At 37.7% G+C, this 144,179-nt stretch overlaps 2 protein-coding genes across 3 annotated transcripts; one reads left to right on the forward strand and one right to left on the reverse strand.

Moving 5' to 3' along the window:
- Positions 1-18,209: 18,209 nt before the first annotated feature.
- On the forward strand, positions 18,210-24,248 carry LOC149016016 (putative U3 small nucleolar RNA-associated protein 11). 2 transcript variants are annotated; one of them, XM_089157109.1, is made up of 9 exons: positions 18,210-18,303; positions 18,453-18,636; positions 18,729-18,819; positions 18,926-19,017; positions 19,095-19,188; positions 19,327-19,406; positions 20,069-20,152; positions 21,291-21,390; positions 21,476-24,248. In XM_089157109.1, exons 2-9 carry the CDS (start codon positions 18,581-18,583, stop codon positions 21,566-21,568), a joined length of 690 nt encoding a protein of 229 aa, XP_089013235.1. In that variant the 5' UTR covers positions 18,210-18,303; positions 18,453-18,580; the 3' UTR covers positions 21,569-24,248. The 2 variants fall into 2 exon arrangements, with proteins under 2 accessions (XP_089013235.1, XP_089013236.1); XM_089157110.1 differs by having other exon boundaries at positions 18,469-18,636.
- Positions 22,400-117,956, reverse strand: LOC149016017 (caffeic acid 3-O-methyltransferase-like). Its single transcript, XM_089156651.1, is given in 7 exon segments — positions 22,400-22,693; positions 22,913-22,977; positions 23,407-23,473; positions 46,249-46,498; positions 82,849-83,107; positions 113,035-113,040; positions 117,803-117,956. Coding segments are annotated over 7 exon segments (1,095 nt in total).
- Between the last annotated feature and the right edge of the window lie 26,223 nt (positions 117,957-144,179).

Genomic DNA, 144,179 nt, shown 5'->3' on the forward strand with positions numbered 1-144,179 from the left:
TACAAACGACTAATAATATTGTTTTATTGTGTGAAAGGGTATTTAATAAGCAAATAGAAAATACACAATGGAATATGGGTGTATATGCCGGAGGACACATCTAGTTTATTAATTTTGGAAGATTAAATATACCAAATGATCTTTTATTTTTTTTATTTTCTTTTTTTTTTTTTGGGGGGGGGGGGGGGGGGGGGGGGGGGGGCCGGCGGGGGGGGGGGGGGGGGGGGTTGTGTTTTTTTTTTGGGTGGGGGGTGAGGGGGGGGGGGGGGGAGGGAGGCCCCCCCCCCCCCCCCCCCCCCCCCCCCCCCCTTTTTTTTTTTTTTGGGGGGGGGGGGGGCGGGGGGGGGGCGGCCCCCCCCCTTCCCCCCCCCCCCCGCCGCACCCCCCCCCCCCCCCCCCTTTTTCCCCCCCCCCCCGATGCCCCCGGGTTGGTCCTCCCCCCCCCCCCAGGGGGGGCCCAGGCAACACTTTTGGGCCTACAAGTAGGCATTCACAAGAAGGGCTGAAAATACGAGAGATTTGGAACAATCATCCTAATCTAGACTTCGTTATTTAAATAAACAAAATTGGGACTTTGAGTATTCACACACGCATTTGTATATCTTTTGTCTCTTTACTACGTTTTGATGTCACTTTAGACTTTGTTCATTAGACTCATAATTCATGAAGAATGGCATTCACAGCCTGTGGGTAGGCAACTAAACTTAATTTTGAGCTCAAGATCAGCTACTAGATCAGACCAACATTTTATTGACGTGGCACAATAACAATAAAAAAAATTTTAAAATGCAAAAAAACACGGTTCTCTATTGGCCGATACTCCTATGACAACTTGTTGTCCACTTGTCTTGATCATGACATGTCAGCGACTTTCTCAAGTAATGGTAGTTAGTTACCTTACTAACTATAAACATTTTATTCACAAATCACAATACAAAATTAAATAACAAAAATTGTGGAAGAAATAAAGAAACAGAGAATATAAAATCAAATAAAAAGAATAACACAAAAAGGAGAAAGAGAGAAATGATAAATAAATTGAGAATGAGAAAGAGAGAATATAGAGTATATTTTTTTCCAAATTTTCTTAATCCACGCTTATAGAAAAGGAAGAGAATAAATAGGAAGAAAAGAAGGAGAGAGGAGAGACAAGAGAGGAGATGGAAGAGAATAAATAGGGATTGAGGAGTTAGTTTTGAAAGAGAAAAGAGGAGAGAATAAATAGGGATTGAAGAGGTAGTTTTTAATTAGAAATGACATTTCACATGTGAGAAGAAAAAAAAACTGGAAAAATTAAGGCCCCCCAACCCCTTCATAGGTCCGCCCATGGGGCATTTGTAATTCTAAAGAAGATAAATTGACATTAAACCATTACACATGTAACCTTAAAAGCCTCTTGACACAGCTAGAAATGAGGGAGACTAATAATTTCATAAAGAACAAAATTTGATTAATAATTAAAACTATAATACAAGGGGTAGTAATAATTATTCAATCTTTTACTAATTAGTTTACATCAACACCACTTGATAGATGAAGCTTTAGGGTAGAGATTCGAGAGTTTAGCAATAGCATATACAACAAAAGTAAATCGACCCCGAGGGTGGTTTAGTTGGCAAAAAAACAATGCTTCCACGTAGGAGATCAAAGTTCGAATTCCCTCAGGCCCAGGGGCAAAGCTCTACTTATATTAACTATATAAAACATTTGGTAATATTTGTCAAAATTAGATTGAACCAGTTTTCAACTAGATAAATTATTTCAAGTCATACGCGTTGGTAAACATTAGTTAGAAAGTATTAAGAAAATATATATACATATTTTAAACTATAATAGAAGTGGAGCATGAAAATGAAGTAAAGTGAATAGAAAGATTTTAAAAAAAAAATTGTGTTGTTTATTAAAAATGTGAATCACATGAGAGTTTTAAGAGTACTTCATTTCATTTTTTTCTTCTAGCGAATTAGAACTACTTGGTTCATCAGAACTACTTTGTTCATCAGCACATTATGCATGATTGAGAACAATAAATAATCATACAAAATCTACATAGATAACTAAGAGTGTTTGTGGCTATTATGATTTTTTATGGTTTTTTTTTTTTTCTCCAACTATCTTTCTTAAAAGAATAAGCATAAGATGCTGGAGCAAATTGAAAGCTACCAACATATATTAAGAACAAAGTTTAGGTAAATTTTTTCCTTCTAATTCGAGTATTTATTATCTACATCTATTGTCTCTGTTTCCTTCAGCCTTAAATTAGATTAAGAGGAAGCATTTCCTCTTTTGTTGTAGAGATCGAATGAGAGTTGTTATTACAAGAGTTGTGGCTCAATTTTAGAACAGAGAAGTCATCCTAGGAAGTTGTTGCTCGTTTTAGGCAACAGGATGACTCAGTGATGGTGAAAAGGCCATTTGGTCAATTTTATTCAATGTCAAGGAAACCTCTGATGGCGGGTTTCTCGCTAAATCGGGTATATTTGGGCGGGGAGAGAATTAGATCCATTTAACCTTGGACTCAAATTAGGGTTTTGATCTTAGTCATTCAACTAGCATTTTTCAGGTGTCATTCTTTTGTGCTGTATTGTAATATACAACAAAGATATGTGCACAACAGTAGCCAATGGTGGGTTAGTTGAGCGATTAATAGCCCAGATTCCCATGGGAGGTATTGGGTTCGCACCCATCCGGCGGCATTTCATTTCTAGTATTTTAAAAAATAAAGCACCGGTGGTAGGGTTTAAGATTGGAAGCATTCAGTTCAACCGGATGGCTGGGGGCCGCCCGGAAATACCAGCAGCACTATCGCTCCATTCTCCCATTCTGAGAAGCTAGGGTGCACTCGCAACTACAATAATCCTTCTCGTGGCAACAAAAAACCTAGCGCACTCGTTTTTTATTTCACCTTGGATGATTCCTCTGCTGCTCTTGCAGCCGACGATGATTCCAATTTCCGCCTAGTCGATGGCAAACCACCGTGGCGCCCGAGGTTTGGACCCAAGTGGCGCCATCAAAATCATTACGTTGATGATATGCTTTTTTTTTAGGGGATGTGTGGGCGTATACTTTTTGTCATGTGACATTAGTAATAGATTCTAAGGGCTTAGATTTATAATCCAGTTGAAACCCTAAGGCTGCTTTGTTTGTTGGAATAAAGGTGGGGTGGGAAAATTCTTGAAAAAAAACATAATTTTCTTATTTTTCCTTTAAATCTTAAAAGTGTAGATTGTTTGGTTGCTTAGGGTGAGAAAGTTAGAGACAAGTTTCTTTAAATTACGTAGGAAACTTGTTTGGTGAGATGGCAACCCAACTTTTCCACCCCAAGCCTTTTCAAAACCCCTACAAAATGTGTGGAACTTTGGGAAAAAGTGTGGAAAAGTAAAATGTAGGACCTACAATTAACATTTTTTCACATTTTCATTTTCTTTCCTTATCCCTCACCCCACTATACATGTTTTTTTTTCCCACCCCACTTTTGCAAACAAACGTAGCCTAAATATATAGTTGGGGCGAAGTTACAGTTCAACATAGGGTGCAAGGGATAAATTATCTATTAGAGGAGAATAATATGCTCCTCTAACGCTTCATCACCATACAATAGTGGTAGAGCTCACATGATATCCCCCTATGTTGTACTTTATTAATATTCATAGATGAGTCCGAACACTATTCTGTTGCGGGGAAGTACCAGGGGAGCACATGTTCTCCCCGACAGCGAAATGATCCAGACTTAAAGGGCTGAATAATTATTACAGAATTTCTACTACAAGTATTTAAAAAGAAAACCTAACCCGACAATAGTTCAAACATTAAATTAGATTCTTAAAAATCCTAAATAATTGATTTGTTCTAATTTTCTCTGTAATTTTCATTTCAATACATAAAATCACAGAGCAAGTAAGAAAATCATCTCTATTACCATGGCCATCAAGAGGAACATGGTCTCTTTGGGAATTATATGTGTTAATGAAACTTGCTAAGACAACAAAAACAATGAAATATGATAACTTCCCAAACCCAATGCTCCAAACTTGTTTTGAAAAATTAGCTAATATATCATCTAATCTAACGGATGACTGTAATAGAATAATATTTAATAGTTGTAAGTGTTTTCAGTTTAATTATGAATTTTTATATTCTTTTATATATAAAAAAAAGAGAGTAAGAAAATCATACTCCATCCTGTTTTGCAATTTATAGTAACCTTCTTATTGCTAAATCAATTTCACAGTATTTTTGTTATCCATTATATTTTATACAGTTTCTTCCTTAAAACTAAGGTCCTTTCTATTCCTTTTTTTAACACTCTATTTTAGCATCATTCCTTGTGTTGTCTCTCAAAATTAATGCCATCTCTTAAGTTAATTAGTTTATCAATCAGACTCATAGAACAACAATGGTAATCAGAGCATTCTGATCACCATGCCATCAACCAAGCCGGTCTGGTTCAATCAATTCATCGACAGAGAATTCGGTTCAAACCTGTCAATCTAATCCAATTTGGTTCTTAAGAACCATAGTTAAATACAGTTGTAGCTGCTATTTCTCCAAACAGCCAGTTTCCAACTGTTTCTAACCGATCTAACTACTAAATCGGATAGAATCAGTATAGACTCGGAACGATTCAAGCTCCGATTCCCATACATCATAAACCAGCAGTAATTGCTTCAGCGGCAGAGCCAACAGCTTCATCGTGGTCGTGGGCTGGGAGTGGAGGGATCCATGATTTTGTTTTCTTCAGAATTTTAATTTTACTTTTATATTTATTTTTTGTGTAAATTAATTCGGAACCTGAAAAAGTGAAACTCGTGAAAATCATAAACAGAAACAGTCAACCTAAACCAAAGGATCAGTCGGCTTTCTTGGCATTAGCTTCAATTTTGATTCCTCATAATACAAACCAAAATCCTCAAGGGGAAAAATTATCCAAAAAGTTTTTGTAAAGAAGAAGCTGAAAGGGTCTAATCTTGTAATTTTACCCCCTCAGTTTTTTGTTTTTTGGTTGGTTCCTTTTCCCGCGCTTTATATTTTTGTCTTCAATATATTCGTTATATGTTGTGTAGCCCCTACACATGCACGCTTTATAAGGCATTGATGTTAATCGATTTTCATTTCAACAGGATTGAATCGTCTTTTCATAGACTCTTGACGAAACAATGAAACATCTGATTCCTATGAGCGACACTGTCTTTTTTGAAGTGAAGGCAAGAAGCCACTGCCAAATGATCTAAAATCAACTATTTTTGCTGGTTTTCATCCAGTCCAAATCTAACGTTGCTGGTTTTATCAGTCCAAATCCAACGGTGCTAGTTTATTTAAGCACTTGCCACCTTCAAGGGGTATGGAAGGTAATTTCATGGCAATAAGGCATCTCAAATACTTACAATGTTTGCAATAATGCCTAGAAATTACCCGTTCATCTGGAATTTAAATATTTCTTTTGGCGTCTATGGAATGCAGGACTGCTAGTTAAGTTTATTCGTTCCCGATGGTCGGACTTGGATACTATATGTGAAATTATGTGATGTTTAATAAACAAAAAACCCAACTCAATTGAAGTCCTGAATAAAATTCGTTTTTGGGTGTTAAAGATCCAATTAAGGAACCCAAACTTCCATCCATCAGATCAAATGAGCCCTTTCATATGAATTATGCAATTCCGAGCAATATAGAAAAAAAATTGGTGTGGAATGATATCACAGTCTAACAAAAGTATTCTAATGTGTGCAGGGGAATATAACCGGCAGCTAAGAGCAGCAGGATGGAGCACTGGAATATGAAAAGATGGACATCTATGGTCTACTAATTTTGGAAGAGGGAAAGTAAATGAAATCTTGGAGACCATGATTTTTGGACTACTACAAGGGATGAAAAAAGCAGAGGAAGATGGACTAAAGATAGAAGAAATTTGGACAAACAACACTCATATAGCAGATCTATTACCAGGGCCTTCAAAAGAAAAATGGATTCTTTGGGAATTACCCATGTTAATGGAGCTAGCAAGGATAACAAAAATGATGAAATATGTTATATTCCCATAATCCAGTGCTCCAGACTTATTTTGAGGAGTATGCGAATATGGCAGCTACCCTACAGGATAACTGTAATAGAACACTATTTAGTATTGTAAGTGCTTTCAGTTTTAATTTTAATTTAAGACTTTCTTTTATAAAAAAAATTAAAAATAAAATCAGATGAGCCCTATCATTATTGTATTAATTGCTTCTCTTTTAACCAAAAGGAAGATATTATACTCAATGACTTAGCTATGACTCACTTACCGGTCTTATTTTGTACAAGTGTATCTAATGAATCCTTAAGGGGGCGTTTGATTCCGCAATTCCCTGGAATCAGATTATGAGGGAATCATGAGTCTGTGGAATTAGGTTCTGTAGAATCATATTCGTAAAAAAAAACTGTTTGGTTACCTTGATTCTGGAAAGTGAATCAGTCTGAAAAATCATTTGGTTATCCTGATTCTGAAAGTGAATCTGTCTGAAAAACTGTTTGGTTACCCTAATTCTGAAAGTGAATCTGTTTGAAAAACTGTTTGGTTACCCTAATTTTGTAAGTAGATTCAACCTGAATCACTTTGAACAACCATTTATTACTGGGTTGAGGGCTACTGAGATGACAATTTTTTTTCTTTAATTTGGATTAATTTTTCCCCCTGTTAAAGGTAATATATAATTTTATATAAGTGTAACTACATAATATAAAAATGGCAAGACCAAAACTTTATGAGAGTACCAAATTAAACAAACCACCACTAGCAACAACTTGACGTACTGGGACCAATGTTGCATGGTCCTATAATTGAAGATAAGAGGTTTGACGAATACCCAGTTTAATTAGGATCCCCTTCATGCACCTGGCTAATGTTAACCTCTTGGATCTCTTTCCATTTATGGCCAACCTGCCATTGGCTATAAATCTAGAGTCCATGCTTTGTTATTGGCATCACAACAAGTGTGCAGAGAAGTGAAGGAAGTGAAACTCAAGTACCTCCTTAAAAATTTGTTGTCTCTATATTAGAGGCCAAAATTGCACATCCACTCCCAAAACCAAGAAGAAGAATATGGCCTTTAAATTTAATCCCCCATTTGGTAGATATTAAATGTGTTAAGAACATAAGTCATTGTTGTTTTCAATCCTCCACACTTGGAAATTGGTTTACTCAGCTTGCTTTTGTATCCTCCACAGATAGTAGTAAAGAGGCAGACATTACTAATCTATGTAATTGTAGATTTTAATCAATATATTTTATCTTTTATAGGAAAAAAGAATGGCACATCCACTTATGAAATAATACGATGTTACCAAATAATATTATGATATTTGTAGAATAGAATTGAGTTCAGATCCTCTACAATGACATTTAGCCACCAGAGGGACTAGATGGTTAAATGTCATTGGGAGATATTGATTCTGATAAATCTCATCACCTGATAATGTCTATCAACGGCTTCCTTTTTGCAGTTCACATGGAGTAATATAAATCAAAAGAGCTAACCAGAGAATGTTGACCGTTATTAGGTGATGATGACAAAATAAGCTTTAATCACTTCCTTTGGCAATCTTTATTTTGTCACCATAACCAAATAATTTTGGGAGTCCTTCCAATCAAAAGTTAAGAGCTATTGGGTTGGCCTGGGTTTTCTTCAATCTTGCTGCAACTATCATTTGAATCTATATTTTCTCATGTATGCATGTTCATGAGGGGGAAGGATTTGAGAAAACCCTCAAGAAGAGCAATCTAGCAAAACAAAGGTGATGCAGGTGGAAGGGAAAGATATAAACAAAGCACCACTGACCGGACTGCAATTGTCGAAAATTGAAGGTAGAATAATTAATAACAAGGTGACATTAACATCAACACCACCACCCTCTGACCCCGCTGGCAGATAGGAGAGTCATGCATTTTCCCTTCCTTCTTGCTTCCCGCGTCATGGGTGCTGTTCACCTTCTTGTTGTTTTCTTTTCCTTCGGTCGCCTTAATTTCCTCCCTCTCGTTGCGCGGCTCTTCTTTGTTTCTCTCTGGCGCCTTTGTCCCCTGCTCTTGCTGCCTCCTCTTGTGAGGGAATAAAAAACAAATAGATCAGAATAAATCATTTTCTTCTTTCTTCTTTTAAACCTAATTCTAATAGGGATTAGGACCCAATTATCATAGCACAAAGGAGTAATGCCAATCTATTTAAGGAGTTGAATTTTACACAAATCAATCAGATACAATGTCAAACAGACCCACTAATTGTGAAGCATGTAAAAGGTCCAAGAAGAGAATTAAAGGTGAGTACAAAAAGACCCATTAAGGATAGAAAGAAACTTACAATCAGGAAAGCACTATCAATTAACAATCAGAAAAGATCATATTAGGATCCAAGTCAAAACATGATAAGACAATACAATATACTATTGATTAGAGTCAAATTTCAACTATTTCAGCATATGTTTCTCAAATCGAAGTTTAATATTATTTTAAATCCTTCATTTCATTTTCATATTTACTGAGAATGCTTCGCATAAGTGGTAGATGAGACCATTAGACATACATAGAACAAGGTGGACAGAGAGAAAAAGCAAAAGAGGGCAAGATAAGACCTATGAGACAAAAACAGAGAGCGTTGTTGGAGCTCCATATCTATCACAATCTTATCATCTAATTATGATTTCATATATATGGTCCATTAAGTGTAGCTATGTTTTTCTAAATATATGCTAAGTTAGAAAATATATGCACCTAGTACTGGGCATAGATAGTTGTAGCTCTGTTTTCTACCATTAATAAGGTAGATAGTCAAACAAGGTCATTCTATTAAAATATGTAGAGGAAGCATAAGAAGTCAATATGGAATGTGGAGAAGTATTCAACAACAACATAAAAAGTCAAGAAGCAGAGCAATCAGCTCTGCACAAACAACTATAAAACCTAAACTTGGGATGATCCATTGCATCTCTTTTTAACTCTTGAGTCATAGTAAGCCATGTTGCATTATAACTTATAATTGAGATTGCCAAATAACTTGCTGTTGCATGAATTCAACCTACAATTTCTTGACACCGATCTCCATAGCCCATCTAAGGCTTTACATCAATGCATCAAACTCAATTTCAAAATTGGTCATAACTTTCAAGCAAACAAGAACCGCCCTCAACAAAAGGAATAATGTATTGTATGCATGGATCTTCTATTACATATTCAAGAATTTATGAATGTGAATCATGTACTAGAAGATTTGTACCAAAAACAAAACAACAAAAAAGTCATGTTATCTAAACATCATAATTGTTTAGGAGATTCAACAGCATTAAACATCAGCCATATTTATCTAAGAAGAACTTGATGACGGTTGCCCTATCCTCCTCTTTCTCTAAAAGTAGTGCATTCCAAAGCCGGATGTTATTTCCAAAGATAGGTGCAGCAGCATCCAAAGATTCTCGGCATGGTCTCACATCTTGATAGGTGCTGCTGTCCTCAGTTTCAACCAGTACAATTTAGCATAATTAAATTGAAAACAGAAAATCAAGAACCAATGCAGAACAGTTTGTGAAGCCAACACACCTAATGCAAAATCTACCATGAACCAAGGAACCAGCAAAAGAATGACTAATAATGGAACTATGAAAAGTAATTCTTACATGGAAATTCAGCACAAACCCATATTTCATTGCCGAACTACTACTACTTCAAGAATTTACAGAACTGCTCCACACATATATATGAGGAATTCATGAAACCAACACAACAAGTCTAGACCCAGAAAGGAGAAGAAGAGATCATGAAGAAACCATAGAAGCTAGCCGACCCAGTTAGATAGACTATCCAAACAAAAGAAGAAGATCAAGAAGAAAACCCAGTTGCAATTTGATGTTGAAGATGAGCTATTACATGTCTCTAACTTCAAAACAGTTATGGTTCTTGACAACGATGTCATACATGTGCATGGACTTGAACCTGGTGAAGTCCTTAGGGAGAGAGATGAGATGAACCGTGGAATGCTTTAAAGCAGTTAAGCAGTTAAGATTAACACCACATATAAACTTGTTGGTGCAAGAAATGTCATCTTGGCTCAAAGGTTCGCTCTAGATCCAGCTCCAGCTCCTGAGACCAAAACAAGGTGAAAGTGGGCCGCCTCTGAGGACGGGAAACCACCTCCGACGATTGAGTTAGTCCAGGCCAGCAAATGATAAGCTCCATTGAGGAGAGAAGACCCCAAGAGATGATGAAGACCATCCTCTTGAAGGGTTAGGAAGCTGAAGATAAGGAAGGCTGGAGAGTGAAGACCTTACCCTTCTCTCGGTCTCCTCTCCTCCTTATAAACCGGTTCATACCTCTTACGGTGACTTCCTGGCTGTAGAGCGAGATAGAGGTCCCTTCAACTGCCTCTGTGCCTCGGTGAGTAGGGCTAGCAGAGATCCTGTCGTCCCTGGGCTCGAGGAGATCCAAGATTGAGATAAGCGTGGATCTCGTCTGGATATCCTTGCCGAGCACGTGGGCTATCTGCCACGTAGGACTCCTGATGAGGATCAAATGGGCCTGGCATCATAGGTGGCCCAGGACCGGACCGGACCCAATCCAGTTGGGCCAAGCATATCTAGGACTATAACATTAGCCCCCTGGTCTTTATGGCGAGCTTTTTGGCATAAAGATCAAGCTTTTCATGCCTGGAAGGAATTTGAAACCCTCAGAAGTCTTCTTGGAAAGGAAAGATAACTCCCCATTAAGTAGCTTTTATGTCCTCACCGAGTTCCCAGGCGCTGTCGAACATCACACTTAATGCTTTCCCAAAAACCGCCAGCTACTAAGATGATTTGTACTTCTTCGACGGCAGACGCACCTTCCCAAGACCTCCATTCACACCGACAGGTGTTAAAACTATCCATTCCTCATCAGGGACGAAGCGTTGCCATGATGGGGTGCGAGGACTGAAAGGAAAAATCCCCAAAGGCGCAATTGGTTTCCAGGAAGACATGCCCTATGAGTTGGGCATTCATGGCTCTTCTTTTGAACTGTTCAAACCGCCTTCTTTGTAATCCCTCTGCACAATGGCGAACAAGATCGAACGCATCCACCGCTCGCTGGAAAAATCCTTAGACTTTTTCCTGGATGATATGGGAAAAAAGAGTGCAATGAAGACCAGACCCTTTTCAAGTGCTGTCAATCCTTCCAATCCTTCGTTAGAGAAGGAAAAGGAGGAGGAAAGCGTGGAGCCAGAAGTTGGTGGCTCATCCTCCGCCGTTCGACCTTCCGTTCAGCAAGAACCTCTAGCCAATCGCTCTTGTATTGCATACATAGCCTACTCAAGACTTCTTTTATATGTAGGGGGGCATGACTCTGATCCCAGGTTTGCGCCCCTGGATTACCCCACTCTCCTTCGTCCGTCTCATCTGACGTTGATGAAGGCTACTTTTAGGATTCCCGAAGACTTTCAGGTTAGGCTTCCTGATCCTTGTGAGAGGGCGAACTTCCTGGGAGAGGACGAGATTCCTCTGTATTTTGACTCCCTTTTATGAGGACTTAGGCTTCCCTTGTGCTCCTTTGTCAAGCAAACATTGGAATACTATGGGCTTCATCCTGGGATGCTCGCCCCAAACGGGTGGAGGTATCTCTTAGGCTTCATAGGGTGCTGCCATCACTTTGGCGTTGAATGCAGCCTCCACCTATTCCGGAACCTTACCTCTGTTAGAGCAGTGACCGGAGGTGGTTGGTACAATTTTAGCAAGCGAGGTTCTGCCACTTGCAAGTTCATGATTCTGGATGAGGGAACCTTGCCCCAGACCCACAAGAGATGGAAAGAACGATATATTGCCTGTCAGGTCCCAGTCGGATACATTACCTGTGCCTGGCCATCGCTTTCTCCTCAAGATATTGGAAGATTAAATGAGAAGCCCCTCCTGGGAGATACGGAGAGTCACTCCGTAGACATTTTTCTAAGAAGAGAAGGGGGGCCTAGTCATGGTCGTGAGATGGAGTACGAAGCCTCCCTCCTTCTATGGGGGGTGCTGATTGGTGAGCCCCCAAAAAACCCTTTCTTTCCCATTTGGAACTACTGCCCTTTCCGTTTTCTGAAAATTTCTTTTGCAGTTCCTTCCATGCAGATCGACAGGGAGACCCTTCTCCAGAGGTACAATTTGGCTCGGGCGGCGGCTAGGTCCGAATGCGAGGAAGGTCTTCCTCCTTAGAAGGACTCTTCGGTCTCTGAAGAATTGCTCCCTCAGCCGGTGACAAGAAAACCTTGAAGGAAATTCTTCATGGAGTGAAGGAGGAGAGCGGCCTTCCGGCCTCATGCGAGGAAGCTGACCAAGAAGCAGCCATTGCTGAAGGAAAAGGGTCTCCGTCCTTCCCCCAACTAGGAACTGGAAAAGGAGAGTCCGCAAGCGATCATTGTCTCCTCCTCAGACAAGAGGCAAAGAGAAAAAGGTGAAGGTCAGCTTTTCTGGGAAGGATCCCGCAATTGAACAGACAAGTACCACCCAGAACCTTGCCTCCGAAAAGATAAGTCAGAAGAAAGTCTCCCAGGGTCCTTCCACTAGGACCCGCAAAGCTTTACTGAGACAGAAATTTCCGATGTCTCGTCCTTCCGCTTCTCCCTGAGTGGAGAAGGTAAATGTCCAAGAATCCTCCAGTGATACTCATCTAGGCGTCCCTGAAGCATACGTTCCTCGGCAAGTTCCAAAATCATCCGCAAATTCCCAAGGCGCCACCAGTTTTCCCTCCTCAAGAAGAGATAAAGCTCCTGAAGATCCCCCCAAGCGGGAAGAGTCCGCTTGGGCTCCCTGTTGGAACATCTCCGCAGAAGGGGGCCTCTCTGGTCAAATACTGAAAACCAAGGAGTGGTTGAAACATGGTGTGGCTCCTGCCAACAAAGTCATTGCCGACCAACTTCCTTTGCACCTTTTATCCACTCGATTAGCTGAGTGAGTCTAGTAAGCAATTTCTCGTTTGTTTTGATTCTTTTGCTTTTTCTTATGCATTTTCACCTTCCTTTCTCAGGAGTGTTTATGAAAGTGCTTTTTTGACTGAGGGACTTTTGCGTCAAAGCAAACACCTGTCATTCGAATTGTCCGGTCGGACAGGACAACTCGCCGAATTGCAGAGGCGGAAGGCGGCCCTGGAGTCCGAAAGCAAGACCATTGTGGATGGGAGGGATGCTTTAGAAGAGCAGTTGAACTCCGCTAAAGAGCAAATTCAACAATTGACTGAGAGCAGTGCCCAGTACTTAAGGCAGAGAGATGCGGCGATGAGGGACAAAGAGTCAGTGGAAAAATTGAATCAAGAGATGGTAGGAAAAAACCTTTCCCTGAAGGTAGCAAGGCTTAATCTTTAACTGCGAACTCAAGAACTAGAGAATCAATTGTCCTCATCCCAAAAAGGCAAAAAGGCAAAAAGTGCCGAGACCAGGCTTGCTAAATCTCAAGAGCAGAACCAAGTTTTTCAGGCTGAGATAAGGAAGTTGACCGCCAGAGTACTAGCTGGGGCCGAGGAAGCAGTGACAGCCTTTAGGAGCTCGAAAGCATACAAACAAGAGTTGGTTGACGCTGCTGCGGTTCTTGGCTTCAGACTTGGCCTTGATGAGGCCTTTAAGCTCATGGTGGACAAGCTACCGGAAAGTCTGCCGAGAGAAGTTTGCAAAGGCCCCATCTTTAACGCAGGAACATGCAAATGGTTGGGGATTCCAGTGTTTGATTGGATGAACAACCCGCCGAAAGATGTTGCGCAGTCCCAGGCCAGCTCATCGACTCCTGCCTTTGAAGCCGCAATGCCAATTCCCTGAGGATGTTTAAACAATAATCTTTGCTTTTTTCAAGGAACTTTTTCTTCTCTTTTTTGTAATGGCGCTCCTCTTTTTGGAGAACTTTTCTGATAGCCAGCTCCTTGTAATGCCCCTTCCGGAGGCCCTTTTTCAAGCCTGTTATTGCTTTGAAATTCAACTTTTTTCTATAAGATTCATTCCTTTCTTTTATCATGACTTAGCCCCCGACACTCCTTGGTGATGTGACATAACTTTGTTCAGGATGATGCTCCTAAAAGGGAAACTTCGGTGAGGAGTAAAAAACCTATAGAGGCTTTTGCCTGCGGAACTGGGAAACTTGCAAGAAGAAAACTTGCCGCGAAGCTGGCAAAGTCCCTCTGCTGAGAAGCAGGAAAGTCATCCGCTAAGAAGCGGGAACATCTGCGAAGTTGAGAAGCTTGCAGGGAAAAACACTTGCTAAGGAGCAAGGTCCCTCTGCTGAGAAGCAGGAAAGTCATCCACTAAGAAGTGGGGACATCATCTTGCCAAATGAGGCGGGAACGAAGCAGCATAAACTCTTGTCTTTCAGGCAAAAAACCCTCATAAGATGGCCTGCAAGACTTTGACAAAGGGCATGCTCTCTAGTATGGCGAAGTGACAGTGCTTTTAGTATCTAAGAGTCGCAAAGTAGGTACAAAGACATTTCAACCGCAGGGCCAGTAAGGAGCATACTAATATTTCTGAATCTTCTCTTATGGCTCGTCGGCTGAAAATCCACCGGGAAACCCCGGAAAGCTGCCTCGTTGCCTTCCGATGCCGCATGCGTCCAGGACCTGAGACCCTTGATGCCAGCACATAATCTTCTGATAATATTAGATAGGTAGCCCCCTAGGGATACTCCAGCACCCCAAGATTGCAAATGACGATAAGACTGTCATCCACTTATCGTTGAGAAAGTTGGTGTCTTGACGTACACTGCTCGTCTTATTGCAGTTGTGGCAACGCTAGACTTATTTCGCCGCTCCGATCTTCTTAGGAAGGGGGAGAGACTGAGAGTCAACGTTATAGGAAGAAAACCCATGAATGGTGAATTGACGGTTTAGACCTTTAAAAAGGACCTGCAACCCAGAATTTCTCCATGATTTCTTTTCTTCAATCCTTTAAGAAACCTGTCATAGGGAGATCATTTTCGGGTGATCAGCGTACACCGCACGCGCCTCCGCAACCTCTTAAATGGAGTAAATTTGAGGATGACATCTTATGAGGAGAAAAGCCATGGATGGTGTACATTGAACTTCAGAACCGGGAAACCCATCTGGCTCGTCAGCCATCGGGTTAGCCCCAGACCTGGGAATCAATGACCTTCAAGCTATCCTCATCCTCACATTTTGCATCAAAGCAAAGGGAAAACAATTGAACTTTTTGTTGACGCTTCCCACAGACGACACCAAATGTTGGTGCAAGAAATGTCATCTTGGCTCCAAGGTTCGCTCCAGATCCAGCTCCAGCTCCTAAGACCAAAACAAGGTGAAAGTGGGCCGCCTCTGAGGACGGGAAGCCACCTCCGACGATCGAGTTAGTCTAGGCTAGCAAATGATAAGCTCCATTGAGGAGAGAAGACCCCAAGAGATGATGAAGACCATCCTCTTGAAGGGTTAGAAAGCTGAAGATAAGGAAGCCTAGAGAGTGAAGACCTTACCCTTCTCTCGGTCTCCTCTCCTCGTTATAAACCGGTTCATACCTCTTATGGTGACTTCCTGGTTGTAGAGCGAGATAGAGGTCCCTTCAGCCGCCTCTGTGTCTCGGCGAGCAGGGGCCAACAGAGATCCTGTTGTCCCTGGGCTCAAGGAGATCCAAGATCGAGATAAGTGTGGATCTCGTCTGGATATCCTTGTTGAGCACGTGGGCTATCTGCCATGTAGGACTCCTGATGAGGATCAAATGGGCCTGGTGTCATAGGTGGCCCAGGACCGGACCGGACCCAATCCAGCTGGACCAAAGCATATCTAGGACTATAACAAAACTAAAATACATAACCCAGAAAGTTACAGGAGACACATATGACCTATTTCATGGACACACCAATGGGTATATAGACATCAACATAGAAACATCGAAACAATATTTCACTTTGGGCTGTCAAGATCACATGAGTAGAGATGTTACTAGAAAAGAAATGGGTGTGAAGCCAAATCGAAGCTCAGAAAACAAGGATGGAGCTCAACGAACCAGCAATGGTGCTCGATGACGACAGTCTGCTCTTTTGAAGCCAAATCGAAGCTCATAAAACAAGAATGGAGCTCAATGAACCAGCAATGGTGCACTAGGACGACGATCTGCTCTTCTGAAGCCAAATCGAAGGTCATAAAACAACAATGGAGCTCAACGAACCAGAAATGGTGCTCGACAATGACGTTCTGCTCTTGTGAAGCCAAATCCAACCTTAGAAAACAACTATGGAACTCAACGAATGATTGCTATGTTCGTTCCCAAACTGAACGGAAGACTTGCTCTGTGGAGAAGATGAACCCTAGAAAAAATTTTCACGCTCTGCGGAGAAGATGAGCCCTAGAGAAAATGGAGAAGAAGAGCCCTAGAGGAAATTTCACGCTCTGTTGAGAAGATGAGTAGAGAAAAATTTTCACAATAATTGTAATTCTATGAGAATCATCCATATTTATATTTGGGGTTGAATTAGGTGAGTCTGTTTGGAAACCACCTCTTGAGGTGGTTTCCAGTGGATTCAGTTTTTTAGTGTAAATTGTGGATTCTTGGTGATTTTTGAATAATTTGGATTCCGACTCAACGTCTGAACCAAACGATTTATTTTAATAAAAGCTGGATGGAGTGTAGGGATAAGCATAAATGGCAAAATGATTAGAGTAAAGACAGGATGTGTGGATGATATTGATTAGATAGGTGCTCTTCTAGTTGCAATCAACACCGGCCTTAGCACAAAAGGAAAGTATATCTATATCACATATTTGGTGTAGTGATGCGCGAATAATGGCTCTCATACCAAAACCCTTGAAGACACCATAGCTTCTTCAACATCTAACAATCCTATTAGAAAATAGTCTAAAAAATGGAAAAGACTATTTGCTCTAAATTTCAATACCCCACTCTTTTAAACTTTTTTTTGTTGAATTGGGAGTTATGGAAGTGCACAAGGATAATAGTCATATTAGAGCAAATATAGGATCCGTGATAAATACGACTTTTAGGGTATCGTTAGGGATTTCTTCCTTCTCCTTCTCTCCTCCGGCACGGTCTCTTATCTCTCTCTCTTCTTCATCTTCTTCCTCGGGCGGGCCGCCCCGCTCGCGGATAAAATAAAAAACTGGTTGGCCGGTCGTGATTTCTCCGGCTAAGTATTGTTTTTTTTTTTTTTTTTTTTTTTTCCCCCCGCGCCTTTTTTTCCTTGTTGTAACTCTCAATATGTGTTTTAATCTAGTTCTTTATGCTTTTTTTTATAAAAAAAAAAATATTATAAATCCATATTAATTATTTGACAAATCCCTTTTGCAAAAGAAAACATTTTTTTTTGTTTGAAAATTTTCTTCAAACAAAATGAAGTAGTCCTTGGATCTCTTCAAATCCCCTTTGTGACTTTAGGGTTGTTTTGTGGGTGGGTTTCCTAGGAGGGTCTCCCCTAGTTGTGTGCTTGAAGTTGAGCTAAGGGCCATTTGTGAAGGGCTGAGGTTGGTGGTTGATAGGAGGTTGGTTCCTCTCCAACTTGAGACTGACTCCTTGAAGATGTCTAGGTTGTTGGATCCTTGTTGTGCGGTCCATGGAGGGTCAACTAGCTTGTTGAGATCAAAGGTTACCTTGGAAGAGGTGATTGTATTCGGTGCTCTTGATCATGTTGCTGATTTGATGTCGAAGTACGCACTCAGTTTTGAGTGCTCTTTGATGTTCTTTCAGGATGTTCCTTTGGGTTTGGAGGAGGTCCGTTAAGCAAATCAAATTGCTGGCGTCTTTTAGTTTTGTTTCCTTGGGCCTTTGACCTTGTTTATGTACCCCTTTTAAAAAAACACCCTACGATTAAATATTGGACATTTTCAAACTCCTTTTATATGCCAACTGTGAAAGCTCAGGGTGGTTGGATGGAATCATGCTTCAGTCTTATATGTTGGATCGAGATCGGAATCTCGCCAATTTTTTTTTTTTTGGTGTTTGAAATTCATTTGGGCGAGCTTCCGCACACCTTGATTACATCCTCAGAAGGAGCTTTGTCATTCCCAAAAGGTCGAACCCATGACGTCGCCACTCATTTTGCTCATAGTTTAAATGCAAGAATGGTCGAAATCAAAATCTAAACTATTTTGATCTCAATCCAACGGTTGCAAGACGGTAAACACGTAGGATTGAAGCAAGATCAGGTTGGAACCTTTCAATTAAACCAATTCTAGTATTAGTTTTAAGAAATGAACCGGAATATTGACAAATCCAAAAAACCGACCCGAGATCAAACCCTAAATCACTTTTCTCAGAGTTGCCCCGCTTCAAAAGAATCAGAACTCCGGTGAGCGAAAAAGGAACAGCAGCGAAGAGGGGGGACGATTAGTAGGTAACCTCGCCTATCTTTTTCCCCCTTTTTTTTTTTTTGGTCTTTAGGGTATGGATATACATCTAGTTTACCTTTTAAGAATTATCTTCTAAGCTTTGATTCTGAAGAACTCCCGGAAGCTTGATTATTTCTGTTCTGTTAATGGACAGGGAACTTGTTTTTTAGGTGAATAGCAGGGGAGTTTTAAGATCTTCTGCTTATCTCTCGACACGGTGAAGCCAATTGGTTGCTGAAAGATCTTAGTCCTGTATAAAAGCACTCAAATTACGTGAAAAAAATGTCTTCTTTAAGGAATGCTATTAGTAGACGTGCTCATAAAGAACGAGCTCAGCCGTAAGTGAATTAACTGTGTTTTTCCCCCATGGGCTTCTATTTTCATCTGTTAAGCAACTCACTATGGCGTGATGTTTTCATTTATAATTCAGGCAATTTAGGAAGAAGTTTGGGATACTAGAAAAGCATAAGGATTATGTTGTGCGTGCAAAGGCATTTCACAAGAAGGAGGAGACTATACGGGTAATTCTACCAGTGTTTGCTTCTGCTGATTTCTTATTCTTTGTTCATATCCTCTGTAAAAATTAAATATTTGGTGCTTGTTTTGTGTCTTTTGGTTTGTTTACAGAAACTCAAGGAGAAAGCATCATTCAGGAACCCAGATGAATTTTACTTCAAGATGATTAGATCAAGAACAGAGGGCGGAGTCCATAAACCAGAGTGAGATATATGTTGTTCAATTCTTTGTTTTGGTCCCATAAGTTTTGGTCATACACTTAACTAATTTAGTTTTTCAGGAGTGAGGCCAAGAATTACACTCATGAGGAACTCATGCTCATGAAGACCCAAGATATAGGATACATCTTTCAGAAAATTCGAAGTGAAAAGAAGGTGCACTAGTGTTTCTAGTTATTCTAGTCAATAATAGTCTAATATCATTTTTTTCTGGTTTGGGAATAGAAATTAGTCAGTCAAGTTTTACGCAATTCTTAGTTGGCATCTTATTGTGGAGTTCTTTGTTTTCTGTAGAAAATTGAGAAGCTAGGCGCTGTACTGCATTCTCTTGATAATCAGGCACCTAACAAGCACATATATTATGCTGAAGATAGGTTTGAACTTCTTGACCTTCACTGTTGCACTTTAAACTATATTTTTGTTATATTCAAAACCCACGGTATGAATCTGGCTGTTTTTAAAATCTGAACTTCTCTTAGATGGTGATAATCTTTCTTGTTTTTTTTCCCCCAAAAAAAGTTGGCATCATTTATAGAGAATAGTAGCAGGAGTTAACATTTAAACTGAATATAATAGAACAGAGATTCTGGAGATCTCAATAAACAGAATTATAATGGTAAGCAGAGATATACTGTTAACAGAATAGAGATGAATCTGAGCTCAATTTATGATAGAGATGAACTACTGCCATAAATCTGCGAGTGATAGTTTTCTCAGGGTGAGGTGGAAAAAACACATGAAAAAGCTTCCTGTTAACTGTTTTAGAAGCACCTTTGAAATTTTTTGGCTGACATCCTAGTTCAAGTAGGATTCTTTTAATGAGTAAACTCGATGATTCTATAATAATTCTAGAAATTTTTTATATTTATTCCTACACATCCATTCTATATTATAACTACAGAGGAGGTTAAATGGTAGATGGAGATTGTGTAAATTTCTTTTATAACAGGCTGTGGATTTGCTAATCATATCTCTTTCGGCCATTAAATTTTAACTTTATATGACATTCTTCTTATTATTTTCCTTTCCCTTACAGTGAGGAAGCTAAAGAAATACGATCACAAGCTAAGCCAAGGGTTAGGTTACCTTCTTCTGAGGATGTCCCAGATCATATTAAGAGGTTAAAATAATTTCTCATTTGCCTGGCTGTTTATCTCTTGTATCCCTCTGTGCTTGTTGCTGTTTTAACTGAGAAAACGTAAGGTTTCATTAACGACGTGTAAGATATGCGCTCTTGAAGGTCGTGACTTATAAACATTCATAGAAGTTTGTAAGCAATGTAGCTTTTTCATAAACAATTGTTTGTGCGTGTTCATATAGCTAAATAATGTTGGGTGCTGCAGAACCAGAGACCTTGTCTGGATCTGTTCTCTAACATCTTGCGAATTTCTTTTTATCTTTCCAAACTCCCCAGATAGCGTAGGTAGTCAAGTCCTTTATTTCCTCTTGGAAGTGAAGTGGAAGAACTACAATGGACTTAAATTTCACTTTATACATCTGATGCTGGCAGCACAGCTAAACTAGGCCAGAGCATAAACTATTTTCAAAGCCTCAATGAGCCATATGAGCTTCAGGCTATTTGATTTGTAGGAGTTTGTTCTTGAAAGGTTAACATAGTCTTTGAAACCTCCAAATCTGACTCCCAAAATGAAAAGTTCCTATGTTAAGTCAACTTGGGTTCAACAATTGGTAAACAAGACAGAACCTTCCAGCCAACTTGGAAGCACAATCAATTACTAAATTTTCAATGTTTTGTAACCTTAGAATGATTTCTTTGGCTACGGCTGGTTCTACTTTAGGACTGATCAACGATATCAAACGTTTTTTTGTTGGATTGGATGAATGAATGATGTCGAACTTGAATACTCAATTAAAGATCCAGCATATCTGTTAATCAGTTTCAAAGAATAAATTTAGGTGAGGCCTTTGGACATGATCCTATTAAAGAAAATGTCAGACATGTTAGTGTATGTAATAGTTGGAAGTCTATCTTGAGCTTTTGGGTTTACGTGATCCTACAAAATAGAAATCTGACATTCAGTGTCCAAATAATGGTGCATTTGGGGTGTCTGAATTGGTAGTCACTGATTTGGGAATTACTTAAGTTTTTTCTTTTCTTAGATATGGCTTAAAGATCAATATATGATTATATAATTTTCTAGATTTTGGGTTAATTCATCCACTTTATTGCTAGGAGATGTATCTTCCTGTTCTTGGGTTCCTATTAATCCTGATAACTTGTGGCTTTTCCCATCCAGGAAAACAGCTGTTTCCTATAGAGAACTGGAGGCAAGGAAGAAGAGACTAAATGATTTAGAGAAACTGTATATGGACATGGAATTGAAAAAGGAACTGCAGGTTTGAATGTCTTTGATTTTTCCCTTCCCTCTTTTTTTAAGGCATCATTGGTTTGTATATGTAAATCATCAATATGTTGAAGCAGAAAAAAGGCCGCAAAAGAAAGCTTCGTGAAGATGAGATTGTATGCCCAACTTCTCAACCTGTATATAAATGGCGGAAGGAGCGAAAGCGATAACGAAGTTAAACAGTGTTCTCTTTCTGCATATCTCTTGCAGATTTTCAGCTATGTTCATAGACAGTTGAACTCATGCTTTGGAGAGTATATACAAATGATCGTTCCAGTGGCTAGGTGGATGTCCTGGGTTGTCAAAACCTGTTATCTCAAACTGAAAAAGTCAAATTGCATTTCTCTGGAAGCTGAATCATTTCTTTAGAGAAAGCTGGAGGATAAAGGAGAAGCCATGAAGCAGGTTGGTATCTCTCTTCCCAAACGACAAAAAAGGAGATTCTGAACCTTTGGGTTATGTTGTTGGTGATCACTTGATCAACTCTGATTACTGTTTTCTTCTCTCTTTTGGATATGTATGATTGTTAACAGATGATAAGGCTTTATATTTTTTAATTGCTTAAATACAGAAGCAGGTTTGTTGGTTTTTTTTTTTAATCACAGACTTTGTTTACAAACTGGATCCTGGTGAGTGGTAGGTATAGACAAATACCAATTTGACTCCATCTAGATGTCTACTTACCTCTCAAATTAAAAGGAAAAGAAAAGTAAAAGTAATGAAATCAATTGTGGTTCTCAAGTTCTGGTTGTTTCTGGATGAAAAACCCCTGATTCCCCTTCTTTGCCCTACTCTGAGGATAGTGAACAACAGAAAACAATCAATTAACCTAAAAAAGGCCACAGAAACAATCAATGTTTTCACCTTTAGGAGTGGATCAAACTCCAAACCAGGTGGTTGCATTGATCACACTATATATAAAACAGAATCCTTGATTATCTTTATCCATAACAACAAATGCATATCTAAAATATGATCTCGTTTTATTCAATCCTACTTATCTATTTATAGAATTCGGGGATCGCCTTGTTGTAGACTTGACAAGCAATTCTTACACCTGCAAATCCAGCTTCTTGAGCCAAAGCTTTAAGTTCTCTTTCTGTCCTCTCTTTTCCTCCTGGTTGAGCCAACATCAGGAGATCCATCTGGAAGACATTATGAGATAGGAGACTGCTGTTTGGTGCTTCAGGAACCAGAGACTCTACAGCAATTACTTTTCCATTGTCTGGTAGTGCTTCCCAGAAATTCTTCAACAATTTTAGGCATTTCTCATCATTCATGATATGAAGCAACCACTGCAAACAATTTTGTTAGCTCAGAAATCAGACTCTAGAATGTATGATAAATTAAAATGGTTGAGTCCATTTTGGGAAAACCTTAAGTAAGTATATGAATTGGGATTTCAAACTGTGAAAAATAGATTCATCAATCTGTTGTCCTTTGTTTCCAGATAGTGTTTGGATGGATGCTCAAAGCATGGAAGTTTATATATATATATTTTTTAAAAATGTCACCTTCACAAAGATGGCTTCTCCTTTTGGAACACTGACAAACATATCTCCTTCAACATGCTCAACACCTAACAATAAAGTTTCATCAGTTAGCAAAAGAAGTATAGACTGCATCACAAGGATTTTGATGCTGGTTTTCACTATGAAGAAAATGAAGAGTATGATAGAGCTGTAGTAGGTTCATTATACCATCTCAAAATAAGATACCTATTTATAACAAAAGCATCTTGATGATCTGAGCACAACACATGCCTCCAGCAGGGATGTTTACTTATTTTTGTCATCTCAACTTGTTTATACCCCAGACTGCATCCAAAACAATCTATTCTAGTGAAATTAGGCTTCACCAATAACTATATCTTCATCTTTGAGATCATGTAAACCACATCAATGAAGATGCCAATTGAAGTTTTTTGATAAACCATGAAGTTCAACTCCAAACACCATAGATCAAAGCTAATTGTTGACTATTGTGATAACTGTGATTGCTTTCTTACCAGAATAGTGTGGTGCAGCTTTTATCACATGAGGCAAATCAAAGTTAATTCCCTTGATTGTTGGATACTTGGAAATGATAAGGTTCAGAGTGACTCCATACCACCACCAACATCAACTATCTCTTTTAGTCCCTCAAACCCTTTATAAGTCTCAAGGAGCTTCTTCATGGTGATCATACTGGCATTGTACATAGCTGTATTGAAGACCTTGTTAAATATAAGATTTTTTGTTAGCACATATGGTGCCAAATGCGTTATATTCATGGTTTTCAATTATTTCTCATGGTTGAAAAACTTGGATTTAAACTGGAATAGAACAGAGTCCTCTTACACTACAATATTCTAAAATGTTGTTCCTTCCAAAGAAATCGTCCAGGAGTTTCTGAGAAACAATTGAGATTAGATGGGAGGTAAAAGGTAATGGATAATAGAACAGAGTCATCTCTTTCTATACCATTTTCTACTGCAGTTACATTTCCTTCTTCAACTATGTCTAAGTAATGTTGCCACCACTACTCCTCAGGATGCTCAATCTTTTCCGTCAATGTTGTCAAATCACATAGCTTTAAGGATTCCCTCCTTGATTTATGCTTCTTCTGTTTCTCTGGAATTAAGCCCTTAACAATCTCACTTCTCATCTCTTCCCTACCCAAGAACATCTAACCTCTATGTTTGCTTGAATTGCACATTTCCATTCCATTAACCTGCACATGATGCTACAGGTTTAGCCATTTAAAAGAATTTAGTTACTGTTCTCCAGCCCTCATTTCCAATTTAGTAATTTCTATTTCTCTCTTGAATTGTATCTCACTCAACTATCAAAGATTTCACCCTATGTGACTCATCTGTAGGTTTTTCTCATGCTCAATTATCAAAATCCTCTGTAGCTGTTGTCTCTCAATCTTTAATCTTTTCAAAAACCAATTTAACTATGCAGTAGGATGAATGAACAGGTAGTAGATGACCTGAGAACAAAGAAATGCCTACTTGGATACATGATAGTTGAATCATTTATTTGTTTCATATTGGAACTGTTGTGTCAGTATTTTCTTATTTGAGAAGGAAAACAGAAAGGCCTACTTTGATACATACATATAAGCTATAAATTAGCCCCATTGGACTAATTAAGTATATATGAATGACCTTTTAACTCAAAATTGTAATAAGCCATGAGCCTTGTTATACTAAACCAGAAGATTAGTATCAGTAGAACCACCCTTCTCAACCCTTTCCTCTGGCCTCATCTGCTCTGTTCTTTCTTTTTGATTGCAATAGAAGACAATTCCAATCTCTGGTCTTGGTCATCTTCTCTGCCTCTTCTTGAACTTCCAACTTTCTTTATCCTCTTTTCACTGAAAGAGGAACCCAGTTTACTGTAATAATTTCACTCAATTAGACGACTGTTACATACATGTTAGAGGTATAATTTCTTGGCTACAAATTCATTATCTGAAAAATAGCTGTTTTGGTGGAGTTTGGTGTTCTGAGTAACTGAATTTGTGGTGGTTCATGATTGTAGGGAGCTTTCACTCATCAAGTTGGTGAAGAAGAACAATCTCCCAGACATTAAAATGCAAGAAATATTTATATCATCATCTTAAAGTAAATGGGGGTGGAGACGAAGTAGTACTTACCTGATTCTTGCAATTGTGTCCATTGCGATGTCAGTAGTACTGATCAATGACTATTGGAAGATCAACAGAATTCATGGTGATGTCCTCAAATGATATTCCTCTAGCAATACCCAGATCCACCCTACACAAAACAGCCCAACTCATAAAGATCATGTGTGCACTTAAAAGTGTAAAATTTCAAGAACCCAAAAGCAGAGCACATCAGTGTTAGTGATGAACACTACAGCTAGCTTATCTCAGTAGCAGCAAAACAAGGATAGGCATGCTAGTCTCTATTTTGTTACCTGTCATGTACTAATCCGTGCCCCATTCATCGTTCCATCAAATTGACAATTTGAGGCATGAACCTCTCTTACTAGAGCTTCAGATGAATCATCTCCTAAGCTTCCAATGCTAGGAAATACAATGAAAGGATGATTTAGGATCTGATCCTGGAAAAACCCTGTTTCCAGTTCACATAAAATTTCAAGAACTCATAGTCATACTAGTGATTGTTTAAACAATTTGAAAATAAAGCTTGCATGAAAAACACCTTATTCCATGTCCAGGACCACATTTAATTCCAGTGATAATCCAGTAAGAGCTCCCGGATTCAATTGAAATACAGTCATTCTCATATAAAACTAGATTTGAGCATGAGGATAAGGAGATTTGATACATGGAAATTAAGTGTTCATTTCCTTGAAAACATATAGCTAGTTAAAATGGGAAGCAGTACCAGTTCTATGGTTGAATCTCTGATCACAACATGGTCAGAATTTGATACATTTATACCATCTGTGTTTGGACTTTCCCTAGGTGCTACGATATTAACATTTGAAACATGAACCGAAGAAGAGTATTCGATCATCAAATCAAATGCATTCTTGGGCTGTCTATAAATTTCAAACCATTCATGTGAAGTTTTAAAGATAGAATACCAAAATCAGAAATTTACATTTTCCTTTTTGCAATTCCACTAGGCCAAATCACTTCCATCAACTTGGGCAGATTCTGATCCAATGATTGTCAATCCATCAAAAGAACTAAATGCAATCCAGGATCCTATTTCACAAGCTTTCCATTGTGATTGTTCACTTGGAGTAGTTAGCTTTCTTAAAATCCGCATCTCAAATACCTAAGTTAGAAAGAAACAGAGCTAAACCACAAAAAATAAAAAAAGATAAGAACTTTGCATGCATGGACAGTGTTAAGTACCTAGATAGTAATTTTAGATGATCAACAAGGACCAAAAATTGCTCTAGATTCAACAAGAAGGCCTTGTCTGGAATTCTCAAGGTGGAAGGTGCAGTACTTCTGCAAGCAAGAGCCCATGCACCCAAGAATGCTTGCAAGTAAGAGATATAAATATCAATAAAAATAACACTTCAAAAAACAGATGATTTTTATCCTGCAAAAACTTTGAAGACAGTTGATTTTACCTTCAAAGAAGATGATCAGGAGAAAGAAGAACTCTGCGAGTAAGAAAATAATACATGTGAGTCATCAGTGTTGCCATCTCCAACTGCTCAAGCTCATGAAATCAAAAGTAGTTTCTCCCTGGTGATGTGAAGGGACAGATCTTGAAAAGCCCTTGCAAAGATTGATGCCAGAGACAGATAAAATATAAGAATGAAAACCCCCAGCCCCCAGCACAGAAGAAGAAAACACATTAGATAATATCTTCAACCACTAAATTCCATTTCAATGGAGAATTTCTAGCTGTAAATAGTAAGAGACTAGTGAAGATGAAAGACATGACAGAGCGAAATGAGAAATGATTTCTAGTTTGTATTGTGAAAAATAACAACGCAAGTGTTAGCTGTCATAACAAGTAATATAATGATAAAAGATCGTTCCCTCGAAGATTATAACTTAAGTACCAAATTAATTATAACAATTTTATTTGAACAAATAATCAGGAAGATAATTATTCTATACTATAATGCAAATTGAAATTGAAATTTAAATTGAGATTTATTAATAACTAAAAACCTAGGAGTCAGATTTCACCATAACTAAGCATTCCCACCCTTTTATCCCTCTTTATAATTTGAGAAATATTTTCCAGATTGATAGTCGAGATTCCCTTCCCTATCTATTAATCTCTCTCGAGTCTTGAGTACTAATAGAAATTCCCTCAATTGCTAACCCACTATATTTCTATGTGGGTTACAACAACTGAGAAATCATTAAATTCTATGGATTCCCATGTAACAACTACACAAACCATGTAAGTATATCTCTATCCTACATGTAATTCATGGATTTTACTCCAATGAACTAAACACATAAATCCCCTCTCAGTTCATTATGATTAACAAATCAGTTGATTAGTGGCCAATTAATCAAAAGCATGAAGAATATAAGTAAAAACACAATCAAAGGAAACAATATTCAAAATTATATTGATGAATTCAAGAGTGGGAATTCAAAGATAGGCTACATCTGATCCCTAGTAAAATTAAATTAGTTCATACTATAAATTAAAAACATTACAGAAGAGTTCGTGAACATTGAAAGAAGATGAAGAAAAACTTATTCCCAAACTTCAAATCTCCAAAGCCAACCAATGTCTCCTGGTTCGACCTCTCCGCTCCTCCAAAGCTCCAAGAAGGTTCTCTCTGGTGTTCCAAAGCTCCAAAAACGTCCTCCCCTTCTTCCTGGAGGCTCTCCTTTTATGAGTTTGCTCTCCTTTTATAGATTATTTAAATTCAGAGTTTGAATCAAACTCAGAGTTCTTATCTGACTTAACCAAGGAGTGTTTTGACATATGAATCGGACTAACTTAGAGATCTCCAATGCATAATCCCACCGTTAGATTTGAAACCAAGAAGTCATGAAGCTCTCCTAAAAAAATCGGCTCGATCGGACACCATATGACCATCCGATGAAGATCTTGATCAAAACTAGACAAGAGACACTCAAAAACGGGATTTTTCTGTCTTCCTTATTTGAATTTGATTCTTCTTCCTCTTTTCCCTTCTTTGATCAAATCCTAAATAGGAAGTAAAACATAGAAGCATGCAAGGACTCATTCTCTCTATGTTTTTGACTTGAGGTAGAACTCTTGCAATAATACCCAGATTTGATTGATAATTTCCTACACGTAAAAATAATAAATTTTAATTAGAATTTGTTAGGAAATATATAAAATCACCGATGTTATATAAATAAAAGGAAAGGGTGCAACATATTCATTTTCATATCATATTAAGGTAAATTGATATAAAACAATTGTAAACACATGGAAATATAGTAAATTAATCGTATAAAATAAGAAATAGTAAGAGACTAGTGAAGACGAAAGACATGACAGAGAGAAATGAGAAATGATTTCTAGTTTGTACGGTAACGAAAGAGAAGAAGAAGAAGGACAACTTACACTCTTTTTGGTTTTTTTTTTGGGAAAAGGTAGCTTGTATTGAGACAAAAAATTGAAATTACAATGTGAAGTAGGTCCTTCCATTGGCGTTGTCCTCTACAATATGAATGAGCATCTCAGGTAAGGACCCAGGAGTAAAGAAAATTTCAGGTACAGAAGGGTGTAACCCCGCCAAAAAGTAAGCCCCCTTATTAAGTTCCTGCATGATGAAAAACACAATTTTGGAAACACGCTGCCACCTCTTGGATATCCCCGATCAGTTCCGTGACATACTAGGGAGCTTTATACAACCCAATATCATGGCAACAGCCCCCCAAGAGTCCTATCGGACTTGCATCAATGGTATAGCTTGCTCAGCAGCCAACACCAACCCTTTGTGGATATCAAGTAACTCCATGCGAAAGATATTTTTCTCGCGAAAACCACCTACAGCCGCAAAGACAACATTACCAAGTGAGTCCCTGGCAAAAATACCATAGCCACCTCGATCCTCAACAATGGAACCATCATAGTTTACAACAATCCAACCATTGGGTGGTCTATTCCAACGGAGCGCACGCTGAATTTTATGATAAAAATCAGCCCGAAACTGCCAGCGGTGAAAAAAGGATTTGTTGGCTATTAGAATCGGGGATCTTGAGAAGCTCACTAGAAAACTGCAATCTAGTGTCATGACTAATGCGTTGAAGAACAACAATGTGAGGCTTAGATTTTTCAGAGAAGATCCATGTGTTTCTCTCTATCCAAACTCTGTAAATGAGGATGCAAAAGCTGAAACGGTGAATCTTGCCTACCACATCATCCCGATTAAGATGCCTTGATGCTCATTCAGTTTCCTCCTCCCTGAAAGCGGTCGCTTTGGCAAAACCTGTTCAACTGAAGGAGCTCATTCCAAATGGATCTAGAGAAAGTACAGTTGAAGAAAAGATGGTCATGTCTCTACCACTATTTTTTAGAGTTGGCGAGTTGATATTATGGGGGTGGGGGAGATATTACTAATATATATGCCGCCGGATGGGTGCAAACCCAAAACCTCTCCATGGAAGTTTGGGTTGTTAACCGCTTAATTATCCTACCACTCTTAGCCATGCTTTCTTCAGTTGGTGTTGTGGATACTGATGATCTTGATAATTATTTATAATTACAAGAAGGGTTGACCATGTTAGATAATTTTTTTTTCTATGCATATCATCCTAATTTAATATGTAATCAACCAAAAGGCAATATCAAATTCCGTTAAACGTTTACCAAAAAAAAAAAAATCCATTAAACTTGCTACAATTTTGATAATATTTTATGGGTAATTTTCATATGGAGCCCCTGAGGTTTGGTCCATGTCACTTTTAGTCCAATTTAAGTTTTCTTTTGCAAATGGCTCCCCTATGGTTTTAATAAATGATTAAATAAGGACAATCTTAATGAAACCATTAGTTTAATAAATTTTGTGACGAAAATACCCTTGTGTCCTTTGAATTTTTTTTTTAAATTTTAGGTTTAATCTACTAAAATAGATATCTAAAATAAATCTGGAGCTTGAAAAAGATGAGTCAAAACGATCTAAAACAAAAACACTTCGTCTTCAACGAACGACTCGCCTACGTCCCTCTGCCTCTCCCACCCTGGAGCAGATTCTTGTGAGGCTTCTAATCATACTTCCGGGGGTTCCAATCACGCTACAACAACCCCCACCCATCTACCTATTTCCGTACCTGTTCCTGCAGTCGTTCCATTGCAGTTTTCGCCACTCCAACATCAACACAATAATCAACATATACAGTACAACGATTTTGGATCTTTAGAGTTGGCTTATCCAGAGAAATAGTTCATTCCTTTCAGTGTTGAGTTCCTTTTTGTGATGCAAGAAATGATCAAAAAGGAGGTCAGGAATTATATGTCTAGGCTTGAGTAGAGCGTGCTGTGCCTGCAAAGTGAAGGGATGAGGAACGCTGCGGTGAAGCATATTGGCATTAGCAAGATCGACTAAAGTTATTCAGTTGTTCATCGAAGAAGATGGAAGATACAAACAAGGGTGACAGAGATAGCCAGTGAGGTAGAGGAAGAGAGGACCAACCTGCAAAAGGAAGAAAAAAACGATCTTGTTTTTCTTCTCGAAGTCTCTTGAACCTCGTGTCTATCGAATAATTTTTGGTCGTGTACAAAGAAAAAAAGGGAGATCGAAGATGGGTGAATCTTGAGAAGGCCTGAAATAGGAGTGAACACCGTTAGGTTCTTTGTTCTGTCTAGAGTAGTAGAAAAGAGCTTCAAGTTGCAGAAGCTCCATTTAGTATTGAACAAGAAAATCAATCTTCCCCCAACCGTTGAAAAAAAAAAAAAGTTCTCTTCTGAGCTTCATGAACCACACTTGGATCTGAAATAGGAAAATCAACCCCAAAAAAGAAATGGAAAGAAGAAACACCTTCAATCGAAGTGTTTTTGTTTTAGATCGTTTTGACTCATTTCTTTTAAGCTCCAGATTTATTTTAGATATCTATTTTAGTAGATTAAACCTAAAATAAATAAAAAAAAATTCAAAGGACACAATGGTATTTTTGTCATAAAAATTATTGAACTAACGGTTTCTGTCAAGATTGTCCTTATTTAATCATTTCTTAAAACCACAGGGGAGCCATATGCAAAAGGAAACTTAAATTGGACTAAAAATGACATGGACCAAACCTCAGGGGGTCCATATGAAAATTACCCATATTTTATTCCTTACATAGATTCTATGATTTATGTTTTTCTAAAATACCACTTCCTAATTTTGAGGAGAAAAAATCTTATACTAATAAGACGGTCGAAACCTAGGATTTAACATTGAGAGGGGACAAAAGGTGAATGATGTTATAAAATTTCTGCTATTTTATCATTTTTTTTGGTAATAAGCTATTAGGATAATTACTATTGCCCATTTATACTTTGGTTTTATTACTAATCAATACCCCTTCTTTGTGAAATTACTATTGCCCCCCTCATTTCTAACGGTGTTAAGTGACTGTTAACATCAAATATGAAATGTTTATTTTCCCCTTAAAATTAATAAATAAAAAAATATTACATTACCTTTATTTATAGAAACTTATATTGAATGTTAATTATATCCTTAAAATTTTATATTTTAGAATTAGTTTTAGATTTGGTGGGACCACATACTTATGGTTGTTGAAACTTTTGCATTTCATAAATTTTTCATAATCACCATGATGGAAGTTTTACAAAAAAATTAGCATATAAGATGCTAATTGATAGAAAATTTGGTAACATACATAATGGTCAGCATATAATTAAGTGATTTTCAATTTTCAACTTTGAATTGAATTTGATATTTCTTAATATTTTAGTTTATATTTTTAAGTTTTATTTAATTACATCTTTCCTTTATTCGGTGGTTTCTTTTAAAAAAGAAAAGTGAATTTAAAGTTAATTTTTTCCCATAGTTAATTAATGGTAGTATTATAACTTGACAAAAGAATAAATAAGTAAAAAGATAATTACAGAGTTATTTTTGGGATTTTGAAAAAATATATAGATGTCACATCATCAATAAAATAACGGACCTTAACGGGAATGGGGCATTAGTAATTATAAATAAAGTTAAAGGTTGGATTAGCAATTTTAAAAGTATGGAGAATAAAATAGTACGAAAATCAAAATAAAATGGGTCAACAGTAATCATCCATAAGCTATTTTATCATTGAAGGATAGCTCAGTTGGTAATGACCGACACCTCTCAGTCAAAAGATCATAGGTTATATTGTCCTTTTAGCATATGTAATAGTCCCCACTCCTAATGTAAAGCTTTAAATTCTCCCTTCCCCTCCAACCCATCCCACCAAAAAAAAAAAAAAAAAAAAAATTATAAAAAACTATCAAATTGTTATAAAATAAAGAGAAAATATATTAGATACAAAAAAGAAAGACAAGATGAGTTCAATCAGAACTGATTCATTCAGTTGAGTGCATTACATATTTATAGTAGAAGGAACATCTACTCTGATATGGAAATATAATATATGATTCTTGCACACAATAAGATATTCTTGATATGGAAAGATAGATTGCCGCCCAAGATAGAAGGTGCATAGAATGGAAATATTAATTGCCAATATTGTGTAATGAGATGGTTGTGATCTTCACCAATATTGCATCCTGAGGTAATTGAGATCTTCAATTGGAAGTACAATCTCTTTGGGGTAATGGACATCCATAATAAATATTATTTATAACACTCCCCCTTGGATGTCCATCAATAGATAATGTACCTCGTTAAAACCTTACTAAGAAAAACCATGTGGGAAAAAAAGAAAAACCCTGTGGGAAAAAAATCTTAGTGAAGGAAAAAGAGTATACATATCTAAATAATACGTATTGGTAGCTGCCTCATTAAAAACCTTACCAGGAAAACCCAGTGGGACAAAACCTTGGTTAAGGGAAAAAGAGTGCAGCACGTATTTTACTCCCCCTGATGATAACATCATTGAGTATCTTTGAATACGTACATTCCATTATCATATACCAACTTCTCAACATTTGAAGTAGGCAACGCCTCAATAAATAAACCTGTCAAGTTATCACTTGAACGAATTCAATGAACATATATTTCACCATTTCATTGAAGATCAAGAGTGAAGAAGAATTTCGGTGAAATATGCTTCGTTCTATCTTCTTTGATGTATCATCCCTTCAATTGAGCTTTGCATGCAACATAATCTTCATATAATATTGTTGAAACTCCTTCTTCTAGTAGAAGACTGCATGCTTCATGAATGTGTTGTATCATTGATCTTAACCAAATATAAAATAGCTAACATTCACTTGAAAATAAATAGCATGTTTGAGATCTAGTTTTATGTAGATCAGATAAATATCCTGCATCTGCAAAACTAGTAAGTTGATATCCACATTCATAAAATAATATCATGTCAATAATTTCTCGAATATACTGAAATATATGTTTTATAACATTTCAGTGTCTTCGTATTGGAGAAGAGATAAATCTTGCTAATACACTTATAGAAAATGCTATATCTGGTCTTATACTATTAGCAAAATACATTAATGCCCCAATTGCACTAAGTATGGTACTTTATGACCAAGAAATTTTTCACTATTTTCTTGGGATCGAAATGAATCTTTCTTTATATTGAGCGATCTTACAACCATTGGGGTACTCAATGGATGTATTTTATCTAGATAAAATCGCTTCAAAATATTCTCTATATAAGTTGATTGATGAACGAATATTTCATTCGTCAAATGCTCAATTTACAAATCAAGACAAAACATTGTCTTTTCAAGATTTTCATTTCAACTTTTTCAAATAATCTACTGCTTTTGGAAACTCTTCAGGAGTTTCGATGATATTTAAATCATCATCATATATACTTACTAAAATTAGATCCATTTCCTTTAATAAGGCACAATAATAAATTAGATCATTTTTATGCTTTTCATTTAGTAAATATCCACTAAGGAGATTACCATATATGCCTTGATAATCTTTGAAGCCTTATTGAACAAACTTCCTAGGAATTTTTATATGCTTCAGTCATTTTGAATCCTTCAGGGATTTTCATATATATTTCACACTCGAGTGAGCCATATAAATTGGCTGTAATAATATCCATTAGACGCATGTCAAAATTTTCATATCTTGCCGAGTTAATAAGATATCTGAAGGTGATTGCATCCACCACAAAAGAACATGTTTCCATGTAATCAATGCCAGCATCTCGCAAAAATTCTTGTGCCATAATTCATGCTTTATATATCACAGTTTCATTATTTTTCTCATTTCATTTTTCGCAGAAAACTCAATTGTATCCCACTGGCTTTATACCTTCAGATGTTGGACTACAGGTCCAAAAACTTTAATTTTCAAGCGAATTCAATTCTACTTGAATTGCGTCTCTACATTTTGGCCAATCATTTCTTGATTTATATTCATCAACAAATTTATGTTAAAGATCCTCGTCTTGATGTATTATTTCAACAATAACATAATATGCAAAAATGTTGTCGACAACTATATCTTTCCGGTTCCATATTTTTCCTGCAATGACATAACTAATGGAGATCTCTTCATTATTTTCAGGTACCTGAATCTCTTCTGGGCTTTCATAGAAAGTTATGTCTTCAGGATTTTCATAATCAATTGTCTCCATTTATGACCATCTTGATCATTTGCTCCTTTATTTTTCTAGGATTTTATCCTTGGAACCGATTAATCTTCCACGTTTTAAACGTGGTTTAATTTCAGTTGCACTGATAGATTGTTCTGCTGGGACATCAATTCTAATTGGAGCATTTACAGCTAGAATATGAGATTTAGTAACTCTTAGCAGGTCGACTAAATCGGCGCGTTGATTTATAATATTTATTGCATTATCCTTTGAACTTCAAGTTCACGAGCTCGATCTGAGGATCTAATGAGATAATGATAATGCATACAATCAATCTCTTTTTCCAACTGTTTATTCTCTCCCCCTCATGTTGGAAAAACTAATTCATCAAAATAATACTCAGCAAGTATTGCATTAAATAAATCTCCTATCCTTAGCAATATATTGAATTATATAAGGAGATTTATATCCAACATATATTCCTAACTTTATTTTGGGATTCATCTTTGTGCGCTGTGGTGGAGCAATTGGAACGTAAGCTGTACATCCAAAAATTTTAAGATGAGAAATATTTGGCTTCTGACCATAAGCCAATTGTAATAGGGAGAATTTATGACAACCTTTTGGCCTGATGCGTACAAATGATGCTTTGTTTTCATAAACAATGGTTTAGCAATTAATTGGAGACAATTAATAAATAATTTTACCAAACCATTTTGGATATAAACATGAGTAACAAGCTATTCAACTGTGATCTCAGTTGTTATACAATAATAATAAAGCCTGAGATGTAAATTCACCAGCATTATCAAGACAAACTGTCTTTATCTTATAATTCATAAATTATGCTCTTAATCTCATTATTTGAGCAAACAATCTCGCAAACACCAAATTGCGAGTTCATAATGAACATACATGTGACCACTTTATAGATGCATCTATTAAAATCATATATTATCTGAATGGTCCACATGATGGGTGAATGGGCCCATACATTTCACCCTTTATACGTTTTAAAAACGTAGAATGTTCAATCTCAACTTTAGCTGGTGAATATTTAATAATAAATATTTCTTGAGAACAAACAATACAAGAAAATTCACTTAATTGAAGAATCTTCTGGTTCTTCAATGGATGCAATTGAATTTTCAATAATTTTTGGCATCATACTTGATCCGGTATGGTCCAACCGGTCATGCCAAATAATAAAATTATTAGAATCAATGTTCATTTGGTTTACCCAAGTATGTGTTTCAACCATGCGATATTCGTGTAGTACAAATTGGGAGAAATATCTAATAACTTTGTATAGATATTTACTTATACCATTATTTGTAGTCTCAATCTGATAATAATTTTGGCAAATAGCTTTGAAACTTAATAAGTTTCTTTGAGACTTACTACAAAATAATAAATTATTTATAACCAATTTTATCTCCCAGATAATAATAGATTAGCTCTTTCGGAGCTTCCAATCAATGTTGTACTACCGATTTTATATGAACATTGGCTTCCGCATCATCAAATAAGAGAAATATGTATATTTTTCTCTCAGTATAATATGCGTCACAGCATATAAGAGAATATTCACATTCTTCATCAAAATGAAACAAAATATATTAAAAGATATATAGAAAGTCAATAAAAAAATTATAGAAGAAAAAGATTAAATTTAAGATAAACTAACATATGAGATGAGATTTGAAGAGAAAAGAATTACATAATCAAATCTTTAACTATTATCTTCAAAATAGTTTGTAGCATCTAGATGTGTAGTATCTGTGAGACCATCAAAATCATCACTTTAATAGGCAAAAATTGCTCAAGTATCATGATTTTAAAAAATCCAATTTATCTCCACATTATTTTTATTTCTTTAATTAAGGATTGACAAAACTTAATTAAATATTGTGGAGTATGACAGATACATGTCTAATAGCTTTCATACCACATTGGTAAGAAATATTATCTTCACTTCTTGAATTGTTATATTGAGAATCCTTATTATTCTCTTATTTATTTCCATAATGATGACGATAATTATTCCGTCTTTTGTCTCATCTTCTTCCACAGTCATGACCATAATTTTAATTTTGCCTTCTTTCAGGCATATCATGAATTGTTGCATTCACTTCAGGGAATGGAACAAAACCAATAAGACGAGCTTCATGATTTTTCATTAATAGTCCATTCAGAGTATTTCTTAAAACTCCTTTTACGATATTACTATTGTAACAACAAATCTGAAACTTGAAAATTTGCTGGGATATTTTCATGAATAATATTTTCTCCTTATAATTTCAAAAGAGAATTAATTTCAAAAACTACAGAACTGTATTTATTTACAGTTTCAAATCTTGCAGTTTCAAATTTTGCAACTTCATATACACCTGCGGAACTGTATTTATTTACAGTTTCAAATCTTGCAACTTCATGTGCATCTGCAGAACTGTATTCATTTACAGTTTCAAATCTTGCAACTTCAAGTGCATCTGCAGAACTGTACTTATTTACAGTTTCAAATCTTGCAACTTCATGTGCATCTGTAAGACTGTATTCATTTACAGTTTCAAATCTTGCAACTTCAGATGCATTTAACAATATTTGTAGTGCAAAGTTAGCAACCACTATATACAATAAATAAAACCACAATCGTTAAAGCAACATAATATCTTTTTATTTGATTGATTCTTAGATTCAATAAAACACATACCTTTTTATCATGATGCACTTACATTTCAAGATAGACAAGGTAAACTCCATTGTTTACAAAAACGTGCAAGGAGGTCGATCATTCTTTTTCACTTTGGAATAGAAAACATAATGATACATAGTCTGCTGTCTTTCTTCTCAAAACACAATACTTCGAGCGGATTCGTTCTTCGAGGGGAATCGTGCTGATAACGTGTTATAAAATAAAGAGAAAATATATTAGATACAAAAAAGAAAGACAAGATGAGTTCAATCAGAACTGATTCATTCAGTTGAGTGCATTACATATTTATAGTAGAAGGAGCATCTACTCTGATATGGAAATACAATATATGATTCTTGCACACAATAAGATATTCTTGATATGGAAAGATAGATTGACGCCCAAGATAGAAGGTGCATAGAATGGAAATATTGATTGCCAATATTGTGTAATGAGATGGTTGTGATCTTCACCAATATTGCATCCTGAGGTAATTGAGATCTTCAATTGGAAGTACAATCTCTTTGGGGTAATGGACATCCATAATAAATATTATTTATAACACAAATATTAATTTAACATCTATATTAGTTTTTTTTTTAAAACAAGAACTTGTAAAAAGCCACAAAACACAATGATCTTTCAATCTATTATCTTTACCCTTAAAATTATTTTTTCATTTAGAATGTGGGGCAATCGGTGGCATTTCACATATGAAAAGAGAAGCAGAAATATCTCCTTAAAAAGATTTCAAAACATTAAAGGAAAAAAAAAATTCAAAAAATTGGAAAGGTGGGAGGGCATACCCTAATGAGCTCCATCCCCAAGTAATAATTTTTTGCTAATAGAGTAAACTCCATTGAATACGAGCTATTAAGGACTTTTTATTGGAGAATGTTCAAAGAAATCTTTCGTGCAGCAATGGGGATTAAAGAAATTAAATGCGAGAAAAGTGAACCGTCAAAACTAAAACACAAATCTTTTGTACTCATTATTCAATAATAATTTTTTAGTTAAAAGAAAGCTTCTTTATTCAGGAGATTATGAAAAAGCAACCTTAAAAAAAGAAGAAAGAAAGATGCCAGCTGCTCATCTCCCTTACTCTTCTTTCATCTTCTCTAGAAGCAACCTTTCAATGCTGAAGAAACTCGTGTATCTTTTTCCGGTAAGGTGGAGGATAATAAATTAGTTTCGACCCAAAACATGTAGCTCCTGCCATTGGATATAATTCTCTCGCAATGGAATGCACATAAAAGATATTAGGTGAGAGTCCGGACTAGCTCCCCGTTAGGGGAGAAGATCAAATGTGCTTCCTTGATGGTTTTGAACTATATAGTTGGGATGATTTTTACTTTTGATTTTTTTTTTAATTTACAGGTAGACTCCACCCCTATTATGTATGTAAAGGATAGTTGAGAACAGTCAAGACCCTCCTAATCCACACCCCATAGATTTTTTTAAAGGAAACTTTTCCTGATCTACTGATTTCAAAAAAGATTTACCTAGTAAGATTTTTATTTTTTGATACTTTTACTCAAAAGAATGTTATTTTAAAAAAAAATTATCAAATCTCTAATTTAATGCTAAGTGTTCTTGCCCAACTGATATTTTACTCTAAACTACCTGTTAAGTAAAGCACATAATTGTAGCGGAAACAACACAAGAAAGAAAGAAAGAAAGAGAACAAGATACCAGATGTACTTGGTTTGATTAAATGACCTACATCCAAGGATGAGTAGTGAACTCATCAAGCAATGCAATCATCCAATAGCAAAGGTAAGGTTACAGCCCTAAGATCTTGAGATTAGAACTCTATATATGGACATGAAAGGTAAACAACAAGACTAGAAACAACTACACCTGAAACTTGTAGAAGAATCGTAGCTTCAACCTCTCACCAGCACAGATCCAAGAACACCACAACAAGTGTCTTCACGCCTCAATAGCAAGTGCTATTCAACCACCATGAGAGCCAAGTCACAAGAGCAAGATCAACACTAGGGCATACCAACCGAAACCACTACTCAACAGAGGAAGAGCAAGAACCAGAGGAGAATGAGAGAGAAGAGAGAGAGAGTGTGTATCGTGTTATAACAACATAACCCTAAAACCCCTAAATATGATGGTAACACACAATGGAGCTGAAAGGACCAAATTGCCCCTCTAACAAACACATAAGACACACCCTATCCTAATTACAAGGAAATGACAGAAATACCCCTATTACATATACAACATTCTCCACCTTGACTCTGCTTTTTTGATATTGCATAAACCTGAGAGTCAACACAAACCCATCAAATAAATATAAAAAGAAATGTAAAACAAACTATAGAGATAATAACTTTAACAAGTTTAAAGCATATTTAAACTTATCAACAGGTACTACTTTAGTCATAATATCTGCAGGGTTAATAGAAGCATCTATCTTACACACATCGAAGAAGCCCTTAACAATTATATCTCTAATAAAGTGCGGTTTTACATCAACATGCTTTGTTCTTTCATGATACACATTGTTCTTAGCAAGACACAAAACACTCTGGGAATCACAATAAACAAGAGAATGCAAATCATGAAAACCAAGCTCCCCTAGAAGTCCCTTAAGCCACATGTATTCCTTAACAGCTTAAGACAAGGCGATATACTCAACCTCAGTGGTTGAAAGTACCACCACATGTTGGAGTGTGGACTTTCAACTCACCAGATTCCCACCAACATTAAACAAATACTCAGTTATGGATCTTCTTTTATCCAAATCAGCAGCAAAATTAGAGTCACAATAATGTTAAGCTTATTGACACAAGAATATCATAAACAACCTTATAAGATGCAAAATTTTTCAGATATCTCAACAATCACATAACTGCATCCCAATGTGAATCACAAGGCCTATTCATGTATCTACAAACAAAACCAACCGAATAAACAATATCAGGTCTACAACAAACCATAGAATACATGAGGCTACCTATACATTCTTGATATGATCTATCAAGTACACCAGCATTAGAATCCATTCTAAACTTAAAATGAGCACCAAGAGGAGTATTAACAATCCTAATATTATCATGTCCAAACTTATTAACAAGTTTATGAATAGAACCAACTTGAGACAATGTCAAAATACCACTAGGCCTATCCCTATGAATATCAATGCCAAGAATCCTTTTAGCAGTCCTTATATCTTTCATTTCAAATTCAGATTTCAACATAGACTTAAGTTTACAAATCTGAAATTTATCCTTTGATGCAATAAGCATGTCATCAACATAAAGCAAGAGATAAATGAAAGAATTAGGACTAAACTCACAATAATAAACACAATTATCATAATAGCTTCTCTTAAATCTATTCTTGAGCATGAATTCATCAAATCTTTTATACCATTGCCTAGGTGATTGTTTTAAGCCATATAAATACCTCAACAACAAACAGACCTTAGTCTCACTCCCCTTAACAACAAAGCCTTAAAGCTGAACCATATATATTTGCTCATCCAACTTACCATTCAAGAATGCAGTTTTAACATCCAATTGTTCAAGTTCAAGATCAAAGATAGCAGCAAGGGCAAGAAGCACTCTAATAGAAGTATGTTTCACAACAGGTGAAAACACTTCATTATAATCTATTCCCTCAACCTGAGAATAACTCTTAGCCACTAATCGTACCTTATATCTTGGCTGTTCTACACCAGGAATACCAACCTTAAATTTATAAACCCACTTACATGCAACCAATTAACTTCTTTCCTTTGGGTCTATTCACAAGAGTCTAAGTCTGATTTTTCATCAAAGATTTCATTTCATCTTTCATGGCAACAAGCCAATGCTTGCTGTCCCCACATTCAAGAGACTCTTTATAGGTCCTAGGCTCACATCCCTCAAGTTAGTCAGCCACATTAAGAGCATAAGAAATCAGATTTGGACCAGAATTAGATTCACACATATTAGCATATCTAGAAGGCCTCTTAATCTCTCTTTTAGACCTATCTCTAGCCAATAAATAACCATCTAATAGATCCTCATCTTCTAGCTCCTCTTTAACTTCCAAAGAACCACCAGCTTCTAAATCATCATCCACAACAATTGGATCAGATTCATCAAATTCAGATTTAGATTTATCCCCTAACTCCACCTCAAATGTAGTCTTATCTAGATCATGGGAGTTAGGTCTAACACTAAATGAATCAATTTTTAGAAATTCAAGTTCATTGAACTTAACATCTATATTAATTACAATCTTCTTTTCTTGTAAACACCAAAGTCTATATCCTCTAACTCCTAAATGATACCCTAGGAAGACACACTTCCTACCCCTAAGCTCTAATTTACCCTTACTTTGATAAACAAAACAAACACAACCAAAGGCAATTGAGGAACAAGGAGATTTATTTATGACATAACAAGCTGTTCTGGCAGCTTTAACCCAAAATTTCTTACTTAGGCCAGATTCAATCAACATGCACCTAACTCTATCAATGCTTGTCCTATTCATCTTCTCACCACTCCATTCTACTGAGGAGTATATGTGCATGTTCTATGTCTAGTTATTCCATGTTCCTTATAAAAAATCAAAAACTTTTCATTCACAAATTCAAGGCCATTATCAGTCTTAAGTTTCTTGACTTTCTTCTCAGTTTGATTTTCAACCAAGACTTTCCATTCTAAAAATTTATCAAAGACAACAACTTATCTCTAAGAAAATATAGCTAAGTCTTTCTAGAATAATCATCAATAATAGACAAGAAATATTGGGCACCTGAAAGAGACAAAGACACATTTGGATTTCCCTACAAATCAAAATGTATATATTCAAGTACATGAGAGGTCTTATATAAAGAATGAGAAAATTTAGTCTTATGGAGCTTACCCATGGCACACACATCACAAAAAGTCAAAGGGCTGAACTTCTTAAGGCTTATTTGACTATTTTTATACAAGTATCCAAGACCCTTACTACTAATGTGACCTAATCTCCTATGCCAAAGCTCCACCTCACTAATAACCCCACTAGAGACTGATGCAGCCCCTAAAACCACATTTCAAATCAGCAGTTAGTACAACACTACTACCCCTCATAACCTTAAGAGAACCATCACTAGAGGTGTAATGAAAACCCCTAGAATCAAGCTAACTCGAGGACAACAGGTTTCTCCTAAGTCCAGGTACATGTCTCACCTTTTCTAAATCTCTAACAGTCTCATCATTCATTCTTAGTCTAATAGATCCAATCCCCACAACATCACATGCATGATCATTTCCCATTAACACCTTACCACCTTTAATGGACTCAAAAGTGATAAACCACTCCCTTCTAGGAATCATATGGAAAGTATAGTCTGAATCTAAGATCCAAGCATCATGATCACTACAAGGGGACACCACTAGTGCATCACTAGTCACATCAGCCACATGTGTAGCTTACATTCTCTCATTTCCATACTCATTTTGCTTCTTTTGAAGCCTCCCTCTACAATACTTTCTAATATGTCATTCTTTCTTACAATAATAATAGATTCATTTATTATTAAACTTTCCATTAAAATTTTGATTTGTACTTGCATTACCATTCTTTGCAACAAACTTCTTCTTTTTCTTATTATTATTGAACTTCTTCTTGGTTTCATAAATACTTCTATTTTCAGAATTGACATACAAACCCTCACTCACATGCTTTCCCTTCTTCTCAATTTTCAACTCTATATCCCTAATTTTCAATGCTTCCATCACATCATCAAGGGTTATAGATTTTCTACCAATTTAATAGTATTCTTAACACCAACATGAGAATCAGACAAAGAATTTAATAATAGGACAGCAAGGGTATTATCAGATAATTCCTCATCTAAATCAGCCAAATCATATGACAATTTATAGAATTCCTCTACATTATCAGTAAGACTCTTAGAACCATCTATTTTAAAACTAAACAATTGTTCTTTCAATAAGGTAACATTAGGAACAGATGCAACCATATAAAGTTGTTCAAGTTTAGCCAAACCTGGGCTGCAGTCTTACAATATCTTACTCTTCTCATTACAGTGTTATTCAAGTGCAAAATTATAGTGCTATAGCAAAGTTCTTGCATATCTTCCCTTTCTTCTTCAGCCATAGATGAAGAAGCCTCTTTACCTTCCTTAGAAATTTTAGAAACCTCTTTATCTACCTTCAATGCCTTATGGCATCTATTCTGAACTAGAATGGCATGCATTTCTATTTTTCCATACCATAAAATCACCCTTACCATCAAATTTTTCCAATTCATATCGGGTTGGGGCCATGATAGAAGAATAAAGAAATAACAGTTAGAATTTATCTAACAAATCAAAATAGTAACACTTTAGATATTTACAACTTAATCAATTTCAGATTTTAATCAAACAACTTCTGAAATTATAACAATCAGAAAATATTAGAACTAATTCAAGAAGTTAAGTAACAAATTAATGATGAACAACAGAATATAAATCAAGTTTAATAATAACAAAGTATAATTCAACAGTATGCAATAACTAGAAAATCAGAAAATTGCAAACTGTATACAGTTTATAATCTAAAAATTCAAAACAAATTCTATTCGATTATAAACACCAACTAATCATCAATTTCATATATCTAAGCTATTAAACATAAAAGCCCCAATTTTATTTCAAGAAACTCTAGGGCCGAACCACTATATCAATCAGACAACCAAATTGGATTGCTATTTCAATCAATAAACAAGGGGATTCATATGCAAACAATGTTAATTAGATATATAAACAAAAGCCCTCAATCAATTTGAGTAAACCCTAAACTAGGGTTTCGGTCAAGGTTAGAGTTTAGGTATAAACAGTAACCGAATGATTAGGAAGATTGTAAACAGCAATTCTAACAATGCAAATCAACTAGAAACATACAAAGAGACCTTCGATTGAAGCAAACAAGATCAAACAATGAGTTACAGATCAAGTCCAGAACCGAATCTTAAGCTTTGGTGCCAAAATTGTTAAGTAAAGCACCTAATTGCAGCGGAAACAACACAAGAAAGAAAGAAAGAGAACAAGACACCAGATATACTTGGTTCGGTCCAATGACCTACATCCAAGGATGAGTAGTGAATTCATCAAGCAATGCAACTATCCAATAGCAAAGGTAAGGTTACAGCCCTAAGATCTTGAGATAGGAACTCTATACATGGACATGAAAGGTAAACAACAAGACTAGGAACAACTACACCTGAAACCTGTAGAAGAATCGTAGCTTCAACCTCTCACTAGCATAGATCCAAGAACACCACAGCAAGTGTCTTCACGCCTCAATAGCAAGTGCTATTCAACCACCATTAGAGCCAAGTCACAAGAGCAAGATCAACACAAAGGTATACCAACCGAAACCACCACTCAACAGAGGAAGAGCAAGAACCAAAGGAGAACGAGAGAGAAGAGAGAGAGTGTGTATCATGTTGTAACAGCATAAACCTAAAACCCCCAAATATGATGATAGCACACAATGGAGCTGAAAGGACCAAACTGCCCCTCTAACAAACACATAAGACACACCCTATCCTAATTACAAGTAAATGACAGAAATACCCCTGTTACATTTACAACACTACCCAATTTATCTTTCTTTTCTCTTAAACTGCTCGTCGACCTCTATTGCATAACATATTGGAAATAAACAATCTTCCTCTTCATCAGAGTTCTTGGCTGGGGATCCTGCACTGCTCATCTTGCTTTTGTTTCTCACAGGGAACAGTTAGATCAAGTTTTGTTATAGGCTCAACTGCTTCGCTGGTTTTATTCAACGTAATGGTTGGATAAAGCTTGACTGCTGAGATACAAACATGAACAAGGCTTGACTTCTAGTCCTGTGAAGATGACATCCATTTCTGTTTTCCCTGGGAGTGGGTCAAGCTTCAAACTGGGTGGTTGCATAGATCACACGATATATAAAACAGAAAACCTTGATTATCTTTATCCATAACAATATATATGCATACCCAGAATATGATCTTGTGTTTATTCAATCCTACCTATTATCTATTTATAGAATTCAAGGATTGAGTAGATCTAGACTTGACAAGCAATCCTTAGACCTGCAAATCCAGCTTCTTGAGCCAAAGTTTTAAATTCTCTTTCTGTCCTCTCTTTTCCTCCTGGTTGGGCCAACATCGTAAGATCCATCTGGAAGACATTATGAGATAGGAGAGTGCTGTCCGGTGCTTCAGGAAGCAGAGACTCAACAGCAATTACTTTTCCACTGTCTGGTAGTGCTTCCCAGGAAATTCTTCGGCAATTTCGGGCATTTCTCATCATTAACACTATGAACCAACCACTGCAAATAATTTTGTTAGCTCAGAAATCAGACTTTAGATGTATGATAAATGATAAATGAACATGGTTAAATCCATTTTTGGGAAAACCTTAAGGTTGCCTCTTGTCTTGAAGGTAGTATATGAATTGGGATTTCATCTTTCCATCAACCTTATGTTTTTACTCGTTAAACACTGTATGAAAAATTGATCCATTGATCTATTGTTGTTTCCGTTCTTGACAGTATTTGAATGAAAACTGATTTGTTTGATGTTCTTTCAATAATATTATTAGAACCAAAGCATGCAAGTTTATATATATTTGAAACCAAAAAAAATGTCACCTTCACAAAGATTGCTTCTCCTCTGGGAACTCTGACAAACATATCTCCTTCAACATGCTCAACCCCTGAAAATAGATGATCATATTAGTTGTTGGCAAATTAAGCAACAAAATGAAAACAAAAGCAAACAAGTATTGACTCTTCATCACTGGTTTTCGCTATGAAGAAGGTGAAAAAGTACAGCTACAGACCTGGTTTTCAATGAAGAGGTCAATTGAGGTTTTACAATAAACCACCAAGTTCAACTCAGAAAACCTAAGATTAAGAGCTAATTGTTGACTATATATTGAGATAAGTATGGTTGCTTTCTTACCAGGATAGGATGGTGCAGCTAGCTTTTATCACATGAGGCAAGTCAAAGTTAATTCCCTTGATTGTTGGGTACTTACTACTTAGAAATGATCAGGTTTAGAGTGACTCCATACCCACCACCAACATCAACTATCTCTTTTAGTCCCTCAAACCCTTTATAAGCCTCAAGGAGCTTCTTCATAGTGATCATACTGGCATTGTACATAGCTGTGTTGAAGACCTTGTTAAATATAGGATCTTTGGCAAGATAACTAAAAACGGGCATCCCATGGGCCTTCTGAAATGGAGTTCCTCCTTCAAGAACTGCATCTTTTACATGGTACCTACAGAATCATAACAACCCAATTCAACAATTCAATGGGAAGGGCCATTTAAAGTCAGTTGCTGCTCACCCTTATCATGAGTAGAAGAAGAATAATAAATACTAACCAACTTTCAATTTAAGGCCTTTTCTTGTTACATGAATGCAAAGGGAGATAATGAAACTTCTTGTTGATTGCTTACAAGGAACTTGCTCACCGGTGCTAAGCTATACAATCTTGTGACTTGACCATTCTCTTCAGTGACTAGAGAACATGATGAGATTGAGAAACTCGAGAGAAGGCGAAGTATCCGATCGATCATGACAGGAGCATCTGGGTTTTGGGTGGGAATTGATGAGAAGCAATCTGTAACGGGGAGAGGAAGTTACCTGCAGCCCCAACCTTGTCTATGATCTCTAGTAGATCAAGCTCAATTGCAGCTCTTAGTTCCATGGGTAGGACCGAAGAATTTGCAATTTTCATTGCAAATAAGCAATCTTCCTCTTCAGTAGAGTTCTTGGCTGTGGATTCTGAACTGGTCATATTGCTTTTGTCACTCACAGGGAAGAGTTCAAGCTTTGTTGTAAGCACAATTGGTCGGCTGGTTTTATTCCATGTAATAGTTGGATAAGTTTCAACGCTGAGATATGAACATGAACAAGAGTTGATCTTTATTCATGTGAAGATGACATCGATTTCTGTTTTTTATAAGGCCTTTATCCTTTTGTTTCCTTTGGGAGTCGCAATTAATGACTATTGAAAGTTTGAAAATATTTTGGTTTTATGGAAGAAAAATGATATCAAAATCATTTAATTCACCTAGAGTTGGTGAAGAAATGTCCAAGAGCCACAAATTAAACCTTTCATGGATGAGTTCGACTGACATTAGACACTAATTTTTTTATTTTCTTTCTTGATATGATACTAGTAATAGAAAAAATATAATAACAATTCAAACGAATCATGCTTTAGTAAGAACTCACAAGTAATATATTGTACTAATAGGACATAACATTAGTTTGTGATCTACTAAGGTAATCTATAATAAAAAAACTCTTAATTTAATTAATATTGTATTTAAAATTTTGAATAGCTTTAAATAAATTGAGTATCCTTTTAATTTTGGTAAGTAACAATCAAGTATATATATTCCTTCTATTTTGGTAAGTAACAATACCATCTCAACATCCTACTCACTCTCATGTATGCTTTCCACAAATCTCAGATTCCTAAATCAATAATCAAACATGCTTTTAAATAAATTGTAGATACTAAAAATATATTTTCAAAATGCTTTCCTTAATAGGATTAATTAGTAATAGAAGGTGAACTTTTGGCATCAAAGGATTGAACAATGCTCTCAATATGGGGGCGTGGTCTATTGAAATTGAATCCGACTCCTGCCAAGTAGCCAATTAGTGTTCAAGGATGTTCTGTAATGAAATGAAAATCTTGAAAATTCTACAAACGCCACCTCCAGAATTAGAGGAATTTCTTCAGGTTGGTATGTTGGTTGGGCCAATTTAGTTCTTTTCCTTGTTTTGTTTTCTGTTGCATCCGCGTGACCACCCAACTTAGACAATTCTATCCTTTTTTATTGTAACAATTAAAAATCACTCTTGATTCAGTTTGGCAGATCACGGGTCTTGTGATCTAGATGTTGTTGGCTCAATGAATTTATGATTTGGACCAAAAGAAGCAACAAATGGCTTTTAGCTTAAGGGGAAAAAGGAAAGAAAAAGAAAAAGAAAGAAAAAGAAAAAGAGGACGAGAGAAATGTCCATACCAACTGTTCCTTATTTAATTATTCCATATGAGAAGTCCAAGAAATCATTCTTTAACTAAGACAATTTATTCTACCAAAAAAATCTAAGACAATTTAAAAGCCTACATCTGCATAATAGAAGAAATCTAGAGCAACGAAGGTGGTGGATTAAGTTGATCCAGCAGGAGGGCAGGTACAACCGCATCTGTTACCACGACAGTAAGGGTCTAGGCATTTCGAAGGATCACAAATCTGAAGCACATCAACCTTGGTTGCCTTTGTCACTCCTTCATCTCCATGCACATCTGCAAAAAGACTTGGTACTTGAGTTGTGTGTACATTTGATAACAAACCTACTTGCAAAACAATACATGCATCTTATTAATTCATTAGTTGCTAAGCAAAATTATGAAATATAGAGTTTTGTGTGTGAGAAAGAGCATGTGAAAGAGTGGTCTGAGACCTGATTTGGCCGGTGGGCAAGTACAACCACATCTATTACCACGACAATAAGGGTCTAGGCATCTTGAAGGATCACAAATCTGAAGCACATCAACCTCGGGTGCCTTTGTCACTCCTTCATCTCCATGCACATCAGGTCTGAGACCTGATTTGGCGGGTGGGCAAGTACAACCGCATTTATTACCACGACAATAAGGGTCTAGGCATTTCGAAGGATCACAAATCTGAAGCACATCAACCTCGGGTGCCTTTGTCACTCCTTCATCTCCATGCACATCTGAGAAAAGACTTGGTAATTTGAGGTGTTTGTACATTTAATAACAAACCTACTTGCAAAACAATACATGCATCTTATTAATTCATTATTTGCTAAGCAAAATTATGAAAATAGAGTTCTGTGTGTGAGAAAGAGCATATGAAAGAGTGGTCTGAGACCTGATTTGGCAGGTGGGCAAGTACAACCGCATTTATTACCACGACAATAAGGGTCTAGGCATTTCGAAGGATCACAAATCTGAAGCACATCAACCTCAGGTGCCTTTGTCACTCCTTCATCTCCATGCACATCTGAGAATAGACTTGGTACTTGAGTTGCATGTACATTTGATAATAAACCTACTCACAAAAAAAATGTATATGTCCTACTAATTCATTATTTGCAAAGCAAAATTATGAAATATAGAGTTTTGTGTGTGCCAAAGAGCATGCAAAAGAATGGTTTGGAACCTGATCCGGCGGGTGGACAGGAACAACCACATTTGTTACCACGACAGCCAGGGTCTAGACATCTTAGAGGATCACAAATCCTTAGCACATCAGCCTCGAGCGCCTTTGTAACTCCTCCATCTCCGTGTGCATCTAAGAATGGATTTGGTACTCGAGTTGCATGTACATTTGATAACAAACCTACTTGCAAAAGAAAATATGTAGTCATATTAATTCATTATTTCCCAAGCAAAATTATGAAATATAGAATTTTGTGTGTGGGAATGAACATGTGAAAGAGTGGCTTGAGACCTGAAGTAGTAAGCAAGAAAACAAGTAAAATCGTCAGTTTGACAGATCCTCTTTCCATTGCTTTGAGTTAATTTTGCGAGTGTAAAGACCTGCAATTAATTTCTTTTGGGTTATTTGGTGCAGGATTAAGAGAGTGGCCAGGTTATATTTATAGGTAGGGTAATTTGTTTATTATTCATTTTTTAGGCTCGATTTATTATCATGAAATCTGCATTTTCTTTTTGGGGAAAATCATGAAATCCATCTACCAAAAAAGGAAAATCTTGAGATCCACATAAGTTGTTTAAATCAAGCAGGGTTTTTAAACCTGCTTGATTTAAAAACTCAACTTAGTTTTTTCAACCGAAAGGTGTGCTTTGGTTACTAAATAATCAACTCGACAGAGTCAAGTCAGGTTTGGATTTAGCCCTCAGGCTAACCCAGCCCAACCCAAGCTAAACCTATGTTAATTTAATTCAATTAAAATTATATTTTAAAATTTAAAATGGCTTTAAACAAATCGAGTATCTCTTTTGTTTTGGTAACTTATAGTTATTGCTTTGTTTTTTTTTGGTAAGTAACAATCTAAGTGTTCTACTAACTTTAAACATCTAAATATACTTTTACAAATCTCACATTCCTAATTTAATAACCATGTATGCTTTCCTTAATAGAAGCAACCAATGGTAAATACTTAAAACATCTTTTATAAAATGCTTTCCTTAATAAGAGCAATCAATGGCTAATACTAAAAATATATTTCCTTAACTAAACCATCAATGATAAATACCAAAAATATATTTCCTTGGAGTCCGTAGCAAACAGATTATATTAGCCCACAAAATTAAGATTTAATTATCAAGCTAACAGATTATATTAGACTTAATGGTGGATAAAACTTTTTCATCCCATATGGTTTAAAAGCCCACACAAAGGAAAATTAAAGAGAGCATTAATTTTCTCAATTAATGCAAATTAATTATTTTACCTAAATAAGAGTCTGTAAATCTATACAAATCAAACTAGATGAATTGCAACAGGCTGAATGGCCAAGATCACCACCTTAAAGGCCTAAACATGTTGGACCAATCTTAGCAACTCGAGCTGCCCCCTTTACAAAAAGGATGATGATGAGGCTTCGTATTTATCATTGATGGTTTAGTCTAAACCACCATTAAGTCTAATTAATATATTTATCATTGATGGTTTAGTCTAAACCACCATGGTTAATATTATTGATGGTTTAGTCCGTACCAAAATATATCATTGATGGTTTAGTCTAAACCACCATTAAGTCTAATTAATATATTTTGTGGGCTTCGATATAACGAAGCCTCATCATCATCCTTTTTGTGGTTGAACAACTCTCTATTACTCAAGGAGCTACCAAGGAAAGTTATATCGCTGAAATTCAGCGAAATATTGTTGAATTTTGGTTCATGGCGAACTGAAATTGAAACCTAAACCCGATTTGTGAGATATCGCTGAAAATTTGGCGATATCTTGTTATTTCTCACTGAATTTTCACGATATATTGCTATATATCAACAAAATATAGATATGTAGTCGATTTCTTGCAACTTTTAGGCGATTTTTCTTGCGATTTTACAGCAGAATCTTTAGGATCAATGGACAATCTTACCAATTCTATCTCAATGATTCAAGACTCAAAAGGTAATGTGTTAAATATGATTAGGGAGGAGAATCTACATAGAATAATTTTGGAAATATATCAAATTAGGAAGATATTTTATAGCAAAATCTTGAAGATTAATTAGCAATCTTACCAATTATATTCTAGTGATTTATGCCTCAAAAGTCAATGTGCCAAATGTGATTAGGGAAGCGTATATACATGAAATAATTTATGGAAACAATTTAAATTATGAAGGGAGTTTGTAATAGAATCTTCAAGATGTTCGAATGATTTAGGCCTCAGAAGGTAACATGTTAAATTTGGCTAAAAAGGAAAATTTTAATGAAAGAATTTAGAGGAAATAATTCAAATTTATCAAATATTCGTATCAAATTAGGGTAGACACCAAATTTGGGCTCAAAATGACAAAAAATACCACCGAAATCTGGCGATTTTTTTTTGGCGAGATTTCGCCCAGTTCGCCAAGTAGCAAACCGGCGAACTTTATCGATATGTGGAAGCCACCATGGAAAACCTCAACCTAGCATCATATCAAATTTTCTTTCTTTCTCCCAAAATTCGTCTCTCCACCTTCACATGTTGGACGACATGTTGGACGAAATCGCTTATATATATTGTTGTCACACACAAAGAACCCCAAGAAGACCCAATTGCGAAATCGGAGGTAGAAGCTGAAAACTATATACAAGAAGAAACTAAATGGGTTGCAGTAAGCTATGAGAGTATTATGGTAAAAGAAGAGTATTCTCAAAATGAGGAGGAGATTTTTAGTGAAGTCCTTAACAAAAGCCACAACCCGAATCTACATTAGTGAAGGAGTAAATGAAGATGCCCTCCACGTAGTCCTTTTAACCATTGACCTGAAAGTGATTAAGACAATGAGATGCTGAAGTCTACTCTCATGGCACCAGGACCTGATGGCTTTCTAGCAACATTCTATCATAAATAATGGGATCTGGGTGGAAAGTGATGTAAGTAAGTTTGTAATTGATTTTTTCTTCAATTAGTAGTAGTATGTCTAGCATTTTTAACAAAACCTTACCACGCTTAATACCTAAGGCCTTACAAGTTACAACCCAACATTGTAGACAGTTTTAGGCCAATAAACCTATGTAATGTATCAGTCAAAATAACCAATAGAAGGACCTTGATAGAATCATTATCCCCACCCATTGTACCCAATAGAAGTATCTCTAATAGTGTTTTAATGGCACATGAATGTCTTCACTATATTAAGCAAAGAAAAAAAAGGGAAGGAGTAGAGTAATGAGTAATGAATAATGGCGTTGAATATCAATATGCTTAAAGCATATGATCTGATAGAGTCGCCATTTGTAGCAGTATTGTTGGAACTCGATTTTAACACTCTCTGGGTCAATCTGATCATGTCCTACATTGCCTCTGACAAGTATCAAATGCTGAGGTAGAACCTTCAATGGTTGTATACTTGTATAGAAGGCAAGGGGATCCTCTCTCTCTATATATATACTCAATCCTCAAAGCAACACAACCATGATGATAATCCATGATGATAATTATTTTTGTTTAATAATTAATGCTGGATTTTTTCATGTATTTTTTTTGGATGATTTTTTGGGTGAAAAAAACGAGTTTTCAGTTTTTTTGAAAAAATTTTTCGTTCAAGAAAAATTGAAAAATCGCCGTTTTTTGGTCTCTGTGGACCAGACGGATAATAGACGGACGACCGTCTGAACCAGACGGTCGTCCGTTTGGTCACAGAATGCCAGACGGAATTTCCGTCTGGGCAGACGGTCATCCGTCTGGGCATAAAAGGCGACGTGAAATTCCGTGCGGGAGATGGATTTTTTTGGATATTGGTCCGTCCGATTCAGAATGTGTTTCTAATTTCTTTGGACACCAATGGCCCGACAATCTGTGTGGTGTTTTGGCATTGAGGGCCTAATGGGGCCTAGTGGGAGCTAATGAGGTAGAAGTGTTATGTGTGAACCACCTCATAGCTTGAACATGATTGCATGTTTTATTTTAATAAAACTATTTTTTTTATAGGTCTATCAATCATGTTTCTTGCACAGAATGAAGCTAGTGTATAAGTCTATGTGGGTTTGCATGAGAATTTGATTGAATGTTTTTTAGCATCTCTTTTGGTTTAAGTGCTTATCCCATAGGTTGACTATGCTAGTGTGATTTGTTATTGCATGAGTTGTGTTTTATGCTAGATTTATTGAACTCATTCTTGTATGTAATATCTCTAGAAAAAATGGCTGCTACCAAGAGCATTGTTGCTTGACCTCACTAAAGGAGATAAGCTGAATGAGAGGAATTATGACCTCCGGCACCGAAAGGTGCAATATCTCTGGAAGAGCGGGATATGCTTGGAGACCATAAACCAGGACCATGAACCCACCCGAGGAAGGTACCATTGCACAAAGATCGCGGGGACCTTGATACATACAATGCTTGGAAGAGGAAAGACCGGGTAGCCGGGATTACAATCCCGAGCTCCATGAGGGATGACCTGATGCTTCGTTATGAGAAGCATAGGACTGCAAAGTCTTTGTGGGAGGCTGTGAAGTTCCAGTATGGAGGGACTTCCACCACAAGAGGCCGCCAGCTCGGACTCACCTTTGACGGTTATAAGATGCGCCAGGGTCACACCATGAGGCAGCATATAACCATCATGTCTAACATGACTAGTGAGTTGAGCGCATGTGGGCGCCGAAGACAGATGAGGAGCAAGTCTCCATGATCATCGAGTCATTGCCAAAGACTTGGGAGCATATGAAGATCTTCTTGACTCATGCTGATGAGGTCAAGACTTTCGATCAAGCTGCCAAGCACCTTGAGCTTGATGAGGATCGGATGTTGGCCGATGCCCTTCAAACTGATGTATTTGTTGCTGAAGCTAGCACTAGTAAGGGTGCAGGCTTCAAGCGCAAGAGAGAGAAAGTTCAACCTCAGCGGTCCAAGCAAAGTAACCAGGGTGGGAACAAAAACAAGAGTGGCCCCAAGCGTTTAAGGGGGACTAGTGCTGGCAAGAAGAAATCAGCTTTGATTTGCTTCAAGTGCCGAAAGCCTGGTCATTTTGCTCGTGATTGCACTGAGCAAGAGGTATGTCTTGTGTGTTATACCTCATCTTGTTATGTAACAAGTTCTACTATGCTTGCTGAACTAAATCCTTTGTGGATTGTTGATTCAAGGCGAGCAGAACACATAACAAGGGAACGCTCGAGCTTCGTGGAATACCGCCGTATTCCAAGAGGAAGCAAAAGAATAACGATGGGGAACAGCTCAAGCGTGGAGGTTCATGGCATAGGCACATGCAAATTAGTTTTGCGAGGTGGCCGACGCTGTTACTCCATGATGTCTTTGTATGCTCCAGACATTCGGCGAAATCTGGTTTCTGTTATTTATCTTTTAAGACATGGTTTTAGAGTTGTATTTGAAAACAATTCTTTGGTTTTGTATTTGGGTGATACAGTTTATGGTTTTCTTGATAATGGTTTCATTGTATTGGATACAATTCATTATTCATTTAATTCTAGTAGTGCTTTTGTTTGCCAAAATACTGTGTGTATTGATTCTAATTTGTGGCATGCTAGACTAGGACATATTGGCTTAAATAGGATGAACAGGTTGGCAAGAGAAGGTCTCTTAGGCCAAGGTTCACTATCCGATTTGCCAACTTTGTGAGTCATGTCTAGCAGGAAAAGCAACTAGAAAACCATTTAAAAAGGCTTTGAGAGCCTCTCTTCCTTTAGAACTTATCCATTCAGATGTGTGTGGACCCATGAATGTGCATACTAGAAAAGGACAGTCTTATTTCATCACATTCATAGATGACTATACAAGGTATGGTCACATTTATCTAATTTCTCATAAGTCAGAAGCTCTGGAATGTTTTAAGAAATTCATGAGCTTGGTTGAGAATCAGTTAGATAAAAGGATTAAAACTCTTAGAACGGATAGAGGTAGAGAGTATCTCTCCGATATGTTTAAAGGGTTATGTGATGAAAAGGGGATATCTAGACAACTTACTATTCCGGGGACTCCACAGCAAAATGGGGTTGCTTTGAGGAGGAATAGAACCTTGCTAGACATGGTGAGATCCATGATGGCGCGAGCAAATCTACCCATGTCTTATTGGGGAGATGCTTTGCTTGATCGCGGCCTATATCCTCAACGAGTTCCAACCAAATCGATTCCTTCCACACCATATGAGTTGTGGACCGGAAGGAAGCCAAATTTGAGTTACTTGCGCGCATGGGGATGTGCAGCATATGTTCACTCTACTTCTCACCAATATGGAAAGCTTGGACCCGAGGAGGAAGAAAGTGTATCTTTGTGAGATATTCCGAACCCTCAAAGGGCCATGTCTTCATTGGACTAGATGAGAGTGAGAGGAGAACGGAACTTGAGTCTAGGGACGCAACATTCTTGGAGAATGATTTTCCATCTCTTTCGGGAGTTAACAAAGAATCATCGGAATTCTTTGAGATACAAGATAGTGGTCTTGTCACTCCGGGATTCGGATTCTGGATAATGAACCCAGGGGTTCATCCGGAAGATCCTAGTGGGAGTGGGAGTGCAGATGTGATAGCTACCTTAGACGGTGAGCAATCTGACATGCACTTGCGCCGTAGTGGGCGCGGGCTAGTTCCTCGTCGACGTTTCGACATAGAGGATGAAGCCTACATGGTAACTCCTGAAGAGATCGACTGTGAGATGATTTTAGTCGATGAGCATGAACCAAAGAGCGTGCAGGAAGCTCTTGCGGGGTCAAGCTCAAAGGAATGGTTAAAAGCAATAAAGGAAGAGTTGGAGTCGATGAAAGTTAATCATGTCTGGGACTTGGTTGACTTGCTGCTAGGCCGAAAGGCAATTGGGAACAAGTGGGTTCTCAAGATCAAAAGAAAGGCGGATGGATCTATTGAGAGATTCAAGGGCTCGTTTAGTGGCTAAGGGCTACACCCAACGAGAGGGCATTGATTATGAGGAAACTTTTTCCCCTGTGGTTAGGTTTGCCTCAATTCACCTCATACTAGCCATTGTTGCTCAGTTGAACTTGGAGCTTTATCAGATGGATGTAAAAACTATTTTTCTCAATGGAGAACTTGATGAAGAGATCTATATGGATCAACCTCAAGGCTTTGAAGCACATGGACTTGAGCGCAAAGTGTGCAAGCTTAAGAAGTCCATATATGGCTTAAAGCAAGCATCTAGACAGTGGAATGTGCGCTTCCACCAAGCTATGATGGAAAATGGTTTTTCCATGCTTGAGGAAGACCACTGTGTTTACACCAAGAGATCCGATAATAATTATGTCATTCGACAATCGTACGTAGATGACATACTTATGGCTAGCAATAGCAAGGAGCTATTGGAAACCATTAAGAAATGGTTGTCCTCCGTATTTAATATGAAGGACATGGGTGAAGCAAGCTATGTGCTTGGTCCCATGATTGTCAGAAATAGGCAAAAGAGATTACTGGGTTTATCTCAAGAGACCTATATTGACAATGTCTTGACGAGATATCAGATGCACAACTGCAAACCAATTGATACTCCAGTGGAGAAGGGTTTGCATTTGAGCCTTGATATGGGTCCTAAGACTCCAGAGGAGAAAACCAAGATGGAAAGAGTTCCATATTCCAGTGCAGTGGGTAGCCTTATGTACGCTATGATGTGTACTAGGCCGGATATTTGTTATGCGGTGGGTTTGGTTAGTCGGTACCAATCGAGACCTAGGCATAGAGCACCTTTGAAAGCGGTCAAGAGGATATTGAGATATCTCGGAGGAACGAGTAACTACATGTTGTGTTACCAAGGATCGGATTTGCGGTTAGTTGGCTATAGTGATGCCGACTGGGCTGGAGACATCGATGAGCGCAAATCAACCTCTGGATATGCTTTCTTGCCGAATGGCGGGGCCATTTCGTGGTGTAGCAAGAAGCGAGGCTTGTATATCCCTCTCGACCATGGAAGGCGAGTATGTGGCATGCTCAGCTGCGGTTCAAGAGGCTGTTTGGTTGAGGAGATTCCTTCAACATACTGGGATTGTGATGACATCCAAAGAGGCTGCCCTTGTCTACTGTGATAGTACGGCAGCTCTTAGCTATGTCAAGGACCCCAAGTATCATGGGAAGACCAAACATATACAGTTGAGATATCACTTTGTTAGAGACATTACATCAAGGAAGAAAGTTGTACTTAAGCACATATCTACTAGTTTGATGGTAGCTGACCCTCTTACCAAACCTATAGCCAAGGATGTTTTTATTTCTCATGTAAAATCCTTGGCTTGCGTAGATTGTGACTTATTTTTGTACAGAGACTTTCTTATTATTGAGTAATATGAGTTCATTCCAGCATTTATTTTATTCGCTTTCTGTGTGATTGTGTTCTTATAGCATAAAACAAGATATGTCAATAGGCTAGAGAATGGCTCACTCACACGAGCATTCGCCTCAGGAGCCTTGGAGGCGAGCAGAGATGAGATAGATTGTGAATGACTTTGTGTAGGTCAATTCATAATCATGTTGTCGCCTTGATTTGGAATCAAGATGAGTTTCTCTATAGTGAAGAGGATCGACATGAATGTTCCCACTATTCATGTTGCCTATAAAAGCCAAGTACGAGTACTTTATGTGGAACCAGGGTGGCGACAATAAAGAAACTCGAGTTAGGCGCAAGAGGGTTGCAACTAGACTAAGACCTGTATGGTGTTGAGATGGACATACGTTCTATTGTATATAGAATGCTCCACCATAGCACATATATCATACTATGTGTGCTTAGCGATCATTGGAAATGAGAGGATGGATCCCTGCTCCTCTCATTGTGTGAGTCCTGGACCTTATGGTTCATTAGTGTTCTTAGTGACTTTCGACGACATCATGAAACGAAGGGTTGATGTGGCTACTTGTGGGTGTTACCTATGGTCATGATAGATTCGACCTAAAGGGGCACTACCGGGAAAGGAGTCAATCCTAAGTGTAGTGATGGTCTGGGGCGAAAGGAAAGGTTTGATTCAACCGCACCCTAAAAAGTGTTTGTTGGGCGCCAAACCGTATGTGTTACAAGTAGTGAACATTTAAGGACAAGAAGGTGATCTCTCAAAGGGATCGAGATACCTTTAGTCTGGTGAGTTTGAATAAACCTAGGACACTGTGTTATACTAATGCTTATTTGATTTGTTTCTATGAGTGATGTGCCATTCTGGCCTTCTGGGAAGGTTTCTAGTTTGGGGCTCACGCGTGTGTATATCACCGGTCGCACAACCCATTTTGCCGGTATGATTGTGGATATTAGTGTCCGGGACACAGGTGGTCTATGTATCCGGGATACATAGTGAAGAGATCAATATATATGTATATCTCGGGATATACATGTGTGTCTGGGGACACAAGAGGTCTATGTATCCTGGGATACATAACACAGAGATTGAATATGTATATCTAGGATATACATGTGTGTCTGGGACACAAGAGGTCTATGTATCTGGGATACATAGCAGAGAGATTGAATGTGTATATCTGGGATATACAAGTGTGTCTGGGACACATTGAAAGATTAACACTTGCCCTTGTGCAAGTGGGAGTTGTTGGAATTTATTAATATGATTAATAAATTAAATGCCCAAGGGCAATATTGAAAACTCACTATTAGGGCGGTTACAAAATAGGGTTATATATTTTGGTAACCACCGCATTAGTGAAAAATGGAGTGATTCATTTGCACGAGATTTATCTCTGAGAGACGGCGGCTCCATCTCTCTCTCCCTCTCTCTTAGAATCGCAGGCTTGGAAAATTTTCCTTTCCTAGTTTTTGATCTTCATTCCATTAATCCACGGCATTTGGGTTGTGGATATTATTCCCTTTCCCAGTGATTGTGGAATCTCCCCGGTAAAGCTTTGGTGGTGGAAGGAGAACGTGGATCTAGACTTCCGCTGCGAATACTTCAAGTAAGGGAAAGCGAATCCAGGTAAAGTATCTTTCCCCCATCAATTAATTGAATTGAACTATTTTTGAAGTATTACCAACAGTTGGTATAGACATTCTCCTAAATTTTGTAGGACTGACCATTAACAATTTTGCAGCAGCATCACACTTCAAACTATCAGCTTCTTATCGATCATGATAAAATTAAGAGTGATCCCATTTGGTTCTTCTGGGGACAGGAGGAAGATCGCATGGGTCTCATGTACTAGACTATACAAAGCCAAAGGATAGAGGAGGCCTTGGTTTTATGGACCCGTATCTCTACAGTCAAGCACTCATTTGCAAGCTAGCTTGGTAGTTGTAGAGTAACCTCGAGTGTCAATGGGCTATCCCACCAAAAAAATAAAAATAAAAAGTGTCAATGGGATATATTCATGAAGAGGATTGTTTTTACCCAATAATTCCTCCTTGAAGCCCCCAGCAGGAACAAATCATGAAGAGTTGTTTGGTTTGCATCATCCCTCAATTTTATACCTCCCCAGAACCCTTCATTGGTTCTATCTATTCAACACTAGAAGCAGGCTTTACCTTCGGAGAAGAAGCTGTTCAAGCTACATGGCAAATAGCTTATACCTGTTGGAATCTCTAGAAGGCAAGAAATGACTCTCTATTCTCCAAGAAGACTTGTAGTGGAGCATGCAGGTCAATTAACATAATCGCTTTAGCTGATATAGTGCATTCCCTTGCTAGGGAGGCTGTGTTCGTACTATCAGACTTTTTTGACCAAATTCCCATCAATAATTTCAAGATCTTTGTAATTTGGGTAATTTTCATATGAACCTCCTGAGATTTGGTCTATGTCATTTTTAGTCCAAAAAAATTGAGACTTTACATATGCCTCCCTTGTACTATAGAAAAAGTCAATTTAAGGACAAATTATCATTTCTATGACCAATTTGCCTTTATTTTTTTTTTAAGGCAAATTTCATTTGGACCCCCTAAGGTTTGGTTTATGTCATTTTTAGTCCAAAAAAACTGAGACTTTGCATTTGCCTCTCCTATATTATAGAAAACTGAGCTCATTTCTCTTTTCACTAATACAATCTTTTGTTTTTTTTGTTTTTTTTCTTTTTTTTTGCAGGGGTGGGGGGTTGTATGTCACACACACACACACACAGATTGCATCAGAGCTGAAAATAACCAAATCACCACCCACCCCCGAATTTTTCTTTTCCAACACCAAGTAAAAAATAAAAAATAAAAAATCAATAAGGTGAAGATATAACTTGACATTTGCTATTCAGCTCTGCTGTTTTCCCTCTGAGATTGTCTGCTCTGAGTCTAAGATTGGATCGGTAGCTTGATGTTTAAAGTCCAAGAGGCCTCATGCCTTACTCTAATTTGTATTGACACAACCTCAACCTATACATTGTACAGAAAGACTTCAGTGGTCCTTATTGAAGAAACAAAACTCTGGGCATGGCTTGCTGTGGAATTTAAGAGCTCAAAAAGTTGATATGTTAATATCAAAACCTAATAGTGCAGCATTATTATCAATATGAGCTGAATCTTGTCCTTGTCCCACACTTTGTTTCTTAGTTGTTGGATTTGGGTCCTTTTCTGACTGGCTCTTTCCGTAGAAAATTAAAGAAAAGAAAAGAAAGAAAGCAAGACAATTTGATCTCAGCTTGAAATTAACAACTTGCAGGAAAGCATAAACATGGATGCTACCTGGATCCCAATTAGTGTGCCATAGAAAACCATAACAAGAAGATGGTAGGACACCTTTTTAGAATTTATGAACGTGAATCATGTACTAGAAGATTTGTACCCAAAAAAAAAGAAAAGTCATGTTATTGAAGATAATGAGTTATGTTACTAGATATCCACCAGAATAAATAAACATTAAGTCCAAGACTAATTTACTTGTGACATTACAAACAAGAGAGCAATTTGATGAGAGCGGACCCAAATGAAATGTGTAGTATTGCTTTTACTAACAAAAGGAATTCTACAAAACTGAGACAATGACATGGTGTGAATGAAAATCTGTTTTGCTCTGTTAAACACTTCTATTGCTTTCCTCATGGATTTACTCTGTTTTACTCTGTTAAACTACAGATAATTATAAAATAATACTAATTTCTGCACCCATTTGACAATACCCACTTGTTATTATTTAGTAAACCAAAGGTTGCAATCAGAACAAAAACTTTAGGTTCAATCATAGTTCTACTAGATCATGTCCAAGCAAGCCTAAATCCAGAATACAGCTGCAACAAGGATGGCTGTTGCATTGAAGGGCTTGGGCCAGCTCCTTGTTGCCCATATCGCCATTGGACCCACTGTTGAACATGGATCACCCAAAACAGGGGCTACACATGCCATGTGTAGTTGTGTACTCACCTTAAAAGAGGGCAACAAGTGAGGAGTTTTTCCCCGATTGGAAAACTTCGGGAGCTTGAACGACTTCATGCACTAGTTGGACATCTCTACCGCATAGCTTAATGTCTTGAGTTGGATACTTGAACAATTAGAACCAATAAAAATTCATAGACACACACACACACAAAAAGATGTCTATTTAACCAAAGGAGTCTTATGTAAAATTTCTACTCGAAACATTTTAGACCGAAAGACCATAAAAAATGAGCAGATTATTTAAGAGATTTCAATTGTATAGGTCACCAACCCTATAAGAACCACTAAATTCAATAATTGTATATGCCTTGTGGATTACCTTGTATAAAAGCATGAAGCAACATTCAAGCCCAACTTTGCATTAGGATCAAATGAAAATCTGCCATAATGTGAAAGGTCATACAAAAGTTTGGAAACTTCATTGATATCCATAACATTTACACACAGTAAACGTCTACCAACCCTAAACCAGAAGCAAATGCTACTTACATGACATCATTAGTATGAGAAGGAATGTGGATTTATATACTAGTATAATGTTGCCATCACCTAAGAAACGACAGAGCCAATAGGTAAGTGTGACTGACTAGTGACATACTACAATGATTTCAAACTTTAAGTGTATAACAAACCCTCACCCTTCTCAGTATTGATAGTAAGCTTTAAGTGTATAACAGAACCATCATCCATATAATCTTCTTCTTCAATGGTGACAGAATCTGCTCCTTCAAAATTATATGAAGGACTTGCAATTCTGGTGTAGATTGATTTGAGCATTTCTCTCACAAACTTTCTTCGCATTAGTCCGTACATGGGTCATGTAAGCTCGAATCGTTTCCAAACCATACTGCTCAATTAGCTCTTTAATAAGAGTAATTCCTCTCTGGTTTGCAGCCATTTGGGAACTATGGCTAGGCGTCGTGAGGTTTAAAGTTTTCAGATTTCCAGGTTTAACGATGGAATTGGGGCTGGGTTTGGATTAAATTCTAGGAGAGCGGGAAAGGGTTACGGCTCACCGAAAATCAGCCAAAACCGACGGACAAAATTTAATATCTGAAAATTCGGCCTTCCCAAGAGGCACTTGTAAGATCCAAATCCAGGGTTTCTACATTGTGACTGTCACTTGGATCAAGTGAAGGAGTCAAAAATAGGAACTATGGTTTGAAACACCTAGCACCCAATCTCCTCTTGGACTGTGAATTGCCAGGGAACAACACTGAGGCTTCAAACACCAGCACTAAAGCTATCTGAACATGACTATGAGACACTAGACAACACCCTCTTACAGAGAAGAAGGCAGCAGCCACACAATTGCATGATGAAAATTCAAATTAATTAGTTCATCTATTAATGGGATATAAATAGGCTTTAATCAGCCTAAATGAAATATCGTTTCTCACTGGAATGGAACTAACTAAATTAAAAACTAACAAAACTAAACAAAAAATCACTTCAAAACCCTACACTTAAATTGACCTAACTAATCCTACTTAAGTCATGTGACTTCTAAGTGGTGACATGACCTTCAAAAAAAATTAAACTAATTAAGAAACCTATTTTTGTACCCGGCTTGTGTACCATGTTATAGGCCCAATAAGTTGGCCAATTACAATGTAAACCTTGGAACGAAGGCCCAACCCATACACATGTCAACCCTAGTTGATTCCAAGAAGAAAAAAAATACCCCTTTAAGGTGGCTGAATCACCTAGCTACAATGTATCGAAAGGTTAGATAACCTAGGTGCCATTTACCCCATAGCAGATACTCTAGTTTACCAAACTCTAGCTGTTGTGATTGATACTCTAGCTTTTGGCATTAATCAATAACAAATTATAACAGTCCTAACAAACGATCTTCAACTACTTTGATCACCAAGAGCCTTGATAATATGACTTCAAGACTTAATCTAGGTGATGTTAGGCTGTCAGCATCAATTGGTGACCAGTTTAGACTTAATTTAATCCCCACCCCCCACCCCCAATCACAGCAACGAATGCTTAATTAAATGCAGTAAAAAATTTTTAAAAAATAAAATAAATAAGAGAAGCAGAATAAATAAATAAACCTTGAGAATTCCTCATTTCAAGTTCAGATTCGATTGTAAGCAATCCAAATTTCTACTTCAAAACCTCCAAATCCCTAAAACTACCCTCCCTTTATCTTGTTTTCCTTTTCCCGAAATGTTAGTTCACCAAAACCTTACAAGAGCCCAAATTCACCAAGAGAATTCATTCAAATCTCAACTTAAACCCATGGAATCAATGACCCTCTCATAAACATTGGGTTTCTTCAGCCTCATACAGGCCATGGAGATGGTTTGCCACATATATCTTGGCAAATAAGGTCCAGATCTCTTTGCATTTGTCCTGTGTGTTTGGCCAGCAGGGGCTGTGTCGAAGGTCACAAGGCTTTCAAAGCGGGGAGAGTGCTTGCTAGAAGGTGTGCGCCTCAGGGAAGATGCCAGAGAACAGTTATAGTAGTTTTCATCTTAGTTACTTCCAGAGGAGAAACACTGTTCACATGCATGCGAGTGCTCGGGTTTATTTTACATCAAAGATAACCATCTTAAGTCTGGCTTGGTCAAATTATCTTTTTTTCCTCTACTAACATATTTACACATTTGTTTTCCTAATCTCTGTTTATTTCAGTTATAACACCAATGCTGCAACCCCAGGTGACTACCCAACTTCTCATCTTCTCGGTTCACTCTGCCGCACCTCACTCCGTCTGCAAACCCACAACCCTACCGAACCCCTTCCCGCCCATGTATTGAGATTGTCTGCTACAAGAAAAGAGGAAGGGAAAAAGAGGGAACAGACAAGCCGGTATCAGCATTCTAGCCTCTGTTTTTCTGCAAACGTTCCCAATCCATTACCAGCATCATCCATGAAAACTTGAATTCTAATATGGGGCAAGGCAAGTAATTGAGGTCATTACAGGTATGAATGACGAAAGAAAAGAAGAAAAAGGCAAAACCTGTTTTAGAGAAAAAGGGAAAGTGATTTTCCCACAATGAAGAGGAGATCTAACGATGCTTTTGGTGACATCTCTCCACTTCTTGCATACACAAGCACAGGCAACAACGCTTTTTCTGACAGCCACCGATCCTCGCTCGCCTTGACTCGCTGGATGATATCTCCAAGAAGCTCAGGAAGCATTTTGGACCAGCAATCCTCATCTGGAACCACTTCGGTTCCTTCCTTAGCTTCACAATCGCCATCTTCGAGCTGTTGCGATTGTTCACCCGATTTGATCCCTTCAGCTTTTAGGGTTTTGAGATCCTCGGAGGAACTCCTGAGACCCTTCCGATGACGAAAAACCCTCCTTAGAGACATTAATTTGCCTACCTTCTTCTCGTCTTGGGAGATGATCCATGGTTAGATCGAAGGAGAAAGAGAAGGAATTCTAGAGAAGCACAGGCCGAGAGACCTGCGGCAAGACAAGACCGAGTAACGATGGCATCGAGCTCGAAACTAAAGATCTGATAATTCTCGCACCCAGAATAGTCAAGGAAAGGGGTTTGGGTGGAGGCCCCTAATGTTTCTCCGTCATAAACTCAAGCTTGAGAAGCAGGAACCCTAAAATCAAAGAACTGTTCTAACCGTTTCTTGCACCAACAACTTCTTCAACCTCCTGGCTCCTGCTTCTTCTTCTTCTCCAGATGCATCAGAGTCGAAATAACGAAATGAGGGTTGGGCGGTTCGAGATTGGATTTTGTGTTTTTCAAAATATTTTGAAAATCTAAACTCAAACCGCTGGTTTTTGAATTCGTATATACGTGTATTATGTATGTTGTGTTTTTAAAAAGTATTAACTAATTGGTATGTAATACCAATACTTTACTTATACATTCACTCGAACCGCCCAACTCGGACCGCTGGGTCGTTCGTTGAACCGAACCGTCAGCAAAAAACAAAGAAAAAAATGTGGGTTTTGAATATTTTAATGGAAGGATGAATCCAGCCGTCCGATCTAATCGGACGGCTGGCTCCACCTTGGAGCGCATTAATGACGCTCCACTGAAGCAAAATTGTTCACTACCACCGCTTCATCCACTTCTCTTTTCCTTTCAGAGGATGCACTTGTGAATGAGTTTTCTAAGAAGCTAGCTATAACGATTAGACATCCTGAAACTATCACAATTTCGGCTGAAAAATTAGAGGCTTTAAAGGAGGCAGCTAAGTACTCCGTTTTTGGGTGGGTTCCTGATGGAATATCAGTAAATATCCCTGAACTCAAGTTCATAGCAAAAAGAGTTTGGCAGAAAGAGGGTGTTACTGTCTCGGATTATCATCTGGTTGAGGGTGCGCCTGACAAATTTATCCTTCAATTTCCCACGGCCAAGGATATGCATTGCCTGCTGTTTGCACAACCATGGAACTATAAGGGCCATCTAATGTTCTTGCAACCATGGAATCTCTCGGTATCTCCACTCACTCTTCCCTTCAAAGCAGGTATTTTCTGGTTTCAGACTGTGGATTTACACTGGATGTTTTTTTTGATAAAGAGGTGTTATATCTTCTCTTTTTCAAGCTTGGACACATTTTGGACATGGATAATCCCCCTTCTCGTCCATCTTCTTCTTCAACCTTCACTCTGGCTGAAAGATTCATCATGCCTCTTCACAAGGATCTACCTATGGTGGTGAATCTGGATCTTCCTAACACTCCAACAATCATTGTTACTCTTGGCTATGAGTTCAGGCCAGTTAATATGTGCTTGGTTTGCCACCGTATTGGCCATTGTCAGAATGATTGCCCTTACTTGCAGATTCCCTCTATTGCCAGATCAGTTGCCAAAAAACCTGCAGACATGTTCAGCAAACTCAGAATTCTGATTTCACCTCAGAGACAGGGTCTTCTCAAAACTGTTGTGAAAACATATGAGGAGTATCTTGTTAAATCTTTTAGAGCAGAGGCACTGAATCCTGCAGCTATTATGCCATTGAGAAGGGAAGTGGAGCTTGTTCGCAGTTTCTTATATTTGGCATTTATTTACAATCTCACCATTCCTTGGCATCGTGAGGATTGTAGAGCCTCACCGTTTAGCCTGATCATTCCTATCAAATCAGACAATGCTAGCGAGTTTCATCTCCCTGTGTTTGAAGATGTGCGATTCACAGTACAGTCTCTGTCTCCATCACACACACCCTCTTCTTCGGAGAATAGTCGGGACACATCCCCTGGAGAAGCTGCTAATCCTATGCTTGCTTCTTATGAAGCCCCTCTTCCCTATCATACAGCTTCATCTATTTCTGCAATCATGCTTCATTCGCATCCCACTTATCAGAATTTGTTCCAGATTGTATCTCAGGGCAGGAACATGGCTGATGCTATGAGCACGAAAGCAATAATATCTCACCCACCTGCAAATTTGAAAGGGAAAGGAGTTATGGTTGAATCTACAATTGTGGCAACATTAGGTCCTCCAGTCAAGCGCAAATACTTAGACCAGCTCTTGATAGGGGAAGAACATTCTGAAACTAAAGGTTCCACACCCTGGAAGAAATACTGTGTTTCTGACTATGCAACAAACTTCTCTGAGGCTCTGATGACTGGCCGAATACAGTCATCCCATCCAACATGAAGCAACTAAAGTATAAATTGTCGGGGTTTGGGTCAACCTACGACAAGAACTGAGATTCATACTCTGCTATCTCTTCATCGACCCAACATTTTGTTTTTATGTGAAGTTAAAACTACTCGTCTTCAACCCCAACTCCAACTCCTATGTAAAATATGGGGTTTTCATCAGGTCTTTGTAGCTCCACCACTAGGTTGATCCGGTGGTTTGTTGTTGTTTTGTGATAATCAGGTGTTTGTAGATATGTTGTGGTACTCGCATTGGTGTTTTCATGTCAATGTAGTATATCAAGGAAAAAGCTGGGTTCAGTCTTTTGTTTATATGAGTGCTCAATCTCATCTTCACCAACAACAATGGCACACTTTGAATCAATTGGGGACCTTTATAGACCAACCCTGGATTTTGTGTGGAGATTGGAATGCTTACCTAACTTTATCACATCGGAAAGGGGGTCGACCAGTCACCTCGGCAGAAATACAACATTTCCATTCATTCCCCACAGACTCAGCATTGTCAACGCTGCCGAGTACAGGCCCACCTCACACTTGGTCTAATCTACAAAAGAGAACTTCCCGAATTGAATGCACTCTTGATAGATATGTCTGCAATTCGACTTGGCTATATCAGTTCGCGTCTGCAACTGTACACCATTTCAAAGTGGTGTGCTCTAATCATTTGGCTCTTCTTTTGCTTACTGAATCTCACTTGGGGCTTGCTACACGTCCTTTTAGATTTGAGAGCTTCTGGATTGAGGAAGAATTATATCACTATGTGGTTTCAGCAGCTTGGTCCTTCTTAGTGAAGGGTTCTCCCTCGCATAAGTTACATGAAAAGCTGAATTCTTTAAGGTTTACCTTAAGCCACTGGAATAAGACTTCTGTACAAAATTTAGAGCGATCAGAAAAAACAACGCGGGACTCTCTTATGCTTCACTTTGAAATACAGATTGACCAATGCTCAGATGAGTGGTATCAGGAAGAAAGTAGGCTCTTGGCACTTCTGCGACGACTTACCAAACAATTGCATGACAAATGGCACCAAAAATCTCGAATTCAGTGGCTCACCCAGGCTGACAAGAATACCAAAATTTTCCATCTCTCAACTTTAAAGAGAAGAGCTAGAAACATGATCCGAGTTTTGCACTTTGAAGGATTCCTCTTGACAGATCAAGCATTGATAGCCAACGCATTCCAGAGCCATTTTAAATCGATTTATTCGACCACTAATCCACATCAACCAGATGGCTACTTCTCAATTGTCAAAGATAGATTATCTCCAACACTTCAAGCTCAACTAAATGCTCCATTTATTGAGAAGGAAATTCATGATGCAGTTTTCTCTTCAAATGGTTCGAAATCACCGGGCCCAGATGGATTTCCAGGCCTTCTCTATCAACACTCTTGGAATGAAGTTAAATAGGATGTCATACAACTGGTAAGAGCTTTCACAACCACTGGCACCTTCACAAAGCCAATCAATAAAACTTTTATTGCTCTTATTCCTAAAGTGGACACCCCTTCATCTGTTGGTGATTTTCGACCAATTAGTCTATGCAATATGTCCTACAAAATCATCTCAAAGCTGTTAGTCAACAGACTAAGAGTGATACTGCCTCATCTCATTTCTTTCCAACAAAATGGATTTGTGAAAGGAAGACATATTCAGGACAATGTATTGATAGCGCATGAACTTCTTCATAAAGTCCATCTTCATCGTAGACAAAAGAAAGGTTTGATGGCTGTGAAATTGGACATGAGTAAGGCTTATGATAGACTTGAATGGTCGTTTGTCTGGAAAACCTTATTTGCTTATGGCTTCCCGCTGCAATGGATTGATTGGATCATGTTCTGTATTACCACTCCTGAGTTTTCACTATTGCTCAATGGCTCGCCAGTTCCTTACTTTACACCTTCTAGGGGCATACGTCAAGGTGATCCATTGTCTTCATACATTTTTGTTCTGTGTGCTGAAGTTTTGTCCTCACATATGAATTTAGAATTGAACACTAGAAGGTTAAAAGGTATTCAACTTTCAAGATGGGGTGAAAGAATTTCCCATTTGGCTTTTGCTGATGATTTGATACTATTTGGTCAAGCCACTACCAGTGAAGCTAACAGATTCTATGCTCTCCTTCAAGAATATTGCTCTTACTCAGGCTAGTAGCTCAATTTACAAAAGTCTTGAGCACATTATAGCCCAAGTACTTCATTCTCAATGAGAAGGGAACTCTCTTCCCAGTTCCATCTAACTCCCACATGGGAATTGGATGTGTATTTGGGGATACCTCTAATACCAGGGAAAATGAAGAAGAAACATTGCTTGACTCTTTTACATAGGGTTAATACCAGATTACAAGGATGGAAGTCACAGCTACTTTCACTAGGCAGGTAAAACAGTTTTTATCCAGTCAACAATCAATACCATGCTTTCTTATTTTATGTCATGTTTCAAGATGCTAGCTACGGTTTTAAATGATTTAGAAAAATGCACTAGGTAGTTCTACTGGGCTTCATGTTCCAAACAACACATACATACAGTAGATTGGTCAGTGATTAGTAGACCCAAAAAAGATGGAGGCCTTAATGTTAAGAACCTCTATGCTTTAAACCTCGCTCTTCTGTCTCGGAAGGCATGGGAACTTTTGAACCCTTCCTCAATTTTGTGGGGAAGATTGATGAAGCACAAATATTTCAAGAACTATTCTTTTCTTGAAGCCTCTGGTTCGACTTCTGCTTCATGGTCATGGAAATCTTTATTTCAGGCAAGAGAATTGCTTTACCAGGGGTTGTTTAAACAAGTAAGGGATGGGAATACCATTAATCCATGGACGGATCCTTGGATTCCTAATGCTAATCTTGATAAAAGTTGTTTTCCATTCGCTACTTATGCTCCCTCTAAGGTTTCAGCCTTCATTATCTCTTCAACTAAGACTTGGAATATGCAACTCATCAATCAATGGTGGCCGCCGGATATTGCATGCAAAATCAGTCAAATCACTCTTTCCTCTTATGAGGTTGAGGATCGCTATGTGTGGTGATATACAACTTCCGGACTATTCATTGTTAAGTCAGCTTACAAGTCGTATCGGCAGTTGACTACTGCTCAAGGTACCATCCTTCCAGTATTTAATTGGAATCTCCTATGGCGACTCCCTTTACAACCAAGAGTACTCCATTTCACCTGGAAGGCGATACATCAAAAGTTACCTACAGCAGACGTACTACTACAACGAGGATGTTTAGTGTCAGAGGTATGCTTGTTATATGGCATAAATGCTAGTTCAGCTCAACATATTTTTACTCAATGCTCCTACACCAATACTTTATGGCACCAACTTGCACTTCTTGTACTTGTACAACAACTGCCACTGGATAGACAGTTACAGAAGCTCCTCCAACAATTTTATCATTCGCCTTCGAATCAGTTGGAAATTCTCAAACTGCTAATAGCTCTCTGGGAGCTTTGGAAAATATACACATCTGTCATAGGCACGGGTACTCCTCCATCAATCACTCAAGCGATCTCGATTATTTGAGGGAGATGGATAACCACGCTCCAGCATACCCCTCATTTGAAGGTCTCCAGACAGAACACAAATGCATCTATTAAATGGGAATCACCTTCCAGTGACTTTGTGAAATTTAATGTCGATGGCTCCTCCTTTGCAGCACGTAATGTAGCAGGCTATGGTGGGGTAGTAAGGAATTCACTAGGTAAATTTCTCTTTGCCTTTGGACAGGGTTGTGGCCAACAAGATTCACTTACAGCAGAAGCTTTAGCAGTCAAACGAGCATTACAATGGAGTTCTCAACTTTCATTCCATCGATTACAGATAGAAAGTGATAACCAGGCATTGATAAACATGATCAAAGGTACTACGACAATTCCTTGGAAGCTCTTTCACATCATCAATGATATTAAACTGTTGGCTACCTCCTTCTCATCCATCAAGTTTAATCACATCCTCAGAGAGGCTAATCTGGTGGCTGATTCCTTAGCTAAGGAAGCCGCACTATCCCAAGCTACTTTTGTACACTTTGCTCCTCCTTCAACTCTTTACTGGTTTCTCCTTTTAGATTCCATAGGTTGTACTGTCCCTCGGGGCTTTTCTCTCCTCTAATAAACTATGCTTTATACCAAAAAAAAAAAAAAAAAAAAAGTACTACATTTACGTTTGTCCCACTTTTTTTTTTTTTTTTTTGGTAAAATGTCCCACTTAAAATGAACCAAGAACCTTATTGTCTATGTGGCATAAATTATGTCTAGCCAACAATTTAACAATTTTTTAAAATAAATTTTAATATAAACTGACCAAAATATCTTTAATGTGTTAAATTAATATAGTAACTTTGTTCCTCTTTTTTTTTTTTGGTAGAATGCTTTGTTCCTCCTTTACCCAATGTTAAATTAGGCTGATATGAAAAAAAAATAGAGGTATTTATCAACAAAAGAAAAAAAAAATAAAGGTTCATTAATAATTTAGGCTAAAGTGTAGTTGAATGGACGTGTGAATAGGTTAGCTAAACGGCTCTAAATATTTATCGTCCGATTTGTTAAACTAAATTTGAATCGTCTAATAAAATTCCTATTTTCCCTCCTATTATTTATATGTTAGTTAAGTTTAACTTAATATCACCGCGTGTCAATTCTCGTTGGCGGTAACATCTCTTTCTTCTTCTTCTATTCCTTCTCTATTGGCTTCACTAAAAATCCTTTCACCTGTGTTCATCAAGCAAGGAGTTCATCATTGAAAATCCAATGATTCAAGTAGTTTTTTTTGTTGTCGTCTCAAAGAAGTGAAAAAGAAACCTCATTTCATGTGCACCTCTTTTTTCTCTCATCTCACTTACCCTAGATGTTTCTCACAACAATGATTGTTGTTGTTGCTGCACAATCTTGTTCGTCTCTTCAGCCGGATGAACCTGCAAGAATGAGCTCGACCGTGGAGGTCGAGTTTTCACCTCTAATGATCTAGTTAGGAATCCGACTAAGGAAGACAAGAAAGTAATGAACAATAGGAATACAAATAGTGATAGTTCTATTCAGCGTACCTTCCTCTTGTGATCCCTTACCTATATATAGGTTTTCTAAGTATAAGTTTGTCTTGAACTACAACATGACTTGGACTGTAATACGAATTTCAGTGATTGAGCCTTACCCAGCTATGAGTTATTGAGTTCCAGTTGAATACTTGGTCTTTGGTTATCAATCTACTAGGATTTATCATATTATCCTGCCTTTACGCTTGTATAACCGACCTTGACTTGGTCTGTTCAACCTGGGTGTATTCGAACTGGTTCGACCTGGTTCTATTCGACCTTAGCCCATCCGAACTAGTTTAGGCTATTTTATTTATTCTATATCATAAGCCCCCTAGTCTTTGAAGTCCGAACTTCCTATTGCTCGGATTTTGAAGACTTTATGATCGAATATGCTTTACGAAGCTTGATCTTCCGACCATTAGGACTTGAGTCTTTTATGCTTGGAAAATCTGATATTTATTTTGCTGACGTCATTGGAGATGATGCTGCGCCGTAAGAACTAGAAACGACGGTGCACGTTTTCTGAGGAGGTTACTTTACCGATGCGTGGCCATACATTTATGGCACTTCATTATGATTTTTCGAATTTTAAAAACGCTTGAATTCCAACCGTTTTTGTCTCTTTATCTTAACCTCTAGATTAGAATCTTTTAGAGGATATAAGATATTAGTTCTTTTTGGATCGTTAGATGGGGGTGTTTTTGGAAGGCGTTAGATCAAGATCTTTTTTAGAAGTCCTGTAGTCTTCCTATTTTATCCCTTAGATTAGGATATTTTGAGAAGTATAGAAACCCATCTTCTTCTCTTTTCTTTCATTTCTGCTGCCTGCTATTTCTGTTTGTGAAAGAGGCGAACAGTGACACTAGGAAGAACTTTTCCTCCCGTCTTTGTTGAAGCTCTCCTTGTTGATCTCTTGTCACCAGTAAGTTCATTTTTTCCTCCCGATCATTTTTATCTGCTTCTTTTTTTTTTTTTCATGCTATATTCTGAGTTCATTTTGCATTTTTCTTTTTCTTGGCTATGCTCGTTTTTTCTTCTGTTTCTGTAATGGTGTCTTTAGTTCTTTTCTTCGAACATGGGTCGTAAGTCCATAGCTTCTAAACCCCCTAGGTCCTCTACTAGTCAGCCCTCTTCTGATAGTGGGGGTAGTAGGGTTCCTTCTTCTGGGTATAGTGATACCTCTGTGAATTCGATCTTGTCTCCTAGAGCTCGTCCAAACTTTTTTAGTTATGCTGAGTTAACTTCCTTAAGTATTCGTAATTGGTTTGGTACGAACAGGAGACGGTGGCTAAGGAGCCTTTCTCCATCAGCTTTAGCTCTTGAGAGAAGTCGTCCTAGGACTTCTGAACATATAGATTTCGACCCTAGTACTTCGGGTCCCAGTTTTTATCCTTCCGAGCTGACTGAAGACGATTTAGGGGTTATTCGAGCTCGGTACGCTATTCCTAATAGCTTTGTACTTAGAATCCCATCTCTTAATGAACGGGCTCACCGACCTTCGCCTAGTGAGTTTGCAGTGTACGAAGATGCCTTTGTGAGTGGCTTTAGACTTCCCATGCACTCTATCTTTTCAGATACTCTGAATCGTTTTGGGATGTGCCCGGGGATGTTAGCACCCAATAGCTGGTGTAATATTATCTGCTTTTGGGGTTTCTATAAACAAGATGAGGTCAGTGTGGTGCCGACCTTGAATTTGTTTCTTTAGTTTTTTCTGTACAAAAACCAAGAACAGAGTCGTTGGTTTTATCTTCCAAATGAACTGCTCTTCACTCTGGTTGGGAGGGAAATTTTGTAGGGAAAGGTACTCTTCCCACCAATACCAAGGGTTGGAGGTCTAGGTATTTCTTTGTTTGTCCTCCTTCTCCCCCTAGTTTCCTGACCTTGTGTACCCCAAAAGCCTAGGGAGGATTCAAATGCCATTCCTCCTCTTGCTCATTCCGAACAGGAAGCTCGGGATCGTATTCGAATGATCCCTACCGAAGATCGGAACTTATTTGCTGTTAATGGATATTGTCCGGAATATCCGAATATCCTCCATCACTGGGGGTTCTTGACTGGTAAGATGTGTTTTTTCTTTTGTTTATCCTGTTTCTTCATCACTTTATTATTTCCCAAGTTATCTTACTCGGAAAAATGATGCAGTGGTGCTCGGTGACGAAGATTTTGAAGATGCTGCATCTACTATGCTGCAAGTGAAGGAACAAGATCGACCAAGCCGGACAAAGCACCGCTGGTACTGCCTCCTCTTCAAAGGGGAAAGTTTCTCGCATTAGGAAGGAAATCCTTCCGACCTCCCTCCCCGAACATCAAAGAAGGTGGCTAGCTCGAGTGTTGGCTTGGAGAAAGCTTCATATTCTGAACCTCATCCTTCTTTCGGTGAGGATGTTTCTTTTGATGACACCCCAGATTCAGAAGAGAGGGTCCCTAGACCGACCAATGTTCTCCGACCAGGCTGGTCGCTGGATGCTAGCTCGTCGGTGTTTAGGGGCGAACCTCAATCTATGTCCCGTGTTGCCAATGATTGGTTGAGGGGAGCCATCCTTCCATCCGACATGACCTATCTTCAAGGATTTGGTCATTTGCAAGCCCACTGTATTATTGTGAGGTATGTATTTGTTTTCTTCTTTTTGGAAATATATTTCCTTTGTTTTATTTATAAAACTTTTTAATCCTTTATTTGCAGGATGGCTGGTGCCTTGATCCAATCTCTGGGTCAGAGTATTGATTCTGCTAGATAGGATTATTTTTCTCTTCAAGAGACCGAACAACGCAACAAAGAATTAGAGACTGAACTATCAGCTCTAAAATCTAGTAACACTTCTTTGGTTGCTCGGGAGGCCGAACTACTGGGCGAGTTAGCTGCAGTGAGAGGGAATAACGAAGCCTTGATGCTCACCAAGTCATCTCTTGAAACTTGTTTTGAAGAAGCAGAAGGATCCTTGGTCGGTAAGGATGCAAAGATTTACAGTCTGCAAGCCAAGTTAGAGAGCTCGGACCACCAGGTTGCGAAGTTGATGAAGGCGGTTGAGGAGAAAGCTCCTTGTGTTTTCGAAGATATTCCCAACGAGCTTCGCTTTGAGGTTATAAAGAGATGGGTCAAGACAACCAGTTGTAGGAAGTTCATGGCTAAGCTAGCTGCGCCAGGATATATCTATGCTCGGCATCATGCTTATCAAGGTATTATTGGAGCTTTCAAGGATTTGGACCTGGAGAGATTCCAAGATTTGATCGATCTTGGTATCTATGACGAAATTCCTCGTCCTTGCTGTTGTACTGATCGACCAAGATTTCCCAAGCCTCAAGGGGTTGAAGTGGCCGGATTTCTGGATTCTAACTGGGATCCATTGCCAGAGGCTGGAAGTTCGGACACCTCCCCTTCAAAGAGCAAGTCAAACCTGAAAAAATCCAGAGAGTAAATCCTAGCTTAGTTTGTTGTAACCCCTGTTTGTTGAGACTTGGTGATTTTTCTTTTTTGAGACCTTGTTCTCTTAAGGTCTTTTTGATATGTATGTATGACCTTTTTAGTCTTTATTTATTTATGCAAGACATTTGATGCATGTTTGTCCTCTTTTTTTTGCTCTTGAGACTTTGAGTTTTTCAAGGTTCTTTGGTTACCTTGAGTTTCGGTTTTGAATCATTCCTTACCGACCAAAGTAGGTCGTCCTTATTCGACCATAGTTTGTCGGTTCTTGATGCCTAAGAAATTTTAGGTCTTTTAGTGCCTAAAGGACTTAGGTCTTTTGAATTATTCCTTACGGACCATAGTAGGTCGTCCTTCTCCGACCATAGTTTGTCGGTTCTTGATGCCTAAGAAATTTTAGGTCTTTTAGTGCCTAAGGGACTTATTGCTGCCTAAGAAATTTAGGTCTTTTAGTGCCCAAGGAATTTAGGTCTTTTAGTGCCTAAGGAACTTAGGTCTTTTGGTGCCTAAGAAATTTAGGTCTTTTTGTGCCTAAGAAATTTAGGTCTTTTTGTGCCTAAGGAACTTAGGTCTTTTAGTGCCTAAGGAAAAAAAAAAAAAAAAAAAAACTCTAAAAATTATTATTCATGAAATAGGACCTCTTAAAATTTTAGAGGTGGAAAACAAGTAATGTTTGAGACTTGACATCAAACTAAAATTATCACGCGAAAAAATTTATGACGACTTGATACTATTCTATTGATTGTATTTCCTTAAGTTATTCGAGTTCCAGGTTCGAGGTATGAGCTGCTCGGTTTTTGGATCTCGAAGCTTGTATGCTCCCGGTGCGACCTGTTGTACTGCTATGTATGGTCCTTCCCAGTTTGGAGCTAACTTTCCTTGATTTGTCGGGTCGAAGGAGACGATTTTTCGGAGGACTAGATCTCCAGGGAGTATTGTCGTGGTTTAACCTTCGCATTGTAATATGTTGCAATGCGTCTTTGATATTCTTCCAAACGATACTGTGCTTTATCCCTGATTTCTTCAATGAAAACTATGTTTGCCCTCATTCCTTCAATGTTTGCTTCTTCATTGAATTCTTCTTCCTTGATAGATCCGACCTTAACTTCCACGGGAATCCGAGCTTCAACTCCATAAGCTAGTCGGAATGGGGATTCACCGGTGGTCGTTCTGGCAGTTGTTCGGTAAGACCATAGAACTTTAGGTAGTTCTTCTACCCATCTGCCTTTGGATTGATCCAATCTTTTCTTCAATCCTTCGAGCATTTATCTATTGGTAACTTCTACTTGACCATTACTCTGTGGATATGCTACAGAAGACCAATGATGCTCTATACCGTGCTCTTTACAAAATCGTTCGAACTCAAAATTTTTGAACTATTTTCCGTGGTCGGTGACGATGATTTTTGGGATACCATACCGATACATGATATTATGTGTGACAAACTTTTTCATCTGGTCGGTATTGATGGATGCCAATGCTTCGGCCTCAACCCATTTAGTAAAGTAATCTACCGCCACCACCAGGCATTCTCTGCTTCCTGTAGCCTTTGGTAGTTTTCCTACAAGATCTATCCCCCATCTAGCGAAAGGAATTGGAGAGAGGGTTGATGTTAAGGGCATTGCAGGAGCGTGAGGTATGTTGGCATGTGCCTGGCATTTGTCACATTTTCGAACATATGTTTTTGAATCTTCTTGTAGTGTGGGCCAATAGTACCCTTGCCTTATTACCTTGTCTGCTAGTGCTCTAGCTCCTATATGACTTCCACAAGTTCCTTCATGAATTTCTTTTAAGATGATAGCTGCCTCTGGAACCTCTACGCATCGTAATAACGGTCGGGTCAGAGACTTTTTGTATAACTTGTCATTTCTGACTGTGTATCTGGCTGCTCTTTGTTTTACAGTTCTAGTTTCTTTTGGATCTTCTGGTAGTAAGTCATTTTCCAGATAATTGACTATGGGAGTCATCCAACCCTGCTCGGTCTGTACGTGCATCTGGTCGGTCAGACTTATGCTCGGAAATTGGAGCTCTTCCATATACACGACTGGTTCTGCATCCGTATCGTCCGTAGCTAATCAGGATAGAGCATCTGCTTGCTCATTTTCTGCTCTAGGGACTTGTTTGATTTGGATGTCTTTAAAGTATGGTATGTACTGGTCGACCATGGTCAAATACCTAGTCATCCTCTTTTCTTTTGCTTCATATAGCCCGTTTACTTGATTCACAATTAGTTGTGAGTTGCTTTTGACTTCTATGTTCTGGATATCAAGGGCTTTTGCTATGCGAAGACCTGCGATTAATGCTTCGTATTCTGCCTCATTATTCGAGGCTCTGAATTTGAAGCGTAGTGCATACCGTATTTGGAATCCTCCTGGGCTAATCAGGAGTAATCCTGCTCCACTTCCTTGTGCGTTACTAGATCCGTCTACCGAAAGTATCCATCTTTTGATGCTTTCGGAGGTAGCTTCTTCTTCTTGCTTATGCTCTGGTTCTGAAGTTTCGAGGATGAAATCAGCAAGGACCTGAGCTTTAATAGCTGGTCGTGGTCGAAACTCAATTTGATGTTCGCTTAACTCAATTGCCCATGATACCAGTCTTCCGGCCAAATCTGGTCGGTGCAGTATTTTCTTTAGAGGAAAGTTTGTCAATACCGCGATAGGATGTGACTGAAAATATGGTCTTAGTTTTCTGGCTGCTATGACCAGGGCCAAAGCTTGCTTGTCTACCTCTGGATATCTTGTTTTAGCATCAACGAGTACATGGCTCACGTAGTAGACATGGCTTTGTTGTTTTCTTCTTCTTGCACTAGAACTGCACTAACAGCCAGGGGCGAAGTTGCCAGGTAGATGATCAGTTCCTTTCCTATGGTCGGTCGTACGAGCAAAGGTGGAGTAGTCAATTTTTCTTTCAAATGCTCGAACGCTTGTTGACACTCTTCGCTCCATTCTGATATTCCTTTCTTGGAGATGTTTTTTATAGCCTGGAAGAAAGGAAAACATCTCTCTCCTGATCGGGCAATAAACTCTGTTTAAGGCTGCAACCCGACCAGTGAGACTTTGTATCTCCTTGATGCTTTTTGGTGGTTTCATCTCTTGTATGGCTTTAATCTTCTCTGGATTAGCTTCTATTCCTCTTTGGGATACCATAAATCCCAAAAAATTTCCTGAAGATACTCCAAAAACGCATTTTTCTAGGTTGAGCTTCATTTTGTATGTTTGGAGTACCTCAAATACTTCTGCTAGGTCTTTGAGGTGGTCGGATTGAGATGTACTCTTTACCAGCATGTCATCGACGTACACCTCCATATTTTTGCCTATCTGTTGCTTGAATATTTTGTTGACTGCTCGTTGGTAGGTTGCCCCTGCATTTTTTAGACCGAAAGGCATTACTTTGTAATAGTAACTATCCCTGTCAGTCATGAATGATGTATGCTTTTGGTCAGCTGGATTCATTAAGATTTGGTTGTATCCTGAGTAAGCATCCATGAAACTTAGCATCTCATGACCGACCGTTGCATCAATGAGCAGATCTATTCTTGGCAAAGGATAGCAATCCTTTGGACAGGCTTTGTTAAGGTCGGTATAGTCTGTGCACATTCTCCATTTTCTGGTTGCCTTTTATACCATTACCACATTGGCTAGCCAAGTTGGGTGATCAATGGGTTTAATAAATTCGGATTGCTTTAGCTTCTAAACCTTTGTTCGGATGGCCTCATGTTTCTCCAAAGAAAAATTTCTTCTCTTTTGGATGATTGGAATCGCTTGAGGATCGATGTTTAGCCTGTGCTTGGCCACTTTTCTATCTATTCCGAGCATATCTTCTGCCGACCAGGCGAAGATGTCCGAATTTTCTTGTAAAAATCTGGTTAGCTTGGCCTTGAATCCTGCTTGTTTTTCTGCTCCAATCATTGTTCCTTGATCTTCTCGTTTTGTGTTTAGAAGAATTCTTTCTAATTCTTCTACAGGTTCTGCCCTTTGCATTGTTTCTTCATCCTGATCATCTCTAATCTCGACCGACATGGTCGAACTTGTTTTTGCTCTTTTTCTCATGTAATTGGACTAGCTTTGTCGGCTCCCTTTCTGATCGGATGAACACTCCCCTACTCCCTTTTTGGTTGGGAATTTCATCTTCATGTGTAAAGATGATACTACTGCTTCTAGAGCAACAAGGGTTGGTCGTCCCAAGATTACATTATAGGCAGATAAGTCTCGGACGACCATAAAATTTGACTGAATGAGTCTATCTCTAGGGTATTTGCCGATTCGGAGGTCTAATCTGACAGTTCCGTCTGCTCGAGTTGATGAGCCCTGTGAAACCATATAGGTGTGTGCCACATGGGATGAGCATACTTTCGTCGAGCTGCAATTTTCTGAAGGCTTCTAGCGATAGGATATCTGCGGAAGATCCTGTGTCGACTAGAACCCTGTGGACCTCCGTCCTTGCTAGGATGACTTTGATGACTAGGGCATCATCATGAGGAGTATTTACTCCTTCCATGTCTTTGGCTTCTCGAGTTCGGCGTTCCCTATGTAACATGCTTTTCTTTTAGCTTGTCGGGCTGATTCTTTTGTTGGACCACCGAACACCGTAAATATTGGTGGTCGGTTTCGATTTCCTCCTTCCTTTGCTCGGGTCTTATTTTGGTGTCTTTCTCTGCTCGGAGATCTCAATCTTTTCTTATTTCCTTCTGCTTGCTTTTGACTTGGCTGGGTAGGATGGAAGTATTTTGTGAGCTGCCCTTGAGATATTATCCTATCAATTTCTGCTTTTAGTTGTCGGCAGTCATCCGTCCAGTGACTGTGATCTTTATGAAACTCGCAATATTTGCTTTTATCCCTTTCTTCTGGTCGGGAATATAGTTTACTGGGCCACTTGAGAATCCTTGATCTTTAATTTGCATTAGGATTTCCGATCTCCTCATAGCTGGTGCCCCTACTTGGTCAGGTTGACCATCCCTGGTCGGGTCTATGGTGGGTCTCCTGACTAGTTGGTGTTTTTCTTTGTGTGCTCTTGCCTCAGTGGTTGGATGCTCCTTCTTTCGAGATTCAATTGTTTCTAATATCTTTGCTTGTTTGTGGCATCGTTCCCTGAGATCATCGTACGTTTTAGGCATATCCATCAAGAGTCTCTCGAGCAGGCCCTCATGGCTGAGTCCTTGGTATAAGGCGTGGAAAGCTATCTTCTCGTCCAGATTTTCGATCTGCATGGTCAGCTTATTGAATCTTGCAAGGAAGTCTCGAATGGATTCCATTCGTCCTTGTTTTATAGAGAACAAGGTATCCTCCCTCATTTTGGTTCCTACTCCACTTTGAAATCATTGTAGGAAAGTCCGACCTAGATGGTTGAAACTTTTGATAGAGCCGTTTGGAAGTGTCAAATACCAATCTAACGCTGCCCCAACTAGTGAAGTAGGAAAACTTCGGCACATGGCTGCTTCACTATGTCTAAAAGTAGACATAATGGACTTATAATGTGTGATGTGATGCTTTGGGCATCACGATCCGTCGAAAGCGGTAAAAGTGGGGCACTTGAAGCCTTTTGGCATCTCTGCTTTTGAGATGCTTTGGATGAACGGATCCTCTTTTAAGACGGCATATAGCTCATCTTTGCCAGGATTCTTCAACTTTTTGACCGTCTCATCCAATTCGGCGATTCGCTTGTTCATATCTTCGTCTCGCTTGTCTGGACCATTGTGACTTTTTGTCTTTTGTCTTTTGGATTGGATCCAAACTGCTTCCTTGATCTCCAACATCGTTGATTGGAGGATTTTCTTCTGGAATAACTCCTTTCGAAGCTCGGGATTTTTCTATCTTCTTCCCCTTCTCTTTTTGCAACTCTTTTTGGGATGGTCGAGCTTCTTGGTCGAGCACGAATGGTCGGTCATGTTTGCTTCCCTCCGGAATTTTTTTTTTTTCCTGAGAATCTGCTTCAGGAGCGATTATATGACGCATGGCCATCCTGACCAACTCGCTTAGGGATGAGAATTCTTTTCTGAGCTCAGTTTGCTCCTTTTGAATTTCGTCAATTTGATGCATTGTCGCGAATTGATTTGTTGGAGGGTCTGAAAGAATCGGAGGATCTTGCTGAATTTGGGGCTCGGGAATTTTGTTAATTCCTTGTGGAGTTTCGCCCTGATCAACCTCCTTTTCTTCGTCAGATCCGTCTCCTGTCAATAATCCCGATCTAGTTCTCATAATGGCTTTTTGATCAGAAGTTCCCACAAATGGCGCCAATTGTTGCTGCACAATCCTATTCGTCTCTTCAGCCGGATGAACCTGCAAGAATGAGCTCGACCATGGAGGTCGAGTTGTCACCTCCGACAATCTAGTTAGGAATCCGACTAAGGAAGACAAGAAAGTAATGAAAAATAAGAATACGAATAGTGATAGTTCTATTCAGCATACCTTCCTCTTGTGATCCCTTAGCTATATATAGGTTTTCTAAGTATGAGTTCGTCTCGAACTACAACATGACTTGGACTGTAATACGAATTTCAGTGATTTAGTCTTACCCAACTATGAGTTATTGAGTCCCAGTTGAATACTTGGTCTTTGGTTATCAATCTACTAGGATTTATTATATTATCCTGCCTTTACGCTTATATAACCGACCATGACTTTGTCTGGTTCGACCTGGTTTTATTCGACCTTAGCCCATCCGAACTGGTTTGGGCTATTTTATTTATTCTATATCAGCTGCTCTCCTGCCTGGGATTCTCAACTATCTCTACTAAATTCTCTCCATTGTTGCGCATCCCATTCTTCTCAAGAGAATTATTTAGGTATTTCTCTGTTATCTTTTAGTCCCTCAAACCCTTTATAAGTCTCAAGGAGCTTCTTCGTAGTAATCATACTGGCATTGTACATAGCTGTGTTGACGACCTTATTAAATATAGGATCTTTGGCAAGATAACTAAAGACGGTCATCCCATGGGCCTTCTGAAATGGAGTTCCTCCTTCAAGAACTGCATCTTTTACATGGTACCTACAGAATCATAACAACCCAATTCAACCAATTCAACCAATTCAATGGGAAGGGCCATTTAAAGTCCAGCTGCTGTTCACTTTATTATGAGTAGAAGAAGAATCATAGTAAATACTAACCAATTTTCAATTAAGGCCTTTTCTTGTAACATGAATGCGAAGGGAGATAATGAAACTTCTTGTTGATTGCTTACTAGGAACTTGCTCACCGGTGCTAAGCCATACAATCTTGTGACTTGACCATTCTCTCCAGTGATTAGAGAACATGATAAGATGGAGAAACTCGAGAGAAGGCGAAGTATCCGATCGATCATGACAGAAGCATCTGGGTTTTGAGTGGGAAGATGAGAAGCAATCTGTAACGGGGAGAGGAAGTTACCTGCAGCCCCAACCTTGTCTATGATCTCTAGTAGATCAAGCTCAATTGCAGCTCTTAATGCCATGGGCAGGACCGAAAGAATTTGCAATTTTCATTGCAAATAAGCAATCTTCCTCTTCAGTAGAGTTCTTGGCTGGGGATTCTGAACTGGTCATATTGCTTTTGTCACTCACAGGGAAGAGTTCAAGCTTTGTTGTAAGCTCAATTGGTCTGCTGGTTTTATTCCATGTAATAGTTGGATAAGTTTCACCGCTGAGATATGAACATGAACAAGACTAGAGTTGATCTTTATTCATGTGAAGATGACATCGATTTCTGTTTTGTATAAGACCTTTATCCTTTTGTTTCCTTTGGGAGTCGCAATTAATTTGACTATTGAAAGTTTGAAAATAAGAAAAATGATATCAAAATCATTTAATTCACCTAGACTTGGTGAAGAAATGTCCAAGAGCCACCAAATTAAACCTTTCATGGATGAGTTCGACTGACACCGCTTCGTCTCAAGTCTCAACTTTATGTTTTGGTTTCTTCTCACATTAGACATTAATTTCTTAATTTTCTTTCTTGATATGATACTAGTGGAAGAAAAAAATATAATAACAATTCAAACGAATCATGTTTCTAATTTTGATAATGTTAGTCAGATAAGAACCCACAAGTAATATATTGTACTAATAGGACATAACATTAGTTTGTGGTCTACTTAAGAGATCTACAAATAAAAAACTCTTAATTTAATTAATGCTATATTTAAATTTTAAATAGCTTTAAATAAATTAAGTATCCTTTTAATTTTGTAAGTAACAATCAAGTATATATATTCCTTCTTTTTTGGTAAATAAGAATATCATCTCAACATCCTACTCACTCTCATGTATGCTTTTCACAAATCTCACATTCCTAAATCAATAATCAAGCATGCTTTCAAATAAATTGTAGATACTAAAAATATATTTCCAAAATGCTTTCCTTAATAGGAATAATTAGTAATAGATGGTGAACTTTTGGCATCAAAGGATTGAACATTACTCAATATGGGGAGTGGTCTATTGAAATGGAATTCGACTTCTAGATTGGTGTTCAAGGATGTTCTGTGATGAAATGAAAATCTTGAAAATCTTACAAAAACCACCTCCAGAATTAGAGGAATTTCTTCAAGTTGATATGTTAATTGGGCCAATTTAATTAGTTTTTTTCCTTGTTTTGTTTTTTGTTGGACCCGTGTGACCACCCAACTTAGACAATTCTATCCTTTTTTGTTGTAACAATTAAAAATCACTCTTGCAAATCACGGGTCTTGTGATCTAGATGTTGTTGGCTCAATGAATTTATGATTTGGACCAAAAGAAGCAACAAATGGCTTTTAGCTTAAGGGAAAGAAAAAAGAAAAAAAATGAAAAAAAAAAAAGAGAGGACAGAAATGTCCATACCAACCAACTGTTCCTTATTTAATTATTCCATATGAGAAGTCCAAGAAATCATTCCTATTCCTTTTAACTAAGACAATTTATTCTACCCAAAAAAAAAAAAAAAAGACAATCTAAAAGCCTACATCTGCATAATAGATGAAATCTAGAGCAACGGAGGTGGTGGGTTAAGTTGATCCAGCAGAAGGGCAGGTACAACCGCATCTGTTACCACGACAGTAAGGGTCTAGGCATTTCGAAGGATCACAAATCTGAAGCACATCAACCTCGGTTGCCTTTGTCACTCCTTCATCTCCATGCACATCTGCGAAAAGACTTGGTACTTGAGGTGCATGTACATTTGATAACAAACCTACTTGCAAAGCAATACATGCATCTTATTAATTCATTATTTGCTAAGCAAAATTATGAAATATAGAGTTCTATGTGTGAGAAAGAGCATGTGAAAGAGTGGTCTAAGACCTGATTTGGCCGGTGGGCAAGTACAACCGCATCTATTACCACGACAATAAGGGTCTAGGCATCTCGAAGGATCACAAATCTGAAGCACATCAACCTCGGGTGCCTTTGTCACTCCTTCATCTCCATGCACATCTGAGAAAAGACTTGGTACTTGAGGTGCGTGTACATTTGATAACAAACGTACTTGCAAAACAATGCATGCATCTTATTAATTCATTATTTGCTAAGCAAATTATGAAATATAGAGTCCTGTGTGTGAGAAAGAGCATGTGAAAGAGTGGTCTAAAACCTGATTTGGTGGGTGGGCAAGTACAACCGCATCTATTACCACGACGGTAAGGGTCTAGGCATCTTGAAGGATCACAAATCTGAAGCACATCAACCTTGGGTGCCTTTGTCACTCCTTCATCTCCATGCACATCAGGTCTGAGACTTGATTTGGCGGGTGGGCAAGTACAACCGCATTTATTACCACGACAATAAGGGTCTAGGCATTTCGAAGGATCACAAATCTGAAGCACATCAACCTTAGGTGCCTTTGTCACTCCTTCATCTCCATGCACATCTGAGAATAGACTTGGTACTTGAGTTGCATGTACATTTGATAATAAACCTACTCGCAAAAAAGATGTATATGTCCTACTAATTCATTATTTGCAAAGCAAAATTATGAAATATAGAGTTTTGTGTGTGCCAAAGAGCATGCAAAAGAGTGGTTTGAAACCTGATCCGGCAGGAGGACAGGAACAACCGCATTTGTTACCACGACAGCTAGGGTCTAGACATCTTAGAGGATCACAAATCCTTAGCACATCAGCCTTGAGCACCTTTGTAACTCCTCCATCTCCGTGTGCATCTGAGAATGGATTTGGTACTCGAGTTGCATGTACATTTGATAACAAACCTACTTGCAAAAGAAAATATGTAGTCATATTAATTCATTATTTCCCAAGCAAAATTATGAAATATAGAATTTTGTGTGTGGGAATGAACATGTGAAAGAGTGGCTTGAGACCTGAAGTAGTAAGCAAGAAAACAAGTAAAATCGTCAGTTTGACAGATCCTCTCTCCATTGCTTTGAGTTAATTTTGCGAGTGTAAAGACCTGCAATTAATTTCTTTTGGGTTATTTGGTGCACGATTAAGAGAGGGGCCAGGTTATATTTATAGGTAGGGTAATTTGTTTATTATTCATTTTTTTAGGCTCGATTTATTATCATGAAATCTGCATTTTTTTTTTGGGGAAAATCATGAAATTCATCTACCAGAAAAGGAAAATCTTGAGATCCACTTAAGTTGCTTAAATCAAGTAGGGTAAAGTGGTTAGACCAAAAAAAAAAAAAGTAGGGTAAAGTGGTGAGCATGAAAAGGCTTACACATTAAGTAAGAAAGATTTCTATTCATGTTTATAACTGATAAATTTAAGGGTGTCAATAAAATTCTGTTGATCCGGACACAACTGGCCCCGAGCCCGGTTGGATCTCAACTTAGTTTTTTCAACCAAAAGGTGTGCTTGGGTTACTAAATAATCAACTCTGACAGAGTCAGGTCAGGTTTGGATTTAGCCCTCAGGCTAACCCAGCCCAACCCAAGCTAACCCTATGTTGATTTAATTCAATTAAAATTATATTTAAATTTTAAAATTATATTCCTTTTTTTTTGGTAAGTTATAGTTATCGCTTTTTTTTTTTTTGGGTAAATAACAGTCTAAGTATTCTACTAACTTTAAATATCTAAATATATTTTTACAAATCTCACATTCCTAAATTAATAAGCATGTATGCTTTCCTTAATAGAAGTAATCAATGCTAAATACTCAAAACATCTTTTTAAAATGCTTTCCTTAATAAGAGCAATCAATGGCTAATACTAAATATATATTTCCTTAACTAAACAATCAATGATAAATACCAGAAATATATTTCCTTGGAGTCCGTAGCAATGGGGGCAACTCGAGTTGCTAAGATTGGTCCAACATGTTTAGGCTTTTAAGGTGGTGATCTTTGGCCATCCAGCCTCTTGCAATTCATCTAGTTAGATTTGTATAGATTTACAAACTCTTATTTAAGTAAAATAATTAATTTTTATTAATTGAGAAAATTAATGCTCTGTTATAAATAATATTTATTATAGATGTCCATTACCCCAAAGAGATTGTACTTCCAATTAAAGATCTCAACTACCTCAGGATGCAATATTGGTGAAAATCACAAGCATCTCATTACACAATATTGGCAGTCAATATTTTCATTCTATACACCTTCTATCTTGGGTGGCAATCTATCCTTCCATATCATGATTATCTTATTGTGTGTGAGAATCATATATTATATTTCTTTGTAGACTTTGATAGAAGAGCTGAACTGATCTTGTCTTTGTTCTTTGTGTTCTATATTTTCTCTTTATTTTATAACATATTCTCTTTAATTTTCCTTTTTGTGGGCTTTTAAAACCATGTTGGATGAAAAAGTTTTATCCACCATTAAGTCTAATATAATTTGTTAGTTTGATAATTAAATCTTAATTTAATATCTATAGGTTGGTCTGATAACGAAGCCTCATCATCATCCTTTTTGTAAACAACTCTCTATTACTCAAGGAGCCACCAAGGAAAGTTATATCGCCGAAATATAGTTGAATTTCGGTTCATGGTGAAGTACCGAAATCGAGACTTAAACTCGATCTGCGAGATATTGCTGAAAAATTGGCAATATCTTGCCATTTCTCGCTGAATTTTCACGATATATCGACAAAATTAATATAGATATTTTGCCGATTTCTTCAATTTTTAGGTGATTTCTCTTGCGATTCTACAACAAAATCTTTAGGATCAATGGACAATCTTACCAATTCTGTCCCAATGATTAAAGACTCTAATGGAGTAAATGAAGATGCCCTCCATGTTGTCCTTTTAACCATTGACCTGAAAGTGATTTAGACAATGAGATGCTGAAGTCTACTCTCATGGCACCAGGACCTGAAGGCTTTCTAGCAACATTCTATCAAAAATAGTGGGATCTGGGTGGAAAGTGATGTATGTAAGTATGTAATTGATTTTTTCTTCAAGCTAGTAGTATGTCTAGGCATTTTCAACAAAACCTTACCACGCTTAATACCTAAGGCCTTACAAGTTACAACCCAACAGTGTAGACAGTTTTAGGCCAATAAGCCTATGTAATGTATCAGTCAAAATAACCAATAGAAGGTCCTTCATAGAATCATTATCCCCACCCATTGTACCCAATAGAAGTATCTCTAATAGTGTTTTAATGGCACATGAATGTCATCACTATATTAAGCAAATAAGAAAAAAGAAAGAAAGAAAGAATACGAGTAGAGTAATGGCGTTGAAGATCAATACGCATAAAGCATATGACCTAATAGAGTCGCCATTTGTAGCAGTGTTGTTGGAACTCGGTTTTAACACTCTCTGGGTCAATCTGGTCATGTCCTACATTGCCTCTGACATGTATCAAATGCTGAGGTAGAACCTTCAATGGTTGTATACTTGTATAGAAGGCAAGGGGATCCTCTCTCTTTATATATATACTCAATCCTCAAAGCAACACAACATGAAGACATCATTAAAGGGATCTAAGTAATGATCAATAGAACTCAATCCATCTCACATCTCCTATTTGCGGACGATACATTCATCTTCTTACAAGCAGTCACTCTTAATGAAGTTCAGAACATTAAAATCAGTAATGCAAACCGCCACTGCATCTAGTGAATCAGTAAAAGTCCTTTATATTTTTCAGACCCAACACAGCTCTAAAAGAACAGAAATCTTTTAAGGAAATTCAGGAGAGGACCAGTAACAAGCTCCAAGGATGGGAACAAAACATGCCCTCCTTCGTTGGTATAGATATTCTCCTCAATTTTGTAGGACTGACCATTAACAATTTTGCAGCAGCATCACACTTCAAACTACCAGCTTCTCATCGATCATGATAAAATTAAGAGTGATTCCATTTGGTTCTTCTGGGGGCAGGAGGAAAATCGCATGGGTCTCATGTACTAGACTATACAAAGCCAAGGATAGAGGAGGCCTTGGTTTTACGGACCCGTATCTCTACAGTCAAGCACTCATTCGCAAGCTCGCTTGGAAGTTGTAGAACAACCTCCGAACCTCGAGTGTCAATGGGCAATCCCACCAAAAAAGAAAAAGTGCCAATGAGATTGTTGATATGGAATCTCGCTCGTCCTTCCCTGTCACGAACCTGCAAAATACGAGCTTGACCTTGGGGGGTCGAGGTACGTCTCCGACGAGCAAGTCAGTACCAATGATATGATCTCAACTACTCAATAGAGAATTCAAGTAATTGATCACACAGAATATGAATACCTACCTCCTAGTGTTTACCTGAGGTGTTTATATAACATTAGATATCAGAGTTAAGACTCTAAATATAACTCCAAGAAGAGTTGTGATAAGAAAGTAACTCTATATAGAGTTCTTTACCTGCCTTATCTTTCTTCAAAGTTGATGGACATTAGAAGTTCGTCTTGACCGGGCTCTCTTGGATATGTGGTCGGTCCTACCATAGATACCTAGTCGAACCACTCCCATCAGAATTAAGTGGTCGGACCGTTCAAGACTTGTTTTAGACCGGAATATATGTAATGACCATTTATACCATTAACATAAGCCCCCCAATCCATTGAGATTGAGAACCATGTGCTCGGTTTAATGGATTAATTTTATTCCCATAGATAGAGATCTTGTTTGGAACGACCATAGTGTTTTCTCGAAAATTGTAACGTCTCACTTATGAGCAGCATTCATTTGGGCACATATCTCAATGCACGTTCTTCGAAGTCTGTATGCGATCGCCACGTGTCCGAATTGTCGTGTCGCATTAAGTGTTTCCATGATGACGAAGAGACTTTTCATCTCCACCGTACACATGATGGTTATTATGCACCATTGGATTTGAGTATGTTAGAATGTAGAAGTTTTGACCGTTGATGGCATATTTATACTAGCCCTTAGATTAGAATCTATGGCTTCGTATTTATATGCTTTCCTCCTTCTTCTATTTGCTACTCACTTCTGCTTTCGTTTTTTCATTTCATCCCTACTTCTTCTTTTTCTCTGTAACTGCTGCGAAATGAGAGTTGAGCTTGAAGCTTCTTCCTTTATTTGAGATACGAGAGCTGGGTGTTGAAGCTTCTAACCTTATTTCCTCCGTCTTCTCGCTCGTTTTTCAAACAAGTAAGTGTCTTCTACTAGCTTGTTTTTCATCTCTGTACTTTGTTGAAAGCATGGTTCGTTTTTTGTAGTGTCTTATATGTTCCTTTGTGGTGTTTTTCTTTGTTCTTTGTCTATGCTTTCCCTTTGTTTTTCTACTTTAAACTTCCATGATAACTTTAGAAAACCATGGTGATAGTGAAGAGAGGTTCTTTAGGTTTGAAACCCAAAAGGAAAGTAGATGACAATCCTTCTGTTTCCACCTCTACTACCCATAAATCCGAACACCCTGTAAATCTCGGGCATAGCTCTAGTGGTCGTTCCGATGACACTTATGAAACAGTGTCTGATCGTGAACCTACTAGTAACGAGGAGATAGAAACAGAATCCCGACCTGAAGTAGTAGGTAGGAGTGCTCGGGCTCGTTTTAAGGCTGAAAGGCAGAGGTGGAAGGATAGTCTGACTCTAGAAGAGAATACTGTAGAGAAGAATAAAGAGCTTACTCCCGACCATATTGATTATGATCTGTACTCAACTAGTCCCGATTTTCTTCCCTCCTCGATGACCGAAGATAGATTGGTCTACCTTCGTCAAAAATATGAAATACCATCCGACCATATTCTTCGAGTCCCGGCCTCTTTTGAACGGGCTAATTCTCCTCGATCAGGGGAGTTTGCTCTTTATGAAGATGCTCTAAAGAGCGGCTTTCGTCTTCCCGTACACCCTTTGTTTAGGGAAATAATGAACCACTTTCGAATGTGTCCGGGGATGTTTGTGCCGAACAGCTGGAGAAATGTGATATGTTTTTGGGGCTTCTGTCAGGGTAAAAATGTAGGTGTCCGAGCAACTCTTCCTCTCTTCCTCCATTTTTTCATGACAAAAAAGCAAGAACAGGATGGATGGTTCTATCTGTCCAAACGGATTGCCTCCCAATGTGGTTGGTCGGGGAATTTCGTCGGTACTGGCACTCTCCCGTCCAATACCAGAGGAAGGCGTCCCAAATATTTCTTCGTCAAACCACCTTCTGCCCCTTCTCTTCCAATACACTGGGTCCGAGGACCAATTGAAGGGTCAAATGATTATCCTGTTTTAACCGAAGCCGAAGAGTGTGCTAGGGAAAGGATTGTTCGGCTTCCATCCCAAGATAGGAACATGTTTGCTGTTCATGGCTATTGCCCGGAATATCTCAATGTGCTGCGGTATAGGGGTTTCCTGCCCGGTGAGTCATACTTGTGTTTTTGTGTATCTATACACTTTTTTATATGTTCTTATCTATCTTCTCTTGATTGGGATTGACCTGTTCGTTTTTGCTTTAGTGCTGCTTAGTCGAGCAGCCTGTTCCCGATCAGCTGATGAAGATATGGAAGAGGTGGAAGCCAGAATACCTACTAAGCCTGATCGTGCTCGGTCCGATAAGAAGAAACAAACACTTTCCCTTTCAGCTCCAAAGAGGTCAATTGGAGTATCTGACTTACCTCCACGACCGAGCAAGAAACAGGAGTCAATGTCTTTTATTGCTGGTTCGGGAGTAAGCATGAATGCTACTCCATCACCTTCCACAGAATCGCCGAGCACTCAGCTTCCTGATCAGCCGCTAAGCTCGTATGTGTTAAATAATAAGGTGGATGGTACCGAAGTTGCCAAAGCCTGGTTGCCCGGAGCCTTGCTGCCTACCGATCAGCAATTTCTTCAGACTCTTGGTCCATATCGGACTCAAGATATTATGACTAGGTATAAGCTTTAAAAGATTGTCATTTCCAAACATTTCTTTACTTTAATCATTTATAATCATTTTTGTCTCTTGGCAGATTGGTATGTGCCTTGACCCAAGCTTGGGGAGGCAATTTGGAGACTGCTCGGAGAGACCAGTCAACCATCCATCCTCTTGATCAAAGATCAAGGATATGAGTGGTCGGTTCGACCTCCTAGTTGCGGAGAATGTTAGCTTGAAAGAAGAGAAAACAATCTCCGACACTCGTGTGAAGTCTGCCGAGGAGAGGATAGCCGATCTTGAGCTCAAGAATGTAAGGCTTAAGCAATCTTTGGAGGCTAAAGATGTTTCTTTTGCGGAGCTCGAGCAAGACAAAGAGGAAAAAGATCAATGTAGAAGAGATCTGTCCGACCAACTTTCTCAAACTTGTCATGCTTCCTTTGAGAACCTTACCGACGACTTAAAGCATGATGTGATTCATCGTTGGGTTCGTACGAAAGGATATATGGATTTTGTCGCCAAGGTGGCAGCTCCCGGCTTCAAGTATGGTCGGTGGGATGCTTACTCGAACATTGTTGACAAGTTCCCGGAAATTAATCTTGACCCTTTGCAAAGATTTATTGATCCTGGCATATTTGATGACTTGAAGCTTCCCCGTCCTTCATGGGCGGTAGGCAAAAAACCTTTTTCTTTGCCGAAGAAGGTGGATGTCCGGGATTTTCTAAACTCCGATTGGGAACCGGTCCCTGAGGAGGAAGATGATGCCGGTTCTTCAACTAACACAGAAGCCATGGCTACCGTCCAGGGACTTTTGCACGACGCGAGCGCCGCTCAGAAGTGCTCGTCTGATGTACCGCCCGTGTAGTCCCTTTTCTTTTTGGTCGGTCATTTGATATGTAAACCATTTTATTACTGGTGTTAACTTTAAAGCAATGTTTTGGTAAGGTTTTGTAATGATACTCTTTATTTTGAACAAGTTTTCTTGCTCGATACTGATAATGAATTATTTTCATTTGTTCGGTAGAGCTTGATTGTTCGTTCATGGCATGCCTTTGTATCATTCCGAGCCATGCTGTTCGGTATAGTAGGGTTTGTTCGATCATGGACTAAGTAGCTGTTCGTCAACAACTGCTCATTCATAACCCCTACCTCCCGGGCATGATAACTTGGTATGATTTTTGAAGTTCTTCGTGCCTAATGAGTGTTAGGTCTTTATTGCCTATTGATTTTAGGTCTTTTCTGCCTAAATTGTATCTTAGGTCTTTTATGCCTTAAGATTCGTAGGGCCTTCCTAAGAATCTCAGGTCTTTTTTGCCTAGGTCTTTTCCTCTTGAGAGTTTCAAGTCTTTTCTGAGCATCTTGTTGAAGTTGAGTAGTAATTTGTACCAATGTCTTTATTCATATATAAAAAGCAATCCGAATCCTTGGGATTATGAATCTCCCATGTTGCCTACACACTGAAATAAATAGCAAGACTGAAGTAAAAAACAAAACTTGTTGTGTTCGCGACTTTCTCAAATACTATTCTTATTGATAGTATTTCCGGAGATTGTTTGAATTCTATGATCGAGGGATCTTGTCACTTGTTTCCGGATCTTGTAAATGATATGCTCCGGGGGCGACTTGTCGTATGACTATGTATGGTCCTTCCTAATTTGGGGATAATTTCCCTTAATTGGTTGGATCTGAAGTAGCTGTTTGGCGAAACACCAGTTCACCGGGCAGGTATTGTTCATTTCGAACCTTGGCATTATAATATGTCGCTATCCTTCGCTGATATTCTTTGAGTTGGAATTGGGCTTTGTCTCTTACCTCGTCAATCAAATCCAGATTGGTTCGTATTCCTTTGATGTTTGCCTCTTCTTTGAATTCTATTTCCCGAAGTGATCCAATTTGGATTTCTATTGGGACTCTAGCCTCTGCTCCATATGCCAGTTGGAATGGTGATTCTCCAGTGGTCGTCCTGGGAGTTATTTGGTACGACCACAATACACTTGGTAGCTCATCTACCCATCTCCGTTTGAGCTGGTCGAGTCTCTTCTTGAGCCCGTCGAGCATGGTTCTATTAGTAACTTTGTCCTGGCCGTTACTTTGGGGATATGCCACTAAAGAAAATCTATGCTCGATCCCTTGTTCTTTGCAGAATGTTGAGAATGTTGCATTCTCGAATTATTTTCCATGGTCAGTTACTAATATTTTTGGAACTCCATATCTGTAGGATATGTTACGCTTGATAAAGCGCTTCATCTGCTCGGTATTGATAGTTGCAAGGGGTTCAGCTTCTACCCACTTTGTAAAATAGTCTACAGCCACTACCAAGTATTCTCTACCTCCCGACGCTTTAGGTAATTTCCCTACCAAGTCTATTCCCCACCTTGCGAAAGGTATTGGGGATAGAATTGATGTCAGAGGAACTGCGGGGATGTGGGAGACTACTGATCTCTAGATTTTTTGGGGGTTCTGCTCGACCATTCCTGGTCGAGCTTATCCCTAGCATCCTGGTCGGAGGTGCTCGTTCACGATTGTTCCTTCTTTCGGCCTTAGGCTCTCTCTTTCGAAACTCTAGGGTTTCCAAAATTTCCACTTGTTTATGGCATCTTTCGTTCAGTTTTGCATATGTTTTCAGCATATCCAGAAGTAGTCGCTCTAGCAATCCTTCATGAGTAATTCCTTGGTACAACGCATGGAAAGCAATTTTTTCGTCCATGCTTTCAATTTGCATGGTAAGGTTGTTGAATCTTTGAAGAAAATCTTGTATAGACTCCGTCCGACCTTGTTTTATAGCAAACAAAGTATCCTCTTTTTTCTTCATTCCAACCCCGCTTTGGAAGCGTAATACGAACACTCAACCTAATTGATCGAAACTCTTAATCGAGCCACTTGGTAGCGCCAAGAACCAATCCAATGCTGAACCGATTAGAGAGGCAGCGAAACTTTGGCACATGGCTGCTTCGCTATGCTTATAGATTGACATGGTCGACTTGTAACGAGTGATGTGATGTTTTGGACATCGCGATCCGTTGAACAACGTAAAAGTAGGGCATTCGAAGCTTTTTGGTATTTTTGCCTCAAAGATAGCTTGGATGAAAGGATCCTCTTTTAGAAAAGCATATAGCTCATCTTTGTTTGGGTCCTTTAACTTCTTTAGCTTCTCGTCTAATTCTTTGATTTGTTTGCTCATGCACTCCTCTCGCTTGCTCGGTCCGGGCTCGCTTCTTTTGTCTTTTGGTTCTTTGAGCGGATTGTTGCTACTACCTCGGTCGTTATCTTCATCGATCAGAGGATCCTTACTTGGAGTTTCTTTCTCAGATGCCTGGGACTTCTCGCCTACCTTCTCCTTTAACTTTTGTCCGTTTTCTAGAGATGGTCGAGGCGTTTGATCGGGAATGATCAAGAGGTTACTCTTGCTTCTTTCCCGTACTTTCTGAGTTTCTTTAGGTTCTACTGTCGGGGCAATTACATGACACATGGCCATCCTGATTAGTTCATTCAGGGAGGATATCTCCTTTCGAAGCTCTATTTGTCCCTTCTGGAGTACCTCCACCTGATTTGCCAATGTGCCTTGCTGCGAGTGTTCGGATTTTTTCTCCTCCTGTTCGGGGTCTTTCTCCACCTGTTCGGGATTTTTCTCCCCTTGGTCGGGGTTTTCCGGAAATTTAGGTGGAGGATCTCCCTTTGAAACATCATCCCCAACCTCCTTCTCGATCACGATCTTCGATCTTGGTCGTCCCATGACTTTTCGATGCAATTCCCACGGACGGCGCCAATTGTTGATACGGAATCTCGCTCATCCTTCCCTGTCACGAACCTACAAAATACGAGGTCGACCTTGGGAGGTCGAGGTACGTCTCCGACGAGCAAGTCAGTACCAATGATATGATCTCAACTACTCAATAGAGAATTCAAGTAATTGATCACACAGAATATGAATACCTACCTCCTAGTGTTTACCTGAGGTGTTTATATAACATTAGATATCAGAGTTAGACTCTGAATATAACTCCAAGAAGAGTTGTGATAAAAAAGTAACTCTATATAGAGTTCTTTACCTGCCTTATCTTTCTTCAAAGTTGATGGACATTAGAAGTTCGTCTTGACCGGGCTCTCTTGGATACGTGGTCGGTCCTACCATAGATACCTGGTGGAACCACTCCCATCAGAATTAAGTGGTTAGACCGTTCAAGACTCGTTTTAGACCGGAATATATGTAATGACCATTTATACCATTAACAAAGATATATTCATGAAGAGGAATTTTTTCTCCCAATAATTCCTTCCTTGAAGCCCCAGCAGGAACAAATCATGAAGAGTTGTTTGGTTTGCATCATCCCTCAATTTTATACCTCCGCAGGACCCTTCACTGGTTCTATCTATTCAACACTTGAAGCAGGCTTTACCTTCGGAGAAGAAGCTGTTCAAGCTACATGTCAAATAGCTTGTACCTGTTAGAATCTCAAGAAGGCAAGAAATGACTCTCTATTCTCCAAGACTTGTAGTGGAGCATGCAGGTCAGTTAACATAATCACTTTAGCTGATATAGTGCATTCCCTTGCTAGGGAGGCTGTGTTCGTATTATCGGACTTTTTTTGCCAAATTCCCATCAATGATTTCAAGATCTTTGTAATTTGGGTAATTTTCATATGGACCCACTGAGATTTGGTCTATGTCATTTTTTTAGTCCAAAAAAATTGAGACGTTGTATATGCCTCCCTTGTATTATAGAAAAAGTCAATTTAAGGACAAATTATCAATTCTATTATCAATTTGCCCTTATTCTTTTTTTAAAGGCAAATTTCATTTGAACCCCTGAGGTTTGGTTTATGTCATTTTTAGTCCAAAAAAACCGAGACTTTGCATTTGCCTCCCCTATACTATAGAAAATGTCAATTTAAAGACAAATTATCACTTTTATGACCAATTTGCCCTTATTCTTTTTTTTTTAATTTAAATTTTTTTCATATATATCCTATCTGCCATGAAACTCGTGACTCCCCTTTTAGTTAAAAAATTATAGAAATGTCTTAAAATTTAAATAAATTTTAAAATATGACCAAAATACCTTTATATGTTAAAATCACTCAAGTAGCCCTTAGCTTAAACCTTATTTTGGACTAAAAAGGGAATCACAAGTTTCATGTTAGGTAGGATGTATATGTAAAAAATTTATATTATAAAAAGAATAAGGGCAAATTGGTCATAAAAGTAAAAACTTATCCTTAAATTGACATTTTCTATAATATAGGGGAGGCAAATGCAAAGTCTAAACTTTGTTGGACTAAAATGATATAAACCAAACCTCAGGGGGTCCAAATGAAATTTGCCAAAAAAAAAGGAATAAGGGCAAATTGGTCATAGAAACGATAATTTGTCCTCAAATTGATTTTTTTTTTTATAGTACAAGGGAGGCATTTGCAAAGTCTCAATTTTTTTGGACTAGAATACATAGACCAAACCTCAGGGGGGTCCATACTACCCTTGTAATTTTGATTCCTTGCATGGGTCACACAAAATATATTAATCCTTTCCTACTTAAGGGGAAAAAAAAAAAAGTTCTGGATTCAGTACTCATTTCCCCATTGAAACTGACAAAATTGAAGAGAAATCAATCTAAGAAAATTGATTGATAACCTTTTTAATTCACGGACTTCGAATATAGTTTCTCCAAAGGCTACATAGTCGATTGTAATTCCTAATTTTGTTTTTTTATTTTTTTTTATTTTTAATTGCAATTCCTACCTATGAGATAAGAAGCACTTATTACCCAAAAATCAATAAAAAGGAAGCATTCTCAAGGGATAATTTTGTTTTTTCTTTTTTAAATAAATCTTCTTTAGTTATTTACGTTTGTTCCACTTTTTTTTTTTTTTTTCTTTTTGGTAAAATGTCCCACTTAAAATGAACCAAGAACCTTATTGTCTATATGGCATAAATTATGTCTAGCCAACAATTTAACAATTTTTTAAAATAGATTTTAATATAAAATGACCAAAATATCTTTATGATGTTAAATTAATATAGTAACTTTGTTCCTTTTTTTTGTTTTTTTTTGGTAGAATGCTTTGTTCCTCCTTTACCCAATGTTAAATTAAGGCTGATATGAAAAAAATAAAGGTATTTATCAACAAAAGAAAAAAATAGAGGTTCATTAATAATTTAGTCTAAAGTGTAGCTGAATGGACGTGTGAATATGTTAGCTAAACGTCTCTAAATATTTATCGTCCAATTTGTTAAACTAAATCTAAATCGTCCAATAAAATTCCTATTTTTTCTCCTATTATTTATAGGTTAGTTAAATTTAACTTAATATCATCACGTGTCAATTCTTGTTGGTGGTAACGTCTCTTTCTTCTTCTTATGTTCCTTCTCTATCGACTTCACTAAAAACCCTTTCACCTGTGCTCATCAAGCAAGGAGTTCATCATTGAAAATCCAATGATTCCAGTAGTTTTTTTTGTTGTCATCTCAAAGAAGTGAAAAAGAAACCTCATTTCACGTGAACCTCTTTTTCTCTCATCTCACTCGCAAACCCTCTATGTTTCTCACGACAATGATTGCTGCTGTTGCTGCACAATCTTGTTCGTCTCTTCAGCTGGATGAACTTGCAAGAATGAGCTCGACCGTGGAGGTCAAGTTTTCACCTCCGACAATCTAGTTAGGAATCCGACTAAGGAAGACAAGAAAGAAATGAACAATAAGAATACGAATAGTGATTGTTCTATTCAGCGTACCTTCCGATCTTGTGATCCCTTACCTATGTATAGGTTTTCTAAGTATGAGTTTCGTCTCGAACTACAACATGACTAGGACTATAATAAGAATTTCAGTGATTGAGTCTTACCCAACTATGAGTTATTGAGTCCCGGTTGAATACTTGGTCTTTGGTTATCAATCTACTAGGATTTATCATATTATCCTGCCTTTACACTTGTATAACCAACCTTGACTTGGTCTGTCGACCCTGGGTGTATCCGAACTGGTTCGACTTGGTTCTATTCGACCTTAGCCCATCCGAACTGGTTTGGGCTATTTTATTATTCTATATCATAAGCCCCCCAGTCTTTGAAGTCCGAACTTCCTATTGCTCGAATTTTGAAGACTTTATGACCGAATATGCTTTATGAAGCTTGATCTTCTGACCATCAGGACTTGAGTCTTTTATGCTTGAAAAATCTTATATTTATTTTGCTGACATCATTGGAGATGATGCTGCGCCATAAGAACTGGAAACGACGGCGCACGTTTTCTAAGGAGGTTACTTTACTGACGCGTGGCCATACATTGGCACTTCATTATGATTTTTCGAATTTTAAAAACGCTTGAATTCCAACTGTTTTTGTCTCTTTATCTTAACCTCTAGATTAGAATCTTTTAGAGGATATAAGATATCAGTTCTCTTTGGATCGTCAGATGGGGGTGTTTTTGGAAGGCGTTAGATCAAGATCTTTTTTAGAAGTCCTGTAGTCTTCCTATTTTATCCCTTAGATTAGGATATTTTGAGAAGTATAGAAACCCATCTTCTTCTCTTTTCTTTCATTTCTGCTGCCTACCATTTCTGTTTGTGAAAGAGGCAAATAGTGATGCTAGGAAGAACTTTTCCTCCCGTCTTTGTTGAAGCTCTCTTTGTTGATCTCTTGTCGCCAGTAAGTTCATTTTTCATCCCGATCATTTTTTCCTCCCGATCATTTTTTTCTGCTTCGTTTTTTATTTCATGCTATATTCTGAGTTCATTTTGCATTTTTCTTTTTCTTGGCTCTGCTAGTTTTTTCTTCTGGTTTCGTAATGGTGTCTTTAATTCTTTTCTTCGAACATGGGTCATAAGTCCGTAGCTTCTAAACCCCATAGGTCCTCTACTAGTCAGCCCTCTTCTGATAGTGGGGGTAGTAGGGTTCCTTCTTCTAGGTATAGTGATACGAAGAGTGATACCTCTGTGAATCCAACCTTGTCTCCTGGAGCTCGTCCAAACTTTCTTAGTGATGCTGAGTTGACTTTCTTAAGTATTCGTAATCGGTTTGGTACGAACAGCAGACGGTGGCTAAGGAGCCTTTCTCCATCAGCTTTAGCTCTTGAGAGAAGTCGTCCTAGGACTTCCAAACATATAGATTTCAACCCTAGTACTTCGGGTCCCAGTTTTTATCCTTCCGAGCTAATGAAGACAATTTAGGGGTTATTCGAGCTCGGTACGCTATTCCTAATAGCTTTGTACTTAGAATCCCATCTCTTTATGAACGGGCTCACCGACCTTCGCCTGGTGAGTTTGCAGTGTACGAAGATGCCTTTGTGAGTGGCTTTAGACTTCCTATGCACTCTATCTTTTCAGATACTCTGAATCGTTTTGGGATGTGCCCGGGGATGTTAGCACCCAATAGCTGGCGTAATATTATCTGCTTTTGGGGTTTCTGTAAACAGGATGAGGTAGGTGTGGTGCCGTCATTGAATTTGTTTCTTCAGTTTTTTCTGTACAAAAAACAAGAACAGAGTCGTTGGTTTTATCTTTCCAAAAGAACTGCTCTTCAGTCTTGTTGGGAGGGAAATTTTGTAGGGAAAGGTACTCTTCCCACCAATACCAAGGGTTGGAGGTCTAGGTATTTCTTTGTTTGTCCTCCTTCTCCCCCTAGTTTCCCGACCTTGTGGCCCAAAAAGCCTAGGGAGGATTCAAATGCCATTCCTCCTCTTGCTCGTTTCGAACAGGAAGCCCGGGATCGTATTCGGATGATCCCTACCAAAGATCGGAACTTATTTGCTGTTAATGGATATTGTCCGGAATATCCAAATATCCTCCATCACTGGGGGTTCTTGACTAGTAAGATGTGTCTTTTCTTTTGTTTATCCTATTCTTCATCACTTTATTATTTCCCAAGTTATCTTACTCGGAAAAATGATGCAATGGTGCTCGATGACAAAGATTTTGAAGATGTTGCATCTACTATGCTGCAAGTGAAGGAACAACATTCGACCAAGTCGGACAAAGCACCGGCTGGTACTGCCTCCTCTTCAAAGGGGAAAGTTTCTCGCGTTAGGTAGGAAAAACCTTCCGACCTCCCTCCTCGACCATCAAAGAAGGTGGCTAGTTTGAGTGTTGGCTTGGAGAAAGCTTCAGATTCTGAACCTCATCCTTCTTTCGGTGAGGATGTTTCTTTTGATGACACCCCGGATTCAGAAGAGAGGGTCCCTAGACCGACCAATGTTCTCCGACCAGACTGGTCGCTGGATGCTAGCTCGTCGGTGTTCAAGGGCGAACCTCATTCTATGTCCCATGTTGCCAATGATTGGTTGAGGGGAGCCATCCTTCCATCCAACCTGACCTATCTTCATGGATTTGGTCGTTTGCATGCCCACAGTATTACTGTGAGGTATGTATTTGTTTTCTTCTATTTTGGAAATATATTTCCTTTGTTTTATTTATAAAACTTTTTAATCCTTTATTTGCAGGATGGCCTGTGCCTTGATCCAATCTCTGGGTCAAAGTATTGATTCTGCTAGAAAGGATTATTTTTCTCTTCAAGAGACCGAACAACGCAACAAAGAATTAGAGACTGAACTATTAGCTCTGAAATCTAGTAACACTTCTTTGGTTGCTCGGGAGGCCGAACTACTGGGAGAGTTAGCTGCAGTGAGAGGGAATAACGAAGCCTTGTTGCTCGCCAAGTCGTCTCTTGAAACTAGTTTGGAAGAAGCAGAAGGATCCTTGGTCGATAAGGATGCAGAGATTTCCAGTCTGCAAGCCAAGTTAGAGAGCTCGGACCACCAGGTTGCGAAGTTGATGAAGGCGGTTGAGGAGAAAGCTCCTTGTGTTTTCAAAGATATTCCCAACAAGCTTCGCTTTGAGGTTATAAAGAGATGGGTCAAGACAGCCAGCTGTAGGAAGTTCATGGCTAAGGTAGCTGCGCCAGGATATATCTATGCTCGGCGTCATGCTTATCAAGGTATTATTGGAGCTTTCAAGGATTTGGACCTGGAGAGATTCCAAGACTTGATCGATCCTGATATCTATGACGACCTCAAAATTCCTCATCCTTGCTGGTGTGCTGATCGACCAAGATTTCCCAAGCCTCAAGGGGTTGAAGTGGCCGGATTTCTAGATTCTAATTGGGATCCATTGCAAGAGGCTGGAAGTTCGGACACCTCCCCTTTGAAGAGCAAGTCAGACCTGAAAAAATCCGAAGAGTAAATCCTAGCTTAGTTTGTTGTAACCCCTGTTTGTTGAGACTTGATTATTTTTCTTTTTTGAGACCTTATTCTCTTAAGGTCTTTTTGATATGTATGTACGACCTTTTTGGTCTTTATTTATTTATGCAAGACATTTGATGCATGTTTGTCCTTTTTTTTTGCTCTTGAGACTTTGAGTTTTTCAAGGTTCCTTGGTTACCTTGAGTTTCGGTTTTGAATCATTCCTTACCGACCAAAGTAGGTTGTCCTTATTTGACCATAGTTTGTCGGTTCTTGATGCATAAGAAATTTTAGGTCTTTTAGTGCCTAAGGGACTTAGGTCCTTTGAATTATTCCTTACCGACCATAGTAGGTCGTCCTTCTCCAACCATAGTTTGGCGGTTCTTGATGCCTAAGAAATTTTAGGTCTTTTGGTGCCTAAGGGACTTAGGTCTTTTGGTGCCTAAGAAATTTAGGTCTTTTAGTGCCCAATGAACTTAGGTCTTTTAGTGCCTAAGGAACTTAGGTCTTTTAGTGCCTAAGAAATTTAGGTCATTTTGCGCCTAAGAAATTTAGGTCTTTTTGTGCCTAAGGAACTTAGGTCTTTTAGAATTTGGGTCATTTTCTACCCCCCCCCCCCTCGAGCATTGTAGCTCAGTTTTTACTTGAGCTATAATGATACTCTTAAAGTAAAAAGAAAAACTTCAAAAATTATTATTCATCAAATAGGACCTCTTAAAATTTTAGAGGTGGAAAACAAGTAATGACTGAGACTTGACATCAAACTAAAATTATCACGCGAAATTTTTTTTTGAGGACTTGATACTATTCTATTGATAGTATTTCCTTAAGTTATTCGAGTTCCAAGTTCGAGGTATGAGCTGCTCGGTTTCTGGATCTCGAAGCTTGTATGCTCTCGGTGCGACCTGTTGTATTACTATGTATGGTCCTTCCTAGTTTGGAGCTAACTTTCCTTGATTTGTCAGGTCAGAAGCAGATGATTTTCGGAGGACTAGATCTCCAGGGAGGTATTGTTGTGGTTTAACCATCGTATTGTAATATGTTGCAATGCGTCTTTGATATTCTTCCAAACGATACTAAGCTTTATCCCTGATTTCTTCAATGAAATCTATGTTTGCCCTCATTCCTTCAATGTTTGCTGCTTCATTGAATTCTTCTTCTCTGATAGATCCAACCTTAACATCCACAGGAATCCGAGCTTCGACTCCATAAGCTAGTCGAAATTGGGATTTGCCGGTGGTTGTTCTGCAGTAGTTCCGTAAGACCAAAGAATTTTAGGTAGTTCTTTTAACCATCTGCCTTTTGATGGATCCAATCTTTTCTTCAATCCTTCGAACATTGATCTATTGGTAACTTCTACTTGACAATTACTCTTATTAATTCATTATTTGCTAAGCAAAATTATGAAATATAGAGTTCTGTGTTCTGTGTGTGAGAAAGAGAATGTGAAAGAGTGGTCTAAAACTTGATTTGATATAGAGTTCTATGTGTGAGAAAGAGCATGTAAAAGAGTGGTCTAAAACCTGATTTGGTGGGTGGGCAAGTACAGCCGCATCTATTACCACGACAATAAGGGTCTAGGCATTTCGAAGGATCACAAATTTGAAGCACATCAACCTCAGGTGCCTTTGTCACTCCTTCATCTCCATGCACATCTGAGAATAGACTTGTTACTTGAGTTGCATGTAATAAACCTACTCGCAAAAAAGATGTATATGTCCTACTAATTCATTATTTGCAAAGCAAAATTATGAAATATAGAGTTTTGTGTGTGCCAAAGAGCATGCGAAAAAGTGGTTTGAAACCTGATCCGGCGGGTGAACAGGAACAACCGCATTTGTTACCACGACAGCCAGGGTCTAGACATCTTAGAGGATCACAAATCCTTAGCACATCAGCCTCGAGCGCCTTTGTAACTCCTCCATCTCCATGTGCATCTGAGAATGGATTTGGTACTCGAGTTGCATGTACATTTGATAACAAATCTACTTGCAAAAGAAAATATGTAGTCATATTAATTCATTATTTCCCAAGCAAAATTATGAAATATATAATTTTGTGTGTGGGAATGAACATGTGAAAGAGTGGCTTGAGACCTGAAGTAGTAAGCAAGAAAACAAGTAACATCGTTAGTTTGACAGATCCTCTTTCCATTGCTTTGAGTTAATTTTGCGAGTGTAAAGACCTGCAATTAATTTCTTTTGGGTTATTTGGTGCAGGATTAAGAGAGGGGCAGGTTATATTTATAGGTAGGGTAATTTGTTTATTATTCATTTTTTAGGCTCGATTTATTATCATGAAATCTGCATTTCTTTTGGGGAAAATCATGAAATCCATCTACCAAAAAAGGAAAATCTTGAGATCCACTTAAGTTGCTTAAATCAAGTAGGGTAAAGTGGTGAGCTTGAAAAGGCTTACGCATTATGTAAGAAAGATTTCTATTCATGTTTATAACTGATAATTAAGGGTGTCAATAAAATTCTGTTGATCCGGACACAACTAGCCCCGTGCCCGGTTGGATCTCAACTTAGTTTTTTCAACCAAAAGGTGTGCTTGGGTTACTAAATAATCAACTCTGACAGATTCAGGTCAGGTTTGGATTTAGCCCTCAGGCTAACCCAGCCCAACCCAAGCTAACCCTATGTTGATTTAATTCAATTAAAATTATATTTTAAATTTTAAAATTATATTCCTTTTGTTTTGGTAAGTTATAGTTATCGCTTTGTTTCTTTTGGGTAAGTAACAGTCTAAGTATTCTACTAACTTTAAATATCTAAATATATTTTACAAATCTCACATTCCTAAATTAATAAGCATGTATGCTTTCCTTAATAGAAGCAATCAATGGTAAATACTTAAAACATCTTTTATAAAATGCTTTCCTTAATAAGAGCAATCAATGGCTAATACTAAAAATATATTTCCTTAACTAAACAATCAATGATAAATACCAAAAATATATTTCCTTGGAGTCCGTAGCAAAGGGGGCAACTCGAGTTGCTAAGATTGGTCCAACATGTTTAGGCCTTTAAGGTGGTGATCTTTGGCCATTCAGCCAGTTGCAATTCATCTAGTTTGATTTGTATAGATTTACAAACTCTTATTTAGGTAAAATAATTAATTTGCATTAATTGAGAAAATTAATGCTCCCTTTAATTTTCCTTTGTGTGGGCTTTTAAAACCATATTGAATGAAAAAGTTTTATCCACCATTAAGTCTAATATAATTTGTTAGTTTGATAATTAAATCTTAATTTATCAGCTATAGGTTGGTCTAATAACCAAGCCTCATCATCATCCTTTTTGTTAACAACTCTCTATTACTCAAGGAGCCACCAAGGAAAGTTATTCGGCGAAATTCGGCCAAACTCGTTGAATTTCGGTTCATGGCAAACTAAAATCGAGACCTAAACTCGATCTGTGAGATATCGCTGAAAAATTGGAGATATCTTGTTATTTCTCGCTGAATTTTCACGATATATCGACAAAATATAGATATTTTGCCGATTTCTTGCAATTTTTAGACGATTTCTCTTGCGATTTTACAGCAGAATCTTTATGATCAATGGACAATCTTATCAATTCTATCTCAATGATTCAAGACTCAAAATGTAATGTGCTAAATATGATTAGGAAGGAGAATCTACATAGAATAATTTCTGGAAATAATTCAGATTATGAAGATATGTTATAGCAAAATCTTCAAGATTAGGATTCTGGCAATTGTTGGGTTTGAGAAAAAATAGGACCAAGGGTTTCCTATCATCTCTTTTTCCGAGTCGAAGCTTTTTGGCAGGGTTGGCGATAAAGAATAGCAGCACGCATAGCTTGAAGCATTGAAGCACTGAAGAGAAGCGTCGCTCAATTGTTTAAAGCCGTGGCAACAAATCGATTTTCAGAAACAGACCTTTCCAAGTTTCGATAAATTCTACTTGGGTTTTCGTCGAGTTCATCGATATTGAGAAGTGAGAACCAGACATTGCTTAGTTTCTCTTCAACACACGTTGGCAACCCTGAGGAAGAACCGAATCAAAGTATAATTAATTTATCATATTCTATTACTTTGTTCAGCCAACCAAAATCTTTGCATCGGGCGGGAGGCGAAATAGGGTTTGCAGAACCGATGGCTGGAGGCGGAGGAGACATTTCGTCGGTGGAAGAACTCGATCAACTTCGCCGGAGTAATAAAAAGGTTAAGAGAGGAGCTGGAGAGTTGAACTCAACAAATATTTCCTTGAAAAAATCCTATGCTCAATCGTTGTTAGGGAACCAATTGTTACATGGGAAAGACGATACTATGGAGGATACAGAAGATTTGAATCGAGAGGATTTCCTTGCTACCGTCTCATCTGAATGGGAATCTGATGATGAGGAAGATTCGTTTTTGCTTGAGGGAGAGGAGAATTTTTGCCCTACCATCACCCTGACAAAGGAAGAAAAGGTTAGAATTCGGAAACCTTTGGAACTTTCTTTGATTATTAAGTTAGTAGGGAAAACTGTTAGTTACAGAACCTTATTAGGAAGAATCAATGTGCTATGGAAACCAAGTGGTGCCCTAGATTTGATTGACATAGGTAATGCTTTTTACATTGCAAAGTTCAGTTTACAGGAGGATTACCAGAGAGTTCTTACAGATGGGCCATGGATAATTTCTGATCACTATCTATCTGTAAGGAGGTGGGAATCGTGTTTTAAAGCAGAGGAAGAGATACTGAAAAAATTGATAGTATGGGTGAGATTCCCAAGTGTGGCAATTGAATATTTTGATACTCGTTTCCTCCACAGATTGGGAAGTCGAGTAGGGAAAGTCATCAAAGTTGATGCCACTACAAAGCAACCTTTGAGAGGTAAGTATGCCAGAGTATGTGTTGAAGTAGATATTACTAAACCATTATTATCAAAATTTAGGTTGAATAAACGGATACATCAGATTCTTTACGAGTCTATGCATTTGTTATGTTATTCTTGTGGGAAATTTGGACACCAAAAGGAGCAATGTTCAATGGTGCAACAGGTAGTGAATGTTGAATCAGAGGTTGTGCAGGAAGAGGTGGCTGCAAGATTAACTAAGTTGAAGGAAAAAGAGAAGGGTGTTTTGGCTCCAGATGACACTTACGGTCCTTGGATGCATGCTCAAAAGACGAAATTCAGAAAGGATAATCAAAGAGTTAGTGGCAATGAATTTGGAACCGGAAACAGAGATCAGGGAAGGGGAAATTCCAATCCAACCCATGTTGGGAATGGAGCAGTTGGATCAACAACGGGATCTAGATTTGCCGCATTAATGACGGATGAGCCTAATGAGATGGTCGTTGAGTCCCAAACCAACTCTGATGTCTCTAGAGTTCCGGAGACGATTAAAGTTGTGTCAAGAGAAAGGTCTCCACAAAGAGATCAAAGTCCAAGGGAGAATGCTCACTGTCACAAACCGATTAGCATAGGAGATTGTCAAGAAGTGCACAACTTACAGGAAAACAAATTGGGATAGATACGAGGCAAAAATCAAACACTTTCCCAGGAGATCCATTGTGTGTAGAACTCTATCCAAAATAAAGCATCCCAAGAAAGTGTTCAAATAATGAGTTCGCAAGACAAATTAGGGGCAAAGGAGAATTTGAATCCTAATTTGCAATGGAATATAATGGTAAACCCTGCTACGAACAATCAAATGGAGGTGGAACAATTGTCTCTGAGAGGTGAATTGGGAAAACCTCCTGATGATATAATTAATAGAGATACTTTTGGAGGAGATGAGTTTTCTAATAAAGAATTAAATCACCCCTATGGGAGTGATGAGCATATGGATGATGATTGTTAATTTCTTCAAGTTTCCTATGAAGATTTTTGTTTGGAATTGCAGGGGAGCTGGTAGTAAAACATTTGTTACCACGCTGAATTTTTATAAAAAAATATATAATCCAGATTGTGTGATTATCATGGAACCTCGAATTAGTGGTTCTAGAGTGGATGGAGTCATTAAAAAACTCAGAGGGGCATTGAGCTTCAAGAGTGATGCTGTTGGGATGTCTAGAGGAATTTGGTTTATATTATATAATGAGTAGTTTCAAGTGTCCTTACGTCAACGTCACAGTCAATTTCTGATTATGGATGTTTTTGATCAAAGTAATAGTAAACAGTGGAAGTTAGCAGCTATGTATGCTAGTCCCATCAAGTCTGAGCGTCGTCAAGGGTGGGAGGACATCCACACTTTTTTAAGCACATCTCAGACACCAACTCTTATTGCAGGTGATTTTAATGACATTCTGGACTCATCAGAGACTAGAGGTGGAGCTCCTGTGTCTATGAGAAGATGTTCTTTCTTTAGAGAGAACTTGAACTGTTGTAGCCTCGTTGATTTGGGCTTCTCAGGACCAAAATTCACCTGGCGTGGTCCAAAGTGGAGAGGCTTTAGACGTGTATTCAGGCGGCTTGATCGCGGTTTGTGTACAATGGATTGGAGACTCTGGTATCCGGATGCTTTGGTGAAGGTACTTCCTAGAATTAAATCAGATCATCATCCTTTATTGATTGACATCCATCCTAGTAAGGGTCCTAGGCGATATCGTCCTTTTCGCATGTGAGCTATGTGGCTTACACATGACCAATTTGAAGAAGTGGTTCGGAAGGGGTGGAGCGAGAGTTCCAGTTTATCAGAAGCTCTTGATTATTTGCAAGATAATTTGAAGGAATGGAATAAGAATTCATTTGGCAGATTAGACAGAGAGAAGCGTATACTTAATGCTCATTTGGGAGGTATTCAGAAAAAACTAAATTCAAGATTGCCAAACCCTTTCCTAATAAGACTTGAAAAAGAGCTTCGGACTGATCTTGAGAGAATCCTCTGTAGAGAGGAGATTATGTGGGCACAAAAATCTCGAAAAAATTGGATTATCCAAGGAGACAGGAATACTAAGTATTTTCATATTTCTACGGTTGTTCGAAGGCGAAGAAATAGGATCGAGGGACTTAGAAACAGTGATGGAGATTGGGTTCATGAGCCAAATTTGCTTAAACAACATGTCATAGATTATTTCAAAAACCTTTTTTCTACAAACACTCAAGAGGTAATCCCTGTCTCTTCTAATCATAGCCACCCAATCCTGGATGCAGACTGGCTTGCTATGTTAGGCTCGAATGTTTCTGACGATGAGATTTACAAGACTATCCAACAAATGGGCCCCCGGAAGGCTCCTAGACCAGATGGATTTCAAGCTGCTTTCTATCAGAAGACTTGGGCTATTACTGGAAAAGTTGTCTGCAATACCATTAAAGATGCTTTTGCAGGAAGAATGGATAGTAAGCTTAATGAAACTTTCATTACTTTAATTCCTAAAGTAGAGAATCCTGAGAAAATCACTCAGTTCAGGCCTATTTCTTTATGCAATGTTAGCTTTAAAATCTTAACAAAAGTCATTACTAATAGGCTGAAGGAATTCATGCCAAGTCTAGTATCCCCAAATCAGGTTAGCTTTGTGCCAAGGCGCTACATCCAGGAGAATATCATTATAGCCCAAGAAATTTTTCACTCAATGAGAAGTAGTAGCAGAAACATCAAATATATGGCCATCAAAATTGATATGGAAAAAGCCTATGATAGAATTCGGTGAGATTTTATTGCTGAGTCTCTAACATTGGTCGGAGTACCCCAGAATCTCATTCAAGTTATTATGATGTGTGTGACAACTTCTAAATTGAATACTCTCTAGAATGGTGAACTGACAGAATTCTTCCAACCCTCAAGGGGGATCCTCCAAGGAGATCCGCTATCTCCTTATTTGTTTGTTTTATGTATGGAAAGATTGACGCATATTATCCAAGATTATGTTGATGCAGGAAGATGGATCCCCTTCAAATTCCGTAAAGATGGTAAAGGGATTTCCCACCTCATGTTTGTGGATGATGTAGTTCTTTTTGCTGAGGCATCTATGGAGCAAATTGGTAATATTAAAGATTGCTTGAATAAATTCTGCAGTGCTTCAGGAAGCCAAGTAAGTATGGAAAAAACTTGCCTCTACTTCTCAAAAAATGTAGAAGGACAATTAAGAAGGAATATTGCTAGCACTAGTGGCTTTTCGATAACAGAAGATATCGGACGCTATCTAGGTGTACCAATATGGAATGGCAGAATCAAAAAAGGAAATTACCATTATATTATTTCCAAAGTAAAGAATTGGTTATCATCATGGAAAGTAAACTCTTTGTCATTAGCAGGGCTGAATTGTTTTGGCCAAATATGTTTTGCAGGCGACTCCATACTACACTATGCAATCGATGAGTTTACCCAAGGGTGTACTTAGTGAGATTGAGAAAGCTACAAGATCCTTTGTTTGGGGAGATAGTTCACAGCATAGGAAAATCCATTTAGTAAGTTGGAAGGGCAAGTGTCAAGCGAAGAAGAACGGCGGTTTAGGTTTCAAAAGTCTTCACAAAATGAATCGAGCTTTTATTATGAAATTAGCATGGGGGTACCTTCAACAAGATTCAATGTGGGCAACCATTTTGAATGAGAAATATGGCACAGGAAGGAGATCCCACCCTCTCAAATTTTCAGCTATTGACTCACCACTATGGAAGGCGATCTCAAGAGAGGCTCCCACTGTACGCTATCATTGTAAAGTAGTTTTGGGTGATGGGAAACAAGCTTTATTTTGGAAGGACTGTTGGCTGGATCCTAATTACATTCTTGAAGATAAGGCATTCAATACTATCCCTGATTTCATGGTATGGACAAGTATTAGTTTGATGTATAGCAGGTTTGGAGGAACATGGCCCCCAAACCTTGATGACTGGCTACCGAATGACATAAGTCAGAAAATCCAAGAGTGTTTGCCACCATCAGAAGAAGCAGTAAAGGATAGATACATCTGGAAACTTTCATCTGATGGAAGATTTTCAATTAAATCTGCATATGAAGCTCTTGCTACTGAAGAGGGGACTCAACAAGATATTTATAGTTCAACATTCTGGGACAGGTGCTGGAAATTCAAGCTGCCTTCAAGATTATGCTCTTTTTTCTGGTTAGCAAGTCGAGACAGACTGTTAACCAAGGCTCGTATGAAATACCTGCACTTACAAGACGAGGATCGTTGTGACTTTTGCCAAACTGAAATTGAAGATAATTTACATATATTTAGAGATTGTTCTTTCGCCAAGGGTATTTGGCTTCAGCTTGTGGCTCCTATGAACAGGGATTGTTTCTTTGGTTGCTGCATGAAACAATGGTACGTTCTTAACACTTATGGTGATGCATCCAGATGGGCATTGGATTGGTCCGAGAATTTTGTTTGTGTTCTCTATTTCTTGTGGTTTTGGAGAAATAAAGATCACCATGATCCTGATTTTATTAGGCCAGGAAATGGACAGGTGGTTATTGAAGATTTCTATAACACAGTAAAAGAAGCATGGGTGTCATGCCAAGCTCCGTTGAGATTTCAATCTTCAAATGATAAAAAAGAAAGTTGGTGTAGACCACGAGAGGGTTGGTTCAAATGTAATACGGATGCTTCCTTCTACAATAAGAACAATTTTGCCCAATTGGGAGGAGTAATAACTAATAAGAGATCATGATGGCAATTTTAGAGGAGGCTTCTCTAAGAATGTTATTTGTAGTGATGTGCTGGAGGCACTGATGGCGATAAAAGAAGGGCTTCACATGTCACTTAATCTAGGGGCGTGGCAGTCCAAGTGGAATCAAATTCATTGCAAGCTATATCTCATTTGGAGCCAAATGGGAGTTTTCATGGAAAATATGGTGACATAATTTCCGCTATCCGGAAAAGCTACCACTCGCATGGACATGTTCGATTTACCCATGTGGGTAGGGAAGGAAATAAAGCTGCTGATTGGTGCTCAAGAATGGTCATTCCGTTGGATAGTAATTCGTTGATTATTCAAGACCCTTCTGTAGATCTGAAGGAGTTACTTAGGGCAGATCTGCTGCCTAAGCCAGTGTAGTATCTTTTTTGTTCTTTTTGGGTCTTGTTTTGACCCCGTATTCTCACTACCAAAAAAAAAAAAAAAAATCTTCAAGATTAATGAGCAATCTTACCAATTATATTCTAGTGATTTAGGCCTCAAAAGTCAATGTGCCAAATGTGGTTAGGGAAGAGTATATACATGAAATAATTTATGGAAACAATTTAAATTATGAAGGGAGTTTGTAATAGAATCTTCAAGGTGAACGGGTAATCATTCCAATTATGTCCGAATGATTTAGGCCTCAGAAGGTAACATGTTAAATGTGGCTAGAAAGGAAAATTTAAATGAAAAAATTTACAAGAAATAATTCAAATTTATCAAATATTGGTATCAAATTAGGGTAGACACCAAATTTGGGCTCAAAATGACAAAAAATACCACCGAAATCTAGCGATTTTTGAAAATCTCGCTGAAATTTTTGGAGAGATTTCGCCAGTTTGCCAGGTAGCAAACAGGCGAACTTCATCGATATTTGGAAGCCACCATGGAAAACCTCAACCTAGCATCATACCAAATTTTCTTTCTTCTCCCAAAATTCGTCTCTCCACCTTCACATGTTGGACGACATGTTGGACGAAATCGCTTATATATATTGTTGTCACACACAAAGAACCTCAAGAAGACCAAATTGCAAAATCTGAGGAAGAAGCTAAAAACTATATACAAGAAGAAACTAAATGGGTTGCAGTAAGCTATGAGAATCTACATTAGTGAAGGAGTAAATGAAGATGTTGATTGGATGTCTAGGGTGCAACTTTGTCCCTTAGACCCATGGGCTTTCTTCCCAGATCCTCCAGCTGGGTTAGAAGGAATTCTCATGGTGGATAGAGAGTCTTGTTTAAGTTAAGTTTTCTGTTTGTTCCTTTGGATTGTTTAACCTCGTCTTTTGTACCGGAAAAAAAAAATGAAGATGCCCTCCACGTAGTCCTTTTAACCATTGACCTGAAAGTGATTAAGACAATGAGATGCTGAAGTCTACTCTCATGGCACCAGGACCTGATGGCTTTCTAGCAACATTCTATCATAAATAATGGGATCTGGGTGGAAAGTGATGTAAGTAAGTTTGTAATTGATTTTTTCTTCAAGCTAGTAGTATGTCTAGCATTTTCAACAAAACCTCACCACGCTTAATACCTAAGGCCTTAAAAGTTATAACCCAACATTGTAGACAGTTTTAGGCCAATAAACCTATGTAATGTATCAGTCAAAATAACCAATAGAAGGACCTTGATAGAATCATTATCCCCACCCATTGTACCCAATAGAAGTATCTCTAATAGTGTTTTAATGGCACATGAATGTCTTCACTATATTAAGCAAAGAAAAAAAAGGGAAGGAGTAGAGTAATGAGTAATGAATAATGGCGTTGAATATCAATATGCTTAAAGCATATGATCTGATAGAGTCGCCATTTGTAGCAGTATTGTTGGAACTCGGTTTTAATACTCTCTGGGTCAATCTGGTCATGTCCTACTCTCTGGGTCAATCTGACAAGTATCAAGTGCTGATCAGTGGTGCAGTAGGAGGGGAGGTGGAACCTTCAAAGGTTGTATATAAGGCAAGGGGATCCTCCATCGATATATCATCCTCTACCATCTTAATTAGTCATATGTGCAGAAGCCCTTAGCTCAATCCCCAAAGCAACACAACTGGAAGACATCATTCAAGGGATCTAAGTAATGAATATAACTACTCAATCCATCTCACATCTCCGATTTGCAGACGATACGTTTATCTTCTCATAAATCACTCTTAATGAAGTGCCGCAGAACATTAAAGCATGTATTAGCTCTATTGTGATGCAAGTGACCAACCAGTGAATCAACAAAAAAACTCTATAACTTTTAGACCCAACACAGCTCCTAGATTTCGTGGGTGGCTACCTTAAATCGTCAACATCCCTCATGGAGGCACCCACCTCCCCCACCTCCCCACCCCCCAAAAAAAAAATCTGACCATTTACAATTTTGCAGCATCACACTTCAAACTCTACCAGCTTCTCATCATGACAAAATTAAGAATAATCCCATTTGGTTCTTCTAGGGGCAGGAGGAAAATCCTGTGGGTCTCATGGACTAAGACTATACAAAGCCTAAGATAGAGGAGGCCTTGGTTTTAGAGACCCGTATCTTTACAATTAAGCACTACTTTGCAAACTAGCTTGGAAGTTGTCGAGGAACCTCAAGTCTCAATGGGCTATATTCATGAGGAGGACATATTTTCCCAATAATTCCTTCCTTGAAGCCTAAGCAGGATCAAATCATGAAGAGTTGTTTGGTTTGCATCATCCCTCAATTTTATACCTCCCCAGGACCCTTCACTGGTTCTATCTATTCAACACTAGAAGCAGGCTTTACCTTCGGAGAAGAAGCTGTTCAAGCTACATGGCAAATAGCTTATACCTGTTGGAATCTCTAGAAGGCAAGAAATGCCTCTCTATTCTCCAAGAAGACTTGTAGTGGAGCATGCAGGTCACTTAACATAATCACTTTAGCTGATATAGTGCATTCCCTTGCTAGGGAGGCTGTGTTCGTATTATCAGACTTTTTTGGACCAAATTCCCATCAATGATTTCAAGATCTTTGTAATTTGGGTAATTTTCATAAGGACCCCCTGAGATTTGGTTTATGTCATTTTTAGTCAAAAAAATTGAGACTTCGCATATGCCTTCCTTGTACTATAGAAAAAGTCAATTTAAGGACAAATTATCATTTCTATGACCAATTTGTCATTATTCTTTTTTTTAGGCAAATTTCATCTGGACCCCTTATGTTTGGTTTATGTCATTTTTAATCCAAAAAAACTGGAACTTTGCATTTGCCTCCCCTATACTATAGAAAATGTCAATTTAAAGACAAATTATCACTTTTATGACCAATTTGCCTTTATTCTTTTTTTAATTTAATTTTTTTACATATATATCCTACCTATCATGGAACTCGTGACTCCCCTTTTAGTTCAAAAATTATAGAAATGTCTTAAAATTCAAATAAATTTTAAAATATGACCAAAATACATTTATATGTTAAAATCACTCAAGTAGCCCTTAGCTTAAACCTTATTTTTTGACTAAAAAGGGAGTCACAAGTTTCATGTTAGGTACGATGTATATGTAAAATATTTAAATTATAAAAAAAATAATAAGGGCAAATTGGTCATAAAAATAATAATTTATCCTTAAATTGACCTTTTCTATAGTATAGGGAGACAAATGCAAAGTCTAAACTTTTTTTGACTAAAAATGACATAAACCGAATCTCGGGGGTCCAAATGAAATTTCTCAAAAAAAAAAAAAAAAGACAAATTGGTCATAGAAACGATAATTTGTTCTTAAATTGACTTTTTCTATAGTACAAGGGAAGCATATGCAAAGTCTCAATTTTTTTGGACTAGAAATGACATAGACCAATCCTCGGGGGTCCATATGAAAATTACCCTTGTAATTTTGATTCCTTGATGGGTCACACTAAATATATTAATCCTTTCCTACTTAAGGGGAAAAAAAAAAAACTCTTGTAAAGTCATTGTGAAATTCAAGGTGTATTCAACTTAAAAGTTCTGGATTCAGTACTCATTTCCCCATTGAAACTGATAAAATTGAAGAGAAATCAATCTAAGAAAATTCATTGATAACCTTTTTAATTCACGGACTTCGAATATAGTTTCTCTAAAGGCTATATAGTCGATTGTAATTCCTAATTTTGTTTTTTTCTGTTTTTTTTGTTTTTTTTTTTTTTTTTTTGTTTTGTTATTTATTTATTTATTATTTATAGTTGCAATTCCTACCTATGAGATAAGAAGCACTTATTACCCAAAAAACAATAAAAAGGAAGCACTCTCAAGTCTCAAGGGATAATTTTGTTTTTTCTTTTTTAAATAAATCTTCTTTAGTTATTTACGTTTGTCCCACTTTTTTTTTTTTTGGTAAAATGTCCCACTTAAAATGAACCAAGAACCTTATTGTCTATGTGGCATAAATTATGTCTAGCCAACAATTTAATAAATTTTTAAAACAAATTTTAATATAAAATGATCAAAATATCTTTATGATGTTAAATTATTATAGTAACTTTGTTCCTCTTTTTTTTTTTTGGTAGAATGCTTTGTTCCTTCTTTTTTTTTTTTTTTGGTAAATTTTTGTTCCTCTTTTACCCAATGTTAAATTAGGTTGATATGAAAATAATAGAGGTATTTATCAACAAAAGAAAAAAAAAATAGAGGTTCAATAATAATTTAGGCTAAAGTGTAGTTGAATGGACGTGTTAATAGGTTAGCTAAACGGCTCTAAATATTCATAAAATTCCAATAAAATTCCTATTTTTCCTCATATTATTTATAGGTTAGTTAAGTTTAACTTAATATCACCACGTGTCAATTCTCGTTGGCGGTAACGTCTCTTTCTTCTTCTTCTGTTCATTCTCTATCGGCTTCACTAAAAACTCTTTCACCTGTGTTCATCAAGCAAGGAGTTCATCATTGAAAATCCAATGATTCTAGTAGTTTTTTTTGTTGTTGTCTCAAAGAAGTGAAAAAGAAACCTCGTTTCACATGCAGCTCTTTTTCTCTCATCTCACTCGCAAACCCTCTATGTTTCCCACAACAATGATTGCTGTTGTTGCTGCACAATCCCTTACCTGTTCGTCTCTTCAGTCGGATGAATCTGCAAGAATGAGCTCGACCGTGGAGGTCGAGTTTTCACCTTCGACGATCTAGTTAGGAATCCAACTAAGGAAGACAAGAAAGTAATGAACAATAAGAATACGAATAGTGATAGTTCTATTCAGCGTACCTTCCTCTCTTGATCCCTTACCTATATATAGGTTTTCTAAGTATGAGTTCGTCTCGAACTACAACATGACTTGGATTGTAATACGAATTTCTGTGATTGAGTCTTACCCAACTATGAGTTATTGAGTCCCAGTTGAATACTTGGTCTTTGGTTATCAATCTACTAGGAATTATCATATTATCCTGCCTTTACGCTTGTATAAACGACCTTGACTTGGTCTGTTCGACCTGGGTGTATCCGAATTGGTTCGACCTGTTTCTATTCGACCTTAGCCCATCCAAACTGCTTTGGGCTATTTATTTATTCTATATCAGCTGCTCTCCTGCCTGGGATTCTCAACTATTTCTACTAAATTCTCTCCATTTTCGCGCATCCCATTCTTCTCAAGAGAATTATTTAGGTATTTCTCTGTTATCTTTTAGTCCCTCAAACCCTTTATAAGTCTCTAGGAGCTTCTTCGTAGTAATCATACTGGCATTGTACATAGCTGTGTTGACGACCTTATTAAATATAGGATCTTTGGCAAGATAACTAAAAACGGGCATCCCATGGGCCTTCTGAAATGGAGTTCCTCCTTCGAGAACTGCATCTTTTACGTGGTCCCTACAGAATCATAACAACCCAATTCAACAATTCAATGGGAAGGGCCATTTAAAGTCAGTTGCTGCTCACCCTTATCATGAGTAGAAGAATAATAAATACTAACCAACTTTCAATGTAAGGCCTTTTCTTGTAACATGAATGCAAAGGGAGATAATGAAACTTCTCGTTGATTGCTTACAAGGAACTTGCTCACCGGTGCTAAGCTATACAATCTTGCGACTTGACCATTCTCTTCAGTGACCAGAGAACATGATAAGACGGAGAAACTCGAGAGAAGGCGAAGTATCCGATCGATCATGACAGGAGCATCTGGGTTTTGGGTGGGAATTAGATGAGAAGCAATCTGTAACGGGGAGAGGAAGTTACCTGCAGCCCCAACCTTGTCTATGATCTCTAGTAGATCAAGCTCAATTGCAGCTCTTAGTACCATGGGTAGGACCGAAGAATTTGCAATTTTCATTGCAAATAAGCAATCTTCCTCTTCAGTAGAGTTCTTGGCTGGGGATTCTGAACTGGTCATATTGCTTTTGTCACTCACAGGGAAGCGTTCAAGCTTTGTTGTAAGCTCAATTGGTCTGCTGGTTTTATTCCATGTAATAGTTGGATAAGTTTCACCGCTGAGATATGAACATGAATAAGAGTTGATCTTTATTCATGTGAAGATGACATCGATTTTTGTTTTGTATAAGGCCTTTATCCTTTTATTTCCTTTGGGAGTCGCAATTAATGACTATTGAAAGTTTGAAAATAATTTGGTTTTATGGAAGAAAAATGATATCAAAATCATTTAATTCACCTAGAGTTGGTGAAGAAATGTCCAAGAGCCACAAATTAAACCTTTCATGGATGAGTTCGACTGACATTAGACACTAATATTTTTATTTTCTTTCTTGATATGATACTAGTAGTAGAAAAAATATAAATACAATTCAAACGAATCATGCTCTGGTCTCACAAGTAATATATTGTATTAATAGGATATAACATTAGTTTGTGGTCTACTAAGGTAATCTACATATAAAAAACTCTTAATTTAATTAATATTGTATTTAAAATTTTGAATAGATTTAAATAAATTGAGTATCCTTTTAATTTTGGTAAGTAACAATCAAGTATATATATTCCTTCTTTTTTGGTAAGTAACAATACCATCTCAACATCCTACTCACTCTCATGTATGCTTTCCACAAATCTCAAATTCCTAAATCAATAATCAAACATGCTTTTAAATAAATTGTAGACACTAAAAATATATTTTCAAGATGCTTTCCTTAACAGGAATGATTAGTAATAGAAGGTGAACTTTTGGCATCAAAGGATTGAACAATGCTCTCAATATGGGGGCGTGGTCTATTGAAATGGAATCCGACTCCTAACAAGTAGCCAATTGGTGTTCAAGGATGTTCTGTGATGAAATAAAAATCTTGAAAATCCTACAAAAGCCACCCCAAGAATTAGAGGAATTTCTTCAGGTTGATATGTTGGTTGGGCCAGTTTAGTTTTTTTTCCTTGTTTTGTTTTCTGTTGGATCCACGTGACCACCCAACTTGGACAATTCTATCCTTTTTTATTGTAACAATTAAAAATCACTTTTGATTCAGTTTTGCAGATCACAAGTCTTGTGATCTAGATGTCGTTGGCTCAATGAATTTATGTTTTGGACCAAAAGAAGCAACAAATTAATGGCTTTTAGGTTAAGAAAAAAAAATGAAAAAGAAAAAGAGGACGAGAGAAATGTCCATACCAACTGTTCCTTATTTAATTATTCCATATGAGAAGTCCAAGAAATCATTCCTATTCCTTTAACTAAGACAATTTATACTACCAAAAAAAAAACTAAGACAATTTAAAAGCCTACATCTGCATAATAGAAGAAATCTAGAGCAACGAAGGTGGTGGGTTAAGTTGATCCATCAGGAGGGCAGGTACAACCGCATTTGTTACCACGACAATAAGGGTCTAGGCATTTCGAAGGATCACAAATCTGAAGCACATCAACCTCGGTTGCCTTTGTCACTCCTTCATCTCCATGCACATTAGGTCTGAGACCTGATTTGGCAGGTGGGCAAGTACAACCGCATTTATTACCACGACAATAAGGGTCTAGGCATTTCGAAGGATCACAAATCTGAAGCACATCAACCTTGGTTGCCTTTGTCACTCCTTCATCTCCATGCACATCTGAGAAAAGACTTGGTACTTGAGTTGCATGTACATTCGATAATAAACCTACTCACAAAAAAATGTATATGTCCTACTAATTCATTATTTGCAAAGCAAAATTATGAAATATAGAGTTCTGTGTGTGAGAAAGGGCATGTGAAATAGTGGTCTGAGACCTGATTTGGCCGGTGGGCAAGTACAACCGCATCTATTACCACGACAATAAGGGTCTAGGCATCTCGAAGGATCACAAATCTGAAGCACATCAACCTTGGGTGCCTTTGTCACTCCTTCATCTCCATGCACATCTGAGAAAAGACTTGGTACTTAAGGTGCATGTACATTTGATAACAAACATACTTGCAAAACAATACATGCATCTTATTAATTCATTATTTGCTAAGCAAAATTATGAAATATAGAGTTCTGTGGGTGAGAAAGAGCATGTGAAAGAGTGGTCTAAAACCTGATTTGGTGGGTGGGCAAGTACAACCACATCTATTACCACGACAGTAAGGGTCTAGGCATCTTGAAGGATTACAAATCTGAAGCACATCAACCTCGGGTGCCTTTGTCACTCCTTCATCTCCATGCACATCAGGTCTGAGACCTGATTTGGCGGGTGGGCAAGTACAACCACATTTATTACCACGACAATAAGGGTCTAGGCATTTCGAAGGATCACAAATCTGAAGCACATCAACCTCAGGTGCCTTTGTCACTCCTTCATCTCCATGCACATCTGAGAATAGACTTGGTACTTGAGTTGCATGTACATTTGATAATAAACCTACTTGTAAAAAAAATGTATGTCCTACTAATTCATTATTTGCAAAGCAAAATTATGAAATATAGAGTTTTGTGTGTGCCAAAGAGCATGCGAAAGAGTGGGTTTGAAACCTAATCCGGCGGGTGGACAGGAACAACCGCATTTGTTACCACGACAGCCAGGGTCTAGACATCTTAGAGGATCACAAATCCTTAGCACATCAGCCTCCAGCGCCTTTGTAGCTCCTCCATCTCCGTGTGCATCTGAGAATGGATTTGGTACTCGAGTTGCATGTACATTTGACAACAAACCTACTTGCAAAAGAAAATATGTATGTCATATTAATTCATTATTTCCCAAGCAAAATTATGAAATATAAAATTTTGTGTGTGGGAATGAACATGTGAAAGAGTGGCTTGAGACCTGAAGTAGTAAGCAAAAAAACAAGTAAAATCGTCAGTTTGACAGATCCTCCTTCCATTGCTTTGAGTTAATTTTGCGAGTGTAAAGACCTGTAATTAATTTCTTTTGGGTTATTTGGTGCAGGATTAAGAGAGTGGCCAGGTTATATTTATAGGTAGGGTAATTAGTTTATTATTCATTTTTTAGGCTCGATTTATTATCATGAAATCTGCATTTTTTTTTTTAGGAAAATCATGAAATCCATCTACCAAAAAGGAAAATCTTGAGATCCACTTAAGTTGCTTAAATCAAGTAGGGTAAAGTGGTGAGCATGAAAAGGCTTTCACATTAAGTAAGAAAGATTTCTATTCATGTTTATAACTGATAATTAAGGGTGTCAATAAAATTTTGTTGATCCGGACACAACTGGCCCCGAGCCCGGTTGGATCTCAACTTAGTTTTTTCAACCAAAAGGTGTGCTTGGGTTACTAAATAATCAACTCTAACAGAGTCAGGTCAGGTTTGGATTTAGCCCTCAGGCTAACCCAGCCCAACCCAAGCTAACCCTATGTTGATTTAATTCAATTAAAATTATATTTAAAATTTTAAAATTATATTCCTTTTGTTTTGGTAAGTTATAGTTATCGCTTTGTTTTTTTTGGGTAAGTAACAATCTAAGTATTCTATAAACTTTAAATATCTAAATATATTTTTACAAATCTCACATTCCTAAATTAATAAGCATGTATGCTTTCCTTAATAGAAATGGTAAATACTCAAAACATCTTTTTAAAATGCTTTCCTTAATAAGAGCAATCAATGGTTAATACTAAAAATATATTTCCTTAACTAAACAATGAATGATAAATACTAAAAATATATTTCCTTGAAGTCCGTAGCAAAGGGGGGCAACTCGAGTTGCTAAGATTGGTCCAACATGTTTAGGCCCTTAAGGTGGTGATCTTTGGCCCTTCAGCCTGTTGCAATTCATCTAGTTTGATTTGTATAGATTTACAAACTCTTATTTAGGTCTAATATAATTTGTTAGTTTGATAATTAAATCTTAATTTAATAGCTATAGGTTGGTCTGATAGCGAAGCCTCATCATCATCCTTTTTGTGGTTGAACAACTCTCTATTACTAAAGGAGCCACCAAGGAAAGTTATATCGCCGAAATATCGTTGAATTTCTGTTCATGGCGAACTGAAATCGAGACCTAAACTCGATCTGTGAGATATCGCTGAAAAATTGGTGATATCTTGTTATTTCTCACTGAATTTTCACGATATATCGACAAAATATAGATATTTTACCGATTTCTTGCAATTTTTAGGCGATTTCTCTTGCGATTTTACAGCAGAATCTTTAGGATCAATGGACAATCTTACCAATTCTATCTCAATGATTCAAGACTCAAAAGGTAATGTGCTAAATATGATTAGGGAGGAGAATCTACATAGAATAATTTATGGAAATAATTCAAATTATGAAGATATTTTATAGCAAAATCTTCAAGATTAATGAGCAATCTTACCAATTATATTCTAGTGATTTAGGCCTCAAAAGTCAATGTGCCAAATGTGATTTGGAAAGAGTATATACATGAAATAATTTATGGAAACAATTTAAATTATGAAGGGAGTTTGTAATAGAATCTTCAAGGTGAACGAGTAATCATTCCAATTATGTCCGAATGATTTAGGCCTCAGAAGGTAACATGTTAAATGTGGCTAGAAAGGAAAATTTAAATGAAAGAATTTACAAGAAATAATTCAAATTTATCAAATATTGATATCAAATTAGGGTAGACACCAAATTTGGGCTCAAAATGACAAAAAATACCACCGAAATGCCGAAATTTTTGGCGAGATTTTGCCAGTTCACCAGGTAGCAAACCGGCGAACTTTATCGATATTTGGAAGCCACCATGGAAAACCTCAACCTAGCATCATACCAAATTTTCTTTCTTCTCCCAAAATTGTCTCTCCACCTTCACATGTTGGACGAAATCGCTTATATATATTGTTGTCACACACAAAGAACCCCAAGAGGACCCAATTGCGGAATCTAAGGTAGAAGCTAAAAACTATATACAAGAAGAAACTAAATGGGTTGCAGTAAGCAATGAGAGTATTATGGTAAAAGAAGAGTATTCTCAAAATGAGGAGGAGATTTTTAGTGAAGTCCTTAACAAAAGCCACCGAATCTACATCAGTGAAGGAGTAAATGAAGATGCCCTCCATGTAGTCCTTTTAACCATTGACCTGAAAGTGATTAAGACAATGAAATGCTGAAGTCTACTCTCATGGCACCAGGACCTGATGGCTTTCTAGCAACATTCTATCATAAATAGTGGGATCTGGGTGGAAAGTGATGTAAGTAAGTTTGTAATTGATTTTTTCTTCAATTAGTAGTATGTCTAGCATTTTTAACAAAACCTCACCATGCTTAATACCTAAGGCCTTATAAGTTACAACCCAACAGTGTAGACAGTTTTAGGCCAAAATTATCAATAGAAGGTTCTTGATAGAATCATTATCCCCACCCATTGTACCCAATAGAAGTATCTCTAATAGTGTTTTAATGGCACATGAATGTCTTCACCATATTAAGCAAAGAAAAAAAAGGAAGGAGTAGAGTAATGAGTAATGAATAATGGTGTTGAATATCAATATGCTTAAAGCATATGATCTGATAGAGTCGCCATTTGTAGCAGTATTGGTTTAACTCGGTTTTAACACTCTCTGGGTCAATCTGGTCATGTCCTACATTGCCTCTGACGACAAGTATCAAATGCAGATCAGTGGTGCAGTAGGAGGGGAGGTGGAACCTTCAAAGGTTGTATATAAGGCAAGGGGATCCTCTATATATCGTCCTCTACCATCTTAGTCATGTGTGCAGATCGAAGCCCTTAGCTCAATCCTCAAAGCAACACAACTGGAAGACATCATTAAAGGGATCTAAGTAATGAATATAACTCAATCCATCTCACATCTCTGATTTGCAGACGATACGTTTTTCTTCTCAGAAGTCACTCTTAATGAAGTGCAGAACATTAAAGCATGTATTAGCTCTATTGTGATGCAAGTGACTAACCAGTGAATCAACAAAAAACCTCTATAATTTTTGAATATGACATATATAAGCTATAATTTCGTTCCTATGACATTCTGGGCTTCTTTATTTGAGACAGCAGTGTACTTGATTAACAGGTTGCCTACTCCATTACTACAAAACAGGTCTCCTTAGTTTTGTTCAAAAAACTGCCAGATTATACACTTTTACGCACCTATGGATGTGTATGTTATCCCTTATTACGTCCTTATAACGGGTTCAAGGTTACAATTTCGATCTACCCAATGTATTTTTATAGGTTACAGCAGTCAACATAAGGGGTACAAGTGCTTTGATACCATATAAGATCTTGATAAAAGGTTTCTGAGGGAAGTTTCTTCTCTACCATTCTCACGATAAGAAGTATCTAATTTATATTAGAATTTAGGGAGAGTTACAAGTGTATTACAATTCAATGAAATACAGTTGAGTTTGATTGAGACTCAAGTTTGTGAATTTGGTGGTTGAGTTTCTAACGTGGCGGACTCTGTCAATGGAACATTCAAATTTTGAATTTTTGAATGTTCCGTTACAAGACCCAACACAGCTCCTAGATTACAATTTTGCAGCATCACACTTCAAACTCTACCAGCTTCTCATCATGACAAAATTAAGAATAATCCCATTTGGTTCTTCTGAGGGCAGGAGGAAAATCCTGTGGGTCTCATGGACTAGACTATACAAAGCCTAAAATAGAGGAGGCCTTGGTTTTAGAGACCCGTATCTTTACAATTAAGCACCAACAACACAAAGAGAAGCGGGGCGCCGGGGCCGGGCCAGGGGGGGGGGGGGGGGGGAAAACAAAAAACACCCCCATCCCCACTCCCCCCTATATATTTTTTTAAAAAAAAAAAAAAAAACATTATTTTTCGCTAAAAAAAAAAATAAAAAATTAATAATTTTTTTTTTTATTTTATAAAAAAAAAAAAAAAAAAAAAAAAAAAAAAAAAAAAAAAAAACATCACCCCCCCCCCAAAAAATAAAAAACAAACCAAACAATTTTTTTGGTAAAAGATACAAATCAATGGTAGTTATTTCCCTACTAATTATAGACATTTTATTCACAATACAAAACCTACATACAATATGAATCAAACTAAAAAAAAAAAAAAAAAAAAAAAAAAAAAAAAAAAAAAAAAAAGAAAAAGGGAAAGGAAAAAAAAGAGGGGGGGGGATTGTTTTTTTTTTTTTTTAACCCACCCAGGAAGGGGGGGAGGAGAAAAAAAAGAAAAAAAGGGGGGGGGGGGGGGGAGAAAGAGAATAAATAGCTTGGAAGTTGTCGTTAATTAGGAACCTCATTTGAATTTTAAATACCTAATAAGATTTTTTCCCAGATCAATGGGCTATATAAAATCAAAGAGAAGAGAGGGGAGATGATGTAGATTGTTTTTATTAGGAATGACATTTATCCCAATCTCAAGCAGGATGGGGCCAAATAGTGACATTTCACATGTGGGAAGAGAAAAAACCGAAAAAATTAAAGGAATTAGGGGAATATGGATAAAATTTTAAAAAATCCGGGGGGGCCAGGCCCCTGCCCGCTTTGCATCATCACTCAATTTTATACCTTCCCAGGACCCTTCACTGGTTCTATCTATTCAACACTAGAAAAGCTTTACCTTCGGAGAAGAAGCTGTTCATGTCAGATAGCTTATACCTGTTGGAGTCTCTAGAAGGCAAGAAATGACTCTATTCTCCAGGAAGACTTGTCCCCCATTCAAGCAGTGGAGCATGCATGTCACTTTGGCTGATATAGTGCATTTCCTTGTTAGGGTGGCTGTGTTCGTATGTCGGACTCTATGGCCAAATTCCCATCAATGATTTCAAGATCTTTGTAATTTTGATTCCTTGCACGGGTCAGTACTCATTTGAGGTGTATTCAACTTAAAAGTTCTGGATTCAGTACTCATTTCCACATTGAAACTGATAAAATTGATTGATAACCTTTTTAATTCACGAACATTGAATATGGTTTCTTCAAAGGCTATAAAGTCAATTGCAATTCTTTGTTTTTTTTTTTTTAATTGCAATTCATATCTATGAGACAACAAGCACTTATTACCCAAAAAAAAGAAGAAAAAAAAAGAGGAAGCACTCTCAATTTCTTCTTAAAGGGATAATTTTTTTTTTTAAATAAAATTATCTTTAGTTATTTTACGTTGAACCAAAAACCTTATTGTATATGTGGCATAAATTATGTCTAGCCAACAATCTAACAATTTTCTTAAATAAATTTTAATAAAAAATTATCAAAATATCCTTATGATGTTAAATTACTATAGTAGCTTTGTTCCTCTTTTACCCAATGTTAAATTAGGCTGACATGAAAAAAAAATAGAGGTATTTATCAAAAAAAAAAAAAAAATAGAGGTATTTTCCTCGCATTATTTATAGGTTAGTTAAGTTTAACATAATATCATTGGCAATAATGTTTCTTTCTTTTTTTTCTTTTTTTTTTGGGTAGTATCTTTTTTTTTTTTTTTTTTTTCTTCTATTTCTTCTCTATCGGCTTTATTGAAAATCCATTTGACCTATAGGAGTTTGTCATTGAAAATCTTATGATTCTAGTAGTTTTTTTTCCTGTCATCTCGAAGAAGTGAAAAAGAAATCTCGTTTCACACGTACCTCCTTTTCTCTAGTGTCACTTGCAAACCTTCTCGATGTTTCTCACAACAATAATAGCTGCTCTCCTGCCTGAGATTCTCAACTATCTCTACTAAGAAACAGAGGAAAAAGAAAGAGACTTACTCTAACTGTTAGCCGGCAAAAATGGAGCATTGTAACTTAACCAATCCATAAATAATAGGAGAAAAAAATGAATTTATTAAACAAATTTAATTAATGGATAAAAAAAATGAATTTTATTGAACGAATTTAGTTAATGGATATGACGGTAGATATTTAGAACTGTTTAGCTAACATGTTCACGCGTCTATTCAGCTACCATCAACATTGAAATGATATGAAATGATATTTTAGTCATTTCAGGAGTTACCTGCAACTAACAAAACCGTTAAGTTGTCGATTAAAAATGCTTTACGGATTTTTAGCCTGGCAAACGCAAAAAACTTATTTTTATTTCTGACATCATCACTTCGGATTAGTTACCGTAGTCTTCTATTGCTCCTCTCCGGTTCCGTTTTCAGACGATTTCGGTCGTAGCAAGATGATTGGAACTTCGACCGAAGAACTCCATCGGTGATTGCAGCAGCTGAAAAACCCCAGTGCTCCCTCCTTTCCTCTTTTTCTTCTCCTCTGGCTTGCTAAGGGCCTATTTGGTTACACGAGGTCTGAGATTTCAAATATCTAGAGATTTGAAATCTATAGATATTTGAAATCTCCAGATTTCAAATCTATGGAGTTATAATTTATAAAATTAGATGTTTGGTTGTGGAATGAAATCTGTGGATTCATTCTAAAAAACTATTTGATGACATGATTTTTGTGAATGTGCAAATGTATAGCTTTTTTGAAATCTCTGGATTTCACCCCTTACCCATAAATCTACAGATTCACGTTTTTAGTGTAAAAAAGGTGACCCTCTAGATTTCATGAATCTAGAGATTTTTGCAACCAAACGGGTATAATTCTTAGATTCATGAATCCAGAGATTTGAAATATCTGGATTCATGTAACCAAACAGGCCCTAAGTGAATCAGGGCTTCTCTCTTGTGAGTATCATTTTTCTCATATGGATGAGTCTCTCTCTTCGTTTTATTGTTGTAGTTGTTTTATGGGCGATTTTTTTTCTAGCCCAAATCCAATTAAGAACATTACAAACAGTGGCGGAGCCACGTTGGGGCCGGAGGGGGCCATGGCCCCCGGATTTTTTGAAATTTTTTCCTTATTTCTCTTATGTTATATGTGAAATACTACTATTTGGCCCCCTCTCAAATTAAAAATAAAAATCTAAGATAAAGATGATGGATCCAAATGTCATTCTTAATCATTATTTAATAGTTATTAAATCCCTACTTTTAAGGAATAAAAGGTTAAATTATAATTAAAAACTAACTCGATCCATGAATTTCTACCTTTATATTCTCTCAGATTTTTATTTCTATTTATTTTCTCTTGAATCTCTTATTTTGTTCCTATTTTTCTCTCTTTTTTTTCTCACACGTCTTACAAAATATTGGAGTAGCTAGTAGACATTGGAATTTTCCTAAATCTTTTCCACATTATCAGGTATTCATTATTTATTTCTCAAATTATTCTTCTATCTCTCACAATCACGATATTTCTAGTATTCTTTTTTTTGTGGAGGATATGTAACCCGAGAACCACCTTGGAAGGAAACACACACCCACTCGAGTAAGACTTGAAGATCCCCTCAGGAGGAAACACATACCCACTCGGGTAAGACTTGAAGAGTCCCTTGGGAGGAAACATATTGTTGTGGAGAATGTATAGCCCGAGGGGTCCCCCACGGGAGACGCAAAGAGTCCCTCGGGAGGGAAACACACACCCACTCGGGTAGGTGTGTTCCCTTCCCTCGGGAGACTCAAAGAACCCCCTCAGGAGGGGCACACATACCCACTCAGGTAAGTGTGCTCCCTTCCCTCAGGAGACTCAAAGAGCCCCCTCGGGTAGGTGTGCTCCCTTCCCTCGGGAGACTCAAAGAAGTCTTTCGAGAGAAAGCACACACCCACTCGGGCAAGTGCATATTATCCCCTTGGGAGCCATGCTTGAGAAGAGTTCGAAAGGTAAGAAGACCTTCAATATCAAGTCCAAGAGTGACGTTGAAGACGACAAGTCAAAAAGGGTCAGTTAGAGATAAGTACCCACCATATCCGTTCCGAGACTTGGGGAGATGGATAAGCGAATAACGGCTCTATTCGGCCCGCCAAAGAAGGGAACGTGCTTCCTAAGATCTCTCACCCACTCTTCAACTAAATAGGCGAAATTCAAGGAGACACCACCTCCAGGTATCCTCTATATAAACCTTCATCCTACAAGGAGAAAGGTACGAGATTCATCTTTTTCTTAGTATCTACACCTTGAGAACTCTCTCAAGGTCTTCTATTGTTGCCTAGACTAACTTGGGCGTCGGAGGCAGTTCCCCAGCCAAGACAAGGCCGGCCCGTTCTTGTTTTCTTTGTGAGTGCAGGCCTCTTAGCTATTTGCATTCGGTTGGAGAAGTCTTTAAGAGGTCATCCAAGTATCCGGATCTCAAAGAAGTTCTAGACACAACAAATTGGCGTTGTCTGTGGGAAATCATCACAAAAAGTCATGGTGAGACACGCCACCAATCATGTGTCAAGTTCCAATGAAGTTACTACTCGTGGAAGAGAAAGGGAGATGGAGAACGAGCGCAAAGAACGTGTTGAAGAGGAGGTTCTCCCTTCTCCTAATCAACGAATTCCAATTCAAGAGGAAGGTCAAGAAGGAATTCTAGAGATTCCTCCAAAAACCACACCAACTCCATTTGGAGGAGGTTCAAATCAACCCCCAATTCAGGCAACAGTAGCCGATCTACAAAATATGCAAAGGGAAGTGCAACAACAAATGTTGGAATTCCAAGGAGTTGTTCGAGGCTTAGTTCATCAAGTCAGGGTGCCACTAGGACCCTCTCGACATACACAAGAAGGACGAAGGCATGAAGCTGCTCGACGTACTAGGGGTAGGCAACGCCCAATGAACGATGTTCGAGAAAAGCGAAACCCTAGGGGACCCGGGCAAACAATCGAACGCGTAGAAGCAAGATCACAAGGAATCCATATTGAAGAACCACCTCCCCAAGGAAACCAGACTCGGGGAAGAGTGTTCAATCATTTGGCCAGGCTCAGGCATACTCATGATTTACCAAGAAGAGAACGTCAAAATGAAAGAGTTCGTGAAGAAGAAGGTGAAAGCCAAGGAAGAAGGGATACAAGATTTGATAACCCAAGAGGGTCAGTCAGCCAATCTAGATCTTCTCGTGGATCTACTTCCCAATATTCAGATCTTGGAAGTGTTAGGTCTCCACAGGGGCTTCAAGAGGCGCATGGTCTCGGGAAAAGATTAAATGACTTGGAGAGGAAGTTTGATGATCGAGACCTTAATGACGACTATGATGTAGTCGATAGAGAGCCTTCTCTGAGGAAGTCATGAGAGCACCTCCTCCACCCAACTTTATCATGCCGAAGTTCACTCCTTGAGAAGGTAAGTCTAATCCTCGTGAACATATTAGTTATTTCAAGTCTGTTATGGCTGTGATTGGCCGAGAGGATGAGTAACTATGCCAAACCTCCCCAGCTTCTCTCAAAGACCCAGCAATAAAGTGGTTTTCTAGCCTAAGGCCAAGATTTATCTGAAACTTCTGAGAACTTGGGAGAAAATTCATTGCCCGGTTCCGAAGATGTATCGGGAGTAAGAAGACCGCGGATAGCCTTTTTGCCATTAGACAAAAGCCGAATGAGTCTGTTCGAGACTATCTCCTAAGATTTGATAAAGTGGCTATTGAAGTGGAAGAGTTGGATGATACGGTGGCATACAATGCATTATGGAGTGGATAACCCAACGATGCTTGCTAGAGGTGCTACTTCAAGACAAGCCCAAGACTTATGGAGCCCTTCTCAAGAAATGTCAAAAGCAAGCAATGGTTGCAGAAGTTACTGAAGCCCGAGAAGAATCCACAAAGGGCGAGAAGGAGAAAAAGAATGATGGAGAGCGAGGTCAAAGCTCAAATATTCGTGGGAAGGATGACAAAAGAGGACTTTGGAAAGATAGACTTGCCAATGAGGACTTTACACCTCTAAATACTAAGAGGTCAGAAATCCTATTGCAAATTCGAGATAAAGACCTCTTGAAGTGGCCGAGCAAGCTTCGTGCCCATCTAAAAGAGAGGAATATGACTAAGTAATGTCGCTTTCACAAGGACTATGGGCACCACACGGATAAGTGTAGAAGTCTTAAGATTGAGATCAAGAAACTTATACAAGTAGGTCATCTTGAAAAATACCTTCAAAGGAAGCGACAAGATCGAGAAAAGTCTCCAGCAAGAGCACGAAAAAGACCAAGTTTGAAGAGTCCAGAGTGTGTAGAGAAGCTTTCCGAGAGAAAATATACATATCTTGGAATTCCACGAATCTTCAAAATTTCTATCAATAGAATTAATCAAGACATGTAGTTCTTGCTTTGCAAATCATGCAGCCATTTGATTTTCAATAAAGTCTGTGTTTCCACCTCCAATGTTCACTTTCCCATGAAGAAAGATATATTGAAGTATTCACAAATGCTTCACCAGATGAAGAATCCAAGAGAGTTCTTTACTTAAGATAAGTTTAAGAACCCGAGAGCGTTCTTAAAATCAAGAGAGTTCTTGACTTAAGATAAGTTCAAGAACCCGAGAGCACCCTTCAAATGAAGAAGAACCCAAGAGAGTTCTTGACTTAAGATAAGTTTAAGAACCTGAGAGCATTCTACAAATGAAGAAGAGCCCAAGAGAGTTCTTGACTTAAGATCAGTTCAAGAACCCGAGAGCGTTCTTAAAATCAAGAAGAGCCCAAGAGAGTTCTTGACTTAAGATAAGTTCAAGAACCTGAGAGTGCCCTTCAAATGAAGAAGAGCCAAGAGAGTTCTTGACTTAAGATAAGTTCAAGAACCCCCGAGTGTTCTTAAAATTAAGAAGAGCCCGAGAGAGTTCTTGACTTAAGATAAGTTCAAGAACCCGAGAGCGCTCTTCAAATGAAGAAGAACCCAAGAGAGTTCTTGACTTAAGATAAATTCAAGAACTCGAGAGCGTTCTTAAAATTAAGAAGAGCCCAAGATCTCACAAATCCTTCCTCTATGAAATTAAGGAAGAAAAAAAAAAATAGAAAAACAGGCCCTTGATCTCATATTTTTACCTTGCTTGGGTTCCTTTTTAGGATCCCGAAAAGAATAAAAGAAAATTAGAATGTAAGAAAGAAGGCACTAACCATGAGAAAACTTGTTTTTATTTCTTTAAAAGAAGATAACAAGGAAAGCACTTGGTACAAGAGAGCATCATCAATTTAGAGGGAGCAAGAGTGAGAGCAAGAAGAGAAGAAGACTTCACGTAAGGGTGTCTCCTTTTTACACTAGTCATGCCTATTTATAGGCAAGAAGGAGATACTAACTACACAGAAAAATCTAAGGTAATATTACATGTGTCACACGTACAAGCAAAGATCTAATGTACTATTACACTTGCTTATCATCCAAACAAAGTAAAGGTAAAAGGACTAATGTACATTTTTCAGGACACTATAATACCCTTAGCCTTTTTAACTATTTACAACTTTGTCCACTGAGGTGTCACTTCAATTAATTAGAAGAATAATCTCATGTAACACCCTCTACGCATGTAGCTGCTCGGGATCGTAGATTTAATATTTCTTTAAGAACCTCCCCGTGGCATTCCACGTAGTATAAAACTACTGTTTTCCACATTTGTTCAGTTCAGGAGATTAACCCATATTTTACAGGCAGAGTTTTTGTCTGGCATACTTTTATCCTTAGCATGCTCAAGTATGATAAATACTATATTTTATAACTCGTGTTTAGGGTTAGCCGGTTTTATACTAGCCTGGCCTAGTTTACCCAATATTTTACATGCTTCGTACTAGCATGGATCCTGTTGTAGCCCGGATCAAGGGTTAAGATTAAATATGAAGCTTTACATGGCTATCCTATGAACCATGTGGTCCTTTATGGATTGGGCCAAAATCCTTGTGGTTTTGTTAAGGTCCACAAAAACCATCCCTAAGTTTAATGTCATTTGGGTGTGAGACGGATGGTAAGGGTATCACCCTATGATTGGAATCTACATGTCAAGGAGACTTTTTTCCTTGTCTTTTCCTTTCTTTTTTCTAATCACCTCAAATTCGGCATCATCTGGAGGTGGTATGATGTGTGGCTGTGATGGTATTTGTGGGTTTATGGGCCCACCACTGCTTGCATGTGTTTGTATCATGTTGCAAACTTTGCCCATGATTCCTTCTTTGAAGCTTTGAAGGAAATCTGGTGGTTGTAGAGCTGGTTCAATTCTGCAACTCCCAACTGTGTTCTAAATTTTTTGTTTTATTTTGTCCAAAGCTTCCTCATGTTCTTTGATTTGTTTTTGAAGCTCCAATTTTTTTGATCATATGATCCTTGGCTTGTTGAAGAGCTCTCTCCTTTTCAGCATTTTCTTTATTGAGGTTGGTGATTTTGGTAGCACGGGAGATGAGTTTTTCATTGTATTCAACATTCTTTTTCTTCATGTTTTCATAGTGGTCATAGAATAATCTTCTCTGAGCCATTGCAGTGAAAGAAGGTTGTGATGGCGGTGTTGCCCTGAGTTTTGGATCAACGTAATAATTTGAGCCAAGAATGATCCTAGCTTGCATTGTGGCCTCTTCAAGGGTGTCATATCCTTTGTATTTTGGAGTAGGGTGATCTTGTATTGCTTGAACAACGTCTTCCCAGTCAAGGAATACACCTTTTGTGTTGCCGTCAAAGACAATGTAAAATTTTGATTTCCCCCTTTTTGTTCTAAGTTGATAAAACAGTAAGGTTACTGCATTTAGAGCATTGGCCACAGTAGGCTGAAGCTTCTTGTTTCCAATGCTTATGTTGATCGATTGCCAAAGATTGTTGAGGGCAATCTTTTCTTCATCACTGATCCTGTATTCATTATGATTTGCAAACTTCATATTGGTATTTTTGAAGAGAATATGAGGACCAACTCTGATAATCTCAAGAGGAGACTGTGTTCTTGGAGATCCTGCAAGTGCTCCATTATTTTGGTTATGGGTCCTAATGATGAGAGAATATGATGATGAGGCATTTGTATTGCATGTGATGCTGGAGGGTAAAGTCCTCCGTGGAACAGCAGTGTTAGAAGTACCTGAAGGTTGTGATTGGTTTGGTGTGAGGGGAGAGGACACAGGGGGACTCTGGATGTTGATCTTGAGAAATGGCTGACTACCTCTCAAGAAAAATGTTTAGAAACTCGTTCTCCTGCATTGTCAAGCAACAAATTTAGCTAATTCATTTTGTTTAAAATATAAGAGTCTTTTTAACTGAGATATTTCATATCTCTTATTAGACATTATGGCTTGGTTATCAATCCTCCAAAGTAAGTCTTCTGAAATAATATATATGGGTTTATCAGGACCTATTTCAGCAATTCTTCTTCTACAATAATTTAATTCATTTTCCCTTTCTTTTATTATATTTTCTAGCCTATGTATGTCTCTTAAATGTCTTAGCCTATCTTGTGCACTCATTTTGTGTCATTTAATATTTGATTTATTCTGGATAATAAGTCAACCATTTTATTATCATTACCTTTTATGTGTTCAATCTCAATTTGATATCCCCTGTTATAAAAATGTGTTTTAAGTATGACCCATCTTCTATGTTGAATTTTTCTCTCATTATAATTTATATATGCTTTTACTATGGCTTTACAATCTGTTTTTATTGTAAATGGCCTATTTGTAAGAAATATTTTCATTGATTCTAGTCCTTTGATTAGGGCCTCTACTTCATATTCTATAGTTGTTAAGATTTTAACAGAAAACTTTCCTGAATTATATCTACAAATTTGTTCTGAAGATTTCGGATGATATTCAATTGGTTTTATTTTAAGGACGACTCCCCATCCTTCCTCACATCCATCGGTTTCTAAAATTCTATAGTTCTTGTCAGTGGGTAATCTTAATGGTGGTATGTTTTTAAATAAATTTTTAATTTTTTGTATGAGTTTAATTCTTGGTTATTCCACTATGTTCTCCATTAGGGGAAGTCTTTTGGTATAATGGTCCTAATATTTTTCCTAGGTTAGGAATAAAAGGTCTAGCCTGATTTGCTAATTTAAAAATGATCTTATTTGGGTAATACTTATTAATTTATCTGAAATTTCTAGAATTTTGGTGGCAATATGAGGTTGTAATTTCATTGTTCCTTGTCCTAATTCCATTCCTAAGAATTTTATATATGTTTTTCCTATTTCCATTTTCTTAATAGAAATTATTATTCCATGATTCATAAATTCTGAAAATATTATTTGTAAATGGCTGATATGTCCTTGGGGTGTTTTATTGTAGACTAATATGTCATCTATGTAAACTATAGTAAAATTTCTATGTTTAAGAAATATTTCATATATACGTTTTCGGAAGACAGAAGGAGCATTCTTAAGTCCAAATGGCATTACTAACCATTCATAATGTCTTTCAATTGTGGTGAATGCAGTCCATTCAATAGAATCTGGATGCATTTTAATTTGGTGAAATCTAGATTTGCAATCAAATTTACTAAATATTTTACAATCTTGTATATAACTAAGAAGATAATCTCTAACAGGAATTTTATAAGCATCTTCATATGTGTTGTTATTTAATCTCTTATAATTTATAACAATTCTAGTTTTTTCCTCTAACTGGTTCAGAATGCTTATTAACTATGAATGCAGCACTAGAATGTCTAGAATTTGATTTTCTTATTAATTTGTATTTTATAAGTTCAGCCATATGCATTTTAAATTCATCACTATCTTTAGCAGTGTATTTAGCTTGTCCCGTATCTATTCTATGTTCAGGGTTTATTAATTTTAGTTTACACCAAGGTTTATCTATTTCCCAATGTTTTAAAGGATTTTTATTACTTATTATATCTATTTTCTCTAAATTTCTTATGACTTGTTGAATGTCTTTATTATTTTCTATGCCATAATATAAGGTTTCTCCTTTTATGATGTCGTTAAAATCTTGTGGATTTATTTGACAAAAATCTTCAAGATATGTTTCTAATTGGTATTCTATAGAAGTTTCTAGGGAAGTTTCTAAGAATTGTGAAGGTGGTAACTCACACTGATTCCTTGTACAGGAACAAATTTGTTGTTGAAGCAGATGTTTCGAAATTGTTGTATTTTTCGTTGGATTTATTACCATGAATTTACGAGTAAAAACTAAAATGACAAAGTAATTAATAAAAAAATATGACATCTAAACAAAAACAAAGGATACAATAGTCAAGTGAAAGATTTGCGATGAAACTGGAGTACATGCTTTTATATAATAGTATGATATTCTCTTTCATAAGAAAATTTTCTTTCTCGATTTGATTTTACGTATTTAAATTAAAAAATATATATAAAAAGGGTACCAAGAATTTACAAGTAAAAACTAAAATGACGAAGTAATTAATACAAAAAATATGACATTTAAACAAAAACAAAGGATACAATAGTCAAGTGAAAGATTTGCAAGAAAACTGGAGTACATGCTTTTATACGGGCGGCCAACCCCCCCGATTATTTATCCATATTCCCTATTCCTTTTTTGTTTTCCTGGTGTCCTTGCCCCCCCATTTGTTTTTGTGTTTGCTTCCTACTATCTTCTCCTTTTTCTCCCCCTTCTCTTCTTTTTTCCTTTTTTCTCTTCTCCTGGTTGTTTTGAAAAAATCTTTTGGTTTTTTCTGTTTTTCTTACTACTCTTCTCCCTTTTTTCTCTTCTCCTCTCCTCTCCTTTTTTCCTTTTCTTTCCCCTTCTCGTCTGTTTTCTCTCCCTTGTTTCTTTCCCTTTCCTTTTTCTTGTTTTTTTCTCTTTTCTTTGTTTTCTTTTTTTGTTTTTTCTTGTTTTTTTTTCTTCTTTTTGTTTTTGTTTTGTTTGTGTTGTCTTTGTGGTCTCTCCTTGTTTGTCCTCCTTTGTTTGGTTTGCTCTTTTGGTTGGTCTGTTTTTTTTTTTGTTGCTTTTTTCCTTTTTTGTCTTCTTTTTTTTTTTTTTTCGTGTGGCCCCCTTGTGTCTTTCTTTTTTTTTTGCGTGGGCTCCTGGGGTCTCTCTCGTCCCCCCCGCCGGTCAATAATAATAATAATAATAAAATTACTTATATATATATATATAAATAACATATTCTGCAAAACGTCAATCAATGTAAAGTTTTAAAAAATATAAAATAATCTGACATTTTCTTGCAAAAATGTGGCTCAAATGCCAAACATAACTCAGTTAGAAACATGTAAAAATAATTATATAACTCATCTTCATCTTTTTCACTTGTGAAGTTCGGTCATCACCGAAAAGTTTATTTTTCATATCAGAAGGTTGATGACTCATGGCACTCATCTTGGATTTGGACCTCACCAATGAGCTCAACACAAAGAGGTGCGACGGCGAGCAAATACGATCAGAAGAGAAGCAGAACCAAAGTGGGTGAAATAGTGCAGTCTCCCACAACATTTCTCAAGTTCGATAGCGATTATCACCTATATTTTGTTGCTTCGACCATTTTCCGGCTATATTCCGACGAGATTGAGTAATCTCACTTTTCAATGAGTGTTTCGGTTTGCTACTCACCGAATCTAGTGAAATTCGAATTTCCCCGAAATGTTTTACCATGTTTTTATTCTAATCCTTGTTTGCAGGAAAAGTGATATCCTTCTTTTTTTTTTATCTTCAATCTCTCTCTCTCTCTCTCTCTCTCTCTCTCTCTCTCTCTCTCTCTCTCCAATGAATTGAGTTGGTTCATACTTGCAGGCCTACAATGTGCAAGATATGGAAGATGAAGCTCGTGGAAGGCCTCCAACCTGATCTGGTGGAAGAAAAACTACAAGATTATCCGCATTTGAGTATTATTTTCATAAACTAAAGTGGTTCTTTCACTAAACATATAAAAAAATAAAATTTAAAATTTAAAAAAAAAAAAAAAACCAATATACCAACAAGGTTTACAAAACCCACTACTTTGGTATCTCCTTTAGCTTTATTTTAGGCTCTCTTTGGCATAATCTACATTTATATTTATGACCTGTCTGTGAACAATCAATTATGGTAATAGGTTATGTATAATAAGCAATAACAATTGGTTACCACAAGATATAATATATTGTATAACAAGGTGTCTTGTGCAAGGGAGGTTTTTGATCTCAGTGGATTTGTTGAGACTAATGATTCTGGCAAGTATTTGGGAGTTCCTATTTGGGGTGGAAGATCGAAGAAAGGGAAGTTTAATCAGGTGATAGCTTCTATCAAAAATCGGCTTGTTGGGTGGAAGACAAACTCCCCTGTTCTCGCGGAAAGTTACACTCGCAAAGTTAGTCCTTCTAAGTATGACATATTATACAATGCAAATTAATATATATTATCCCAACTGGTATATTAAGTGAAGTGGAAAAGCTTGCTCGATCTTTCATTTTGGGGGATTCCTCTTCTCAAAAGAAGATCCATTTGGTGAGTTAGGAGACCTTGTGCCTAAGCAAAGATGAGGGGGGTGGGTTGGGCATGCACAAGTTGGCCCCCATGAATGAGGATTTCATCATGAAGCTAGTTTGGAATATTTTTTTCATCAAGACACCTTGTGAGTGAAGGTCCTTATGTTCCAATATATCTTCGTTAGGAGAGGTGTGCTTTTAATGGTGAGTGGAGCAGATTCAGCTTTGTTGAAACAGTTGTGTAGAGCAGCTTTGAAGGTTTTGGAGAATTACATTGTCATGCTTCGTAGTGGTGAATGGATTCCTTTCTGGTAGGGACATTGGGTGGAAGCTAACCTCTCTCTAGCTGATTCGATGATTTTTTCCAATCCTAGCTCTTTGGCTTCTAAAAGGGTGGATCATTTTGTTCAAAGTGTTGCTGATGGCAATGGGATCTCCTTGATGAGATTTGAGCTAAGAAGCTTTGAGAAAGTTAGAAAGTGTGGAGCACCCTATCCTAGAAAGAGAAAGACTTGACTCTTTGAAGTATGAGTGTTGAGGAAACTTTTTCTATTTCCTTAACTTATAAGTGCTCATGCATGTTGAGTTGGTGATGTAAATCGCCTCCTCTTTTTTCCTTTTTCTAAACTTGTTGGATCCCACTTATTATTAAACATGGGTTAGGTGTTTGGTATCATTAAGAGGGCCTTGGATGAAGTAAAAAGGGTGAGAAAAAAAAAATAGAGATTCTAATGAGCTCCGAGAGAGGTTTTGAACAAAAATGGGATTTGAGGTTTTTGGGTCTTCTTGTTCTTGAGATTTGCAAGAAAAGGGATTTCTCTCTTGTGTTTTTTTCTCCATTGTTGTTTCATTGAAGCTTAAGTTTGGATTGAACGGTTTTCTTCAAGAGCTTGAAGGTACAAGGGTTTATTTTTAGAGGTTTGAGAGGTAGTATGACATATTTGAGGTAACATTATACTATTCTCAAATCTTATACTATTTTGGAGATTGAAATAGTGGAATCCCTCTCTATTGATGTAGCTAATCTCGAACATTTCGGGTTAGTGAACCAAGTCAAATTCATGTGTGTTGTCTTCCTTTCTCTTTCATTCTCGTGTTTGTTATTATTTTCTTTGTGATTGACTTCAACTTATTTGCACAAGATCCTTGGTTTATCTTGTTGTTGGCTGATTTGTTAAGTTATTTGGTTTTTTGGATTGGGTCTTGGTTGCTACAATTGACATCAGATTATAGGTTTTGTGCATCTATTTTGGAGATAATGAGTGAACCAAGTCAAATTCGAGTTAGTGAACCAAGTCAAACTCATGTGTGTTGTCTTCCTTTCTCTTTCATTTTCGTGTTTGTTATTATTTTCTTTGTGATTGACTTCAACTTATTTGCACAAGATCCTTGGTTTATCTTGTTGTTGGCTGATTTGTTAAGTTATCTGGTTCTTTGGATTGGGTCTTGGTTCCTACAATTGACATCAGATTATAGATTTTGTGCATCTATTTTGGAGATAATGAGTGTTCATACATTTATGATGGAACCAGTTGATAGAATGACAAATTTTGAGTTACAGAAAATTTTTGCTTGGTTATTTTAATTGGTGGGTAGGTGAAACTAGGGAAAACTTAGCTGTTGATTTTAGAGCCTGACGAAACTTCATTATGCCAACCAAGTGGAGTCATGTTGTTAGACAACTTGCTCTCACAAGAGTTTACAGAGATTACCAAAAGAATAGTACTCTTAGGAAAAAGCAGATTTGTTAGCCAACTTACTTGCAAAAGAGTTAACAAAGGTAGAACAAATTTGGCTAAAGAAATCTAGAATATCGTGGCTCCAAGATATGGATTCTACCACTATGTTCTTCCATGCTACAACCTTATAGAGAGGACAAACAAATAAAATAATGAAGCTCAAAAAACCTGTTGGGGGTTGGATGACAAATCAAAGTGAAATTGCAGATATCTTAATAGCCCACTTCTTAGAAGCCTTCCACGCTATGCCAATTGTTCCTATCTCCTTATTACTCATTTTCCCGACTATCCAACCCCTGGTAACTATTGAAATGAATACTTGACTATGGGGGGATCCATTAAATGAAAGATCCAATCAGCTCAATTTTCAATAGGGCCACTGAAAGCACCCGGTTTACATGGGCTCCACCACCCTAGGATTGGGTTTTCATGACTTAGGAAGACAGAATCTAGAATTGCCTCTAGCTAGGTTCATGCAACTGATAAGCACACAATTGTACATTGATTCTCTGGTTTGATTCCTTTTTGGTTGAATTCTTTGCTTTAATTGAATCCACCCAACTAGGGGAGCATCATGAACCAGAATTTAAACTACAGTTAGAACTAGCAACTAAATTAATATTTCAGTCCAAAGTTCCACAAGATGAGGAGTCATAGTGGAAGGGTGGAGCTCCCACATTTTGAAATTAAGGTAAGGACTTAGGGAGATCAATTGAATTTTGTTCAAATATTTGCACTGCCCAAAAAACAGAAGAATAATAAACACAGAATATAATTTCATTTATTTAGTTTGGAGTATTTATATACATAAAACTAATTGTATGAATCTTTGTTGGCAATGTAACAACCCCCGTATTTCTAACCTGAAATCCGTATTGTAGGTTCGATAACCCAAAGGTCAAGTCAGATTAAGTTGTGGAGTATCCGAATTGAAGTCCACAATCCATACCCTGAACACATGGATTTGGATTCTCTTGAATGATGAACCTGCCTTGCTGGGGAATTGGATCCCTGGTGGAAGTCAAGAGTTGTTTGGTGATGTCTGGATTGAAGGTAAAACCTCCCCCCATGTGTTGTTTAGAGTTAGCTTGAGGTTGGGAGTCAACTCCTAGAGCAAAGCACCCATGTACTGCAAAGTACTAGGGGGCAGTTGCTTAAGGCGGTTGATTGGGCCAATCAACTGCCCCAAGCGACCGCCATGGTCTGTTTGCAGGATTTTGCCCTAATTTGCCCCCTATCCTCTATAATTAGCAAACCCCATTTTTTTAACTCATTATTATATTCGGGATTGCTATTATGGACGGTTAGGAGGCAGAAGACACGTGCTAGAAGGTGAGGAAAGCATGGTTTGAGATCTGGATCTGTTTCCCTCGTCTGTTTGCAAATCTGGTTGAGGTAAGTGAATCCCCTTCACTCAATTCTCTTCTTTAAACTTTGGAATGGTGTAGATCTATCTCCTTCATGTTGGGGTAACCTAATTTTGATTGGCTGTATACTCCAATCAATGTGTTTGAGAGGATCCTGTCCGAAAACAAATCCCTACATTCGAATAAAGGATGGATCTAATCAAGGGAGATGATTTGGGTGTTAGATCTCTGTCAATTTTAGGTTTCTGATTTGCTCCTTTGTTATAAACTTGTTAAGTTTGGAATTCGGATTAAGATCATCCCAAAATCGGATTGAAATTGGATAATCAAAAGTCTGAATTTCGGAGTTGGAAAACTGTCTGTAACTAGGGGGGTTGCTTAAGGTCAAGCGATCGACTGGGTCACAGTTGTTGTGTGAGTTTGGTTTTTGCTTTGGTTTGACTCATGATTTTTGTGTATTCTTGTAACCCTATGTTTAGGTGTCTTCTGAGTATACTGAAGGTTTTGTAATTGTGATTTGATTGCATTTTATTGAACTTTTAGTTAATTACAGGTAAGGACACACTATCTTGTTTATATGCAATGACATGTATATGATGAATAGTTGTTTCCTACATTATTCATTAATCATGTACATTGCTGTAGTTATTTAATTCACTTTAATATTGTTATACACTTGTTGTTTGTGTAACATTTATATACTAAATCACTTCATGATATTGAATGAATGGTATGGTATGATCTTGATTGATGTAGTGTAGTTGTGATGGAAAGGGTATCCAATTGGGTATCTTTGCTAGAGATATTAGAGAGTTGTGGTATGGGACACATGCTCTCTGATGCCTCCAACACTATCATGACTGCTAGATGACATTCCTATGGAGTCTAGTATTGCATGGCTAGGGACACTACATGCTATTACCCTTTCAGTAGGGGAATTGAAGCTGAATGACCCGTGACAATGGTGACGTGACTCTGTTTCATCCTACAGTAGTAACTAGTCCATGTGGAGACTCAGTGGTCCACTATTGTTCATGCAATGGTAGGGTTGCATATGTTAGGGTTGGGCTCACAGACGTCCAAGGAGCGGCTCGGGTGTCATGAGGAGTCATGAGAGCTTTCCACCCCCAATAATATGTGGATGACCATAGGGTTAAGGAGTGGAGTCCAATAGCGGTAGCCAATCCTTGAGGGTTCTCATTCCTAGGTTGCGAAGGATAAGGAACCGAGTTGGTTGGTGCCATAGGGGAAATATCTGGACTCCATATAGTATGTTACCAGTATGACCTTGCATTGGGTTAGAAACCCTGACAAGCGCTAGTACTCATGCCAATGGTCATGGTAAGACAGTGTTGACTTAAACCCCAACCATGGATGCCTGATGAGGACTTGACCCCTTTGCCAGGGATCCCAATAGAAGTAACCAGTTTGTGAGGGATCAAAGTGATTAGACCTACCCAGAGCAAGGCTGGTGTTATATCTTAAAGCATGTCAACTATCTAGAGACTTGCATAGTTAGATCTTAATAGCATTCATATTATTGCATATTTTCATATCATATATGCATTGCTGATTGTGTTGAAATATGGATGCTTACTGAGTTCGTCAGAACTCATTCCTTTCTTTGTATGTTATATTAAATTGTACAGATGGTTTCACGTCCTCGAAAATTGGAGAGAATTCGTATGATCGAACCTCTCGTATGAAGAAGATGTGACACCGTCAGTGGGAGATGGAGATAGCTTGCATGAAGCCTCCTGCGAATGCTTGGAATGCACTTATAGCACCCATTGATGGCCAAACGAGATAGATTGCCAAACATTTTGAGGATCGTATGGAGAAGAACTGGAGAACTCCCTTTCTTGCTATTCATGAAAAGCACTATTTAGCTTTAGAGAAAGAAACTGGAAAGAATATTATTTAGTTTATTTTGATTGCTTCCGCTAAACTTGATATTCCTTTTGGACAATGATTCTTTCTTTGATTCTTTTATTGGAGTATTTGGATTCATGTAATCCTTTTGATTAATTATTTGAACTTGCTTTTTCTCTTGATTATCTATTTCTTGCATTATTATTATTGATGGGTAAGGCCGTGGATCCTGTGACGAATCACACCCATGGGTTGTCGAGGGGTAACCGAGACCGGCAAGTGGGGTGTGACAGGTAAAGTATAAGTAGTTGTTCAAAGGTTCATCTTGTAAGGTTATATGTCTATTAATGACTATAGTAGAAACAAATTTTAGATTTGTTTTGTATGATTGATCTATTAATCTACCATGATGGTGCTCCTTTTTATCCTTGTTAGATGGCAGAATCACAATCCCAATCCCAATCAACACAACCAAAGGAAAGGGACACATCCAGGTGGTCGAAGCCCAATCTTACTTGTTCCAACAGACCTTGGTCACCCACCATAAATGTGGGAAAGGCGGCGACAACGGTCTTAGACCAACACAGTTTGCAGAAAACCGAAGACAAGTTTTGGAATGACACCCCAATCCTTCTCATCCACTATGAGGTGCTTGCATGGTTCGGAAATGAAATTGCCACACGTCAGGATGCGACTCACCCAACTAACATAGGTTTCGACGATATAGACTTGAATGGGTAATCAATGCCCTAGAGAGTTTTCTATAAGAATGTATGTCCTAGTTCAAATACAAGGTTTTTCCGGGTTTATTGACTAGGGATTGGGTCTTTTATATTTGATGCGATTAATAGACATAACTCAAAAAACAGATCCGAAGGTTATGTTTATTAATTAGGGAATAACTCAAAGGACGGATCAAAAGGTTATCGAGAAAATAGGGAAAGATTACTTGTTAGAGGACTAATCCTCAATGACCATAATCAATCTACCCAAAATTAAAGTTTTTGTTTTTAAGTCAATGATCAATTGAGAGAATCAATATTGAAATTAAATCTTGATTGAAAGTTTTTACTATTCTAATTTTTTTGTTAACTATTGCATCCGTTTATTTGTTTTATTCATTATTAAGTTTCTTAATTCAAAACCCCCTAATTTTTATCAAGGAATAAATCTTCAC

Source organism: Hakea prostrata, chromosome 5 (assembly GCF_041222555.1).
Source record: "Hakea prostrata isolate BN-2017 chromosome 5, UWA_Hpros_2, whole genome shotgun sequence".
Lineage (NCBI taxonomy): Eukaryota > Viridiplantae > Streptophyta > Magnoliopsida > Proteales > Proteaceae > Hakea > Hakea prostrata.

What these genes read in the sequence shown, in the direction of transcription:
- LOC149016016 (XM_089157109.1), top strand. Translation starts at nt 18,581, where the DNA reads ATGTCTTCTTTAAGGAATGCTATTAGTAGACGTGCTCATAAAGAACGA. An exon ending in AGAAGGAGGAGACTATACGG is followed by an intron (nt 18,820 to 18,925) that starts GTAATTCTACCA and finishes GTTTGTTTACAG; the next exon opens with AAACTCAAGGAGAAAGCATC. An exon ending in ATATATTATGCTGAAGATAG is followed by an intron (nt 19,407 to 20,068) that starts GTTTGAACTTCT and finishes TTTCCCTTACAG; the next exon opens with TGAGGAAGCTAAAGAAATAC.